At 39.5% G+C, this 144,179-nt stretch overlaps 1 protein-coding gene across 1 annotated transcript; it reads left to right on the plus strand.

Annotated features, from left to right (window-relative positions):
* The first annotated feature begins 17,436 nt into the window (after positions 1-17,436).
* Positions 17,437-56,126, plus strand: RAB11FIP2 (RAB11 family interacting protein 2). The gene is made up of 5 exons (XM_003787125.3): positions 17,437-18,149; positions 23,452-23,894; positions 24,724-25,192; positions 48,807-48,852; positions 54,725-56,126. Exons 1-5 carry the CDS (start codon positions 17,797-17,799, stop codon positions 54,950-54,952), a joined length of 1,539 nt encoding a protein of 512 aa, XP_003787173.1. The 5' UTR covers positions 17,437-17,796; the 3' UTR covers positions 54,953-56,126.
* The last annotated feature ends 88,053 nt before the right edge of the window (positions 56,127-144,179 follow it).

Consider the following 144,179-nt stretch of genomic DNA (forward strand, 5'->3'; position numbering starts at 1 on the left):
AGCATTTTAATAACAGTGGAACATTGGACATCACTAAAGTGTGATATATTAGAAAACTGCCATGTGATATGACCATGCTATCAAATTCTATGTTAAAAAATTCAATTAAAAAAAAAAGTTGACTTGTGTGTACTTCTTAAAAAGAGCTCCATATCATGCCTGAGAGTTGCAGAACAACAGATAAATTACAATATTATTTATGTATACAAGATGTGTGTGCATATTTAGACCCCCGTGGGAAACGCACACAAAAGCCTGAGACAGGGCACATTCAGCTGTGCCCACCGCGCCTTGAGGGCTGGAGGATCGGGGGGAATCAGACAGACCGCCACACAGCGTGTCTGTAACTTGACTGATTCGGCTCACATGCGCTCGGAGTGCACAACGGGGCTAGAAATCAATGAACCGACACCACCTTTTTCTTTGCTTTCCACAGAAAAAACACCTCACTAATAAAAAAAAAAAGAATACATAATTTTTAGAGCCAAGCACCTCAAATTCTCTATGTTCTTCCTTGCGACTCAGTAACAGCATCAGTTAATTTTCTGGCTTCTAATAACAGTAAATGAAAGAGTCAAAATTAGGGGGAAGCTTCTGCCTCTCGGGCATCAACCTATCTAACAATTTCCTGTCTCTGCTGTTCATACTCCTTATCTATCCTTGCTCGTTTATATCACTTTTCATTCCAGTGCTAAAATGTCTACCTTTTCCCTCTCAGCGGGTTTACTTTCCCAAATCCAGGATGTAACAGGACATAGGAGACCTCTGTCACTGTCACAGTATACTTGGGATTTGTAGCATCATCTGGAAAATCCTTCTTGCCTAGGTTCACGTCCTCATAGAAAAGTGTCCGGTGGCTCTATTTTCTTAGCAAAATGATAACAAGCTATAAAGCGTTCACCACACAATTCCAATTTATTTTGTCACAGTGAAGGGCTTTTAATGCCACCTCATGTCACTTTTGGATGATAGCAGTGCTTGTCACTGTAGTCGGTGCGTTTTATTATATGTAGTAATGCCAGCTTTGTGGAAAGCAGCAAGCAACATTTTTTTTTTTTTAAAAAAGCTAATCATACTTCCTTTACATCAAAAAAGCAAACTAAAGAGCTTAAAAATTAAACCAAAAATGAAAAACATATGCCTTTGGGTATTTGCATTTGATTGGGTAAATGTGTATATAAATTATACTTAGACCTGAAGGTACTTTTTGCCCATTTTTATAATACTTCATGATTACTTCAAGTCGATGCGGTGCCTTGTAAAAGCCTACCTGTGTCGCCGTCATTCCCCAGACTCCATGAAATAAAACACATCTTTCTGGCTCAATGAAGTTCAGAGAACCTGGGTCTTCCCTCCTATAAATGTATCATATTGCATTTACTGGCTAATAAAGTCTCCAAGAACAAGATTGCCCTTCTTTTCACGACTTGATCCTTTACAAATTTACAAATGTAATGCTTTAACCTACTTGAACTCAAGTCTGGCTCGCGAGGGAAGATGCGAACCAAGTGCCGTGTCTGTTCCCAGTTAGCCGGGCCCGTTTCAGGAGGGACAGCCCGAGAAGCGAGGCTGGCCTCTGCCAGAGGCTGGTGCAGCCCTAGTTAATGAGGTTAATAAACCAAGGTCAAAACAGGAAGACACAAGGAGAGAGTGGGCGCTGAGAAGGCAAAAATCAAGGACTTGGTACCAGAAGGCTAGATCACAAGGCAAGGGCAAGATTTGCTATCAAGGTGAAAGCCAGCTCCCCGAAAAGCAAACAGAGATAAAAGTTGAAGGACAGGTGACGTTTTTCAGAATCAAGGTATTTATTCTTTTGTAGCCGTCAAGTGATTAGAAGAAACGTTCTCTGCAGAGCTTCTGTGTTTAGACCATCTCAGCCCTGTCACCTGCGAAGGAGTTCATGGCGTTCACGTGGCCTTGGGGAGAGTTTGCAACAAAAAGTTCTTACTCATCATATAAAGCCCCCCTGGAATAAATAATATTGCTTTATTTTTTTAAAAGAGTATAGCTTAGAGACAGAAACTGCATAAGAGATCAATATATAAAGAAGAAACTATAATAACATTGTAGGCAGTAACTTGAACGTGACCTTGGATAAAAATGGAAGCTTCTTTTTTTAATCAAAGAATAAAATGTTTTGTCTACACAGCTCAGGGCATTCTGAACTGGAAACAGCAAAACAGCAAGTTTGTGTAGGAAACAGAGGGTAGGTAGAGAAAAGATAGATCCAAGGAGAGAGAAGAAATAAGAGGTGGTGGGAAGGGGGACTGAAGGGTCCCTCTCAGCTGCAGCGGTCTCTGTTACAACCTCAAAGCTTTGCAAGTGATCCTCACATGAGGCTGGGTATTTTCTGAATTCCCTGGATGTTTGACGCTGAGTCCATTAACTTAGTCAAATGGATAATTAAAGCTAAATAATTCAAAGAATTGCTTTCGTTTCAGTGACAACCACAAAATGAGATGCATACATTATTTAGGTAGTTTCACAGCAAGACGTGTGTACCTAAAATAAGGACCTCTCTGTTTCACTCTACTAGTTGATCATCACTGAAAGCACAAAATAAATAAATGGTTTCTTAGAGTCCTGAAAGGCATACACCCCGTTTGTATTGATGTTTTAACAGGGCAGACGCGCTCATCCCTAGTGGTTACCAGTCGCCCCCCACCTGCCTCTCTTTCTTCGCACAGGAAACACAGCCCATGGTAACCAATGTGGTGACAGCAGCCTGCCTCTGTCTCACTGGTCCTCAGATCAAACACCTGAGAGCACGCAGGGCTCCCGGCCACCTGGTGCTCAATTCTGAACAATTCAGAATTTGGGGGACAGCAAGTCATGTTAATCAAGATGCTGATAGACAAATGCGGGACCCTCAGGAAATAACCTAGTCCAAAGTCTCCGGTTGCTAACATTCTAATCCAGGTGAAAAACCAAGTACACGACCCTCTGTGGAAGTCCTGAGGAATGAAAGGAGGGCAGTGTGGGGGTGGGGGTCCGAGAGATGAGCGTGTTTTCCTTGAACGTACACAGGGGACAACTTCCCCTATCTCCTGAGGTGCTGTCTCAGTTCCAAAGTGCAGGGAGCTGAGAGAACCATGTTTGATTTACACGCGGTAAACAAAATTCACCCTATGTTTTAGAAATAAAATGCCAGGTGGTCTTTGTTTTATAAATGTTTCTATAGTCTTATCTTTATTTCTCATGCAGTTGAGATGTCACGATTTTTTTTTTTTTTTTGTTAAGATTTTAGCATAGAGAAAAGCTTTGCAATGAAAATTGTGTTTACAGTGGGAATGTGCTTGCCTGAACATTTTGGGAAATATTTGCTTATTCTTTACAACAAATATTTGGCAGAGCAACTGTGCCTTAAATAGTAGCTAAAACTCTGTAGTGGAGATACTGTTACTTGAGGAGAGGTAAATATTTTGGTTCAATTCAATGTAACAGAGCGACCCTGGGCTTAGCACCCCCTAACTGCTGGAAGATGCAGAAGCCACTTCTGGCTTTCCCTGATTGTTTTGAAGAGAAAAGATAAAGGACAAAGATAGTGTGTTATGATGTATCAACGTGTCATGCCATGGACATATTCTTGTCTTAAAACCTTAAGGAAAAAGTAAATTGTACCAAAGCATGGTTGAAAAAAATGGCTGATCTTTCTTTGGAGGTGTTATGGTACAGTGGGGGGAAAACAGATTTTAAAGTCACACAGTAGTAATCCAGGCGATCAGTGACTATCTCAGCCAGATGGCCCTTACACAGATCTGGGTTTGAATTCTGACTTCTCCTCTCGTTAGTTTTGTGATCTTAGACAAGGCTTTTGTGTGTGGGGTTTTGTTTTCGGGTTTTTGTTTTTTTTAAGATGGGGTCTCATTTTGTTGGCCAGGCGAGAAACATGATGTCATCGCAACTCACTGCCACCTCCAACTCCCGGGCTCAAGCCATTCTCCCGCTTATGCCTCCTGAGTAGTTGGCAGGTTATTTTTTCTATTTTTTACAGAGACAGGATCTGGCTCTTGCTCAAGCTGGTCTCCAACTCCTGGCCTCAAGCAGTTGTCCCACCTCAGATTCCCAAAGTTCTAGGGTAACAGGTGTGAGCCACCTTGCCCGGTCCCCGTGGACAAGATCTTAACCTCCTTGTGCCTCAAATTCCAAATGAAAATAATAACATAATTTATTTATTTTAAAGCCTTCGTGAAGTGGGGGTATAAATATGAAATGGTTTTATTTTTGCCCAGTTGCTACTTTTAGCATTGTTTTGAGAAAATCCACCTGAACTAAAATGTTTACAATTTCTTGTCCCTGTGATGAACAATACTGAGACCAGGGATTATTTTCTCCCCCCAGATTCAAGTCAAATAACTTGGCTGATTGACCCATAAAAGAGTTGTTCAGGAAGTTAGTACCATAAAGCAATTTTAGAAGATAAGACTGTCACCTAAACAGTTCACAAATTAAGACTAGCAACTTCCTCGGAGGATTCGCTTCAAACCTTTAAACCCAGCCTTACTTTATACTGATCAGCTGTGAGGTCACCGATAGCCCACTTCTATTTAGGGACTCCTGCCCCTGCCTCACAATACACACATATACACTTTAAAGTCACCAGTGCAGATTTCTCCACATTGGGGCACTGCTAAGACTTTGCTCCACTACTATCGACACCACTAAGCTGATGTCCTCCTGTATTATAGTAGATCCAACAAAATTCTCTTGACTCGATCAACAGGATTTTCTGGAATTGTATTATTATTATTAATTTAAGAGCACTAATAGTCAACACATCCTTAATATCTTCCGCAGGTTTGGTAATTTTCTGGGCATACTGGAATCAAAACATGTAACATATCTGTTCTGGCTTACCAAGGTCAACTTGCGTCCTCTTCAAAACTCATCTAAACTTTTTATCTCCCCTTGAGCATGTGTGGCTCCAGGGACCTGGAATCGCCAGCTTGGTCCTCTCTTTAAATTAGGGTGAGATGGGAGAGGCAGAGGCATTTGGATTGAGATGACCTTCCTCCCTTGAAAGACCTGACACCTCTGGGAGGAGGAAGTACCTTCTGGGCAGCTAGTGAGGAAGGGTTCTTTGTCATGTGGCTGTTCCAGCTGGTTCCGTATGTCCTTATGTCCACCAGAATGGTGGCCCTTGGGTAGATGGAGGATATGGCTTTCATAGTCAGCAGTATGGATGTCCCGCCTATAAAGGATCCAGCTATCCATCAATTCTTTCTTGGTGCATTGTTGCTCCATTCTGCCCCCTCCTATACACTGTGAGCCCCTTTATGTGGAGCCAAAGGAACTACTATGAAAATGAGGACACTAACAGAACTCTGCAGTGAGGATTAAACCCGTTACTAGAATATGGGACACAGAGACGATAGTCAGTAATCTTCTTCCTTTCCTGTCACATATCACGCACTGTGTTGGTGCTACCACTTTTGCAGATAAGAACGCAAATATGAGAATATTTTGTAAATGTAATATTTTTAAGTATATAAGGAAAGACTAACATTTACATTTTAAAACCAAAAACCAAACTGCTGTGATTTCATTAAACTATAAGCTAATATAAATTTATCATCGAGTTTTTTAAAATTCTAGTGAAGACCAAGAAGGAACAAAATGCTAATAATGACAGAGAGACGTGCCCATTCTGATTTATTTTGTTGTTGCCTCTTAATAAATACTCCTTAACTCAGTCTTAAAAGTCGATGCTTCCTTGTTGATGTGCTTAGCCTATATTCAAGGTGTAAAATTACTACGTGCCAACACAAAAAGAGGGGATATTTCTCCCGACATTTTCCATGACATACCTTAAAGACTATTGCTAGTTGGGGCCGATCCAAAAGAGGAGAGTGAGAAATATTTATAGCATATGAGTATAATAAAAAAAAAATCATGAACGAACAATACATTAAACTGGTAGGACAGAGTTTACATTAGATCACAGGAATGAATATCAAAAATATAGGCAATATTTTTGAAAAAACAACCAGCAGTGAAAAATTTATTTATAATACAAACCAGACACTCCAAAATAATTTGTGGTTTACTTAATTCTTACCGTTCATCCTATGGTCTTTTGAATAAGCTGAAGGAAAGCGCCCGAGTAACTACCTCAGCTGTTTTTGATTTGGATTCTGAATTTTCAGTGAGATGAAAACGCTAGTCTATATAACAAAAAGAGATGGTGTGTCATTTTTAGAAATTTAGATTTTTTTTCTTTCAATGGAGGTACATGTTAAAAAATGCATTCCGATAAATTACTGTATTTTCTAATTTTATCATTCTTTGTGGGCAAATAACAATTGCATATAAATTCTGAATAAAGGAATATCACATAGCACCTTATGCGTTCCACAATATGCACTCATAGAAAAATCATTACAGTAACAAAACCAGCTGCATGTAATGGAAAGCAAATGATTTACAATGTTACTATGAGAAACTACTTTATTTCATATTATCATAAAAAGAACAGAACTGACTATTTGCATGACAAACAGAAGAATCCAGAAATTTCAAATGCAATTCAGTTTTTCTTACTTAAATAGATATTAATACTGGAAGGTGATTTGAAAAGCCTTCTACTCTAGAGAATATTAGCAATTATAATTTTCTAAGTCATTATTAGTCCAACAATTGAAAGAAAAAAAAATCTGAAAACATTAATAGAACATAGAAAGAAATACTCGGAGTGATCGGTGCTCCTATCCTATAACATCTGTGTTTCAAGAGCTTCCAGGTAGTGATTTTGAACACTGTATTTCATATAAACTGAGAACTAGAATGCGTTTTTGTTCCTAAGTGAGGCTTGACCCTGAAATTTGAACCACACCAAAAGCCTTCTATGACTGTGTTTTAATGTTTTTTTTTATGTCAGACGTCCTATCTGCCCACCAATAGCCAAGTCCAAGTGAACTGGTTCTACCCACATCTCTAAGAAAGGGGGAATCCTGAGCAGACCTCAGAACCCCAGCTGTGTCCCTCCACCCAGCCATAGTTCCAGTTCACGTAGCTACAATGGTATGACCTGCCTCAAGAAAAGTTGGGACTCCCTCTCAGTTGGGAAGCTGATACTGAAAGTCAGAACCATAAGGAGTCCTGGCAAGGAGAGGGAGTGTTAGGATGAGTGGTGAGGTGGAGACGTGATACAGAGGCCAGGTGACCATGAGTGAACAGAGATTGAGGAAGAATCAGAAAGAGCTTGGGCACAGTGGTGGTGGATCGTGGATTCCTGCTGCTGAGAGTCCCCAAACTCCATCTCCAGTCTCCAGGACACCTAGCCTGTGATTGGCTCTGTATCTCTAATTTTGTTTCACATTTATTGATATCATAAAATCTTTCTAGACAAATTAACTTTTATGAGTCTCAGGTTCTTATAGCCAAAGAATCTATAAATTGTATATGCTGTGTATAAAATTAAACATATTAGCTACATAACTTACAATAAGAAATATTATATGATTATGTAATTATGTTATATGTTTATGAATTATATTTATAATATATTATCACACAATGTAATGTTTATGTATTATAATATTTTACATTAATATTAAACAAAGATATTACATGTATATAATATATTATGTGTATAAAATTACAGGTTCATATATGTCACTAAATCATAGTAAGGTCCCAGGACTCAAATATTTATGCCTGAAGTCCAAGTCCCTTGTTAATACTATCAAATTAGAGTTTTCTTTAGTGATCATGCTTTTTTTTTTGTCTGGGGCTGGGTTTGAACCTGCCACCTCTGGTATATGGGGCCAGCACCCTACTCCTTTGAGCCACAGGCACTGCCCTATTGATCATGCTTTTTATAGAAGTAAGTCATTCAAATTACCTAATAAATTTTACATTGGATTCACTGGGTGAACATAAAATACGTTTTAAATATAATTGAGAAATGCACTAAATGTACACAATAAACTGGCTGTTAGTTGAAGTCTTAATTACTTATCACTGTAGATCATGAGGACACAAAACTATGGTGCATCAACTATTACAGTAGAATGGGCCACCACCCTCAAGTTCAGACTTCTTCTAAGAGGTCTTTGCTTTATAAATTTATACATCGATTTAAGCTAATGAATAAACAATATGAGTGATTGACTACACTAATTGCTGCTAATTAGCCAGGCGTAGATATAGAGTGGCAAAGATAAAAATAGGATTGGAGTATGTTCAAGAGAAAATGCAGAAAGAGAAAGCAAGTATTCAAAATTTTCAAGAAGTGTTATTCAAAAACCCCCCAGAGCAGTAGCTGAGGGGATGTATGATGAAGCAAGTTATTTTCCCCTGTTTTAAAATACGAGAAACATTAGGGAATATTTGTGTGTTGGTAAGATTGATCCAGTAGAGAAGAAAATATTTGAAGATGTTGGAGGAAGAAGTGATAATGACAGATGTAAAATCCTTAACAAGAAAGAAAGGGAATGAGGTCCGTTACCTGTGTCCTCAGAGTAATTACACGCAGGTGATCTCCTGGAACAAGAGAGAGGGGAGGGAAGGCCACAGTTGAGACACCGTTAGGAATTACTCTAATATTGCATTCCAAATTTGCATTAATTTTGCAAGCTGCCACACGACAATATCCATTTCCACTGCAATTAGAATCAACCAGGATCCTACGGTTCTTTTCTGCATGCTGTTGGTAAGTCATCCAATTGACATGCACTTAATTTCTTGGGACCAAGTTCACTAAAGACATCACCTCAGGTTTCTGTCAATACATGTGTAACATTTAGTCCTAAGGTACTACTGCAGGCTAGTAGAAGAGAAGACCCAATACCATCTCCTAAGATTTTGGAAGGCCCCTTGAACCCCTGGGCTCTAATAATCGCCCCACTTTGCTTATAATGTCTTATTCCATGTAACAGGTACGGTACCTCAGACCACAGGATAAGCCAGGGGATATAGGCCAGAAACATAATTCTGTTTTTTTATTATTCAACATAATCTCTGTTTTGATTCCCCTCCTTTTATTCTGGTCAAAATTTATCTAGAAAATCTAGTGTCTAGATGAATTCAGTCATTTCAGGTTTTAAATTCAGTTAGGTAAGAACTTCCACCTCCTTATCCTTCTTCCTGGAATGGAAACTAAGTTCTAAGGGCTGGCCCAAAGCTGAGGCCCCAGGGGAGGCCTCTAACTCCCAGTTTCCATTAGCATCTGAGACTGACAGGTGTCGGTCTCACCACAGCCAGCCTAGGGCCTTGCTTCAGGTCCTCTGAATCTTCCCAAACCTGTCTTGGAGGGCCCTTCAGGTCAATCAGTCCTCCCTCAGTTATTTTCAGAGATTACAGGGGAAGAAAAATTTTCTGAGGTGTGTGGGTACCTCTCTGATGACAGGAGACCCAGGGGCTCACCTCAGATCTTCTCTGCCTGGAGTCCCCCTGCCCTGTTATTCTACTGCTATCATTGTGACTCCAAACCAATACCATGCATGGGACGAGGGAACTCTTGCTCATTTTCAAGGTTCTTCTTGGGGAAAAAAATACAAGAGACATCTATTTCTGGATGCCAAAATGTATCTGGGTGCTCTATCATCGATCTGTCTATTTCCCATGCCCAGCAATATCGCACCTGCCCAGCCATCTTGACCTTCTGTACATGTCTCCTTACTCTTCACGCTGTCCAGTGAAAATGGTCTGTTTTTAGCTCTTTCACGAATTGGACCCTTTCCAAGTTCTGTCGTGACTACATAAACTTTGGCTTTTGTTACCTGTTCCTCTATTGTCTACTTTGAGAGGGGAAAGCTGAGAATTGACTCTTTTGTATGCAGTGGCCTCCCTGCTCTGGAGCAGTAAGTCCGGCTCTCCGAGCTGCTGTCTGAAACAAGGAGGAAGGTCACAAGGGGACCAGCAATTACTATGAATGAGAAACACATAAGTTATTACCTAGATATTATCAACCCTACCACCATATGAGCTTGTTAAGGCATGTTTTTCTAAGAAGGCACTGGGCTTGCCATTTTGTAATAAATATAGCCCGTTTGATAATACAGTGTGTTGGTTTTTTTTTTCTGCAACAGTCAATCAATTTGGTCCACCACACATATTTATCTACTTTGTTATCAAGTTCTTATTTATCCTTTCTTTGTTTCCTACCTTATGATGTTGAGTTGGATTTAACATAATGTGAATGATGGTAAACTAGAATTTTCTTTCTTTTGAATTTGTTCCACTCTTAGCATTTAAGCAACCATTGAGGAAAAAGTGTTTATGCATTGAATGGACACAAGCCTAAAATCATAATAAAATTTTATATTTCTAAAATTATTTGCAGTTTACAAAATGTTTTTACATACATTATTGTGCTTTATTCTCTAGCAAATGTCTAATGGAGGCGGAGTTGGTGTGTGCGCCTTGGTCTCAAGGAACAGACTTTTGGCCTTTGGTTATGAAAGCAGAAGAATTCATTGATGTCCCAGGTCACTCTCTTCCAGCTATAAAGTGTATTAATACATTTTGATTTCTCTGTGTTTTATGGATACCAAGCACCAGAGTATACAGGGAGTCTTGAAAGTTGCCCCTAAAGTCACCATATATAGGGAAAATGGGAAATTGTAGGTGAATATAGCTATGTTTATAAAACGTTCGTTAAAAATTTTTACAACATATTTACAAGATATTCTCTACATGTTGGCCACCTCTTTATAAAATGTTGTAAAAGATATTTTACAACAATAATTAAAGGTACATTTGGCTGCAATTCCCTCTTTTCTCTCTGTATGGTGACTTTTGGGGTGACTTTCAGGACACCTGTATAGATTGCTTCGTACCTGGCATGTCTTGTGTTGCCAAATAGATCAATCATATTTTACTTGTCTCTGTGCTTTCCCTAAGGCAGTGTTAGGCCCTGGCATCATGTCAAGGATGCTCTGATAATGCTTCAGGTCAATTGAAGCACAAGAGTTGTTCAAAAGATATGAAGGATGTGCTTTTCAGTGTCCTGTAGCATCCCAGTGTGATGTGAGCAATACTTAGAGTCCCCCATACAAACTCACCGCATGCCAGCTAATGGGATAGGAAGAAAGAAGGTAATATCTGTGTTGGCTAGAGCTTTAGCTCTTTCAAATTAAATGAGATTATGATGTTAATGAATGTAGCATAAGATGAGTAATCAGCAAAGGTTACTATTAAATCAGCTATCATTCTTATTCTTATTATTAAAATAGAGGTAACAGACTTAGAGTAGCACATGGGAATTAGAAAACACTGGTTAGGAGAATGTTTGTCACAGAGTTTACCAAAGGATGCCATACTTTTATTTTTAAATCTATCATAATTCTCTCCAAAGTGAAAATCTAGGATTTTAAAACCATTCTCAGGTATACGACCTACTACTTAAATTTCTAATTGTGCTACTTTGGAGCTACAGTGTTTGGGCCATGTTATCAGATGTCAGATAGGAGGAGAGCAGCTGGAAAGAGAAGGCACATCACATCAACAAGCCAATAGTTACAAGCATCTTTTGAGCACTTCTATGGGTCAGGCCTTCTCTGTGCTTTTACCGGACTCCCTTATTTCATCTTCCCAATGACTCATTTTGCAGATGAGGAAACCTGAACTTAGAGGGCTTACATGATTTTCTCAAAGTCACTGAGGCAGGTAGTACTCAAGGGACAAAACCTATCATAAGAGGAATACTCACCAGCAGTGCAGTAAGTGTCTCCATCCAAGGAACTTTGGAGCAAATCTTGTTTTAGAAAATGCTACAATACTTATTTGAGATACTTAATATAAACTTCATTTTTATAAAGCTAGTTTGCTCTATTCCTTTCCAATATTCAAGTGGAGATAGAAAAGGGAAACAAAAACCCTTGAAATTACAAAGGTGATTTAGGCAACACTTTACCTTAGAACCTCAGGCAAGGCCCTTTGTACTTGAAATAAGCTTTTTTTTTTTTTTTTTTTAAGTTCTTACATTTTCTTTCAACCTGAGTTTCAAGAACACAGTTACAGGCACAAATTACAACTTGATGGACAACTGCAGTAAAACACAGTTGGTCATTGATTTGAGTCTGTTGAGAAGCCACTCTGGATAATCTGAGATCAAGTTTGGAGACAGAAGAAATTTAAACTTTGCTGTTTTTTTTGAAGAGACATTTCAGTTGCGAAAGGCCATACATGACATTACTTGATGGAGGCAGATGACTTCTCTGGGCCCCTTATACTATTTAACTTTCTGAAAGAAGGTATTTCTATATTGTTAAACTAAGTCCTATGCTTAATTTTGGCTATGCTGGTCACCCAGGATTATTCCAATAACTAGAAAATAATTCAAATACATATTCTCAAAATTCCATCCCTAAGTTATAACCTATGGGTGCTCTGAAGGTGACCTAACCCAGTCTAAAAGGTAAGCACACAGTTCTAAGCTAAACATACTGTTATTATCAGATACTCAGATAGACTAGAAGATTATTCAGGTCAGCTGAAATTGCTGTAGGAGAAAGAAATGCTTTCAAAATATGCCTCTGGAATAAGAGTTAGATCGACCCCTCCAAGACACTATTTCTCCCTGGACTTTGTATCGAAGACACCAAATAAAATACAACAAACATACCATACACTTTAAAAGTCCTTTACCTCATTTAATGTAAATCAAACAAGTAGAAAGGGAGAGAACACAAGATCTCATGCAGTAGGGAACAAACACCACCAAGTGTTTCTGCCAGCTTGACTACCAGTTTAATCCTCTCTAAATGAACACATTTCCAGAAATATTCCTCCAGAAATGTATTATATATCCCAGAATATTCCCTTATTCTTTTTTAAAAAAATCTTGTGTCCTAGATTTTAAGTGAAGATTAAAAAAATTAATAGATGTTTACAAAGTATTAGAATGGTAAATTTATGTAACTCTAGTAATCATTTCTTCCAGGAATAACGAAAATTCTCCAGTCCTTGTGAACCTCCACCCAGAACCGTACAATTATCAACATTCTGGAAGATTTCAGAAAGACTCAAGACATCGAGACAATTGAATTTTAAAGATACATAGCTAAGTGGTCACAAAATCTTCTTCCTATAGCAATAATCTCTGCTTCTCAGTCAATGTAACAAACGATTTTGAGAATTCTGGAGTTAGAAGGGGTCTCTGAGACGCAGACAAATCATGGCTTGCCAGGTCTCTAACTCCCTAGTTTGTACAACCAGGATTAGAACTCAAGTGTTCTAATTGGCAGGCATGTGGATTTTCCACGCTGTCATCCCCAAATTTCCAGTAATTTCATAGGCAATTGTAAAAAAAGTATGATTGCTAAAAAAAAATTCCTGCATGGGAGACATATATGGATGTTTACGTAGCATGGCTGCCAAACTGGGAACAATTCAAATGTCTTTTGGAAGGAGAAAAGAATAAATAGGATTTATTCATCTCACCTAATACACCAGTTCACATTCTGCTCATTGATATGCATCGCTCTACTGTAGGAACAAAGTTGTACAACAGGAATAGTATGACACCTTGAAGGGGAAATTGAGAGATATCACGTAAAACATTCTTCTGTGCAAATATGTATTTTGCTCCACAAAATTGTAACCAGTCCTCAGCATGTTTTAATAGTTCAGAAAAGCTACAAATAATACAAAGAGAAGTTATGTTTGTTACTACTAGTGACAAGTTTAAGGCTTTTCAAAACCACTTGCCTTTACATGTAATGTCTTTCAAATCTTGAGCTGTTGGTGTCAATTTTCTCATTCAAGTCCTATTAATAAAATTCATATTTACTTCCTGCGATCATTAATTAGTTTTATGAGAGAGAGAGAAAGAGAGAGAGAGAGAGAACAAGCACTCTCAGGACATCTTGAAGAATTATTTTTCTTCCTGAATTAGAGGATCCTTTATTAATAAGTTAACATTAAAAGGAAATCTGCTTTAGGATACTGTCCAAATTCAATTAGATAATTATGATGCGATTTGCTTCTTTGTGTTGTGGTTGTACTACTTAGAAGTATTAAAAGTTAGAGGAAGCTTTCTTTGGTGGTTGCTGTAATAGACTCTTATTTTTCAGATGGCCCAAAGGAGAAAAATTATTTCCTTAAAGGAGATGGAGCCAGTTATAAGTAGGCTGACCTGGGATAAGGACCCAGGCTGCTAACTAGAACTCTTTAGACTACATACCATATTGTTTCTCTTGTATCACAAACTGGGTCCACATAACGCCCAATCCCAAAAGACAAACTAATCAGCCCAGTGATGCAAACAAACGATCACCCCAAAACCCCAAATACTAATTCATTGCTATTATAATTTCAAACCAGTTTGCCAAATACTCTTTTCCTTTTTGACTGGTTATATGCACATTGATATATCTTTGTATCTCTAGCATACCTCTGGAGCTTTGTCATGAGTATGTGAATCTTATGTATATTTCAATTATGTATATATTTGAGGGTGTGTGTGTATTTGAAGCCTGCAGGTTGTAATGATACTTTGGGGAAACTTCTTGCTGCCCTTAGGTTTCTGAATCTCCATCTGGAAACTAACTAATATCCATTACATAATGTACATGGGAGCATTAACACTCTTGACCCAGTGGGCTATTTAAGCTCTGAAAACATTATAATTGTTCTACAAATTTGCAAGATGTGATTTTAGAGATGCTATTGTCTAAAGGGAAAATCTTCCACAATGCCTGGAATAAGTCCCCTTCTGGGACTTCACTGAAAGGGGAAGCACTTAACAGATATTTTTATCTGGGAGATCCTTCCCTCTGGGGCACACATATTGACTATTTTAACTTTCTGGTCAAATAATTCTTACTCATTTCCACGGGTATTGTAACAGTTTAAAATTAGAATTTCCAGCACTTTCCTTTTATCAAATACATTATTTTCCCAATCCCTTGATTTTGGAATCATAGCAAATATTTCCAGTTATATCATTAGACACAGAATTATTTTTAAAAGTTGACTCTCTTCAACTCTAGTATGTTGTCCTTTATGTAGGCAATCTTTCTTTCCTTTTAAATTATTATCCATGTATATCTCAAAATTAATAAAAAGGAATTTTAAAACTAATACAATAAACATTTTGGTAGAACCAGTTTGATCCACCTAGATAGATCTTATGTAGTTGCCATTATTTTTCCCTATGGCCAGCCATACATACATTTGGCTCAGCTGTCATTGTTTTTATTCTCTTAATAAAATCTCTATAGGAAATCACTTCCTTTTTATAATGCAATTCCAGATTCGGTTTAGCTGATTTGGTCAGTTGGTTTATTTGCTTCTCCCAGGGGCAAAAAAATATGTTATTTTCTAATTTGAGCTTAAAAAGATGGTCATAAAACTTCTGATCTTACCAGTTAGTAAAACTAAACAAATTTGGCTCTAGCCAGGTTTTGGGAAAACTCAAAAAAATTCAGGTGCTTCAGGAAGAGAGGTTTGTAATTCCAGTTGTTTAGCTCCTGCCTTTGGAGTATTCTCTGAATTGTGTTGGAGTATGTTATTGCGTTGCTGTGAACTACTGCTGCCAATTTCCACCCTAGAGATGGCTATATTTCAGAGATGACTGAAATGATACTTGTAAACAAGTTTATAATCATTAATAAAGCTTACCAAACAATTTAAGCTCTTTAGAAACACACATCCACTAATATAATTAATTGCCTATTGTTTATTTAATTAAAACCTTTAATAGAGACATGAAGACTTTTAAAAATGCAATTTATAAAAATTCTAAACTTAATTAAATTTTATTTCATGATGCTTCTTTTGTTTTGGTAAGTTTCAGGTGTCAAATTATTTCTCTCTGGAGATCCTGGTGAAATTCTACTATTGACCGTTCCAACGTACTCTTTAAAAATCCCTAAGAATATTTTTCTTTAAAGTTGACAACTACACACTCTGGGATCCAGATGCTATATTTGCAGGATGATGATTTTGTTCTGTTTTCCACACATGGTCTTTTCCTACTCTGTCTCTCAGGGATGGAAAATTCTGCCTTGAATGGAGAAGTTTTAAACTTTGCTTGAAAACGAAAACATAATACCTTACACTTTTATGGATATTTTAACTTTAAAAAATACATTTTCATCTATCATATTGCTTTACTCTCAAAATTATTTTTGTAAAGGGAAACAAGGCATTAAGTCATTCCTTAAGTTGTCTACTGTATGCTGGGCACTATGAAGGGATTGCATGATATGCAAGGCAGTCCAAAGACTTAGAATTTCCTTGGGAAGATAAGACATAAACAGGACTTAAGGAAACAGAGATCTATATAAGTGTCTCTTGTAACTGACAAATAGAGGCAAAGGGATCTTTTGCCATGGAGCTCACGGAGTCAGGTTGGAGTCCTGGACACCACGAAGATCCCAGTTTAACCCGTGAAAACAACTGAGGCTCAGGGAGGTAAAATGACTTGCCCAAGGTCACACAGACTGGTAGTGCCAGAGGTGGGGCTAGAATTAGTCTTGACGCTAATTCAGTGCCACCTGAGCTCTTTATTTATTTCTGAGACTTTTGTCATCTTTTATCTGCTTTCCTCTCGTCTGGGTAAAGGATTTCCAGTCAAATGATGGTCTTCTCTCTTTTCAAAAAGGAAAGAGTGGATAAAAGGTTGGAGAAAAGTGTGCTGTCAGTCAATGAAGAGGACTCATTCATTCCACCATCATTTATCGGATAAAATTATTTTACCCAAAGCCACTGCCATGCAAGGTACGGTACATCCAGGGTACAGCAAAGTCAGATTCCCCGCCCTCACAGGTCCCTAGTTCGGGCTGTCTCCGGGGACTTGATGACTTCCTTTCAGGAGCAGTCTCCAGCTCGCCGCAGGGCCCCTCTGCTGGCTTTGACAAGCCCCCTCGTCCCCAAGGGTCCAACACTGGGCCAGGCCCCAGCAGCATCAAGCTACAGACGTGGAGCCTTAGGCCACAACGCACGCGCCGCGCGCCCCCGGTCGCCACGGCAACCAGGCGGCACCGACCCTTGACCTCGAGGCCCCGCCCCTCGCGTTCCCGAGATCAACATGGAGAAAGCCAACCCGGAAGTGCCGTCGCCGCCCGCCGGGTGCTAGGAGCCGGCGGCCGGGCCAGGCTGAGCCCCGCGCCCGCTGCCTGCAGCCCGCGGCCGGCTCCGCGTCCTGCCGGTGCCGGGCGGCCAGGTCCCCCGCCCCAGTCGCACTCCGCCCCCGTCCCTCTCCACCCCCGGGCGACCCGCCCCGGCCCCAGAGGAGGAGCCGAGGCGAGGGGGAGGAGGAGGGAAGGAGGAGGGAGAGGTTTGCTTGAGGGAGCGAGGCCGCGCGAGCCGCAGGCGGTTCGTATTACCGGGGTCGGGAGGAGGAGCCGGGCCGGGCCGACGGACGGGTGCGGGGCGGGCGGGAGGCACGGAGACCGAGGCCGCCCGGCCGCAAGGAGGCAGGCGGGAGGCTGGGGGTGCAGAGTCGGGGCGGGGGCTCCCTCCCGCCTCCTCGGCCCTCCGCCGGACCCCGGTGGCCAGGCCTCACCTGTCCGCAGGCCCGGGAGCCGCCCTCCGCCGACTGCCGTGCCCCGGGCCGGTGCCGCGGGAAGGTGGCTACGCGAGGCGCAGGGGCCCGCTCGGAGGCCTGGACGGCGCGGCCAGGTGATGGTGGGCCCCTGTGTTTCTCGAGAGGAAAGGGCACCCCCAGAGCAGCCGTGTCCCCGGACTGCCCCAGTGAGGCATTTTGACATTACCCTTTGGGAAGTGAGCCGCCCTGAACCTGTCTCCGTTAAGTGTCCTTAGGATGCAGTGATTAAGGAATTAGGCTTTCCCTCCGGGAGGGGCACTGCCTGCGCCTGCGAACTCCATAAAGAGAAAAAGGACAGAATGATGCTGTCCGAGCAAGCCCAAAAGTGGTTTCCAACCCACGTGCAGGTCACAGTGCTTCAAGCCAAAGATCTGAAGCCAAAAGGCAAAAGTGGCACCAATGACACATACACTATAATTCAGTTGGGCAAGGAAAAATACTCCACTTCTGTAGCTGAGAAAACCCTTGAGCCAGTCTGGAAGGAAGAGGCCTCTTTTGAGCTACCTGGATTGCTAATGCAGGGGAATCCAGAGAAATACATTCTTTTCCTCATAGTTATGCACAGGTCCCTGGTGGGTCTGGATAAATTTTTAGGGCAGGTGGCAATCAATCTCAATGACATCTTTGAGGACAAACAAAGAAGGAAAACAGAGTAAGTTATGTAATTTATTTTGAATTTGGGGGAAATTATATCTCATCTATCTGTTTTCTGTACTTGGCAATTATTTGTGTACTTGGGGCATTGGTTTTTTTCGATTGAAATATGACCCGGTTTGAAGCACCATATTTGCATGAATCTGAAGTAAAAATAGCCCTTGTAATGAGACTTTTTAAAAACGGAATCATTAATTTGAATATTCTGCACTGGATTTTAGGTAAATTAAATTGTTTCTCTCTTAAGCGGGCTGGATGACAGTGTTGACCAACTAGAACTTAATATGAGTAAAAATTATGATCCTTAAACGTTCTAATTTTCTGTGAAATGGAAGATCAGAAAGTTAAATCTGCCAGTGTAATGTTTATATTTTGAACTCTGTGGCTGTCAAAGAGAAATGAGCAGATTTAGAACTCAGTATTTCATTGCAGCGTCATTCACAGCTTTTATTTTTTAAGCCCATTTTTCAGGGTCAGTACAACTTGATGGAGTCTAAAACTGTTAAAAGAAAGTTCTAAAAGTATGTACAAACATCTTACCTTGAACACGCTAACATTTCCCTTTGAATTTGCCTTATACCGGAGCTCTCGTATTACTTCTGAATTAGTTCTGCAGAGCTAGTGTGTTTGGGGAGCCCGCAGCCATCCGATTTCAAGATGATTCTTTTTTAAACACCAGAGGAGGCAAGAAAAGCTTCATCTTTCTCTGCTGCATCCTTTTTAATAAAATGATTTGTTCTGTGAAATCTGGATTCAGTCAAAAGGCTGCATGCGTAAGGACCCAGAAGGCCATATGTGGCCTTAAGGCCTCAGGTTCCCCATCCCTGAATGCTGTAAGATTTGGAGATGATGGTAAATTCTTGTGATGAAATGATTTAATGACATCTTCAATGAAAGCATGGCCTTTTTAGTATGACTTTTGAGCTTCAGTTAGATATATTATAATTGAAAAATCAAAATATAAATACTAGGATATTGTGCCTTAAATTGAAAAAAATGTTTTCAGAAAGGTATACTCACTCTTTCCTTAAATTTTTTAGTTTGAGAGAACATTAAGGGAATTAATGGGAGAAAAGTACAGGTTGAACTTACGAGAGGACTTAAGATTTCTAAAATAATTTTTGGTGTTTCTATCATAATTGAATCTTTTTACCCTTTTAGAAACTTTTTTATGATGGTAATTTTCTTGAAGTTCATGTTAATTTCTTATATGTTAATACAACTATCTCTTGTTCTTTTCTATACATGTCTGTCTGCAAGCTTCTCTGGGAATTTTTTTTGTTTCATTTAGTATCATATTTTTTCCCTAAGATTTAATATATGTCGAATAAAAGAGTAGAAAGATAAATGCTAGGAATGCAAGAGGAAAATGGTAAATATTTAAATTAATTGAAGAGATGAAAATATTTGAAAAAGGAAGAAAAAGTGTTTTTAAGAAGTGTGAAGATAAATGTCGATCAAGATTTTAACAATAAAATTATGTGATACCTAAAAAGTGTCATTCACTTTCCCCTGAGGGGTTCTTCATCAAATTTAAAATGAAAAATGGGTAATTACCAAGTAATTTGTTTCAAATTGTCAATTTTGGGTGACAATATATAATATTTAAAGTGTTTTGTGAATGTAAACTTTTAAGTATAATGTAACTTCAAATTTTTTACTGCATTTACAGTACTTTTAATATTAATGAATAACACATTTCAGGCCTTCTCCAAAACATAAATTTTCCAAGTGAAAGTAGGCCCAAGTGAGAACTCAGAGATTCTCAGAATGAAATAACTTTTTCAGATTTCTTTTTGTTTTATTCTGTGTCTTTGACTGCATCACAGTTAGAATAAATTTTGGCATGAGCTGCACTCTAATGTCAGTCTCTACAGAAATTCTCTCCTTTCTACTATATAAAATTGATTAGAACTTTTGAGGGGAAAATGCTTTTAAATTTTATCAGGAGGGCCTGTGATGTTATTGCAGTCAAAGTGATTTTCATATATTATTAAACCCTTAACATTTTACTTTGTGGATAAATGGGGACCACATATTTGATGAGGTATCTTTATTGGTAATAGTTCCATTTTTTAAAATATATTTAATAGCTTCCTTTTCTAGCACAGCTGTACATGTGGCACAGTACGAGACAGACTTGAGCCACCCATGTAATGCAAGAAACATATTTAATATTCCACACATTGCTAAACCTTGTCAGCATATCCCAAGTGCTTTTAGAAAACTGATTTGAGAGCTGATTTAGAAGTCCCATGAAACTGCTAGGTGTGACACGTTTTACTTTTTGACCCTGACGACATGTCTTTACAGCTTGTCTTCCAGTTGTGTCCCATAGGCGAAGAAACGTGAGGGCCAAAATTTGTTTACTTATTTTTATACTTTGACAATAAAATACTTTTTTTTTCTTTAGAGGAAAGGGGAGAAAGAGCCTGAGTTAGAACCCTCTGAGTGGGCTTGGAAAGAGAGCTTCTGTCTTTCTCTCTTTAATGGACGTCTGGCTGGGTTCTGGCATGAGATTTAAGGAAATAATGCAGTGTTTAATAATAGAATGGTAAAATCATTGATGCTGTTATATAATATTGATTTTTTTACAATAGAAGTAGGTGATGCTGAATTTTTCTTTTTTTAGTGCTCATGAAAAGTAATAATCAGTCTCTAGAGTTAGATATGACTCAAACTTATGCAGATTTTAGGGCCTGGAAGAGTCTCTGCAGTGCACCTGTGTCCTGGCCTCTGGCACCCATACTGCCAATCTCATCCCATTTCTGACCACACAGCACCGATTGCTTGGGAATAGTTCCCACATGTGTAGTGGTTTTTGAACATGGACCTGTGCCCACTAAAAATTGAACAGAGGCCATATACAGTTTAAATCCAGTACTCCAGAGGTGAAAAAAAAAAAAAAAAATCAGCATTAATCCAGTAAGCCCTCAATGCTGTGTCTTCATTTTATCTTCTTGGATCCTGGGAAAGCAAATGCTATCTCTGGAATGATTCTTGATCTCATTTAGGCTTCCCTGTTATATCAGTTTCAAAACAAAGCAGCTCAAGTTATTTGTCATTCCTACATTTTCAGTTATATTTGTTGAAATTCTTTGTGGGTTTGTTTTCTTGGTGGGGGGCAGAGAAGAGTGAGGGGGGGCTTATACTCTATTTACAATTATATTCAGCACTGACTTTGTTGTTTAAAACCTTACCTAGGTCTTAAGAATTTCCTACTAAAAATCAAAACAATACAAAACACATGCACGATGTTGTAGCTAAAAATAAAAATTGAATAAACATTTATTTAGTGCAAGGCAAACTGCCTTCATGGAGCTTTCACTCTGGTAATAGAAAAATTGCATTGTTTTCCTTTTCAGCTATCATGTCTCCTGATTGAACACACTGTCCTGAAATGTGTGCCAGCCATGTGGCTAACTGTACTAACATATGTAGTTCATCAAATGAGAAAGAACTTCAATTTTTCTGCAGATGTTATTCATCAACTTTAGATTTTTTTCCCTTATTGACTTTAATCTGACACTGGGAAGTTACGTATCATTCTTTGTGCCTCAACTTCCTTATCAATGAAATAAGGATGTTAAAGTAGAGGATTTACTTTTTTTTTTTTTCCAGAATTCTGTGAATTTTGACTACCCTCTCCTCCTTCCAATTTTTGGGTTGTTGGTCTGTTTTCTTCCCAGACACTTTGATTTGAGTCCTTTCTTGCAAAGTGTGTTCACCTATTTTCTGTGTTGCCTGAGATGTTACAAAACATTTTTGAGATCTGTGTACCATCCGTCACAAGTATTTCTCCTCCTATTGAAAATGGCTCTGATTTCCAAAACTGAGTTAATAATTGGGTGTATAATCTTGTTTCATTTCTAGGCTTTTGAGTGCCCAATTTTGTGTTGTTCAGATTCTCTGTTCTACAGACTTTAATGCTGCTATTTCTTACTTCCAACCCTGTTTCTTTAGATTTTACCATTTGTCTCACATAATACATTTCCTCAGCTTAGGGTCTCAAGTTAATGCTTTCTGTGATATTCTATTCTAAAAAAATTGCTATTTTTTGATGAAACTATCTCTTCATTGATTAAATTGCTCCAAGTTGTCAATCAAGAAAATATTTCTCTTGCTTGTTACTTGCTAAGATGTAGTGTGTGTGTGTGTGTGTATGTCTATAAAATATGCCAGTTCTCTGTTCTTCCTGGGAAGACTTGCTAACCAGTCTTTTATTTAATATATATACAGTAAAGGTATCTCCTAGCATATCCTGTTGGTAACAATGAAAGAAAAAAAACTAACACAAAATTAGATTAGAGTTCCCTTGTGGCTAAGAAAATTTGTTACACGTGATTAGTGGTATATTTAATAATAACCTGTCTGCAAGAATGGATATTATGCTCAATTGCTGAGTAATGTGGAAACACTGTAGAAACTCTCTTCCAGGTTTGATTTTGCCGTTTTGTCTGTTTTCCCTGTTTGCCCTGTGGCCTGAGACCACTTGTGACACCCACAACTGGAGAATTTCTCGTGGATAAAACTATATAAATGATACCAAAATAAACATTTCTGTTATAAATTGTTTAAATATGGGCAGTGCAATACATTGAAATGACAACAAGTGTAGGATTTATCTCTATTTATAAAATAATTTTTATTCAGTGTTATCACAGTAGCCGTAGTGAATGAAGCAAAGCATTCTATCAGGAAGTACTTAGGCTTATTTTTTCTTTAAAAACTTTTCTTTTAAAATTTTTATATTTGTTTAAATTATATCTCGTTTTAATGATTAGCAAGCTATATGTAGTAGTCTTCAATATTAATAAAATTCTTTTATGCAAGTAATATTTGGGGGTAGAGACTAAGTATGGATTTTTTATAATATCCCCAGTATTTGTCATTTTATAGTGTTCAAAAATAATTTGTGCTGATGAGTTCTTTAAAATTCTCTGCCTTGAGAGTGTCTTTTAATGTTAAAAGTGTTTTCAGCAACACTTATACTATGTAGAAACATATTAGCTATCATTGATAGGAATTTTTGATAATGAGAGATTTTCAGATCCCAAAAGAAAAGGTCATCTAAAAACCTTTGCAAACTTGTTAAAGACCCTTTTCTTTCAGTATATGTTTCATCACAGAAACTGATCACTTTTAAAAATCAAACACTGAGTAAAACTGCAAATACTCTGGCTGTCAGATTCTCAGTAGGTAGATTGCCTTGATGAGAAAAGCTAATTGTGTACCAGTATAGCAGAGCTTAGTATCTTCTCTTTGTTACATGTTACAACCCATTTTCCCTTCTCTTTAAGGTGGTTTAGATTAGAATCCAAACAAGGAAAAAGCGTCAAAAACAGGGGTGAGATAAAGGTCAATATTCAATTTATGAGGAACAACATGACAGCAAGTATGTTTGACTTATCAATGAAGGACAAAACAAGATCTCCTTTTGCAAAATTAAAAGATAAAATGAAAGGTAGAAAAAGTGATGGGACATTTTCTGATACGTCTTCTGCAATCATTCCAACTACTCACATGCCCGATGCCAGTACTGAATTTTCAAGTGGTGAAATGCAGATGAAATCCAAACCAAAAAAGCCTTTTCTTTTGGGTCCTCAGCGACTCTCATCAGCGCACTCAATGTCTGATTTATCTGGGTCTCACATGTCTTCCGAGAAACTGAAGTCTAGCGCCATAGGTCAAACACATCTTCTTGGACGCCAGATAGATTCCTTTGGAATTGTTCCAGAAAGTGGTAAGTCACACATTCTTTCTAATTGTATCTGCAGTGGTTTGAAATACACTTGTGTCCTCAGTGATCTAACCACACTTTTAAAAGTTTAACTTCTGATGCTAGAAAATACAAATTGCACATACAAGTTGCACTTGGAAATATTTTTTAAATGTAGTGGTTTATAATATTGATTAGCTGCTATATCTGAAATTGGTAAGTTCATTGAAGGCATTTGTATTTATGTTATTTGATATTAATAAAATGAGTCTCGGCTCCTTTTATGGCCTGGCTTTTTTTTTTTTCTTTGCAGTTTTTGGCCAGGGCTGGGTTTGAACCTGCCACCTCCGACATATGGGGCTGGCACCTTACTCCTTTGAGCCACAGGCGCTGCCTTTTTTTTGTTTGTTTGTTTTTTTGAAGTGCTATTTCTCCAGTCTCAGAAGCATACAGCATAAGTGAATACTCCATTTTATCATAAAGTCCCTAGAAAAAAACATGTTTAGAAGTAAGAAAGTAAATTTAATGCTAAGGATAGAAAAAAAAGTCTTTGAGATTTCCTAGCATTATGGGGCTAAGCAGAACCTCTGGTTTTGACATTATACACTTTATATGATTGTGAGTTGAATAAATCATTACATTGTCTAACTATACACTAATTATTATTAGCCCAGATACTTCTGACTGCTGTGCCTTAGCATTTTAAGATTGTTTTCCTTGGTTATTTTGAAGCTTAATACCTTTCCATAGCTAATTGCTCTCATTCTAAAAGCAGCAGAATATACACAGGTTGTGTCAAGTAGTATGAAATAATGTGTGGCTGCTGACGTGCTAACTACAGAATTGTTTGTAGGAAGTCTCAAATCTCCACACAGAAGAACATTAAGCTTTGATACTTCTAAAATGAACCAACCTGACAGCATCGTGGATGAAGGTGAATTGTCTTTCGGAAGACAAAATGACCCATTTACAAATGTGACTGCTTCATTACCCCAAAAATTTGCAACACTGCCAAGGAAGAAAAATCCATTTGAAGAAAGCAGTGAATCGTGGGACAGCAGCATGAATTTATTTTCAAAAACAATTGACGTAAGAAAAGAAAATAAAAGAGAAAAAAGGGAAAAAGTTAGCCTGTTTGAAAGAGTTACTGGAAAAAAAGATAGCAGAAGATCTGATAAACTTAACAATGGAGGATCTGACAGTCCTTGTGACTTAAAATCACCTAATGCATTTAGTGAAAATCGTCAGGACTATTTTGATTATGAGTCAACTAATCCGTTTACAGCAAAATTCAGGGCTTCAAATATAATGCCATCTTCAAGGTAAGCTCAATGTGGGGGAAATTGTATTATTTGGGAAAATCTTGTACTTGAAAGTATCAAACACTTTTAAAAAATATTTGATAATTTTAAATTCCTTTTATTTTACTAGAAAACAATTCATATTTTTATAGATGATAGACCCAGGCAGCATTGCATACATCTTTGAAATTGAACTTTTTATTTTAGAAGGATAACAGATTCTTATTCCCTACCTTAGTCTACTTAGACTTAAGCGAGCGAGAAGCTCACTGAAATTTAAGGAAAAGTGAACATGGCTTTCGATTAGACATCAAAATCACCAGGAGATTTTAATTCGGGCCAGGAATTTAAGTGGTATCTTTCTAGATCTTTTCCAGGGATTTAGTTCATAGACTGGGGAGGATTAGTGGACCAGTAGCAACTCATGGGCTATTCTTTAAGAAACACTGACCTAAGTGATGATTTTCATGATAAATACTAACTGTTCTTATAAAAATAGCTGTACATAAGCAGTTTTTACTTGAGAATGTTGTTTATTGGAATTCATTAACGCGAATGGATACTATAAATAACACCAAAGGAATTTGTATGCTGATTTATAGTCACAGAAATAATAGTTATCATGGTAAAGACTAGATTTTCAAACTCTGAGTTCTCAGTTATTTATATGTATATATATAAAGTGGTGCTTACTATTGAGGTATTAAGGAACCAGGTGTCAGGTCCCTACCGAAGAATGGTTACTGGTACCAAGTTGACAGAATGAATGAGCAGAGCAAGCAGGTGCAAACAGGCAAATGCCAAAGTTTTATTAAAGGTTAAAACATAGTACATTCCAAAGAAGGAATCCCCCCACCCTCACCCCACACGAGTGGGTTTAATAGTCAACTTTCTATATCTGAGGGTTCCACATTTACAGGTTCAACCAACCCTGGATCAGAAATATTAAAAGAAAAATACAATTAAGAAATACAAATTTAAAAACAATATAGCATAACAACTATTTATATAGCATTTACATTATTATTAGGTGGTTTATGTAATCTAGAGATGATTTAAAGCATATGGGAGGATATGCATAGGTTATACGCAAATATGACATCATTTTATATAAAAGACTTGAGCATCCATGGATTTTGGCATCCTCAGGGTTCCTGGAACCAGTCCCCCAAGGATACCAAGGTCTGACTGATTATTATGGAAGAACATGGTAAAATGTTTGCCATGTAACAGAATTTTCCCTCAAGGTCTTCATAGTGTACAGACCTAAATGGGAATCCTAACTTAGAAGTGCAATGACCTCTATAAACCTCGGACTCTCCATCTATGAAATAAGAAAAATAATGCCCACTTGATAGGATTCAGTGAGGATAAATGATATGTAAAGTACATAGTACAAATCCAGGTTCCAAATAGAGAACACATAAGTGGTGATGACTATGTATTATCATATATTTTATTCAAAAACAATGCTTCATTTTGTCCCACTGTAAACAGAAAATACAGTATAAATAATCACCCTTTTAGGCTGTGCTCTTCCATCTCTTTCTTGTGTATCTTTTATGACATGTTAAAAAAACACAGATTTAAAATTTTCACAGAGAAATGTGCATTTCTTTTGTTTTATCAGTAAATGGGTATTGGCTGTTTTAGGAAGTACCCTTCAGTTTTGTTTATAGACTAAATGCTGGAGAAATACATTTTTATTGTATGATATCAATACTTTATTGAAGAGCTCATAGTTTGGATGTTATTCTAAAGTGTTTTATTTTGTTACATTACACAGTGCATTTTATGTATTGCAATAAATCTTGAATGATAGGGGTAAATAGAAATATATTTGCTTTAATAGAAATATATTTGCTTTCTCCCCTTTACCGAACTTTTTTTGCAGAAGATTGTTGGAAACAACTGTCTGAGATAAGTTGGAGATTGGGTAATTTAGATTACTTTAGAGTCAGAGAAAAGCAAGAAATGAGAAATAATAGGAAAATAATATTTTTAAATTATGATAGCGTATGGAAAAATAAGTATCCTCAGATTTTTAATTGCCCTGTACATGGGCTGTTTACATGGACTGCCATGAATTTTAAAAGTGAGCATGCCATTTTGACAGATTTGGGCTTTATTTTGGATTACTTAGCTACTGCTTTTATCAAATTTAGGGCTGTTTTTATGACATGTATAAAATGATTGTAAGTTTGTCAAACTTTTTCCCCCAGTTTTAAGTCTGTGTTCTCTTCTTCTTCGTATCCTTGAGATGCTGGAGATGAGGATGGAACTTTTACAGATTCCTGGGCAGTTACTTATATATTTTTTGACACAGTAAAGGGTAGCTCAACATCATAGTGTAAAATAGAAGGATTGAATATAAATTAGACCTAGGGAGAACACAGTTCACATTTTTTGGCAAAAAGCTTTATCTTGTGTGGAATTTAGAAAGATATTGTCAAGATAGCAATATACCAAGTCAGACAATTAGGTTTGCGAAATCTTCCTAGAAAATGTGTTGCATACCTCATTGCTGAGTATTACTAAGATTACTTTTGAAGTACTTACCTTGGCCATCTGGTGGTTTTAGTGATATTTAGCAATGAAGTATGTGGCACTTTTTCTAGGATGAGCTTGCACTTAATTGTCAGACCTATGATGGACATTCCAGGAAAAAAGCTTCAGAATTGCTTGGAAGGGTGGACTGGGCACTGGAGTCAGTGCATAGCATACCGAAGGTGACTGTAGTGATATTCAATTAAGCAGTTGAGTTATGTAGCACTTTTTCTATGATGAGTTCATGAACTTAATTGTCTGACCTCATATTTCCAACTGATACTCTCTCATATTCCCAAGGTGATATTGATCTTCCCAATGTCATCTCTCAGTTATCTGGGACATGTAAAATTTCCTGTATCAATATCCAAACCAAACATACTTTTGAATCTGTAGACTCAGCACTAGGACACGTGCTGTGAATTATTTTTCTAGGAGTGCTAAATGGATTTATTTATAGAATTTCCCGATTTCCTGTGACTAGCACTTGTGAGAATGCTGAGGAGTTAGAGTAATGTATGTAGCTGTGGACCCGGATTTTGTTGTGGGTGAATGCACCAGCTTGCTATGATTACAGGTACCTAGGAACCATATTACTGCCCTCTGAGTGAATAACGTGTGTGATTCAAACTGGAGAATTCTTTATGCCCCACATTTCTAAGGGTACTAAGAAGCAGTTTTTTAGAAGTTAGAGTTTTTATTTCTCCATGTAAGTAAAGTCCACCTTAGAAATCACCTTGGAAATCACAAAAACACTGTCTTTTGCTTTTGATCTTGGAATAGGATGCAAAGCTTCACATAAAAATGGTAGAGGAGTTGGGTTTTATGTTGGGGAGCTCTTTGCAACTGTTTTCCTCCCCAGGTTCTAACTCACAGTGTTTACATGTCATTTCTCTGGAGCACTTCCTGACATCTAGGAAGTGGTGGTTGTCCTCGTGCTATAGTGTTTCCTTACACATGGCCATGACCTTATTTACTAATAGCTAAGTCAATTTTCTTTCTTACCATCATGAACAGATTGAGGGAGAGGCTTTCATTTCTTTCATCTTTTTGCCCTTAATCTCCAGCATGATGCTTGGTTGGTGTTACAAATGTTGAATAAATGAATGGAATATAGTAGACCAGTTTCCTAAAATGCTACTTTCATTCCATTAGTCTTTTGTTTCCAGCCCAGTATGAGCTGTGAAGATCTTTCTGATAGACTGAAAACAGATCAATAATGGCAAATGTATGTCTTTTTATGTATAGTTAAACATTGTTAAAAAATATAAATGAATTTTAAAGGATTACTAAATTTTAATATTTATAATCTAAGTAGCATGTTTCTGATATCTGTAAGAACTCTGTATCAGGGTAGGTCAGCAGCTGCGATAAAACCACAGCACGACTTTATCACGTGCTCTTGTCACAAAACAGCTCACTGAGATGGGGGTGGAAGAGGTGGGTGCTTTGCTCCCTGGATCCATCTAGCTGTACAGTCTCTCTGGAACTAGGCTTCTTCCTTCCTTTGATGCTACCATTTAACACTCAGCTTCTAAAACCAGTGCAGCAGGGGAAGAGAGTGGATCACAGGGGAGCCTTTCTGTGTGCCAGGCCTAGCATTGTGTGCGTTGCTTCCATACACGTCCTGCTGGCCAGAGCTCAGTCATGTCCCAGCCTCACTGCAGCGGTGAAGAATGATGGTTTAGCTGTGTACCCTGAAGGAAGCTGGAATGGGTTTAGTTTGCGTAGAGCATGTGTGTGCCGTCAGTGCCAGATTGGCTTTCTGCTGCGAGACTCCTGCTACACATTACTTGTAAGTGTAGCTGCGGTGCTCATGATTTTCAGCAAAGTTTTTATCCATTTATTGCTGGTGTTGAGTTTTTGTTTTAAAAGTGCTGCTACTCTTGCTTTTTAATCATAAATCACAGGTAGTTTAGAATCAGTATCAACTACTTTTTTGTCAATATCTGTCAAATAAATTGTCAACTAATTTGTTATATGGTTTATCCCACAATTTGAAAAGTAATGGTTTTTTCATCAGCAGTATATCATTTCTAAAAGCAAATAATGTGTGGATGTTATATTGTTTTTAACAATTTGCTCACAATAGCTTATTTTTAAACAAATTATAAATGATTTAACAAATAATTACAAATAATGCAAAAATAATTTTCCTAATTATTTTTAAACAATGATTTAATGTTGGGCTTTTCTTCTCAGAAATGATGGGTGCTTTCAAACCAAAGTTGTTGGTTGGTTCTTTTTTTTAAACTGGGACATAGCTTAGACCCTGCAGTTAGGTGAAGACACCTGACCAAGGTGTCTAACTGGCTTGGTAAGGAGTAGTAAGAGGTGTATACACTTCCAGGTCCCGTTTGTGGATTGCCCTCTTACAGTCTTCCTTATTGCCTCTCTTCCTCCACACCTTGGACCAAGATCGGCAAACTGGGCTTGGGGACCAAACCTAGCTTGCTCTTTGTTTTGTAAATAAAGTTTCATTGGAACACAGCCATGCTTATTTGTTTGACTATATTTGGTTGCAATGATAGAGTTCAGTAGTTATGACAGAGACTATATGGTCTGCAACGCTAAAATATTTATTATTTGGCCTTTTATAGAGTTTGCTGACCCCTGCCCTAGTTGGATGGAGAGGATCTTTGGGATGGGGAGAGCCACAAGTAGGAGCAGCCTGTATAAGTGGAAGGCCACCTGATCAGTCGTAACCATTGTCCTTGTCTGACTCATAAATTCTCAGAAAATAGATTACTGAGGTTTTTGCATTTATTTATTACAGTGCTTAGCACTGTTTATCCTACAAAGCAGGATACATGGACTAGAATACCTTTTGTTCTGTTGGGGCCATCCCCGGTCAAAAAAGCTGAAGAACCATTGGCTTGCAACACTGAATTGAAAGTTGTCTTTCTAACTTTCAAGGATTATTATATTTTAAGCTTTTCTTACCTACCAACTTTTATTTAACTATTCCTCATCTACCTGTTCTTGGTATGCTGATTTCCTTTCCACATCTCTCTTCCCTGAGGTCTTTGTAAGCCATGAGCTCAATTAGGGGCTGTGTACACCCTTACCTTGTCTCTGGGTATCAAAAGCCTATTGTTAAACTCTTTAATTTTTTCTTGAGTAATAATCTGTTGGTTCTCTTTTTTAGATTTCTTCTAATATAAAAGATAAAATTGCTATACAATTGCTATGAATTATGTTGAGGTCTTTCCAACTAAGCTGTATAAGCTTCTTAACAATTGTGCAGAAGCTTCTTTTTTTGGGTGCCCTTTAGCACCTAGATCAGTGGGGGTTTTTGAGGATTTTTTTTGTTGTTGTTATTCCATCTCTAGTTTGTTGGGCCTCACCTCTGACTGCGTTAGAATCTTTAATGAGTGGGCCCTGAAATGAAAGTCAACATTTTAAAAACTTCCCCTTGATTATTAGATTTAAAAATTACTGACTTAAATTGTAACACTTACAGTTAGTATTTCATGGTGGCTATGTCTGGTGCAGAGGGTACTGAATCTTCTGTATCATTTGTTTTTTCTTATATATATACATACATACAACAGGGTTTAATTTATAAATAAGGCACAGTAAGAGACTAACAACAATAGTAAAAAAAATACAACAATTTAACAATATGCCAGCCTCACTACTTCTGTGCTTTGGGAGCCTTTATTAAATAAAATAAGAGTTACTTGAACACAGGCACTATGATATTGTAGTAGTCAACCTGGTAACTCAGATGGCTACTAAATGACTAAGTGGCAGGCAACAAAGACAGTGTGGATATACTAGACATGGGGATGAGTCATGTCCCTAGCGGGACAGAGTGGGATAGCCCAAGATTTTATCATGGTACTCGGAATGGTGGGCAATTTAAGCTTATGACTTGTTTATTTCTGGAATATCCATTCAACATTTTTGGACTGTGGCTGACCCCAGGTAACTGAAACTGGAAAGCAAAACCACAGATGAGGGGAGACTACAGTGTTTCGGAAGTGTTCAGTATGTGATCGTTGAATAGGAATCAGGAGTTGTACTGGTACCACATATTTGAACAGACAACTTAGTCACATCCATTTTGCTTGTAGGGCCTTAACTAAGGTAGAGGGCACAGTAAGGACATCTCTGTGGCTAAACCAGAGATATGGAAAGGAGAAATTTGGCCGAATAGGTTTGTTTTTTTTTTAAAGTGAGTTATAGTGGGCATTGAATATGGGGTAGAAATGGCTGACTATCATTTGATATTTATGGCATCTGTGGACTAAATCATTCCTCAGGCTTCAGGTGAAACTTGAGCATCATTAGTCATAGCATCAATGAGTGACACTTAAAATATTCTTATACTTGTCTGCTACCCATGGTAAATTGAAGAGAAACTGTGATGGACATTATTCTAAGGCAGGTGTCCTCAAACTGTGGCCTGTGGGCCACATGCAGCCCCTGCCTAGGACATTTTTCCGGCCTGCTGGGTGTTTTTGCCACCGCTGCCTGTCCTGCTTAGCAGCCGACTCGTCCTGGGGCCTGCAGTCCGGCCCTCCAACGGTCTGAGGGATGGTGAACTGGCCCCCTATTTAAAAAGTTTGAGGACCCCTGTTCTAAGGAGTTACAGGTTCTGTGGAAAAGTTCAGGACTGAAGAACTCTACTTAGTTAAGGGAGTTCTTTAACATAAGGAGAAAATTGTTTATATCTTATTCTGAAATTATATACTTCTTTCTGAAAGTTTTTCAAAAAATCAAGAAGATAAACCTCTTCTGTTGTGATGAGCTATTATTCGAGGCTTACAGGGGCAGTCGATGAGATAGCAGGAACTTTTGAGAGATATTTTTACCAAAATATTTTGTTTGGAAGACATCCTTCTGTTTGTGACTTGCAGGAAGAACATGCTTTCACTTCATTATGTTCTGCTTTCTTGTAGTTGTGAATACCTTGTGGCAAATGCTTAGTTTGGATTAATGTGGATGTTGGATAATTTAGCGGTACGTTTTATAAAGTTACTCTTGCTGTCGACTTTATCAGAGCATATATTTCCATTTGCACTATTTGCTGTGAAAGAGCCTGCTTTCTCCTTAGCAGATGAACTTAGGCCAAGTAGTTATTTTTTAGGGCAGTATAGAAATACAAGATTAAAACCACCTGTTTATCACTAATACTTGGTCATTTGCATGGCAGTATGCCCTTCTCTTTTGAGATCGAATTGACCTACTTTCCTACCTCCTTCTCTTCTTTTTTTCCTTAACTAGTCAGTTTTTGTCCATGGTTGTGCCATATCTTTGGAACTATGAAAATTTGTTTACCTAGAATGGATATTTAAGTGTGTTTCTAGTTTTCAGCAATCAGAAATCACCATAGACCTATAAGAATGTAGCCATTTTTATGAAATTGTGTAACTTGTTTGTAAAAAAAGATGGGCTGAGTTTAGGCTTACAGTTTTATTTTTTAAAAATATAGTAAACAAATGATCCTGAGGAAAAGATCAATTTACAGTTTTTAAACCTTCATTTTTATGGTATCCCTTATGGCCTTTTTTAATTTTTTCCGGAATAAATTTAAAGCTCAGTCTTGGGCACCATAAATCTTATCATGCAAGGGTTTATTTTAATAGCAGTATTTACTTTTTCTTCATATTTGCCTAATGTTAAAGATAATTTGCCTGATATTCATAGTAAACTATGAACCGTTTATATTCCTGAAAATCTGTAAGCTTCATTGATGAGACAGAAAACAAAAACTTTTGAGATGATTTTTAGAGCCATTAATCCATTAGTGCTCAGGGATTTATAGAATGTATCCAATGAAACAGTGACTGGGAACATGAAATATGCAATGTGATTAGTTCCCTTAACACTAACTAGAACTTTTATGTTTAACTCCCCAGATACTACTTGAAACTTTTTTACCCTTTGTCATCCTAATACTCATTATAATAGCTCTCATTAATTGGTGCATCTCCCAGTGGGTTAATTTGCAGATACCAACCACGCCATCCTTTTGCTAGCTCACTAATGCAAATTGATATTTATAGTCTTCAAAATTGAAAACAAAAAAAAGCTCTGTAACAAAAAAGATAAATTTTGCTAAGTTTTTTTTGTTTTTTTGAGCTGTAAGACTGAGATATAGAGAGATTCTCTGAGAGAAAACAAGCCCCTTAAAATCCACAAAAACTACTGTAGGCTAATAAACTGATGTGAAAATTTCTCAATTTACAGCACTTGACAGGTGCTAAAAGAAAAGCATCTTTAATTTTAATGTGTTGTTAGGACCTCTTTAGAGAGACTGTACAAGTTATTAACAAGGTCCTCTGAGACAGGAGACGGGTAATTAACAAGACCTATGGAGATATAGTTTAGGTAATTAACGAGCTCTTAGGCACTGGACACAGGATAACACATAGCGAGTCCAGTAGTTAAAGAGAACAGGTTGTTATGATATGATCAAATAAAAGATAGAGTACGTGAGCTATCTTGAGGTTTCTGATAGGAAAGTATATTCCATTGACTCCAGTGTACTAATTTTTATAAATCAATATGTAAGTTGTCTGGCTTACCTTTTAAGATAGAATCTGAGAGAATTAGTTTTAATTGTCACATGTAATAATCTTTGTTAATTACAATTAGTGAACATGTGTATTATGATGAAAAGATATTGGAAACCCCATCAGTTATATGATTCTTAATTGTCTTAAATATTTATTGTTCAATTTATTTTCCACCTGTGGCCTGTCCACTAAAATTCCCGATCCCAAGTCGTTGCTTGTTCTCCTTGTGTTCTTTAACACTGTCAGGACCTAGGCCAGCAAGGAGGCTGTCCTGGCACCAGTTTGCTTTTATGTATTATGCACGGATCCTCTAGCCTGTTCTATACCACCTTCAAGTCTGAGGTTTAGGTTCTCAACTTCAAATATTTGGTTCAGTTACTTCCTCTGTAAATTTGAAATTGCTGGGGTATGAATCTTGAGTTTTGGTTCAGAAAACTAACACATTCAGCAGTCATTTATTGGGAACGTGTTATACTCCAAAAAGTTAAGAATATAAAGAAGACCCCTGTGAGTATCCTAATTCATTCCATCACCTACTTTCTCAGGGATTCTACTCTAGTCCATGAGGATGATTTTTTCTGAATTTCAGCTCTGATAATTAAATATTTTCATTGTTAATATTCTTTGAATATTATATACAAGGAATCAGATTATTAAGATATAAATCCTGCTTTTTGAGCTCATAGGAAAAGGTGTATAAATATTAGGTCAGGATTTCATTCTAAAGACGGGCATTGGAGAACCCTGACAGTTTTTAGGTTGGGTTGTGATATCAAGTTAATGTCTTATGTATCCCTGGGTTAGCATAGAGTATCTGTTGGGGGAAGGGAATGGCAGGGGAAGGAGAGAAGATTCTTAGGAAGTTGTAGTTGTTGAGGTGAAAGCTGATGGATCTTTGGGTGGTAAGGATGAAAAAGAAGGGAACATCTTTAAGAAATATTTCTCAGCTAAAATAGACGGGATTTACTTGTTCTGTCCTTGGGGGTGGGGCAGGTGGTAAGGGAGAAAAAACAAATATTCCAATGATGATGTTTCTTCAGTTGGTGTCTTGAATTTGATGAAATAGTATTTTTAAAATTATATTATTTAGTGCAACAATGTCAGGTCTGTAGTCATTGAATCAAACTCAGGATTTTCTTCTCAATAGAGAGTGTTTTGTTTTTGTTTTTTCTTAAAGAGGTGCTGTCTTAATTTATTTTAGATTTTTGTTTGAGAGAATAGGAATTGTGTGTTTTGCATTGAGACTAGCAAGTTAGTGTGATGAAACAGTGATAGTTCTTGAAAATTTGTTCTTCAACACTGAAACACTTTGGCTCCTCTGGACACAGAATGCAATTTTCAGTAACTGCTTGTAGATTTATGCATGTAAAGTGTTTTCTTAACCTTAGCATGTGATCACTAAATATATTTCTCTCTAGTGGTTTTGGGTTTACCAAACCTTTTAGGCCCCTTTGGCTGGTTTCTCACTAAGAGAAGAGAATAACTCTGTTTCTCATGTACTTAGCCCGCCCTTCTGTGTACACTACTTTCCAGACCTTCTGCCTCACTTCCTACAACTTTTCCAGTTGACCCCTATGGTCACATCTTTGTGATTACTTTTTTTACATATCAGTAAACCTCTGACTTTTGAAGTACAAGTTGTGTTTTTGTATATTTAATTTATGGTGGTAGTGGTACCTTGTGACCAAGATGTTTTAAATAGTGCATGGTGATGTAAATAAAGCAGTTAATTTGATTATGAAAGGTTTTTTCTTATATGAATGTAACTGGTTTCTAAGGATATTAGGATTCAGACATTTGAGAAATATCTTTTTGACTTTATCTTTTTGACTTTTTGACTTTGACTTTAAGGATGAACTCATGCTTTTATTTGATGTATTATATTTTGCTATGTAATATAGAATTATAAATGATAAAATATTTATTAAAGAAATACCAAATAAAAATGTTTTTATATACATGTATACTTATTTTAAGCTTAGAAAGCTTTCTGATAAATGTACTAATACTACTTAAATGACAATTACTTGAATCAAGTTGGCCTTCTTAGAGTAAAACAATTCAAATTATCATTTTTTCTTTTGTTATGTGACAAATATTTATGTAAAGCTCTACTGAGGCTTGAATGGGAGGAGGACTAAAGTCCTAGCCACACCAGCCATGGAGAGGGATATATGTGTGTAAGGCATGTAATCAAAGAATAAACTGTGTTGAACAAAAGTACATGGAGTTTACTGTGGAAAGGTATAGAAAGACCAATTTACTTTGCTGGAAACTGGAGAATGCTTTTTTAAGGAGGAGACCTTTGAACTTGATCTTGACCCTTGACTGTGATTTTGTAAGTTGAGCAATGAGTAGATAGACAACTCTGTTTTTGGTACATAGCAAGAAAGATCATTTAAAAAATTATTTTGAAGGATTACTTTATAAATAGTGGCTACATGTTATTATATCATTAGCTCTTTGCTAACAACTTAGTAATTTTACCATTTCTTTTCTAGTTGGAGTCATGGAGCTACTTTCCATGTCATTCCTTGACTGGTAGGTTTCTAAAGAAGTATGTTTGCTACTTTAGGCTACCAAGGAGCCAATTAGTGAGTGCCCTGCAGCAGCTCTGCATTAAGTATAATGAACTCTTTGTTACAGAGCCTGGTTTGGGAATGAGGGTGTTAAGTTAATCACATATTTAGTGTACTGGGGGTATACAGTGTATTTGTTTCCTATAGATTTTTCATCTTCAAAGAAATGAAAAGCACAATATAATTAAAAATGAACATTATATTGAATGTAATTTAATATTTGATTCACTTCTTTCAATGAAGCATTTTACCATGCAACATGAAAATATTAAATATACTTCTGATAGAATATTCTGAAGGGAATATAGGATACATATTAAAAGTTTGAATTTAGGAGTCAGGTCTGGGTTGAGTCTCTGCATAGCTGTGTGACCTTGCTTAACCTTTCTAAGCCTCATTTTTCCAACTGTAAAATGGGGATAATAACCTTGGTGCAGAGATTAAATAATGTCATGTACAAAAGGTGCTGAGGGCAATGTTTGACACGTGGTGCTGTGATCTTATTACACAGCATCTGCAGAACACTTAATTGCTTTAAATAAGTTAGTTGGAACTTTTTCCAAGTAATGATATATTCTCAACTTTAAAAATCTTTAGTAGAAGTATTTAGGAGCTCCTGCTTTTCACCAGCTAATAAAGGACATACCTTTGGCAGGAAACAGTAAACTTGATTTTAATATATATGTTCAATAATAATCTTTGGCAAAATAAACCAAACCACATTGAAATTAAGTAAATAAATTCACTGTATTAAGTAGAAGATGTATTACTTTACAAGGCAAAGATGTGATAGTGAATATTGATATGAAGTCTTTTGTTTAGAAATCCTTGCATAGTATTGATAATGACACTACAGCATAGATCATGGAGCTTTGGCTTTCCATTAAAACATGATGGCTGGTTCCTAAAATCAGGTAACTGAGCCCACATAAAACTTATGAAGGCAGGTCAGACTATCACAGGTAAATAAAAAAGGGTATCACTGAAAAAGGGTAAATACTGCTTATTGAAAACTCAAGACATTTTGGAGTCCCCTTTGGGAAAAGGGTACCTGTGTTAGGAAATTCACCTGGCACCAGTGTGTCTCTTCTAACCGAGATTGGGAGTTGCTTTTCTTTTGTCAGTGAACCTGCATTGCCTTTTTTTCCACTTTGGTTTTCACGATAAGTGTAAGATTCTACTCAAGTAGTTGCTAGACCCAAGGTTCTTTAGTATGTCTGAAATAATAATATTTTTTGATGTTCTGTCATTCTAGTTTTAAAAAGTATTCCTCACTTGGCCAGGCGTGGTGGTTCATACCTGTGATACTAGCACTCTGGGAGACTGAGGCAGGTGGATCGCCTGAGCTCACGGGCATCTAAAGATAGCTGGGCATTGTGGTATGCGCCTGTAATCCCAGCTACTTGGGAGGCTAAGGCAAGAGGATCACTTGAGCCAGAGAGTTTGAGGTTGCTGTGAGCTATGACACCATGGCACTCTACTGAGAGTGACAAAGTGAGACTCTTGTCTCAAAAAAAAAATCCTCACTTATCAGAAATGTAATATGTGACTAAAATATAAATGGTAAATATTCTTAGATTGTCATCAAGTTATTTTATGGAATAATATCTCTACTCACAGAGATGGGTAAGATCTTGTAATGTCATCTCGTTGTGCCTACCATTTTCAAACTACCAGACAGTATATATTAGGGTGACATTCTAAAATAAAGATGTTTGGTTTTGAATTTTGTAACAAGGGATGGAAATTTTTGCCCTTAACTTGATTATATATTATTGCTCTCCTTTCTCATAGAAGAATTATGTGGATACTCTGATATGAAGGATGCATAAGGCAAGGTCTTTGTCTTTAAGATTATAAGCAGGTAAACACAAAATATGTAATTAAATGGATGGTACAGTTGAATGGATGGTAAGTGCTGTTGAAGATAAAAATTACAGGAGATTAGATAAGTGAGGTTAGGTAGTCTAGGCATTATAGAAGAGTAGAATTAAGACTCTTAATGGATGGATTTGTGAAAAGAAGAGGAAAGGATTTCCTAAAAGGAGGTTAAAATGAGTAAAGATGAAGGGGTAAGACTGGCTTTTAAGAATGGCTCTCGAGGACCCCACCTATCTAAAACTGTGAAAGGTTGGACGTAGTAGTAGAGATGGAACTTGACTGCCAGGAATTTAACAAACAAACAAGAATTTGTACATAATTCTATATAAAGCATGAAGAGTTTTTGACACATAAGTGATGTGATGAAAATACTGTTTAGGAATACCCGAAGAACAGTGACGTTGCTATATGATAATGAACTCAAAGAAGCTAGTGAGGCCACATTTCTCAGTGTGATTTTAGGTTCAGAACAAAAAAGTTTTTGTAATGTAAAGTAATTTTAATTATATAACTTATATGGTTTTAATTATATGACTTATAAAACCAGACAATAGGGAAATTATTAAGGCATAAGAAATTTGCAGAAATTATTAAAGTATTGAGGTATACTTTTTATCTTTGGGTACCAGTGTTTTAACTATACTTTGAATAGCTTTTTCCTTCATGAAGAAACATTCCGAAAAGCTAACTGAGAGATATATAGGATCATTTACAATCAATTTCTAGTAAGATCATTACATTCATTTATTAAGGGGTTTCTGAGGGGCTCTAGAGAGTATATTTTTATACAAAGCAGTATATTATTTAGCAGAAAAAATTCCAAAATTTTATAGCTCTGCTGAAACTCTTGATCACCAAGAATAATTAAAGAGCTCAGCTTGGGGTCTAGATTGTCTGAAATGCCCCAGTTGACCCAGCAGCTATTTCCATAAAGAAGGACACATAGGAGCCTGTGGCTTATATCGCTGGATTGAGGGGCGCTGGGATGTGTGGCTGCCTTGGATGCCCCTCCTTGAGGCTTTGCAGAGATGGCTGGGGCTGGGGAAGGGAGTCCTTGCTAGCCAGGGAGGGGCGTCATTGCAGCAAGCCATTGCAGCTTTGGAAAGAGGCTTCCCCTTCAGAACTCGGCTTTGTCTCTGGCACAGACACAGCCAGCTTGAGTTGCTCTTGGCTAGGAATGTTGTGGGTCCTCTGACCTCTTTCACCATGTCCAGAGGGAGCCAGGGGTACCTTATCCTTCCCTCATGGTAGAACCTCCTGTACCGATTACCCCCTCACTCTCTCCTCACCAGCAAAGGCTCGCCAAGGCTGCTGGGTTGGTTTGATCACATGGAGCCTGAGCTAAGTCTAGCCCTGTCAAGAGGCGGATGCCTTGCTTGCATTACTCCTTCCCAGCTTTGCCATTTTGCTTCTCAAATAAATAAGACCTGAGCACAAAAGAAGAGAAAGAAGATGATAACTACTGAGTATGTGGCAGACGGGGCCAGGGTCTACTCAGAGCAGCAGGCTAAGTAGCACAGCTTCCCAGAATGGCAGTTTTCCCAAAGATTTCAGGAGAAAAGATTGTTTTTTTATACAAAAAGATACATGATTATAGAGTAAAATGTAATAATTTGCCTAGATTTTTAAATTAAACTCGAGATGTCAAAGAAATTGTATGCTTGTTCCTCATCTCATATGTTAGGAGTAGGAAAAAGTTCGAGAAGCTTGATTTTAATGGAGTGGGGAACTTTGGGAGTCAGTAGGACTTAGTTTGGATATTTGTGAATTGTTTGATTGACTATCTTTGAAATAATTGTTTTTGTTCTTCACCAAGAAAAAAAGTAAGTTAAACTTGATTTTGCATTCTTGATAAATTATACCTTTATTTCATAGGTGTCTTTAAATCCTCATGTTTTCAGGATTTCACCAGTAACAAGCAGTTAGGTCTGGATTTTCTGTCCCTGATCTTTGGTGTCAGTGACCACATGTTTTAATTGTCTTGCCTCTGAGATCTCATAAAAGATACCCTGTGAGAATATTAATAAGCAAATTACTGTTAATCCCTGTAGACATGTATGTATTAGGTTCTGTTTTGTCATCCAGGTGTTTAGAATACATGCCCAGTCCCAGGAGAGAACACGTGATATTTTAGTCTATAATATTATTAATTTGATTTGGTGTTGAGTTCTTTGCTTTTTTTCTGAAAAGAAAGAAAAAAGTTATTGAGTTTCACCTTGCCTCTTAAGCTGTATTTGCATATGTAATAAACATAATGTGAGGTGCTAAAGATTGATTACTAGTGGAATCTACCTTTGGGTACTTTATTTAGAGCTTTGGAAAGAAGATTATTAAAGAATGTTTTTTTAGAACTCCTTTAACATGTAACCTCTTTGGAATAAATAACTTTCAGGATTTATTAGAGAAGTATTTATTTGTATTATGGTCAAATACCCATCCCTATAGACCTGCTTGGCATACTGGGTAAACTGGCTAATTGAATTAATTTTATTGGAACTCCACCAATTTGAAAATGTACCTCACTTGTTACTGACTATTGTAAATATTAGAGTAATTCTTGCTGTTTTAAAAAGAACTGAAAAATACTTGAATATACAAAACTGTTTGGTTTAGATACAAGTCATCTTTGTTATTCAGGAAAATGTTCTTTAGGAAGTTGATATCTTGTTCATGGCACTTGTCTTGACCTACCACTGATATACTCAGTCAATTACTAGCCCAATTTTTATTAAGCGCTGGTTATTAAGTTGTTCAGCATACGTTTGTGAAGCATCTGCCATGCTGACTCTGTGTTACATGCTAGGATATAGGGCTGAAAAGATGAATGAGATGATTCCTTCCTTCCCGCGGCTTACAGTAGAGCAAGACAGGCAATCTGGAGATGAAGACAGATACACAGAAGGCAAACTTCTATACCTTGTATTTGAATAGCACTTTGTCAAACTAAACATTTTCATACTCATTTCTTATAACCCTCTTTTAATCCTAATTCTGTGAAATAGGTGGTATCATTTCTGTTTCTTAAATTATGAAATTTAGAGCAATTAAGTAGATTGTATGTGGGCACTAAGTGGTGGACAGTAAGTCTAGAAAGATAAATTGGGTAAAATCCAATGGGCTTTGAGAAACCAAAAGGTTTGACATCCCTGAGAGGCTGTTGCAGTGGTGTAGGCCAGTGGTTGAGGGTGGAGAACCTGGCTGCTTAGTCATGAGGTGTGCACACCGGAGACGGGAGTGATGGTGTCTCTGGGACTTCACTTTGGGTACCCAGGGAACAGATTTTACCAGATGGAAGAATGCCAAACAGAACTGATGTAAAAGACAAGGTGATGATTGGGTTGGGACATGTTAACTTTCAGGCACAGGTAGAAGATTCAGTCTGAGACTCTCACCAGACTTTTGTGAACATGGTAGTATTTATAATGGATAAAGCGGTTGTGTTTGAATAGATTCAGTAGTCATCCATCCCTACGGTGATTGTTAGTAGGAGAATATGAAATCACTGAGTAGAGAAGGGCCTGAAAACAGCCCTAAGAATTATCGAGTGTTGCCCACCTAGGGGTGAAAGGAAAAAGGTGACAAGGAAAAGAAGTAATAGGAATGTAGAAGAAAATTTAGGTTACCAGATGTCACCAAAGAGGGAGTCTCAAAAAAAGGGAAGAATCATTTGGTATCAAATGGAGCTGAGGGTTCAGGAGAGTGAAGCAAATGCCTTGGTAAAAAGAAGCAGGAGTGTATTGGTGGTGTGTGATGTATTTCAGATTACTGAAGGTGAGTAAAAGTAGCAGAGTCTGTAGGGTTACTTGGGAGTGTTTACAGACTGGCAAAATAAAAATCGTACAATGTCCAAGAGTTAATGGGCTGTTAGTGTGCTCTGTTGAGAAAGATGAGTAAATGCAGGTGGATCAGGAGACACTTGGAATGATAGTGGGAATCCACAGCAGGCCCATGAGAGTGAGGGGTGGAGGAATGAGAAGGTGCAGTGCCTCAGATGCGCTTTTGGCTGTAGGAGATGGTACAGTGAGTAAACATATCCCACGTTATTGGTTACTATTCCTTTAGAAACATGTTCAGAGAAATTCTGTTTGTAAAAATGTGTTTTAAGTTGGAAGGCACTATTTAAATATGAGGTAGTATGTGGGTTATTATTCAAATCCAAATTACTGTAAGTAGTTGTACTATTTCAAATGTTGAAGGAGCAGTGAATCTTTAAAAATTCAATACTAAATTGAAAATAATTTTGAACACAAAGTATTCTAGCTCTGTGACTATCAAGTGGTGTTAAATGAAGGCCAAGAGTATTTTTGTGGCTGGCAGTGAATTATTGTTTACAAAGTAGGAGGTTATAGATTTTGAGAAGAAAAAAAGTAATGTTAAAATAGTTATGGAGCATAGGCCAGAAATTAAAGGGAAAAGGAAGGTGTGGGTAATTCATGTGAATAGTTGTGATATGTTGTTGTTTTTTTTGATTATTCTTTCTCATGGAGAAATAAAACAAACCTTTTTCCTTAGCCATTTAAAATTCTTAGGTGAATAATTTATGGCATGTATTTTATATTTTTTGTATCATTTGAGCATCTTAGAAGGAAACACGCGACACATTCAAAATATTATTGAAGAAAGTTAAGTGAAGAGATGTAGTTAGAGTTAAGGACATTAGGAAGGGGTGGTACAGCACCAGGGACCAGCAGGATCTAGAAGGTACTGCTCTGCTTAGCGGAGAGAGAACTGCAGCCCAGCAGGGAGGAACTGAGGAGATGGTAGGAGGGGCCAGACCAAGGTTGGAAGAGTCCTCTGGAAGTTGCAGACTCCTTGAAACCAGCCAGCCCTGAGCTCACAGTAGAACTGAGCAGTTTAGAACATCTCAGTGAAAGAATTCAAAGCTATGCCTAAGAGCTTGAACTCTGCAGTTTGGCTGCCTCCTTTTGCCTCCTGACTCTGCCACTTAATTACTATGTTATCTTGGGTAAGCTTCCTAGTATCTCCATGCCAGTTCCCTCATCTGTAAAAGAAAATAAAAATACCACTCACTTCATAGGATTGTTATAAGAATTAAGTGAGTTAATGCGTAAGATGCTCAGAAAGGTGCCTGATGCCGTGGTTAAAGTGCAGTAGATGCCAGTTCTTGTTAGGCCCAGTGCCATCGTAACTGTGTACTTCTTTATTGATGAAGTATAGATGAACTATACATGGGGAATCTCTCTTTTCCTCTTTCCAGACTCATTAAAGGTTTCCTGTTAGCTTGTTTTCAGTTTTCAGTTTGTATTCCTTCCAACTACCTTTCTCAGGGCAGTGAGGCCCGAGGTCTCTAGAGTCCACTTTCTTAGTTAAACAACATCAATAGAATACAAGCTGTAGAAAATAATTACTGTCTTAAGTTCTTCTATGGCAGTTTGAAGTAGTTTTACTTCCCACACACAGCAAGTAACCAACTGGTATTAGAGAAAGTTACTGTCTCTTGTCCCCACCCTCTTTTTCCCCTTCCCCATACTCCTCCCACCAGTGGATTTTGTATGTAACTTGAGCTCACTTACTGTGTTTGCCCGAAATAAGACCTACTCCCAAAATAAGCCCTGGCAGGATTTCTATGCATTTGTTAAATATAAGCCCTACCCTGATAATAAGACCTAGTGATGGGTGTGGCTAAGCATTTTGGCATGGAGCAGGAACATATCCCCTGAAAATAAGCCCTAGTGTGTCCTCTTGAGAAAAAAATATAAGACAGTGTCTTATTTTCAGGGAAACATGGTATTAAATGCAAGGTGGATCGAGCTAGAGACCAAAATGAACTTTGCTATGTAATTTCAGCAGTAATGTGGTTTGGAAGGAAATATTTTGAAAGGTGTAATACATACTTTAATAATACTTGCTTTTAAATGCCTTCCGAAGAGCTTTAAGTGTTGTTCTGTGTGACTTCTTATTGGAAGGTCTAAACTCCTAGAACTAGGAATTGACAGATTGTGCTGTCGTGTAGTAACAATTTTAGCCAGTTTTCATAGATCTTTGTTCTTTTGTGGGCCTTTTTGTCTTTGTAAGTACTGTAGACATTTTCACTCTTCATAGTTTCTTTCCCTTCTTAGGTATTCTTATTCCAAAAGAATGTATGTATGTTCTAAAATACAAACAAACAAAAGGGAAAACACTTTGATAGAGATTACTGCAGTGATCAGTTTTACTACTTTATAAGATTAGTTTGTTTTTCTGGCTTGTTTGTAGAAGACAGGTCCATAGCCCAAATTGAAGAACAATTTAAGTTTCTAACCAGTTTACTCCTAATTTCTTTATTCTTTAGGTTAGCTTCAATGTAAATTCCTAAGTGATATTAGAGGAGAGATACTAATGATTCCTTGAAATATAATATTTGAAAACTATTAACTTCAAATTTTCGAATTAGGGTATATTTGGAAATATTCTTTTTAATTTGAAGATATCACAGAATAAAAATATTCAAGCTTTCATACCTAAAAATTTCAAAAAACATTAAAGTACAAATATTTTTTCAGGTTAAAATATTTTTTAAAAACTAATTTGAAATATTTTTATCAGTTTAAAAGTTACTTTAAAATCCTCTGTCACCTCCAAGCTCTCAGTTCTAATTTTTAAAATTAATTTTTTTCAATTCCAAAGTTCTGTTTTACATACTTCTTTATTTCAACATGAGCAAATCTAAGTTTATTTTATACCTGATTAAAAACATCGTTTTCCTTAACCTGTCACCAGCTCAGTGGAGCAGTCAGGCTGTATTATTCGATATCTTGTCTGACATGAGGACAGCAGTCCAAAGAGAAATATATCACAGATTGGTGCCACACTTCGATAAATAGAGACATTTAATTTTTCACCAAGCTAATTCAGTCCAGTTCAGTTAACTCTTTTTTCTCTGTAAGGACAGATCAAAAAAGGCAGCCATGAAGGACAGAGTTCATGGGGTTTGACACGTTAGTGTGCCAGTATAAAGCAGACCACATGGGAGGGGTTCTGCCTTTAGATTTCACACAATCCCCATACAAGAGCCTTCTCTCTCTGATCTGCACCATGGGGAGCTGGAGAGAGTGGCTCAGATTACTCAGATACTCCCAGGTAGAATGGGAAGTAGCTGGGGCTTACTCCACTGCACACTCTCCTTAGAGATGGAGCCTTGTAACTGAATCATTCTTAAGAATTCTCAGACATTTTTGGTGTATTTGTGGAGTTTCATTTTAGTTTTATAAGCTAAAGCAACTGGATACTATATATTGTTAAGTTTTGTGATTTTGATAAAATCTTTGTCCTAAATGCCTGTCGCTTAAAAGCCCTTATTACAATAAATATAATATTATTTCTATTTCTTAGTACAATGATTTCTTCCTGACACATAGTAAAATGTATACTGTCATAGTATTGTTTATTCTCAAGGATACAATGTGGCGGGTTGTGCTACCACACATGAAATGTTGAGATAATATTTATGAGAGAAGATTAACATTGTCAAAAGATCACCTCCTGCTCAGCAGGTTAGTCCTCAAGTCCTCTTCTTTTGCATCAGAACCCTTCAAGGACTGTTCCGACCCAGCTGCCTGGTACACCAGTCTTTTCCCTGTCCTGCTGTCTAGCAGCCCTAGGCCATGCCATATGTCTGCAGAGCCCTCCTTGTCTAGCCTGCCAAACCTATCCTCGTGTAATTTTAAGTCCTGCATTTTCTGTAAATTAGGCATTCCTTGACTAATTGCTGTGATAGAACATTTCTCTTTGTGGTTTACAAATTTCATTATCAAGTGTTTTTCCCCTGCCTCCCCCACCTATAGCTCTGTGATGTGCTTTCTCCAAATGAGGTGATGTTTACTCTCTGATTAATCTATGTGGCCTATATGTTCAGGCTCCCGCAGTGCAGCTGGTGCTTGTTAAATATATCTACATACAGAGGACGGAGCTTGGGCTGTGCAGCACAGTTAGAGGACAGATTCTAGAGTCAGACCACTCTACAGGTTACCACCTAAATGACCACATGAAAATGCCACTTGTTTCCTTATTTTTAATGATGATACAAAGATATGGGGCCATATGACTCCCTTGAAGATCATGGAAATTAAATGAGTTAATTTTGGTCAAGTGAATAGTACACTGTCTGGCAAAGATTAAGTACTGTGTAAATGTTTATGAAATAAAATGATTTATTGAACATGGTCTATTTGCTAGTCACCAGCACTAAGCATTTTACATGTTGTTAACTCATTGAATCTTCACAGTAATGTCATATGGTCAATGTAATGTCAATGTCAGTAATGTAATGTCAGTAATGTCATTGTAATGTCAATGTCAGTAATGTAATGTCAATGACAGTAATGTCATATGGTCACAGTAATGTCATGTGGTGGATATTGTTGACATCCCATCGTACAGATGAGGGAACTGAGATAATCAAAGATGAGTAACTTGTGCTAGGTCACACAGTGAGTACAGGGCAGAGCCGGGATTTGAATTCACAGCAGCTGGCTCCAGCACACTCAGCTACTCAGCTCTAAGGACCTTAGTGTATTGTCAGACTTGAGTGTAAATCATTTTGTTTTTAAGAATGTTACAGTCAGATGGAGAGAGGCATAGCAGAATGTGTCTCTTAGCCTATTAGAAAACATCCTGTGAGATAATGGGGCAAAAGAGATTAGTCCCACTGGACCCTGTGTCGGCCACCTTGGACTGGAAATTGGAGAGGGTAGAAACCATGTGTCAGCAGCTGCTACCATGGCACTCTAGGCTGAGATGAACTATATGGCGATGTCTTTGGGGATTTTGTTTTGTCATTTTCTTTCAAGCCACTCTTTGCTGGGCTCTTGAGGCTTTGCTGGTGTGCTGACTGTAGTCTGGGACCTTGCAGAACAAACACCATAAAGATGGGGAGATACAGGGAGTGAGACGGTGTGCTGTACATGGCGCCAGTGGGTATTTAAAACAGGTTTCAGTCTTCTCTGCTCTGTCAGTCAGCTCTACTGAAATACTGCATTACCTGCAGGGATTCTAGCTAGAGAAGGTCAGCAACCAGTTCTGAAAGCTAGTCACTTCAAATTTTACTGACAACAAATGAAACATTGGCTACATGGGAAATTCTCTTGAGGAAATTGCCTTCTACATGTGTGTGTGCCTTGTGGATTTTACAGCTTAGGATGTGTACATGTAATTATTGATATTTTATGGACATTAGACCTAGGGCCTAGACTTTTTGTTATACAATTTGAAGTTTTAAAAGTGAATTTCTTAAATCTTCAAAGGGTCCCAGTTATTTTACTGATCATGTGAAAATAATGAAAAAATGTATATTACAGTCCTCATTTTATGTGTAGACTAAAAAGATTCCCAGGGTAGTAGTGCTTTGCAAAGGCTAATACTCTTAAGTGCTGGGCAAAAATTAAACTTGAATAGCACCGCTGAAATATTTACTCATCATATGGCTTTGAAGTTTAGCTTTTTGGTTGCAGTCCCCTTCTAATGGACATGTTTCAAAGAAGAAAATGGTTATAGCATTCAGCTGTGATGTTTTCTTCTTCCCTGCTTGCAAGAAATCTGTTTTGGTCCGTTTTGGAGTTTAAATTTTGAAGACTAGCTACTTAGAAATCACATTAAGGAGAGAAATGTTTCATTCTCATTGATAGGGTAATGTTTGAAGACTAATTTTCCTAAGACGTATGGCATTTTTAACAAAGATTGCTTTAATTCCTTTATTCTGCAATCTCTCCATTCTAAATTTACTTAATTCCCCCTGATATTATGTCAGGGCCTAAGGTGAGTGTATGTATATAAAATGAGTAATATGTTATAAAAGTTACTTTTATAAAATATCTTGTGGGTAAAATCACTATGTTTAAAACTACATGTTTTAGTTATTCAGTTTTGATGATAACTGAAAGGGTTCTTTCAGAGTTTAAAATTGTAGATGCTTTAATAATTTTGAGTAAATGCTGTTTTGTTTTGTTTTTTTCTCTATAGCGTGGATTAAATTTCACTCATCTGAATAATTTGTACTTTAGAAATTTTTTATTTCACTGTTGGTTAAACATGTTTTATTTTTGTGTTTCCCTTTGCATAGACTATGACACTCTTTTAACATTTATGTTTGTGTTTATTATTCAGTTTTCATATGAATCCGACATGCAATGAAGACCTCAGGAAAATCCCGGTAAGTTGCTTGGGAGGTTAGAGAATTACCAAAGAACAAGCCAGTCGTTTCTCTGGCACACATTTTTAAAAATACCTTCATGTTCATAAATCCCTCAGTCACCCAGGTATTGTAGGTTAGCATGGTAATTTTGAGAGAAAGAAAGAATGTGAAATGTAGACTTTACCTTTGATATGTAATAGGGTGTCACTTCTATACTATGTGTATGATCAGTAAGTAAACATAGTTATCATTGGAGCCAATTTAGAATATGCATATTTTATTATAGATTGTTTGAAATTAATATGAAAGCTGTACGTATCAAGGTCAACATAATAGTTACGAAATAGGAGCATGTGGAAAAAACTTTTACTGTTGTTGGGACAAGGATTGAAGAAAGAATAAAGCTGCTTGTTAACATTCAACAATAGGAAAAGCCTCCTGGCGAGAAGAGTTCTAGATAACCAGGAAAGTATTTGGAAGAACAAATACTTCAGACACTTATCTTCTTCAGCGGAACAAAACCAAATATGTTAACAGAGTTGGTAGTGACCTGCCAGATCAACTCATGTATTTTGCAGGGATTATTCAGATAATCTTAACTTCATTGTATTGTTATTTGAAGTCCAGTGTAGAATCTCTATTTAGAGTTCCATTGCGTCTGTAATCAATTTTAAATATATTAAACATAAAGAATAAGTTACTTTACAAGAATATGGGCAAATGTTCTTGGTAGAAAACTAAAATTCTCATAGACATAGGGACTTTATTCCAAGAGGCTGGCAGTTGTTTCAACCATCTGTCCTTAATATGTGTGATCCAGATGTATAATAAGAAATTTTTTAAGTGATCACATATCACGATTTTCTGGAATATGATATATCTAGAAGAAGCCAAGGTGGGTTTGGGGTTTATTAGATAAACCATTCTAAATGCAGTTGTTTGTCTTTAAAATCATAGAAAATGTTAGAGAAACATAGGACTCTGTACTGTTTTTTTGCTGTTTTATGTAAATGATTTGTAAGTTTTGATGTTTCATAAATTTTCAAGTCTTTATAATAATGGCAGCCTGGCAAGAAATGTCAGAAAATAAGAAGTCAGCCTTTGATCAGATAGTAAAATGAATTCTGTCAGGCAGTTACTTAATCTCAAACAAAATGCAACATCAAAAAATCAATTTAATGCGTAGCTATTGTTTATTAAGTAACCTTAATTACAATTTTGATGTGCTTGTAAACGTACTTTTCCAAATCTTATAATTTATTGCTATAAAAGCATCCTTAGAATTCTTTAAAGAAATAAAATGTGAAAATTGTTTTAGTTAAAGGATTTAAAGGTGATAAAAGAATCCTTGATGTGTGATTATTTTTCTCCGGAATACTAACTATTCTAAATGACAGTTAAAGGATTACTAGGTGTTGTTAATTTACTGCAAGATACAATTAAGAAGAGAAAGCTCATCCTTCTACTGATCATTGTTGAATAAAAGTATTTGAACAATTTTCATGTTGAAGATTATAAGATGTTTGAAGTAATTTACATTAAGTTCTCCAATAATAGCCAACTTATTTTTTCCCCTTCTAGACATAGTATTTTGTAATTAAGTTTGTATATCTTATATGCTAGTGCCAACACCTGTCTGTGACAGCGCAGTGTTTAAACAGGAGCAGTAGCCAGTTGAAAGGGCAGTGTGAGCTCTTTAAGGCCTAATTAAGAACTGAAAGGGAGATGAAGGGAGTAGGACAAAAGATGTGAAAGTAGCTGAGATGATATTCCCAGAGCAAAGTTCCTCATTAGAACAATAATGAGATGATCAGAGAATGCCAAGCCTTCATCTCTCTCTCCCTCTCCCCTCTGGTTGCCTTGGATGTCAGTTAGTACCCCACCAATATTTGGTTACCAGGACAACCTTTCTTTAAATCTTCAGTTATTTTGAGTCCTGAACATTTGCTTTTGTTTAAATTTAAATATTGTAAAAAATGTACATTTCCTAGTTTAAAAGGCTAGACTATGTATAAAGTAAAAATGAATCAGTAGTAATTCTCAAAGTCCTGTGCACAAGTGTATATTTAAAATTCTGGATTGGAAAACTTCAGGTAATAATTTTATTATTCCCTCACCCCGTCTGCATTTTCTTATATCCACATATGGACATTTTTAAACAGAGGTAGGGTAGGAGTGAGAAAGGATTGGTTGTGAAAGGGGAAGAAAGACGAAAAATTTACATTAGATTTCAAAATAAGAAGACATCTTAAAAACATATGTGCTGTCTATAAGGAGTGCTGTAGGAAAAAATATTGAGTACTTAAGAGTCTCATTGTAGGTTGCATTTGGTCCTGACCAGTTTGGAGAGTTCTACATTTTAGAAGTTTTTCCAAGAATAGTAATAAGACTCAAACTGTAAAGAGCAGATCATGTAACCAAAAAGCGTATATACCCTGTAATATTCTGAAATTTAAAAAAAAAATTATATTTTCCTGAGAATTTTCTTCTTTAAGCAAAATAATTTTTGTAACCAGAAAATATTTTAATTTTTAATTGTTAATAGTAGTTAATCTTCATTATTTTAGTTGGAGTTATATCAGCAAACCAAAAGATAGGTAAATATTAATTGAGTCTGTCCATCAATGTAATAATCTTATGCCTAAAATTAGAAAGTTTAATGGTTTTCAAGTATGGGATAAAATCTGGAACTAAGCATGAAACTGTTTTTAATTATTTTATGTTCTTTTCCAGAATATAGATTATAGTACGTGTGTTTCTAAGATGTTTTTCTGCCCAGAAATTTGATGCTGAAATTTGGGGTAAAATTTTCACATAAAAGGACAAATGGAAAATTTGTTGAAAAGACCAATAGTGTATTTCTAGGAAATCTATGTACGCATTAGTGTTAGATCATCGTGAGGGAAAGAATAAGACACTAGTAGTGTTTCTGTACATTCTAGATTATGGCTATAAAGAATTGAACAATAGTCTGTAATAATCAATTATTTTGAGAGATTAAATTGTTAGATTAACTTATAACCTTAATTAAGAATTTTTTTACATGTCTTTCATCCTCAGTACCTCTAGAGAAATGTTAAAAAAATGTTTTTAACTACATTGACTGGTAGTTAGCTAGTATAGTGTTAAAATATAACAGTGCAAATAATTTTTTAACTGTATATCATCACTGAGTTAGCTTGGAGAAATCAGCTCTTACATGAATAATTTCATTAAGATTAGAGAGATTCAAACAAATGCTATTATTATGTTAAATAAAGAGAAAACATAAAGCAGTCAACTAATCAGTAATGAATCCCTTAGTTTAATTTCATTAATCCCTGTAATTCTCACAAGAACTCCTATTTTTCAGTAAACGTTTTATTAGAAAAATGAAATCACATTAGTTGGACTTTATTACTTATAAAAAAAGGCAGTTCAGAAAAGTCAATTTGTAGACCAGACAGTTTTAGAATTGAAAGGGACCATTGGAGAACATCTCATTTATCAGATAAGGAAAGTGAGACTTTGGTTTTTGTCTCATATTTTTGCAGAATTGCTCAGGTTGAAGTAAAAAACTTTAGTTTCAACAAATTTCAAAAGTATACTTATCTCTATACTATGCCTTATCTTTACTATAGAAAACTACTTAATATAATAAATGTTTTATAGGAATGCAATTAAGCAGTTAGTATGTGTATATCTCTAAACTACTCATGACCAATTAAACTGGTAGCTATGTGAGTGCTTATGTGTATAGACTTACTCTTGTGAAATTAATTGATTTGAGAGATATGAGAATAGAAAGTAAGTCAACACTTGTCTCTAAAATTGTCCTTTAATGGTTGTAGAGCAATATTGGATATGGTTTTAGGGACAAAGGTAATATAACTCATAAAGTTACATCTGTTGCCAATTTCCAGGGCTAAAATAAAATAAATTGTTTTAAATATATCTTATAACATTCAAAATCATTTCCTTTTAATATCCTCTCTATTCACTCTTATTAACTCTTGTCTTTAATATTTCAATAGCCCTGTGACTAACCTCGGCCCCTCCAAAAATCTTACCCACTTGCCATTTTAATTTTCCTGGTACATAGCTTTAATCATATTCCTCTGTTTAGAAACCTTCAATGGCTTCCTTTTTTCCATAGTGAAAATCTAAAAATTCTTAATAGTAGCATTCAGCATCCTTGGTGGTCTTATTTTCAAACTTACCATTTCAGCCCTTCTCTGCTCCCCGTGCTGTCCCCTATTTTTCACGTTATTGGCCACTATGCCTTGAACCTCGTTTCTTCTTTTAAACAAGCAGAACTCACTGCTCAAAATGCCCGTTATGCATTTCTGCCTCTGCATACTCTTTGAAGTTTTAGTGCAAGCTGTATCTTCTCCACAAAGCCTCAGAGATTCTACAGAATGGGAGAAGTTTTTCAGTTTTGATTTTGTTTGTTTGTTTGTTTATCCTGGAGTGGGGGACATGGTTCAGTAACCCAAACATCAACTTGTTACCTGTATCCTAGCTTCTGTTTCTCTGGGGCTGGCAAAGTCATGGCTGGGATTGGGGGCATGAGTTAATAAACTTTTGCTTTACTGAGGAAAACTCTTGAGAAATATAACACAGTTAAAATAGTTCCTAAACATGGATAAAAGCAAATTTAATTCTTATGGGGAAGGGGGAAAAACAGGTTATTCTTCATTCACCAGTCCTCATTCCTCATCCTTCATTTAATAGATTAGATACTGTTTGACCTTAAGAACAAGTAAACCAATTTCCTTAGTACTTTAGTTGATTTTCCTAAAAGCAAATGGAAATGTTTTGAAAAGGAATGATGAAATTCATTTTAAGTTATTTGGCTTAGTGATAGAACTGTGTTTTAAAAATCATAAAAATTGCTAAGCTGTATTTGGGTACTTTTTATGGAATAAAAAATCTAAATGCTGTCTAAACACTGTAAATAAAAGACAACATTAACAGTACCTTCTTAAATTCTTGAGAAACATTTTTCTTTAGCTTTTGATGTCACATTAATATTAGACTGTTGTGTAATAAAAATGAATTAAATCAATGCCTTTTTCTTTCCTTTTGGGGATACTTATGGTTATACCTAAAAAATGTTATCAATTAGGATAAAGTCAACTACATAAATAAGTGAAATGCGAGAGAATGTAGATCTACTGACCATAAGTATTAACATGGTTATAGTTGAACTCTTTTGAGTTTCCTGAGAGCCCCAGCAAAAAGGGAAATAAGATAAATTAGATAATTGTTATTACTAGAAGGAGGAAATAGACCCATTACTTGGGAAAACAAAATCTCTGCCTACTTTCCAAAACAAAAATTACTCACAGGGGGCTTACTAGGCTGCTGATTGATTTAATTCAAAGTGCTTTCAACATTTCGTAGCAAATCAGGGAAGCAGATTTGATATTATTGCTCTTGTATACATCTCTGATAAAAAGCCAGAGGTACAACATTAAGCCCCAGTTCAGTTGAAGTAATTCCCTGAGGACACATGTCCAAATGCTTAGTTTTCAATAGCATCTTACAGTTTCTCCAAGTTAATTCTTAGAGATCTTTAGTTTTAATCGATTTTAGTCATATTTATTATAGGATATTTCATCCCTTAATTTAGTCTTAAATTATATGGTCAGTTTCTGATCTTAGGAAATTGTCCACAAGATAAAAAAAAGTTAGAGAATTTAGAGTTATAATCAAGGCTTTGATGTATCTGCCCTAGTCCTTGCCTTCCTCTGAGCTGGCTGGGCAGTCCGTGAACTCTCTCACATTAACTCTGGCCAAGGATGGAGGAAAACTTCACAGGATTTGTAAAGCCAAAAGTTCTGTATAGCTACTAGTGTTTTTCCCTGATATTGTATCAACTAAAGCGACAGGCTTTTTCTTGTTCTAGGACAGCAACCCTTTTGATGCCACTGCAGGGTATCGTAGCCTGACCTACGAAGAGGTACTCCAGGAACTGGTGAAACACAAAGAGCTCCTCAGGAGGAAGGACACCCACATCCGGGAGCTGGAGGACTACATCGACAACCTCCTCGTCCGGGTGATGGAAGAAACGCCCAGTATTCTCAGAGTGCCGTACGAGCCATCCAGGAAAGCTGGCAAATTCTCCAATAGTTAATAAAGCCAGTTGTACTGTTTATAATTGGAGGAAGAAAGAGAGAAAGAAGGAAAAACTTGTTACTGAAAGAGACAACACTATGAGAGGTTTCATTTCATACTCTCCTACATTGTGAAAAATTGTTTTACCTGTAAATATCAGCAGGGACTATCAAGAGTGACCTTTGAAGCAAGCAAAATAATTTAAAAATGGGCCATATTCTCAATGAATAAGCAGTTCCTTAGGATTCACTTAGGTGCTGGTGCTGGCCCACTAACCTGCCATATGCCCAGAAATATCTTCAGAAGTACATGAGTTATTCCTCAGGAATAGATTTTTCATAAAGCAGAATTGATACTGTGGTTGGTTTCTCAGAAGTCAATTTGTAGAGCTATTTAGCTTCAGGAATACTGCTTCATTATAAACACTACTGAAAATACAGTTCCTATTTTATATACATATATGTACATGAATATATGTTCATGTATCTTGTATATAAAATACAGGCATATACCTCATATATACATGTGTTTTTAGAACATTTAAAAACCAACTGGTTGCCTCTAAGGTTAGGATACCGATTTCGTAATTTGAAACTGTGTGTGCTCTATCGATGCAAGACAAGTCATCATCATTACCATTATGGTTTGTTACAGAGAAGCTGCTTCAAATCACTCTTGACTGTGTGAACCTTGGTTTCAAAGGGAGCTACTATGTATTACTCCCACATCAAATTTTTGCTCTCTTCCCAAAAGTAATGCTCTAAAATCCTAATGACAAATTTTAGGACCATTCGTTAACTTTACAACAGCATGAATTTCTTTGAATTATTTAATAATTATCTTAACATGGGTATAAGCAGAAGATGAACTAATGTAATTTGTTTCATTGCAATTGTGCATGCCACTAAGTCACTGGCAAAGAAAATATTGTGAAGTTAGCTCTGAAAATAATTTGGGGAAAGAAAAGTAGGTGATCATCTGGTGTTTGATAACCCAAAGCAGTGGGCAAACTCAAGACATGAAAAATTAGGCTTGGTTTCAAGTTACATCAATAACAGAGCAGATGGTTGCTTTGGGGTCTTGAACCAAAATAAGACTTAATAAAGGAAGAGTGAGTTTTTAGAACAAATCTTTGCTAGGATGACATATTTTATATATGTATATTATTCTACCATCCAAACTTTAAGAGTTGATTGATTACAAAATTATGTCTTTTTTTAAAGTCCATTCTTCCAAAATGTTGATTTCTTCCAGAGATTACATATTTGTACAAAATTATTCTGAAATTTAAATTGAAAAGCAGTGGTATAAAAATGTTGTTAATTTTCTGCTTATTTCTCAGCCTTGAAAATCTTAAATATTTACTATGAAACAATGAGGGTATCTGTGTCTTTCTGCATTTAAAGTGAAAAATTAATCTCCACGTGGAGACTTACATAGTCCCCAATCTTTTAATGAATTGCATTTTTCCCTGATGTTCATCTCTAGTAAGACTTCATTAAAAGTTAAATAAAAGCCAGAAATAATAGTTTTGTTCATTTTAATATTTCGAATCAGAGTGCTTGGTCAAGCTTATTTTCATAAGCTAAAAGCCCCATCTTATTTGCATTTTCTGAATTTCTTCACCTTTCTATGAGAATATACATTTTGAAATTGTGAAATTTTTTTCCAAATAAAAAGTAAATATTTGCATAAAATTAGGAAATGGAGAAGGAAGGATAGGTTTTATCAATTTTTTTTCCTCCACTTACAGTTAATTAAAGTTCTGTAATAAACCTCAAAATCTAGTGTAGAATTTTATTTCCCCATTTTAAGTCATGGTAATTAGGATTTTTAAAGATGGTGTCATTTTTATTAACACTTACCGAATGTTACAAATTGTTTAGCATTAGTTTTTTTCTGGCAGTATTATTGAGGCTCTTGTTACACTTTTTAAAATGCCAAAATCCATATGTTTTCAGTATTACGGTAGATATCTGAAGATACTGTAATATGCTTTGGCCAAATTTGCTCTTTATAGAGTGAACCAAGATGTCAGCTTTGTTTTGAAGATAACATTTTACATAAATAGAGCTCATTAAAAGTATGGTTCAAGTATTGCTATTCCTTTTATGAGGAAATTCATCTTAAAGGATCAATTCTTTGCCTATATAAAAACTATTAAGCATTAGATTAATCTATACATGGGTGACCTAGTTATAAAAGAATCAATATTTTTATCCTTAAATCTGAGCTAAGTATTGTATTTTAAACTGAATCTACATTTAACACTGCCTGAAAATGTTCTGTTTCCATGTTTATGAATTTTCGCTCACGATATAGCGTAAACATATTACATATTTTCATAATCAGTCAGTAAGCTAAAAACAAAAAGTAAAAATGAGATCCCAAGTAAACGTATCAGCGTCTCCTGTGTTTAGAAAGAAGTGCAGACAGAGTAGGTTTCATTTTTAGCACTCTACAGGAAGAGGCCAAAAAGGATCACCTGAGTTTATTTTTCCAAAATATCACTTCAAGTATTCTAATAATGTATTTTATTAGTAGTTTAGAATTGGAAATAAAATTTATGTGCTTATTAAATAACGCATGGTCCAGTAGATGATAAACAGATTTTACATTTGCTTTTATGCTTAAGGAATGCACGCTCAAAAGCATTTCCACCAAGAGAATTTTTATCACTGAATTGGTATTTATCTCAAGTAAGCTAACAGACTTCCATTACATAATTAAACTATTTCTGCTATTATTTTAAAAAGTTTTATTTTACCACCAGTTCTCCCAGTGAAAATTTAGCTTTAAAAATATTAAACATACCTTCCTACCATTTAGGCTTCCAGTTTCATTTATTGAATACCACGGTCCTATCTTAGAATTGTATATAAAATAACATGTAACCCATTCATGAAAAGTGTCTAAATATTGCTTTTTGCTGCTGAATATCTGCACTGAACGTAGTTTTGCCATTTCCCACAAATGTAGTATTATCCGTAGGTTACACATAACGACATCTATTGCTTTTGGCAGTTAATCAAGATTTAGTTGTAATTTTCCAGCTGTGAAAATGTTGCCTTGTATTTAAAAGGGTTTCATGAATGGAAGCCTAAGTAAAACTAAGCTCATTAGTGACAGACTTGCTTTCTTCATGTCCTTCCTTCACCCACTTCCCCACCCCCAAGCCCCACCTACCAACCCCTAAAAGGGTGCTTACTCTTTAAAAAGGAGAATCTTTAAAAAAAAAACAAAAAACCGAAAAACTCCTGTCTTACTATATCTGCAGTAATTGTTACATTAGAGCTTTTAGTTGCCTCTGTAGCTTTTCAGAAGCAACCTACCTTGGATTTGTAAATCAAGCTGAAACTTTTTGATGTTCATGTACTCATATGTCTTGTAGCTGGTAGGTGTTATTGGTGTGTGTAAGTGAAGTATAAAGCATGCCCATCCACTCGATCTCTTTGAAGTAAAGGAGCGGATCCCAGTGCTGCTGTCCAGGCTGGTAGATGGGAAGGTCTGTCAGCACACGTGGAAAGCCCCCATCTGTGCAGATGTATAACTTTAATAATCCAGATGCAATCATAGGAAGTATTTAATATGCAGTAGGTAGCACCTTTACTAATTAATCTGCATATGAAGGGTTTTCTGATGTATTGAATAAGAAGTGTAGCTCTTCAAGCATTAAACTAGAGTTGACGTTTTACTCCGTTTATTTTCTCTGTCAAAAAAAAACACTCCACTCTTGCAATGGAATTGAAGTCTAACAAATGGTACATTTGGGCCTATTAATCTTCAAAGCTTCCAGATGGTTTGTATTTTGAGGTACGAAAAATGCTGCAGATCTAGAGATGTATATATTTAGCAGGAATTTGAAAGATACAAGCATTATTTATAACTGAAGAGTATTACACTTCTGAAGTAAGAGCTCTATCTAGTAACTTGTGTACATTTTTTGAGATTCAAATTCAAAAGTATGTAAGCTCTGTATAATGTGACAGTTGTATAATTTATGTAATCTTATGCATGAATCAGAATTTTTATATGATTATTGATTTATTATTGTTGATTAAAGTGTTTAAACTGAATCAGTTGCCAGTTTTTTCTTACTGTAGCTGAAACAGTGTTGCCATAATGCACTTGTACATACGTCCTTGTCTTTTAATAAATACTTTGATGCCTCTTATTTGCTTTATTGCAGCAAATACTCTATAAGACAAACTTACCCACCGTGAAGCTGCTTCCATAAATGTGTGAATGCCACGTGCATACAAGAGACCCACTCAGAGCTCACAGTTTGATGAAAATGACATGTAAGTATTATAACAGTATATGCGTAAGCCTAGGCTGAGTGTGTTCTATTTATACCTAAATTTATTCATTCCTCGCAATAACTTTCAGAGGGAATTTAAGACAACAAATGAAAAATCTCTGTGGTGCTCGAGAAAGAGTAGAACAGGGTTGGCAAACCCATTTCTCACCACTCTCTGTCCTCCAGCTGGTGGCAAAAGTCACTAATCAATCACCACGTCTAGTCCCTCTACTTCGGCACAGCGCATCTCAAATGCCTCTGAGGGCAGCACACTGGCCTGAGTGTGTGCACCAAAGTGGGTCTGCCTGTGGCCGTGTACTAAGCAGTCGTATTTTAGACCGTGCGACGTGATCCATGTGTAGCTGTGGATGTAAATCACACACGTTTGGAACAAGGGATCTCTTGGCAGGCCGGGACACCTTCCTATTCCTCAACTCCTCTCCCACTTGAAGGGTGCATCACCCATGCTGCCTCTGCTCCCAGTGTATCTCCTCCAGACTGTCCCTCTGTCCGCTCGTTCCCACCACACACATTCTTCTTCCCTAGTCTGCTGAGACAAAGATATTTGGGATAATTGGAAGTAGAAAGCTATTATTCTGGTAAAGTGGCCATTTGTACATGGGTCTTGTTCTAATGCCTGTCTCACAAACATTTGCTATCTTTCACAGAGCGATAGGCTTGTGACCTGAATGCCCACCATTTTATATTCTCCCTCAAATAGTTTTACATAATACCACAATTTCATGCTTTTGTATTTTCATGGTTATATAGTTAATGCTTATAAACAATGTTTTTATGTACTTAATAATTACATGAACTAAGAGCACTTAATTTTGTTCTTACATTCCTCACACCCTCAAATTTGACTCTTCCACGTTCAATGGCATCATCATTTGTTACGCATGCTATTAATAAAAAGCCAGAATTGGCCGGGTGCACTCTGGGAGGCCGAGGTAGGTGGCCTGCTTAAGCTCAGGAGTTCGTGTCCAGCCTGAGTAAGAGTGAGACCCTGTCTCTATTAATAATAGACAAACTAGCTGGATGTCATGGCACACGCCCATAGTCCCAGCTACTCAGGAGGCTGAGGGAAGAGGATTGCTCACGCTCAAGAGTCTGAGGTTGCTGTGAGACAGGGTGCTATGACGTCACTCTACCCAGAGTGACAGAGTAAAACTATGACTTGAAATTAGTTAATTAGTTAATAAAAGCCAGAATTTATACCGGGAAGCACAAAATCAAATTTCTCAGTCAAGAGATTTTCAAGTATGGTATGTTGTGGTCAAATGTAAGATATGGTCTGGTTTGTTACTAGTATTAGTACCAAAGTTTGCAAATTGATTCGTTTAAAATTAGAACAGTAAAGATTATTGTCATAATGTTAAATTTTGTTATACTCTTGGTGAATGGCAGAGAAGTATGTAAGATGGAGACTACAGATTATGTACAGTTCCCAGCAAACTTTCTCATCTGTGCAGGGATTGCAGACTCAAACGTTTTCAGAGCCAGCCAGGTAGGCCAGGTGGCAGGGCAGGCCAGGGGTAAAAGCATAAGGATTACTGGGGATGGTGGCAATCTAGAGGGCCCATTTTCTCCACTAACAGGGAGCAATAGCTGTTCAGCTCCAGCTCACTGTGACCGTTTGGAAATGGATGCAGACAACTGAAACATAATACAGATTTCCAAATGTTAGCAGCTAATTTTTTTTTCCTTTTTGAGACAGAATCTCATTTTGTTGCCCTCGCTAGAGTGCCATGGCATCACACCTCACAACAACCTCAAACTCACTTGCCTCAGCCTCCCAAGTAGCTGGGACTCCAGGCACCCACCCCAACACCTGGCTATTTTTTGGTTATAGTTTTCATCGCTGTTTGTCAGGCCTGGGCTGGATTGAACCCGCCAGGTCTGGTGTATGTGGCTGGTGCCCTACCTGCTGAGCTATAGGCGCCGACCCAGCTAATTCATTTTTTAAAGAAAAATCCCTACATGCCACCAGTTCCCAATCTCTTCCTGAGTGAGTCATTTCTGATGCACCGTCTGCATCATCGTCTTCCTTATTGTCTTCATGGTAAGAACATTTCAGAGTAAGCTGGTTTACTTCCCCCACAAATGATTTTGTGTTTCATCAAAAAATGGCTTGGCTGAGGGGCACACGCAGTGTGTGTGGTAAGTAAACCGAGCACCATGGTGCAGGACTCCTCTGGGGAGGAGCAGGAGAATGACTCCTGACTGGGTCTAGAATTTCCGTTGTGAGGGGTGAGTCTGTTCTGGAGGCGTGCCGGGCGACAACCCTGGTCCCTGCAGTCTACTGTACTATAGTCTACACTTAAAATTTTTGGAGGGTAGATCTCATGGCAAATGTTATTACCACCATCCAAATAAGTAATTTAAAAAAGACTTTTCCAGTATGCCTGTCTGACCCTGACTCTGCCTTCAGGGAAAACAGTGCGGGTGACCTGTGGTACAGCCTGAGGGACGCTGCTCTGGTGTTTCAGGTGTGTTAGAATGTTATCCTGGTGATCTTGTCATTTCGGTAAAGATTGTATAAACACCACTAGTGTCCCAAAGATCAGTTCATGGAATATTGTGCTTTGTTAAATCACATTCTGTATGTTGTATAAGAATTTTCAGTAATAGAAAGTAAATGTATTTTCATGTGATTTTGGGGAGCATAATTTTGTAATGGCCATCGATTCCATAGTTTGTTAAATTTTGTACATCAGCCATTTGAAATCCTACCATACTTTTTGATCCCAGTCTGATCAGGAAAGATGAATAATTTAGATCACTGGTTCTCACAGTGTTGTCCCCAGGGCAGCAATGTCAGCAGTGTCACCTGCGAACTTGTTAGAATGCAAATTCTCAGGCCCCAGCCCCAATCTACTGCAAGAGCTACTCTGGGGGTAGGACCCACAAAGCCAGTTTAACAAGCCCCTTAAGTGACTCTAATACCATTCAAATTTGAGAACCATTGAAATAGAGACCCCCCTCTCCCACCTTTGCCCCTGGGCTTACTGTCATTCAGGAAATCCTCTGTGTTTTTTTGGCTTAATGTTAATTAATTTTATTGTCAGTCTTCAATTTGTTTATGAACCTTCTTTTTTTCTCTTTAGTTTGTTAATGAAATGAATACTTTTTATTTAAAAGGAAAATTTCAATATGACTTAACTCCATGTAGGTAGAATATTCATAAGTCATGTATAGTGCATATCTTATGAAGTAGATACATATTACATACTATTGATTATTGATATATTTTCCTTATGCAATAAGAGTTGGTATTGTGATTCAGAAGGAAAAACTACACAATGGGCCTTGATGTGACACTGCCAGATGGTCTTCTGATTGGTCTGATTTGGCTCTGCCAAGTTGTTTAGTTAAGGAGGGCATCTTTCTCGGTCTCACAGACACCTTAATTGAGGTAAAAGAGATTAGTATAGGGGAGTGCCTGTGGCTCAAGGAGTAGGGCACCAGCCCCATGTACTAGAGGTGATGGTTTCAAACCAGGCCCTGGCTAAAAACTGAAAAAAAAAAAGAGAGAGAGAGAGAGATTAGTATAGGAAAAGAAATAGAGAGTGCAGCCTCATGTGGAATACTCTAGAATAAAATTTACCGTAAGACAGCAAATGAAACTGACTTGGTGTGACCTCAGGTGAGAAGCTTTACTTAATGAACACTTCCTAACTTGACTACAGTATCCATCATTTCATCAACTTGTTGATAAAAAGCTTATGAGGTTTTGGTCACAAAACTGGATTGAGGTTTTATTTCTAGGAAAATCTAGAATGGAAATTTGAAATTCCTCTTAGGTCTTGGATCCAATATGAGAACTCCTGTACATGATTAGGAAAAGATTATTACATGTTAGAGTAAAAATGTATTTGAAGTCAGGGTGGGATGAGAAAGAACATTCAATAGGAGAGAAATTTCTTGACTTTTATTCCTCAGAGAGATAATGTCTGGAACATCAACAGTGTAAAGTGGGTTCAAAGACATCTGAACACTGGGAAAAGTGGTTGGATTTAGGGTTCTTTGTGTGTGTGTGTGTTGTCCATTTTAATTATGCAAACCCTAGTGAAAACTTCAATGCCAGACCTTAGATGAGGCCATATAGAAACCTAATATTAAGGAAATTAAAAGCTACTTGGGAATCCCCTGCCTCTTTCAGCAAAATTTTGCTGCTGATAATCTAAGGGGTAACAAACTTGGTTTATTTGTTTCATTTTCCATCTTAGTTACAGTGGCAGCATCAACGTGGGGGAAATGAGGGAGGATAAGGAGGATAAGGGGGATGGAAGGGACAGCTCACTGGGAGGTTATAGTCCATGAGGCCACGCAGGACAAACACTTCTACAAAAATAATTCATTTCTCATGAGCTGTTGACTAATCCAATAGTGGCGTTTAAACTTTCTGTGTTTACATTTAAGGATTTCTTTTCACTAATGTACTGTTATTGAACATCTTTCGTGAATTATAAGCTGTAAAATATTTTAATCCTTGACTCATTTGTTTACCAAGCTATTCATTTAATGCTATATAATATGTAGCACTTGAGACCATCTGTTAGGAATATTTGAATAATATGCACACTGTGAAGATATGTACAGCAAATAAAACACAAAACACATGAAATATTCAGGAAGAGTTTGTGAAGAAGACAATCCATGTATTTTAATTTTTCTTTAATGTGGTCTAAAATCTAGCAATTGAGTCTTTCCAAAAATGAAGCTGTCTTCTTATTCTGGGTGAGTTGTTGTACTACGATAGCATTAAGATGTCACCTTAACTTTAAGTGAACAGACTTGAAATAAAAATATTGGAATTAATGCTAATTAGAATTATGTTTCTAAGAACTCTTCACTAAGTGGGAGGATCTACTACGGCGTGACTAACAATAGCGGTTGCATGGGAACCGTGACAAGTGAGCTGTTTTGTAAAGAGGGGGACTGTGATTAGAAGTGATGTGGTGTCCTTGGGTCATCCTTGGAGGCAAGTGTTTTGGGGGAGCACCAGGTTTCATTTGCAATCTTAGAAACACTGAGCCATGTGCAGTAGTGACTCAGCTGCAGAATCCTAGGGCTTTCAGGTGCTCTAATCCCATTGGAGGTTGAGGCTGAGTGTTTCATTCCTCTAACGTGGTGCAGGGGAGGTTGATACCACATCTAGGTCCCCCAGAGCAAGGGTATTTGTGAAAGACTGAAAATCAAGGTTCCCCAGATCACTGGGCTGCATGTAGGTGGGTAGATTCTGAGACCACCCGCCGTTCAGCCATGAGTAGTTCTAAGGAGCCCGACTCCCCTGTAGACTCGTTGTTCCTATAGAGTTACCTCTATCACGATGCCCCCTGAAAGAATGTGCCTATCGTAAGTGACCGTTAACACGATGCCCCATGTCAGAATGTGCCCATCGTAATTCCTAATCCTAGTACTCACTCCAACAGTGTCTTCCCTAACTGCTTTCAACTCTTGTGTTTTGATACCTTTAGAATTAAAAAGCCTTCTTTTTCAGTGTCTGTTACTTACCAGTCTCACAATAGCAGAGTACCCCCCTCAGGAGTCTCCCTCATACTCCCAAAACACATCTCTTTGTCTAAGGCCTCAAAAAGACCAAAGCAGTGTAGCCCACCTAATTTCTGATTGTCTATTCCATTTATATCACTATATGAAGATACTAGCAAATGATTTCAACCTTTGGTCTGATCCTTACTCTTTCAGCAATCTTACAGACTCCGTAAGTACTTATTCTTATCTACTTAAAATAATTGGGGGCTCTTCCTTCTCCTGATTTTCACAGACTGGCCAATCATTTTATAATTGCCTGTTGTTGTCTTTACACTTAGTTCTATGTGCTGAGAAAATCGAGGTGTCGGGCAGACTTCACTGAGTTACTCTTCAGTGTGGTGTTGGCATTCCCTAGTAAGTAAAAGAACTCCAGGATGCATCTCTGAGGGGGCGAATTCATTGCTGCTTTTATTGTTTTTGTATCCATACTTCCTTGTCCTGTCATCATTTTGAGTAGTTTGTATTTTTGTGAGTCATCACAAATCCTTTATTGGATGGGGCACCCCGGGGAAACATTGTTTTAGTTCATCATTGCTTCATTTCTGCTTATTCCACTCCACAGAGAATGCTCCATCTGACTTTTGCTTTTCTTCCAGAAAACTCCCTTCTTGCACATTTATTTGTCCGTGTTCCCGGGTCTAATAGTTACTTTGTAAGAACATACTAAGAATTCCTGGAAAAAAGTTTTGAGCCTGTCATTGTAGCCCCAGCATGGACACCTGGCACAGAGACCATTGCATGGTTGGCACTCAATATTTATTTAATAAGTGATCAGGTTATTTTTATTAAGATCCATATGGTTGTTAAGAAAATCTATTATACACAGTGATGTTATCTTGCAAAGGATCCCCATTTGAAATGAATAAAAGGAAGAGATTTTTAACAGGCAGTGGACATTGGCTCTAGAAACAAATGATTGTTACAGAAACACTACAGAGAGAACTGGGAACAGGCAGAAGTCAGTGTTCATCTGAGATGACAGGTAGTCTACCAAAATTTGATGAGCAAGCTTAATAAACTTTATCTTTTTATTTTAGTAAGGGTCTGTCATTCTCTACTGCAAATGTGTGCTCATCTACATGCATAGGAATAGAACAAAACTGCTGATAGGACATATGTCACATTCCAAGTCCTCAGTAATGCATGTCAAAGAAAGGAGGGAAAGACAGAGTTTGGTCTCTGGGTCTTTGAAATACAGAGTAAGAAGGTTCTACTTTTTTGTTGGATGGGCTTTGGATGGTGGCATGCTGAGATTTTAATTATCTGCACTTTAAAATATTGCAGCCATGGTTATTATAAAACACTTTCCATTGTGCTTGATGAAGTGAGGAGCTCCCATTCTAATTTGACTTATATTTGTAATTAGTGAGAAAGAAAGAAGGAAAGTTTGAGTGATCCCTAATTGAAACAGGGTGTACATCGATCCACTTTTGTTTAGGACTTTAGACATAAAAACAGTTTTCTTAATTATATCATGATGCAAAAATAAACATATTAATTGATGAGAACACCAAGCAAGATGGGCTTTTCTGACTGAAGTACTATATTTAATACGGATGTCTTTCATAGACTGATCAGGAAGAATGAGTCCAGAATAAAACTCCAGGGCAGCATAGTAAACAGATGTCATCTACATGTTCATGGATCAGTCAGCAGTTACTGCCATGTTGTGGGGATTGTTGGGCACTCCCAACCATCCGCCAGTCCAATTCGATACCCATTTATCCATCCATCCATCCTCCCTCCTACTCAACGACTATGGATTAAAAATAGCCTACGTGCAAAGCACTGTTTTACAATTTATAAACATTTATGATGCACAATTGAACAAGATGTGCCAGGAGGAATTGTGCTATGATCAGTTAATGATGTCTACCAGGGCTCATGAAGCCCATGTTTCCCTCTACTCCCCATTTTTTAAGAACAATTTTGAATCTTTTCAGTCCTGTTCAAAATCTTTTAAGTCCTGTTCAAATTAAAGTAACCAGTTTTTCTTGAGTTAATCATAGTGGCAGCAACGGATGGAACTGAAGCATTATCTTCTGTGAGGTCATCTCCCCAATGCTGATCCTAGACGATGAGGTAATGACAGCTACACCCTGTAGCATGAAGAGCTAATGATGACCTCACGTGAAATTTCTTATAATTCTTACTGAACCCATGAGTTCAACTTTGGAAAAAATGTTGAAATATGAGGATATTTCCAAGCAAAATTAAGAAAACACCGAATTATCTCCACCATAGAGACAAGTTTTGAATAATTTAAGTAATAAGATAAATCGACTATTGTGATCTTTTTCTGCATTGCAGAGAACTTACCATAACTCTCTACTTGGAATTGCAACCATATTGTTTAGAAGTCAAAGATGAGTGAAAGTGAAATTTATTTAGGAAACTTACATTAACATTTATGACAAATTTGTTCTTTGGAGAAAAATAAGTACCAAACTGCTGAATGGATTAAGAGTTATATATAAAAGGAGTTTTTTCCAGTAGCATCTATATTGACTAATACTAACTGAAAAAATTTTATACCCAGGATACAACAATGCCTGACATGCCTTTTTATTGAAAGAAGGAATTTATTTGTCCTTCCCAAGATAAGACACAGTTACTTTCAAAAGGTAAAAAAAGAAAAATCAAATCAGTGGCAAAAAATGGATCAATTGATAGTTTTGAGACAACTGAATGGCATTTAGAAAAAGTATAAATTCATGGGCAGCACCTGTGGCTCAAAGGAGTAGGGTTCTGGCCCCATACTCTGGAGGTGGCAGGTTCAAACACAGCCCTAGCCAAAAAAAACCTGTAAAAAAAAAAAAAGGATAAATTCAAACCCATCCCTCAATCCTTATACCAAAATAGATTCTATATGAACTAATATTTTAAACATAAAACATGAGGAGTACCAAATAAGATGTGGGAATTATTTTTCTGTTTTGTTTCTTAATAATTACTTCAGAGGAGGCCTACCCAAGCACAAAACCTAAGTTCTATAGAGAAAAATACCAATATATTTGACTACAAAATTTTTTTTGCATGTTTGATTAAAAAGTACTATAAATAAAGTTGAAAGGCAAATTAAAAAATGGGGGAAAGATTGCAATACACGTGACAGGCAAGGCTTAATGTTTCTGTTGTATAAAAAACCTTCCTAGGTCCATCATCAAGAGACAGACCACTAGGAAAATATTAAGAAGACAAATGGGCAGAAGAAGAAATCCAAGTAGTCTTAGAAACATTTGCAAATTGGAAAAAAACAAAGAAGATGCCACATTTCACCAACCAATTGTATTAAGGCACAGCTTTGCAAGGAGATAGGGAAGTGAGCTTTCTTGTACATCATTTGGAGTGAAAACTGAGACTAGCTCTTTGGAAGGCAAGTCCACAATGTCTATTGATATTTTAAATGCATAGCTCTTTTGACCCAGCAGTTTCATCCTAGGAATATTTCTTACAAATATTCTGGAACTTGCTTACAAACATGTACTTGCAGCATCCATTATAATAACAAAAAACTGAAAATGAGCAAAGTAGTCAATGGTATCTCATTAAATAGTATGCAGCAAGTAAAAAGCATGTGATATGTATGTACACAGACGAGCAGAAACACCTAAGATACATTGTTAAAGGAGGAGGAAAAGGAAACAGAAAAAAATAGAGAGAGAGCTCTAGTAAATTGCATATTAAGGTATTAATATGCAAATGGATGTTTCTATGGGAGCATTCCTGGGAGAATAGATGAGACTGATGGTGGTTATTTCTGAAGAATAGGACTAGGTACTTGCATGAGAGACAGATTAAGTTTTCATAACCCCCCTTTGGTCTGTTTTAATTTTTCATCACATACATGTGCCATTTTCAGAATTAAATATTTTTTGATCCATTTCAGGACTGTTTGACTAGTTATTAACTAGTTTTGGGCTTACCCACTCTTTCTGTACATAATTTGGGGTCTGTATTTGGAAAACAATACGTACAGAGTCTCAAGTAAACCACTGTGTGTAGAGGTGAGTGGCTCACCATCTGGCCAAGGGTAGGAGTTGGGCTTGCCTGTGTTCACACAACTATCAGCTTTTCCATTCGCACATCTGGCTTTCAGAACCCACCAGACCTCCCCGCCCAGCACGGAGTCCCTGCAGCCAGGCTGTCGGTGAAGATGGACGCTGCCTCTGCCAGAGAACCACCAAGGTGCTGCCCCTTGCTTTTCATCATAAATTCCCTACACCACTCAATCCAGGAATTTCTTTTTAGATTTTCTGTATGTATTGGACAGTCAAGTTCTTCTAGAATGTGGTTTCTTTACCAGCCTTTTTTTTTTTTCTTGGAATCTTAGCATCACTTTCAGTGTTCAGTATATAACTGAGCAGTTAATGATCCGATTGTGACCAAAATATTTTGGGGGAGAAACCATGCATAAGCTAAGTTGCAAAGAAATGAAGAGCCTTAGTGTTAGTGTAGTGAGAACTTTTTCTGTTGTATAGGTCAGACCTGTAAGGTATGACTCCTTCCAGGAAAGGCAGTATCTCTTATACAGTCTTATTGCTAAAGCTCTTTAATATGCATGTAATTATGAGGAAACTATCCAGCAAATCCAGAATTGTGGCACATTCTAGCCCTATGTTCAAAACATCAATGAACACGAGAAACAAGAAACAAGGGATTATTCCAAATTAAAATAGGCTAACAAGACATAACCAAATACATTGCGCAAATATTAGATTCTGGAATAGAAAAAAAAAGGCCAACATAAAGGCATTTAGGGGGCAATGAAGAATTTTGAACATGAAGTCCGTATTAAATAACATTAATGTTAATTTTCCTAGGCATGTGGCTGGTTACCTAACAGAATGGCCTTATTCTCAGGAATTGCATATTACAGTATTTAGGAGTGATGTCTATTCAGATGGCTCAGGGAAAAAAGAACATCGCTAGAAAGCTAAAACCAACAGAGGAAAACATTAACAATTGGTGAGTCTAGGTGGAGGGTATATGAGTATTGACTGTACTTTTCTTTCAATTCTTCCATACACTTAAAATTCTCAAAATGGGGAGATGAAAGAAAAATCTGATCTGGCTTGCACAAAATCTTATTGTTAGTAAACAGATAATTCTATAGCAAAACCAAAGAAATTTAAAGGAAGGAGGAAAAGGCTTTTTAGGTCAGTCTCTATTTTCTGCCAGTCCTAGTGTGCAGACATTTATCCTCTGTTATAGCAGGTGACGGCCGTCAGGGATGTTGTTTGGCCCCTTTGGGTGACAGCAGCGGCCTTTTGGCCCCCAGCTCATGCTCTGGCTTCTGGGAGGCTCCCTGAGCCGCCTCTTCACACCGTATCCTGGGGGGGTGTTTCCATCTGTGGTCCCAGGAGGTTTGTTTTCCTCAACCTTTGCCCCCAGCCCTCCCTCCTTCTCGCTCTCTCTCCCCAGGTGTGTCTGTTTTCGGGGCCCCCACCCTCCAGCCTTTGTCTAATTAAGCTCAAGTGGTGCCACCTGGCAAAGTCTTCCTTCCTGGGCCTCTTTGGACATTTTTTTTTCCTGTTTCCCCTCTGGGGCTGTCAGGAGTTTCTTGTCAGCATCTTTGGCCTTTCCTGCCCTCCTTCTCCCTCAACTGGGTCTGTGGTTTCACCAGGTGTCCACTTCTTGGTGGTCATGTGAATAGCTGATGGCTTTTTCAGAAACCAGGAAGGCCCAGTCCAGACTGCCCCATGCTTCTCCAGATGAAAATTCCAAATATGGGTGCCCTGGGAGGTGGTTTTGATCCTTAGCATCTGTTTATCTATGGAGGGAATAGTCTGGGTTTATGTCCCCCCGTTCTCAGTCCGAGTGCCAGGAAGGGGTGCCATGGCTGGGTCCCCAGCAAGGGCCCTCCCCATCCCTTCCCCTCACCCCTCCTTTGACTCTTTAACTTTTACACTTTGAAAGTCCAGGCCAAAACCTTTCCTGTCTTCCCCACCAGAATTCTCAGGACCATCCAAACAATTCCCCAAACAAATCCTAAACTATCCAGGCCAATTTAATGTTCTGGGTCTACTCAAGTGAGGACGCAAAAACTCAGAAATCAATTCTTACCAGAATTTCCTAGATTTGAGCCATGATCTGTTTAATGAAGTTGGACTATTCATATAGTAACTGAAAAAATGCCTTGAGAAGAGAAATGACATTTCTCTAGAAATTGTGTGAACCAAGGGACAGTCTTGCTTTGGGCTAGAACATGGTATCTAAAACTGATCGCTGAGTTTAGTTAATACTTCAACAAATTAGCACAATATGCAAACTGTACGTAACTGGGTACCATTCACATTACCTTCTTCTCTTGGCCCTGGGGTATTCTTTCCTGAGGTTCCCAAAATTTGAGAAGCAGAGATTAAGAAAAACAGGTGGAGGATCAGAAAGCAATTGTGGCCCTAGTCACTGATGAGCGTTGTAACTTTGTTCAAGTTACTAAATGTATTTGCTTCTATTTCCTTGTTTTCTAAGTAGGGGGGCTTATGATTTGATCATATCTGAAGTCCCCCCAAGTCTTAAAACTTCTTGAGTATGAAATACCGTGGTCTAGGCTTTTAGGTTCTTCTCCTTTTAAATATCCAGGGAGGTCTTTGTTTCTCACAATCCTGGTAGTTTGGATTCACGCATTCAAATCTAGTATGAACCCAAGGCTCGGATAATGTAAAGGGAGCTGTGTGGGAATCAAAGACTGGTGCGAGGAGACACCTGCAGCGTGTCAGCACCAAGGTTGCATCAAGGCTGAGGTGTCCTCCTCATTGATCTAAACCTCGGAGGAGCCCTTCTGCAACCCCCAGGGCGCCCCTGCCTGAGTGTCAGCACTCTGCACTGCAGAGCCACGTCTGGTTTCATCACCTCTTGCTAAGTGTTTGATGATGGTACCTTTGATCTGAGTCCGAATCCCGAAATCAAAGTGATCGTTTGTTTAATATTTGTCACACATCCGGAAATTCTAAAACCCAAAACAGAATAGAAGGCGCACTATGACAAGGATTTTTCTTTCCAGCCAATTAAGGTCATTAAAGAACAGTTTCCCAATTTAAATAGTTGCCTAAGCTTAGAATGACTGAGTTTCCCCAGCAACAGGTTACAAAAAGGGCATACGAAATTGTGGCGGAGAACAGGAAGAAAATGCAAACCTGTAAGTAAAGAGTCATTTTATTAGTTTTAATTGTGAGTGGAGGTCTGCCTCTTTCTTCTTTTGATCTTTTTAGGCATTATCGTTCTGTCTGATAAATAGCATTGCATTTCCAATATGAGTTATGGAAGAGCTATTCGGGTACTTTTTGGTCTTATTTACGGCTTTAACAGCTCACATAGAACTAAAGTAGGATCAAGAAATTCCTTTGACAACAACGTAGTTCAATCTGAATAGAAGGCAAATTTAAAACATAGATCTAAGCAATGGAATGAATCTTTAAGTTAGGTGGAGGGTTATTTGTCAGGTTTGACTCTGGTTAGCAGGACAAGAATGAAGTTGAGGATTCTCGTCCTAGTGAAGCCCACGTAGAATAATAAAAGATAGAATTTGAAACAACCATAGAGGTGATCCCTCCAATCATCCTCCCTCCTCCCATCCCCCCCCATATTCTTAGGCTATAATGGGAGGAGGGAGGGCTTTCATATGAAAACTATAAATTAGTTTCATAATAGGGCTGTGTACATTGGATACTTTTTCTTCCATTCTTGTGATACTTTGCTAAGAAGGACATTTTCCAGCTCCATCCATGTAAACATGAAGGAGGTAAAGTCTCCATCTTTCTTTATGGCTGCATAGTATTCCATGGTGTACATATACTACAGTTTATTGATCCATTCATGGATCGATAGGCACTTGGGCTTCTTGCATGACCTGTACAAGTGAATCTTTCTAAAAGTAGAATATAAATGTCTTAACACAATAACTAAGAAAATGACATAAAGGCTATGTTGCTCAGTTTGATGAAAATATTTCAAATTGTATATGAAAACACCACACTGTACTCCATGATTGCATTAATGTACACAGCTATCATTTAATAAAAAAAAAAAAAAGAATATACCGATAGCCATCTTTGTTAAATGGGTGTTCCAAAGAATAGCCTTGAGGGGGAAGGCACTGAACAGAAAACAAAGGATCACTGCAGAAAGGAAAAAATAAAATCAAGATACTAAACCCCTCTCTGAAAAAAGAAAAAAAAGAATTTGAAACAGCATTCCTCCTGTTTTACTGAACTGTCACTCCACGGCAGCGTTCCAGAGAAGGGCAGCAATTTCCATTCTGTTGCCAGAAAGAAAAAACATCTGGAACACTTGGGGCTTCCCTCTGCCCCTGCCCCTAACTGGAGGGGGTGGGTGTGGCTTACTGATTGAGGGGTTTGGGAAGGGAATGAGCATTCTGGCTCTCAGGCAGCGTGTCCATGATCATGGTAATGTCATACAGTGAGCCCAAGGGGCAGTTTCCACCTGTGTAGGGGGATCTATAGTTGGCCAGAGCTGCCCATAAGGGAAGGAGCTAATTGTGTGTAATTCAGGGTAAAGGGTTAAGAAGCTCACTCTGCTTGCATGGTGTAGCCCTGTCCTCTAATTTGTTTTTTTGTTTATTTATTTGTTTTGTTTTTGTTTCTTGAGACAGAATGTGACTCTGTGCCCCTAGATAGGGTGCTATGGCATCATAGCTCACAGCAACCTCAAACTCCCAGTCTTGAGCGATCCTTTTGCCTCAGCCTCTTAAGTAGCTGGAACTACAGGTCTGCACCTCTGTGTCTGGCTAGTTTTTTCTATTTTTAGTAGAGACTGAGTGTGGCTGTTGCTCAGGTTGGCCTTGAAGTCCTGAGCTCAAGCGATCTCCTTGGCCTCCCAGAGTGCTAGGATTAGAGACGTGAGCCATTGTGCCAGGCCAAATTTAGTTTTATTTTAATAAAACTGATATTTTTGTCTCTGGTTGTGTGACTTCTGTGTATCTCCCAGGTTGGGAAACAGCAAGGTGTTATTTTTGGAGGCCACTCCAATTCTGTAAGAAGATGTCAATCAACATTTACCTGCAGGGAACCAGGCTCATTCCCAAGTTAAGATTTGGCTCCTGTCTGGAGCAGCCTGCAGGTAGGGATTATGAACTTCAATTTTATTAATTTTAATTGTGCATAGTGCTCTGCTTCACTCTTCTTTTGATCTCTTTAGGTGTCATCATTCTGTCTGATAAACAAATAGCATTGCATTTCTAATGGGAGTTACGGAAGAGCTATTTTGGTCCACTTTGTGTTACTGTAGGGCTTTAGTAGCCCACATAGAACAAATTTGATTGTATTTATATTTAAACCTTTTTAGCAAGGGAAACAGAAGGATTAGATTCAATAAAAACAGGAGCAGGTTCTGAATGTGTTTAAATGAGTTTTCCCCACTGATAAACAGAATAATTGAGTATCATTTTCAGCCAGGAAGACCAAAAAAAAAACTAACCTGGCAGAAAAAAACCCAACAACAACAACAAAAAAAGTCATCAGTTCTCCTAAAGAATTTGCGCAGTGCTCAAGGCAAGTTACAGCTGGATCTTAAAGAAATTAATCTTTTCCAGTAAATGATTTGTAAGACAATTGAAATCTATGAAGCTCTGTAGTAAATTCATTCAATGAAAAAGATTTTAAATATTTTAGCAAATATCAAATTATGCAGAATATTCTTCAATGTCAGAAGGGAAAAGAGTACACACCATACACCCATCAGCCACTCTCAAGAGCCCCAGCCTGTGCCTTGGCACTGTCCTTCCAGGCCTCAGGCAAGTCCCCGTGCAGATTGATAGAAGTTACTTTGGTGTCCTAATGCTGACAAATTTACTTATCATTCATGATAATCACTCTTGCTGCTTGAGGGAAAAATTTTTTTAAATGCCTAAGTACTGGAGGATTACGTTATGCCTTACATATGCCTACATTAACTCCTACACTGACGAGGCAACATCAGTCAACTCCGCACTAGATAATCATATTATCCACTTGTTAAAATACAGTAACCTCTCTGAGTCCAGGGCATATTTTGTTTCAAATTGCCACTGTGAATTACTTTCTAATTTTTTAAAAAAATCATTTGAAAAAATTCACTCTACAGACTATGCTTTGGCTTTCTATGTATGTAACTTTCTCTTTTGAACTTGACAAAGCACTATGATGGAAAGTTAGGTCTTTGATTCTCCCTCAAGAAGTAGATCCTAGTGGTCTGAACTCTGGGGTGAACATATGAAGGGATACAGTGAGAAATGGGGCTGGCCTCGCGCCTCCCCCCTTCCTAGTAGGTCGGAAGTCGCAGAATTTAAACGGAAAGCTCTCAAAGCACTCCCTGGGAAGGGAAAGATTTCGCCCTTTTGGTGTGTAATGAGTCAGGTCTGAGGATCAACACAGAGTTTTTAAGGTCTTTTGAGATTTTCAAGAAAAATTAATGTGTTGATTTTGGAAGTACTCATAGGATTCACAGAACAAGAAATATCACTTTTCATTAGCCTGAAAGGAGAAGGATCTTGCAATAATTTGTTCAGCAAATAGCCCTGATATCATGAAGAATAGGAGGTATGCTGCTGGCCTCCAAGGACCCAGGGCAAAGAGGAGAACGCAGTCCTTGTTCGCACGGGGCTTACAGTCCTGGCAATGCAGAAACTGACAATGAACACCCACTCAGACAACTTCGCGCGTGATCGCAAGTTGTAGTGCGTTTGGGGAAAGGAAAGAACAGATGTCTACCTACCTTAAGTCCTGAAAAAGGGAAGATTTGGCTTAGCGGTGGAGGAAAGGCTAAGGAAAGGGCATGTGCAAGCCAAGGGTTTGGGGCTGAAAAGAGCTTTGCAAATCTTTCACACAAAGCTGTGGGTGGGATTAAGGGAGATTAATAATATTTGGTAGCTGCTCCTAAAGGTAGCCATGGGAGAGGAGGAAGTGACACCCCTAAGTTCCTGTTTCACGGATAAGGTAGATGCCCACATGTATGCCTATGCCTAGGAAATAGAGAAGGTGGGACCCTTCCTCCTATGCCACACCTCGGGAAGCTCTCTCTGGAGGGATGACGTTTGAGCTGAGAACTGAAGGATGGGGTGTGGGCCGAGGAGAGGACATTGGGCCAACGTTCCCAAGAGTGAACCTGAGCATGGTGGGGTGTGGGCTGGGGAGAGGGCCCCTGATGGGGTTGGGGATGGGAGCAAAGGCCAGATCATTATAGAGCTAAGTCATAGCCAAGAAGGCAAACTTTATTTGAAATATACTGCAAAACCTTTGAAGTATATTAAGCATGGGAATGGGGTGATAGATGAAATTTTGACAGTAGAATGGTGACTCTAGCTCAGTGGTTCTCAACCTGTGGGTCACAACCCCTTTGGGGGGTCGTAATGGGAGTCACCTAATACATCCTGCATATCAGATATTTACATTATGATTCATAACAGTAGCAAAATTACAGTTATAAAGTAGCAACAAAAATAATTTTATGGTTAGGGGTCATCACAACACGAGGAACTGTATTAAAAGATCATGGAATTAGGGAAGTTGAGAACCACTGCTCTAGCTGAAGCACAGAGAAGAGATTGGAGGGGCTCATAGGGAAGTGAGGAGACAAGTGAGATGGGATGGCCATCATCCAGGAGGGGGAGAATTGTTAGGATGAAAGTGGAGATGAAGCAGTTAGACTGGAGATAACTTTGAGGTGGAAGTGGCTATACTTGTCCATATATTGCTTGTAGAGAGCAGAGAGGGGGAAGAGGAAGACATCCAGAATGACCTTGTTTTGGGGAGCACCTCAGTGCACAGGAGGGCTGCTCCTGAGTTGATCAGGGTTGGGGAGGGACAGTGCTGGAGGAGACTACCCAGAGCTCAGAATTAGAAGGGTTATGGGGATACACACGTAAGACATCTAGAACCACCACCATTGCAACACATATGAGCTTTGTGGTTCATATGCGGCTCACACCTGCCTTATCTCCCTTGCTGTGACTCTTCCTTACTTGTGTAGGGCTTAATTCTTAAAGCCCTAAGCTGACATTCTTATAGCTGAACCCAAAATAGTTCTTGCTTGGCATTGTGCTTGGGACCCAGTGGTTTGGGCCCTGAGGGGTATCTCACGTTTTGGTTTCATGACTGCGTGTAAGATAGATATCTCCTTTCCTCTGTAAAGTTCATCCTGGTCTTCTCTTCAATAGATCAGTGCTCCTATCTGGTGGTGCCATCTACACGCTGGACTTCAAAGACACTATTTGGTGTGTTAATTTTTTTAAGAAATGCTGAACACTGAGCATACCTCCGGTCCCCATGTCATGAACTCATGAACTCCCAGGGTTGGTGGTAACAAAAGCCTTCCTGATAGTGAAACTCTAATTTGCCCTTAAATTAAGCCTGACTAAGGGACAAAAATGCAGCCCTTCCACAGGTCAGAGGCCAAGGTTATAGGATCAGGCATCACAATGGCTGGGTTGAGACCAAGCCTCTCTCACTGTAAGTTCTGTGACCTTTGACAAGTTACCTGAGCTCTCTAAGCCCCTTTTCACCCGTGGTATTATTGTATGAAATGAACAATGGTACGTTTAATATGTTTAGCATAGAGCACATTAGAGTCATGGTAGGTGTCTCAGGACTGTTGGCCTTTATTTTCTTTTTTCATCATGGATTATTTTACTAAGAGGAGTTATTAAAGTGGTTAGTCAAAAAAACTGGAGTGAAAACAGTGAGCCATGCTCGTTTTGAATGATGATGTCAACCCAGTGGTTAAGGACATGGACTCTAAGATCAGACTGCCTGGGTTTGAAACCTGACTCTGATGCTCACTAGCCAAGTGACCTTGAATTTCTCTGACACTCATCTTTAAAACACCATGAGGGTGGCGCCTGTGGCTCAAGGAGTAGGGCATTGGTCCCATATGCTGAGGGTGGCAGGTTCAAACATGGCCCGGACCAAAAACTGCAAAAAAAAAGATAAAACACAATTATTAGGTTATTGTGAGAATTAAATGAGTCAATAGATGGGAAACACTTAGAAGAAAGAGTGCACAACCTACCGTGAAGCCTTTGTAGCTGGAAGCTACTATTATGGAATAGACACAGTTGATGGGAGACAGGAGAGATGGAGGCTATGTTGGGATGATAGAAGTTTGGTGAATGATGTCTCTCAAGAAAATGGGCCTATGCCCCAGTGCCAGGCATGCAGTAACCTTTAGAATGGTGTTGGTCTGATTCCTCCTGTTCCTTCTCACTTCTTTTTTTAGAGTTCCATTTACCTTGAGATACATGGATAAAGAGCTGTTGGCTCTCTGGAATAATCTGCTCTGTAGGTGATGGCACATGCATCATGCACAGTGGAAAAGAATAAAGTGTTGGGTGGGAAGGAGGAGAGAGCAGGGGAGGAGGAAGCAGGTTCACCTGGGTGGACCATTGTGCACCAGCTATGGAACAGGAGCCAAGGTCAAGGGCCAATTAATGTGGGCCAAGGGATGAAGTTGAGGGGAGTGGAAGAAGGGAACAAGCAGTGCCAGTTGCCATATGGCATCAAAATTCATATGTAGAAGTTTAGAGGAAAGGCTCAGGTAGAGGCTGGATATTTGCCAGAAGAGAGAACCAGCTGACAGTACAGAATTCACACTGAGTGATGCTACTTTTCTAAACTCTCCATGTTCCAACCATCCCTAATAATCCGTATTTCTGGTTGGGCTTTCTCGTGATTCCAGGGATACTGAGCCAGCCTTCTATCCCATGGTGGAGCTCAGGGCTTAGGTTAAGCCAGACAGCATCTTGTGATTCTGTCCTGCCACTCTGCCCTCAGTGTTTAATGTAGGTATGTGAGCCAAGCCTGTCCAACGAGTTAATCTCAAGTCTTTAGTTTGTGGTTCTGGGATAAAGGCATTCCCTTTTCTTCTAGATGACATATGTAAATGCTGGCATTTGCAGCAGCTGCCATTGTGTTATTCTGAGGGAAAGCGGCTTGAGGCAAAGCTATCACCCACAGGATAACAAAGTTAAGAAAATTTCAGAGAAATGTAGCTGGACATCACGAACCTTTGGCTCAAGCCATGCCTGAAGCTTACATGCTTGTAAAATAGTTTAGTTGTGTCAGCAATAAATTCCTTTTTTGCTTAATCCACTTCAAGTTAGCTTTCTTTTCTTTTCTTTCTTTTTTTTTTTTTTTTTTGCAAACTGGCTGCATGCAGACTCAGAGATCTGATTTTTCAGCCACCAAGAGAAATTCCATCTCACCTTAACCAGTCTCAGGAAAACTGGTATCTTTCTCTGTAGCTATTGCACATGTAATGAATGCCCAATTGTAAAGAGAAGATCACTTGATATACATGGGAGCAGAGCAAGGCAAGTTATTTACATGAGTGGAATGTTTAATGACATTCAGGTATCTTGAATTGTCCACTTTTCACTCCTGAAATCATATGGAGTCCTCAGGACAGATGAAATCCTTAGTGTGGGGAGCCCTGTCCTAAAGAGGATGGATGGTGCATCAGTCAGGATCTGTAAGGCTTGCTGCAGTAACAAACTGCCCCCTACACACACTATCTCAGTAGCTTAAAACAACAAAGGCTTATTTCTTGCACATGCTTCATGCCCATCACAGGTTGTCTGGGGGCTCTTCTCTGAGATGTTGTTACTCTAGGACCTAGATCAGGAGTCATCAAACTATGGCCCACGGGACGTTTATCTGGCCTGCCGGGTGTTTTTGCCACAGCTGCCTGTCCTGCTTAGCAGTTGACTCATCCTGGGGCCCGCAGTCCAGCCCTCCAATGGTCTGAGGGACAGTGAACTGGCCCCCTGTTTAAAAAATTTGAGGACCCCTGACCTAGATGTTTCTCTTTGTAATGTTGTTGGTTGCTATGGTAGAAGAGCTAGAGAACCTGGTTAAATCCTCCAGCCAGCAAGTGACACATTATCATAACTTACTGGCCAGGACTATGCAATCTTATTATGTGCCTAAAAGGAGAGAACCAGAAATATTTGAACTAATGATTATACCTTGGCCTCTGTGGACCTCTTTCAGTCCCTGCTTTTTTGACTCTCCAACTCATTTTGGATTGACTCATAAGCCATGTGCATTAATACATTCAGTTAGATTTCTGTCAAATAATGAAGACCCAAGAGGCATTTTTTTGGACCCTATGACATTCTTAATTAATTTATTTTCATTTATTTTGTTTACTTGTGTGTATGCATGGCTGGGAGGCATTTTGTCTCTGTTAGATGACATTGCACACACGCATCTCTGTTTGGATTCATCATTACACATATAATCATTTAATCTTCCAAATTCTTGAAGGGTGAGAATATTGTTTGTTATGTCCTTCAGTCCTCTGCTTGCCCAGGAGTACACTGTCAAATCTCTGACCACCACCCCATGTCTTTTCTAAATAACTGAAAAAACTTGATTCCTCTGAATGTGACTATGTTAGCTTGACTAGTGGTCTTCAAATAATTTTGTTCACATCCTAACCAAAAGAATTGTGAAAAATTACACACTTTAAAATAAAATTATGGGCTCATTGATCATAATAAATACTGATGTTATAATATCGTACTGTATGAATTTTGGCATATAATCCAGAAGGATTTTTTTTGAAGAAAGAAGGATTTTAAAGAATTGAACAGCATTGCATAACATCTCAGAAGGCAAGGGATACCACTTCAAGAAAGGAAAAGATACCACCACCGACTCATTAGATGGCACAAGGTGAGGTTTATTATTTTCCATCCTTTTCTTACACAGGTGCATTGGCTAACGCTGAGCATGGGCTGAGGCCTGGTCTAAGCTCAGGTGAAGGGAATCCCCTGGGGAGAGAAAAACCAGGCAGTCACATGTAGCATTCAAACACACAGTAGGTCTTCCCACAGTACATTTACTAAGTTCTCGTGTGGTGTGGGAAGCTGAAGAGACAGGCTGGAAGCTTCTGAAAGGCAGAGCGAAATCTGGTGCTTAGGAGGCAAAGTCTTACTAACGGAAAAACTGCCTGACTACACAGCCAGACTTCCCTTCAGGATCATGGTTAGATTTGTTCATTTTTATATAAACTTTATTTTCTAGAGCAGTCATAGGTTCACAGCAAAATTGAGTAGAAGGTACAGCGATTTCCCTTACACCCTCTACCCCCACGTATACACTGCCTCGCCCAGTGTGCACATCCCATGCCAGAGTGGTGCACATGTTAAGGTCAGAGGACCCCCATCAGTACATCACGATTACGTAAAGTCCACAGTTTATATTATAGTTCACTCTTGGTCTTGTACATTCTATGGATTTTGACAAATGTGTATACAATGACATGTATCCACCATTGTTGTCAGTAATTGTTTCATCCTTTTTTTCATGAAGCATTTTTGAGCAGTTAGTCTATATTGTCCTTACGTTTCTTCTTACATATAATAAGTTAACAGACAGATAAGGCCCCTCTCTAACGCAGCTTACAAACCAGCAGACTTACAATGTACTTCACAGGGATCCTAGATTGACTCATTGCGCACAGTGGACCATCAACATAATCATTTGATAATGACATTGTACCACCTTGGGTTGCTATTTATCCTTCCATGTTGGCGATATTGTATTTCGAGTTTAGTAAACTCAGAACCATCACCTAAGCTCTACCTTGATCTCATTCTCTAAACCAGTGTACAAAACTCTTCAGTGACTTAATTACCATGCTGTGATATCAATGTATCTAGATACCTAAGTTCTCTATTTCCTCTAAAGCCAACTGAAAAACTGAGCCAAGTGTCCCCAGAAAAAGTACCAGAAGATACGTTCCAACCAGTTGAAGCCCCAGAGTGGGAGTTTAACGATCTTCTGTCATTAAGGTTGTTCTACGTGGTGGTTGTGATACATGTGACGAAGCTGATGCTGCCTGGAACTCCCACCCAGGACAACATCAGTGACCAAAATGGAGAGAGGATAATGTAGTCGCTGAACAACCAAATTCAGTGGCATGTAGCCCCAGGGGTAGGCAGCTTCTTGTAGATTTTGTTGCTGAGCTTTGGAATCCAGCTTTGGAAGTGGCTTTCTGCTGATTGTAGCTGTCATCTTGGCTCCCTTCTGTGACAAACTTGGAGGAAAATTATCTGTCCATAATATGGAATTTTATCTACATAATTCTTCTATGAGTTCTTTGAGCTTCACCTTGTGTTTTTCATACTTCTTAATTTCACTAAGCCAGAACTATAGGATTGGGGCCGAAGTAGGTGATGTTTCTGAAAGAAACAGACCACTTATTAGTCCCAGGTGCCACTGGAGCTTTTGATCCTAATACAACCATTTTTAAAGCAATGCCCGGGACTTGTAAAAGTGGTCGTTTTATTACAGAAATACATTATAGTTTTGGTTAGAAAATGCCTTCATTGGGAGCTGCCACCTGATTGGCTGACAACGTAGTCAACTTCTGCAGTCCCTTTCTAACCAAGTAATATATTAAATTTTTACTTTGCTCTCATAGCTTAGGGGAAGAAAAATCTTTCTTTACTTCTATAGCAAGATACAACTTAGCATACTTGGATAAGAAAATTATTAAACAAAGTCACAGTTTATTTTAAATGACATTGAATTGGCTAGTTTATAAATTACTATTAATAATCCTCAATTTCACTATCATGTTTGATCCTCATAACAGCCATGTAGGACAGGGAGGTCTAGAATCTTTATGCCTACCTGCTGGTCAAAGGAAGAAAGTGAGCTTCATGGAGCAGAAATGATCAGGTCTCCTATGGCCAAGAACAGACGTGGATCTGGAATTGACCACTTTCATTCCAATTATCTTTGCATATCATTAGTTCAGGGCTTTTCCCAGTGCCCACAAGCTATAACTCTGGGAGCATCTTGAGAGTAGTTTCATGGTCCAAGGATTTGTAGATGAGTTGTCCTCTTCTGGGCCAGGGTAAGGGTCTTCAATAGGAATAGGCAAGAAGGTGGAAAAATGGAAAATAAGTAGAACCTTCCATTTTAACTTCTTTTTCATTTGTTTTCCTGGCTGATGACAATGTGGTGAAACTTGAAGACCACCAGAAACATACCCTCTCATCTGTTATTTTGCTTATAAAGGACCAACCTTTTTAAGTGACCAAACCCACTTAATCACCATCATTTTCCAATGGAAATAGTTCTGTTAAGAGCCATCCTCCTGTATGAGTGTACCTTTATGGAGCAGACCAGAGGGAAAAGTAATTGAATTTAATAAAAGCCGTTCCCAATATAAAGCCACAGGGAAATACATTGAACTTCAAAGCCAAGATGCATGGTCCCTAAATATAATTAATTGCCTGGCTGTTTCTTCCATCAAATCTCAATTTGACAGTAAAGAAGTGAATTTCTTGGCATTTTTTTACAGTAATATGAGTTCTCCATTGATGGCTATGGATAGATTGATAAAAGTCCTTCTCAGAAATATCATTTTTTAGATTTATCAAAATTGTCCCGGTATAAATTCTTACCCTCTCTGTTTAGGAGAGTTAGAAATACTATTAGATAATCTTACCAGACTTGTCAAAGGTGAAAACTTCTGAGTATGATACATTCTGTCCCTTAAACTTTTCCCTATCTGTCTTTTAAACCTTTCCTCCCAAAGCAGAAAAAAAAATCTGTAGGAAAAATTCTTCTTTTCTAAGCAACTTATTTTCAGCATCCTTGTTTGTAAGTGCTAAGGGCTAGTTAAATGCAGGTTTAAAAATTATGACGTTTGCCCCCATCATTGTCTAAGCCCACATAATGGTGAATGCTTCTAACTCAGCAGATTAAGAAAACCTGAGTGTGGGATATCCCAGGTGCTGTAACCTGAATGTTTGTGCCCGAACCATACTCTTCTGCCATACATATCTTGAAATGCTAACTCCCATGGTGATAGTATTAGGAAGTGGGACCTTTGGGAAGTGATTAGGTCATGATGGAATTGGAATTAATATCCTTATCAAAGAAACCCCAGAGAGTTCACCTGTCCCTTCCACCATGTGAAGACATAGCAAGAAGATGCTATCTGTGAGGACTTTCATCAGATGTGAATCTGCTGGTGCCTTAGCCTCCAGTCCTGTGAGAAATGAATTTCTGTTGTGTATCAGCCACCCAGTCTGTGGCATGTTTTTAAAGCAGCCTGAACAGAGGAAGGCAGCAGAGTATGCAGAACCCACAGGCCACATGACACTTATTAGAGGACTTTGACGTGCATGTCACCCCACTCTTCTCTCAGAGCAGAGAAGAGCTCCTTTCCAGATGGTCAGCCATGGTTGTCTAAGGAGAGGGCCCTTCCTAGTCTCCCCTCTATGGAGCTGCGTAAGGGGAGAAAGTGGATGGATAGAAGGAGGAAGCTGGTGCAAGACCTGAGAGGAAAGACCTTCCACCCCAAATTCTCTCCCACAGGCCCGAGCGCAGGACATCCCAGGTGAGTACGAGTGGGAGCTTTGCTGACTCAACGTTGTCTCCTGAGCATCACAAGTCACTGTGGAAGACAGCGTTTCACCAAGAAGCAGCTTCACATTCAATCCCTTGCGTTTAGAAGTGACTCTTAAGAAAATGGACAGTTGAAAGGAGAGAAGGTAACACGTAGTAAAAGATTTAATAATATCCAGCTTCCAACAAAATGGGAAAGACAAAAGTTATATATGTGAAACTATCAATTGCAGGGCTGTCCATAATAGTAAAATATTAAAATCATATCAATTTTCAAAAGAAAGGGATTGCTTAGATAAATTACATTCACTTGGTAGTATAATAATGCTATTATTAAAATGTTAACTATCAAGGCTGGGAAGAACATGGAAAAGTGTTTATGATGTAATATAAAATTTAAAAACCTAAGTATATGGATTTATGACTGCAACCGTGTAGAGAAGTTTAAGAGCAAAGACCAGAAGTAACTGCATACAGAAGAAAATATTTATGCTGGGGTAGTGAATTACAGAAGGTTTAAAAGCTTCTTCTATATTTCATCGCATCATTTAGATGTATATATACACATATAGTATAACAGAAAAAATACATATAGAGAGAGAAACAATATAGTAGAAATCAAAGTCGCCACTAGTGTTTTTAGCTTCTTCACACATGAACTTATGGCTTGAGGTGTCTGTCCTTCATCCACAGCTGACTGGTGGATTTTAGTCGCATAACCAGACACCAGAGAATTGAGTGCGATTGGAAAAGCATCACTTTCGTGTAAGAGACTGAGCCCCAGGCTTATAGGAGCGGTCACCAGTTCTCCAGGGAGGCGCTAGGAGCGGGACAATCTCCAGATCAGCTTGGAGATGTTTTGCAACCCGGAGACAAGCCTCAAGCAACTGCATGTGTTAATGAGTTAAGATTGGGCCCTGGTTAGCAAGCAGGTGTTGTACCTTGAACATTTGTGGTGCAACAGGTTGGGAGCGGAGCCAGTGGGGAAAGAGCTTGTAGTGACCATTAAGCACGTGATCCTAGTACGTAGGCCCCCACACCTGCTGTATGTTTCAATAAAAGGCTACAGCAGCTGTTACTCAGGGCTTTTCCCTGCACCTACGGGAAGCCCACCTCTTGCAAGCATGTACTTCTAATCCGTGTCCCGGCTGTTTTATTTGCGTGGTGATGGGGTGACACGGCGGCCCTCTGAGCCAGACAGATCTCTTCGTTTCCCTCTGTTCACAGCTTGGCATTCTTGGCATTATCTAATGTCCAGCTGGCCAGCTGGGGCAAGGGTCAGCCTGGGCCTCCTTGGGTTTTCTGCAGAGTAAGCTCATCTGGGTGGCCTGAGGTGACTGAAAGATTTCTGGATCCTCAGTTTCCATGGTGGGAATTTATGGTACGTAATCAAAAGCTGGGGGGACTGCTCTCCCTGAACACCAGCTCCACAAATAACATTTCTGGACTGCCATGAGTTGCCCTCGGGCTGGGCATGTACTCACAGGGCCCCTTGGAGTCTGTTTTCCTCAGACAGGGACTCAGTGAACCCCAGGGAAGCCAATGTCTGCTGTGGAACCTGGACACAACCAGCCGGTGTACCCACCCTGAGCCTGAGCAGGGAAGGGGTCCTCTCATGGGGGGCCCTGTCACGCAGGAAGAACAGGAGGAGGCGGCGGCTGTGGCTTTAGATCCACTTACTAGGGAAGCAGACTTTGGCTCTTCGGAAGGGGAACTGCTCACTCTGACCCATGTTCACCTTGTGCTCTTTGGAAGGGAAACTGCTCACTCTGACCCATGTTCACCTTGCGCTCTTCGGAAGGGGAACTGCTCACTCTGACCCATGTTCACCTGTGGCTCCACCTTTGCTCACACCCTCTGCCCCACCAGGCTTCACTCCCTTTACTCAGCTAACTGTATTTTATTTCAAGGCTTTTGCATCTTCCCTTTCTGATTCTGGGAAGTCCCTTTCCCTTGTCTCTTTGTGCCAGCTGCTTTTCATTCTTCATAACTGAAAGGAAGTGAATGCTTGGATGGGAGATGAACCACTATCATGGTTTCTAAATCAGGGTACACTCGGATTGGTCTCCCGCACAATGCACAGGGCCTGCTGCTTGTGGTGGGGTTCCAGGCTGCGCGTCATGTTCTCTGAGTCGGAGATGGTCAAAGCCACCTGAGAGAGCCTGCTTTTGTCCTTAGAACTCAGGAAGGGAGAGGGGTGGTGGAGAAGGAGGAGGATGGTTCTTCTTCCACCTATTAGCTGCAGGTGGTTGTTGGACCAAGTGATCCCTGTCTACTGTCAATCTGGAGGCAGAAGGGGCAATGCCAAGGTGAGCTGGGCAGTTGGAAGGATGGGGTGGTCATTGGTCAGTGATGTGATGATGTTTGAACCAAAGGATGTCAAAGTGTTGAATACCTGTGTGGCCTATCTGGCCTGTGTTTCCGTCTTAGCCTCAAAAGGCACTTGAAGACAACCTCACTATGAGAGCACTGAGGGCCAGTGGAGGAGCAGGCCCTGGGTGATCACTGAGTAACTCTTAAGATGCCCAGGGAGGGTGCTGTGGGTGGAAGAAAGGGAAGGAGAATTCTAGTGCAGTGCCCCCCACTGACCTGATCTCTTGCTTAGGGTTTCCTGTGCTCTCAGCAGCCTATTGCAGTGGGATGGGTAGCTTCTATGTTTTATAAGACTCTTGCCTCAAAAAGTCTAGTTCTCTGGCTTATATAAATTTTTCGAGAACGCCTTTAAAAGGGGCCTCCCAGCATTTACTCACAGTTTTAGAAAATGTAGGCTTAGTGTAACTTGTCTTGTGCTCATGTGGTGAGAGATGGAGGCAGAATTTGAATTGAAATGAATATTTCTGACCTGTAAATACCCCAAACAGCAAGAAAAACCCTCCCTCTCAATTTCTAGTCTGGTCTGTCTTCTGAGTGGTGTGTTGGAAGATAGAAGCTTCATTAGTTCTCTAGCTTTCTAATCTTATAAACCAGTAGCCAAGGACTCTGTAAAAAAATGATTGTGTTATGGGTAATGCCTGTGGCTCAAAGGAGTAGGGTGCCGGCCCCATATACCAGAAGTGGTGGGTTCAAACCTGGCCCCAGCCAAAAACTGCAAAAAAAAAAAAAAAAAATTGCATCTTAATTTATGCATCCAATTTTCATATTGGAATATTCTGGGTGCTTCCTTTTTTTTCTTCCCTCCAATAAATCATGCTTTAATGGACACTGTATATCTTAGTGTACATATTTGTTCTCCTAAGAAACTCTTGGCACCTAAGAATTAAATATAATGAGAAATCATTTCAATATTTTATTGTAAAATATAGCATGTGCATGAGTATATATAACACTTATGTATGGATTAAAGACTAATTATGAAATTAACACCCGTGAACCCACTACCCAATTCAGAAATGTGCGTTACCAATTTGCATGAAGCTTTCCCTTCTGTACCCCTGCACCCCCTCCGTACCCCTCTTCTCCCTCCAGAGATAATCATTACCCTGAATTTTGTGATTGGCATCTGTCTACTTACAGTTCAGCCACTTATGTTGGCATTCTCTAAAATATGCATGAAGCCGTAGAGCCTAGACGTGCTTCTGTAACATGCTTTTATCCACTCACAATTATATCTCCAAGACTTACGCATTTGGATACCTGTTCTTTTCATTTCTGTCTAGTACTCCTCTGAATAACCACGTTGCAACTGATCGATTTTACTGTTTTTGTGATGCCACTTGTTTCTAATTTTGGCTCCTGTGGACATTTTGCCCATGTCTCCTCATGCCCTCATGCAAGGGCGTTACTGGGAGTTAAATCCGAGTTATGCTCACCCTACACATGTTCAAATGGAATAGGTGATTTAAGTCCAGTGGTCTATAACGGATGCTTGGACATTTATAAAGCAGCCAAGAGACAGTGTCCAGAGTTCCATGATATGAAGTTTCAGTAAATAACATGGCTGACAAGGAGACAGGTGATTTTCCTAATTCCCCCTCTGCAACATTAGCTGCCAGCCTACTCATGTCAGAAATTTACTTTTGGCCCAGATGGGAGCCCTGGGGAGTCTAGCATGCCCTAAACTGTGGAGTATGACATCTCTATACTTAGTGACACACTGGCACACTGCTTTAACCCACGTTGACATTTGGGAACAAGACAAAGGGAACACATTTACTGGGGAACTCAACTGTATTAAGGACATTTTCAAGTACTTTGCACATACTATTTTATCTCATGCAATCATGACAGCTACCCTTTAGCATAGAAAATATTGTCCCCATTTTGCAGGTGAGCAAATTGAGGCTCATAGAGCTTGGGTCATTGGTCCAAGGTCACTGTCAGCAAATGGTGAAGGAGGGATTCCAATCTAGTCTCATCATGTCTTCTTGTAGGCAACAATGAGAAGACACCTGGTTGGTGCTCTGTAAAGACTTGTGAAGAGAGGAAGAAAGACAAGGATGGAAGACTGTGCTTAAGAGCCAAACCAAACCAACGAAATCAAAAACAATTCTGGCAGCTGCAATTGCCCTTTGGATTCCGGATCTGACCAGTGTGGGCAGGGAGAACAATTGGAAATCGTCAAGAGTGACCTGTCTGGGTGAATCAGTGCGTTTTTTGACCTTCTGAGTGACCGAAGTGAAGCAACAGCTGGACAGGCAGCTCTCAACCTCTGATCCATTCTGAGCTGTTCAAAAAGCCCCTGGATGTAGGCTAAACCCTGCTTTTTACTGCAGGATTCCAGTGAAAAAGCAGAACCCCAAATCCGCCTAGATCCTGGGATGAGGTGGCACCATCTCCAGGTGGGTTGTGGGGCTGATCTTCGTAGAAGCAACAGATGGTAGCCCGGGGCAGCTGAGAAACCCTTAGTTCTCTGAAAGCCTAAGTCGTGGGCCCAGGCTCTGCCTACAGCCCCTGCTAGAGCATGGTCTGAGACTCTCTCAGGCATTGGAGCCCTGAGACATAGGCCCAGGTCCTGGGTCGCAGGTATCTTCTCCCTTTTGGTACCTGCCAACCTATCCCTAAGTTTCCCTTGTCATCCCTCGGAGCTCAATGTGCAGCCTCCTGGAGCCGATTAGGATAAAAACAAGGAAGCAAACAGGCCAGAACCATGCTGATCAAACGCATTGTTGCTATGCTGGGAAGAACAGCATATCCTTAAACAGACAAAAACTAAATTTAAAACATGGATTTATGTGCAGTGCAGGGGCTCTCTAATCAGCCTGCATTAGAACTTGAATAACAAGGGCATTTAATGATATTAAATATATGGGTGTATGTGTGTGCACATATACATATGTAGTGATGTGTTATTTCAAATTTTACAGGCCTTTGTTCTTGACAGAGGAGAATTCCAACTGTTACACTTGGCCCCCTTGAAATTCTTATCGCCTTCATATGTTAGTAAGTATTGATATATTAATTGTTTATATGTTAGCTAGGTCTATAAATATTTAGTTATATAATTGTCTATGTAAAGTCTATACAAATATATAATTATACAGGGGGCCATAAAGTTTGTGCAATTTAAATAGTTGTAATCTGTATATAAATCGTTATATGCAATTTATACTTACATAGCTTCTATATAAGTATGTATGTATTTAAAATGTTATATATCCTTACTTACATAATTTGTATATAAGTATATAAACATAACATTTGTATATATGTAAAGTTAAAGTTGTCATATATTCATACACATTTAAATACAGAAAGTACCAAAAAAAGTATACATATTTTAAGAAAGGAAAAAACTGTATTAAAATTGTAATATTCCAGTCACATTTGACTTCTGCAATTACAAGAGGTCTAAGAAGCAATACGCAAGGTAAGAAATGTGATGGGTCTATGCGGAGTATTCCAATTTTAATTCAATTTTTTCCTTTCTTGAAATGCGAATACTCTTTTGGCACCCTCTGTATATATTTAATAACACGCATATATTATTAAGTATATTTTGTTATAAATATTTATTTAAATGGATAATATGAACTAATGCACCTTGGCATGGAAATTGGGGGTGGTGGTGGTGACCTGTAATAACACAGCTCATATTGAAACAAAGCTGAGTGATTAAAAATAAGAGGTGTGGGTTTTCCCCTCCTGCTGTGCAGTAATATGAAATCTCCAGGGCCTCCAGGTACTCTGGGCTCTCCTCCCCATGCTTATCTGCCTTACGAGTCTTGTAAAGCTGCTGGCTTGTTCATCTAGAAGGCTGTACAGATGGACTAACTGAAGCTTTAGTCATTATACTTAATTGGGCGAGTGGCCCTCTGAGCTGTCTATAAACTGTGTGTTCACAGTGAGGTAATTAATAACGCCACTTCCTTTTGAGAGACATATCATTAGCCATTATTTCTAGAAACATGACATTGATCTCTTTATTCAGAGAGGTAATTGCAGGTTTCTGAAAAGAGTGTATGGTTTACCCAACAATTCCCCACAAATGACATCATCTCTGAAAAGTAAAACCCACAAAATCTGTCATTTTGAATCTATAGTTGGGATTTTGTTCCCTAAGTGGTAAAAGGAGACTCTGGAAAAATAATAATGAACTATTTGGGATGAAATTAAGAGTGAAAGATAGGATTTGTTGTTTTAGATATTGCTAACTTCTTTAAGAGACTGGTGAAGGGGGTCAAGATTAAGCCTGTTAGGATTTATTGCAATAAGTGAAACAAAGTAATGCTAAAAATTTTTTTAAAGGTCTATAAATTCCTTTTGACAATAGTTTTCTCAAGACAATAGCATGTCTTAGAATATGCTCACAAATGAATTCAGTTTCAACATTAACTTGTGAAAACCCATGCATTTTCAAATCCAATTCTTAACTTTAAAAAAGAAGCAGAGAAATGCAGCAATACAGGACTTGACATTTTGCATTGATTGGACTCCATACCACTGAGCAAAAATTAAATGAGAATTTCAAAATAATTTTTGCTTAAATCTCTAGCTGATTTACCATCAATAATTCTACCTTCAATGTTCACATTAAATTGAAAAAAAAAACATCAACTGCCACATTATACTTTTTTTAAAAGAACTTTAAAAGGTAATGGTTGGATTAAAGAAAAACAAGACCTTTATTCACTGGATTATTTTCTTGTCAAGTTCAAATGCTTGCCTAGTTTTTAGAACACGAATCCATTGGGGAAGGGAGAAGTTAGCAATTTAGGACAAGGTAGCATATTTAAATCAATAGCAAGATAATCTGCCTGCAAACTCTTTTGTAAACTTTATACTGTAAACCTTTCAAAAGTTAATGCATTCTCAAACCACAGTTTTGCAAAGCATTTTTCTTCTTATGAACTTGTTTGGCATCAGTCTTTTGCTTTTTCAGGTAGGGTTCTAAATAAAAATGATAGAACCTCTAAGTTTTCTATAAACCAGAATTTCTCATGTCTATTATAGGAGACACTAAATGTGCAAATGCTATAAATTAATTTGGAACATGATACATTTTATGTTCTCTCAGAAACAGTCTATGTATTTGGCATATTAAAGGCCCTGAGAAGTCCTGTAGTAAAAAAAACAAAAACAAAAAAACCTGCCTAGCTTTTTTTTTTAAAACCAGAGAGTTTTTAAAAATTTTGTTACTTTTTTGAATTTTTTTATATGTTTTAAAAGGATAGTAGATAAAAGCAAACCAATTTTACTTAAAAAATACCTATTAATGTTGATAAGACTGGCTATACATTTGAACTTGTAATGAGGAGGAAAAAGATGTTTTCATGAAACTGTTTTAATTGGCATACATTTAAGTTCAACAAAATTCATATATTTTTTTCAAACTGGTTAACATAGCCTTTATGCCATTTTCTTAGTTATTGTGTTAAGACGTTTATATTCTACTTTTAAAATTCAAATTTGTAAGAGATACTAGAAAATTTCAAAATCTTTTTAATTCCAAATTCAAACCTATGATGAAATTAAGTATGATGTTCAAATGCCTAAATAGTTATTTTAAAGATAATACTAAAACATCACTTAATGTCTCCGTACCAAATGGATAGATATTGAATTGGAAACTTGGAGAAGGTATTTATGGCTAAAGGGTTTTAAAACCATAATCTCACGATGAATTTGGTTAACACTGTTAGAAGTGACATCTTCAGTATCGATGCTTTGTTTCATATGTTAAATTCATTAGTATAGCTGTCCACAGGCAGGAGCATATGCATTTTAAACTAAATTTAAATGCTCAAATTTATTTTCAAGTGATTTATTTAGTTAATTATGCAGATATATCACAAACGATTCCAGCCAAGACCTACTTTTAATGCCTAATTATCTCTAAGAATTAAAAATCCTTTGATTAAAAAAATTTACTCTCGTTAAGAATTAAAAATTCCATTATTCTTTTCCAAATTCAGACCTGGGATGTTCTTGCTCATTGTCCAAATCATGTACCTATGGGACCATGCTTCATGGGTGGGACAGCACAGGAGTCTTGAGCCAGCACTGGGGGACAGACACTAGCGTTTTCCCTGAAGGACATGTTGCCGGGGTTCAGGGACACTAAAAATACATAGATGAATCTAATGCTTTCCTAATGTCTTAGGTTATTCTCGGTGTGGCAAACAAACAAAGAAAGTCTTCTAAGGGGTGTTTAAGTTAAACAAATCAATTCTGGCTACATCAAGCTAGTGGATCAAGATGTTTTTTGTCTTTCCTTTCCTGCCTCGGCGGGTCAGATAAAAATCAGAAACTTCTCTACCATTTGGATTTTTAAGTAGGAAAGAAAGACCAGATTAAGGCATGGCTGCCTCTCCCTGGGCCCACTGAACCCGAACCAAGTGGTTGTGGGTTGCAGGAACAAGAGCTCCTTTGTCGTTTTCATTAATCAAACCCACCAAGCCAGATGAATGGGAAGCATTTTTTAAAGTAAAATAATTCACTAGAATTTGGATGTGTTTCTCTTTAATTAGTTTGATGAGCCCCAAGTCTGAGGACTTGTCAAACACCTGGTATTAACCCTGCGCTACTGACCTGGGGAAGAAAGCAGGGAGAGGCGAAAGGCGAGGCAGGTGGAGTGAGCTGAATGAGACCCTTTTCTGTGCAGCCTGTGCTCCAGATGAAAAGCATCATTACCACAATGATACTTCTAATTATACTGTCATTAGGATACGTCTTCGTTTGCTGTGGATCAGGGAGCCTTGCTTTTTAGACAACATGATCCAGGAGACGGTGGAGGCAGGGAGGCATTTAACCCTTTCTCTAGACACAACACAACCTACGGGCTTGAAGTTGAACTCAAGAGTTTTCAATTTGCTTTGTGCTGTGCTTACCACATTGCACTTGAAGGGTGTCCAAACAAGCAATATATATGTTGCCATGGGAAGACTTACCAGCGCGGTACCTGCTGGTGCACCGACCATCAACTGTAAGTGGCATTTCCGCTTTCATGTTCAAAGTTCTGCTCAAGATCAGCCAAAGGACAGACATGCTATTTCCTATGGAATGTATCATGCTAACCATCTCCACACCACCGAGTAACAAGTAGCAAACAAGGGGACTCTTGTATTCCTAATTCTAGTGTAAGTTTACAAAGCAAAATTGGCTACCACAGAATTGGGGGCCACACAGCGTCTTAAGAATATAAGACAATGTGCTCATGGAGTGGTGTAGCTCAGCATTCCCAAGTGTAGGTTTTGAAGTTTAATGGGCCTGGATTTGAGTCTTCAGCTCAAACCCAGCTAGATCTTTGGCTGTGGATAGATCACATGTTTCTAAGGCTAGATTAATTCATCTGAAAATGTGGTTAGTGATAGTCCTTGCCTTTGAGAGCTACACATACTGGGAGGAATAAATGAGATGATCCGCTGATTGTGCTAAGTAGCCCTTGGAAAACATCTAGCAGGTACTTAGAAACCTGTTGTGAAGTGATGGTCTCTAAAAGTTTTCTTGAGGCAAGTTTACACTTGGCTGAAATTATCAACCTATCAGAAGCACCTGCTTGTGCTATTATAAAGAAGCTCACTGACAGCGTCCCTATTTGGGGTGCAGATGCTAGTCACTTTCTATAAATTGCAGTTGCAAAGTGCTTAAAGGAGTCTTGGGGATCAACTAAATTCTTTATTTTCCAAGTCTGCCTTTGAATATAAGGTTTTTAAAACTGTTTTGGTATAAGTATTCACTTAACAAGACACAATTTTCTGATAAAAACAGTATGTCTTATGTTGGTGAGATTTTGATAGTGAGCATGATGCCCTTAAAAAGAATCTGAATATTTTGGGGAGTTTATTCTTCAGAACAATGAACCACGAGGCCCCAAAGAGGGTCATGGATTTTAGTATGAATAAATCCAATCCTGTTAACATCTTTTAAAAAACTTATCTGCCCCAGACTCCACTTGGGGCTGACACATTAAAAGATGTTATTTTATACATGTAAATAGTTTACACATAGGAAGAGAATTTAAATTATTTGGACGAAAAGTGCTATTTAAAGTATTCTTATAGATTTTTTGCTATTCTTGTATAGGTTTATATGGAACAATAGTCCAGAGAAGTCACAATGTAAACTATTTCAAAATAATCAATCTTGAATGAAGCATGATGGAAAGCGTATAGTGAAAGGTCCTCTGTGGTGGGTGGGCTGGGCCTCGCCCAAGGCTGCATGAAGGGAGTGAGTATAGCCAGAAGACAAACAGTTTTATGTAAATTTCATACAAAGCCCTCAATGCAAATTTCACACAACACACGCCCACTCAGAGCTGTATCTCAGACAGTGATACAACTATATATGCATTGCAGACAAGTAATGACCACCGAAAAAAACATTCACCCTTTGTTGTCATATATTGCTAACAACTCAGTGAAGGTATTTTCAGTAGGTGAAATTATTCTTTTTATTTTTTTGAGGCCTTGCTGTGATTATTTTAAAATCTATATATTTTCCAGGTTTTGCAATCACGCTAAAGTCAAATTATTATGAACTCTGAGGGATAGCCAAATCCATGAGCTAGTTAATTTCTGTGACCATTGTGAAGATGACATTGTATTGCTCTGAATTTTAATTAAAATCGCAGACTTTGTTTAATCCTTTTATTAAAAACCTCCCTACAACGCAAGTAAAAAGTTTATGTAAGAAAGCAGTTCATTTTTGAGATGTTTGAATATCTTTTCTGTTCAAATCTTGTCAAGGTAGCCCCCATCAATCCATTTTTTCCTCAGAAGGCAGTTTTCCACCTATTTTTTTTTTTTTTTTATAAGAAGTAGAGTCTGAAATTTGCTGTAAGTGTAATTAGGGTCCTAAAATGTATGGTTGCTCTCTGAAAACTCTATCTCTGAGCTCTTTTGCAATACAAGTTAATTAACTGGATTTAGATATTTGCAAGATGATATATTTAATGGGATTACTGCTCATATAATGTTCTCAGTGACTGATTTGCAATCTAAGCTCACGGAACTGAGTGCTGAATTTCCAGCTCTTTGAGAGTTAATGTTGTGTTAAGGAAAAGTACAATTTGAACCTCATTGTTCATGAATAGGTGAGTTATTCCCGTGAAATGGAGCTGGGCCCTCCGAGGGCTGCAGCAGGCAGATGCATGATCCCGGGTGCACAAACCATCACATTCCAGCAACTGCCCCAGGTAGCTGGATCCCCACACCTGAACTCCTGACAAGTTCAAGGCAATTGTGTGTCTCATCAAAATATAATGGCCCATTATTCACAGTCTGTCTCCCAAATGGGATCAATTAGATGCTTCTGCTCCCTGAGCTTAAAGATAAACACCCATGTTTTGGTCAATTGAGAGTTAAAGTGAAACCAAACATAACCATTCCACACCCTAGACTTGGCTATTGTGAACACTGAACATTCTAAATCCACCTCTCAATACAGACATTCAAAATATTTGTGATTATTTTATCAGACTGGGTAGAAAGGTAAGTCATAATTTCCTTGGAAGGAAGAAGAACATTAGTAGAAAAATGTCATCATTTGGAAAAAAAAAAGTCCCCTCTTCCGATTTCTATCTGCTTTGCCTTCCTCTTTTAAGTTAAGCAAATATATTTCTGCCCAACAGATGGGTTCACTCTAGTGTTATGGCTTCAGTCATTGAATATGACATCTCTAATGAATATAATTTAAATCTTTCTGAGCAGAGGACTACTGTAAAAATAGCATTTTAACTAAAATGTTGAAACTTTTATTAAATGTATAAATATTAGCTCAGTCAAATCACTATTAAGAGAAAATTTAAATTCTTCTCTAGTGGGAAGACTACATAATGGTACATTCAATTTCTCATTTTCATTGGAACTTAGCAAGTAAAATAATTCTTGGTACTTGATCTAATAAGATGATTCCCAGGGATCCATAAATGCAGGCTGTGCCTTGTCCCTGGGCTTCCAGATCACCATTCAGCTCTGTCCAGCTAAAGGATAACTTTCAAAGGAAGCTTCTCTCTCTAACATGGCCATGACAGTTTGCCCTGGTCTTTAGCTAGGTACTCAGAGAGGTGGCTGTCAGACCAAAATGAAAGTGCAATTTGAGTACAGGTGCCACAAGTCAGAGGTCCCCTCAATAGATCCAAGGGAAGAGTCAGCCAAGAGGTCATATGGTCTAAATGCACTTTATGGAGGGAAAGACAATTATCCAAAGAGGTGAAGTGACTTGCTGGAAGGGAAGCCAGAGCCTGCGTCTCATTCATGTCCTGGGGCCCCCTTGTTGGAGGCTGGGTCAAAGGGCAAGCGTGTGAGAAAGGGAGGCCGCTGTAGAAGCCACAGATTCTGACTACTACACTTCTTCCCTAACCCTCTGCGAAGGTCAGAAGCAGCTCCTGGGCTGCTCCCCACAGCTCCCTCATACCTGCCACAAACCCCTGGGGATGGGAAATTTCCTCTCCAGCAGTGGTGGGGATTTAGGGGATAGCACTTACTCAAATAGCCTTGCTGGTACTTGGGGTCTGGCTCCAAGGGCTTCTGATTTGACTTGGGGTTCCCCCGACTCCTCCTATAACTCTCTCCCTTCTCATACATATGTCCCTCTAATTTGCCCAGAAACTTAGAAGTTTTCTAGGACCCTGAATCCTTCTTTGCACCCACTTCAGACGAGGCCACCCCTGCTCGTCTGCCTCTTCATGTGTGTGTCAACTTTGGAGCTTCATGGAAGAACTATTTTCCTACCTTACTGCACTTTTCCTAAGTCGAGGGAACTGGACTCAACCTCCCTGCCCTTTTCATCTCATTAACCTCCACCCTTCCCTTAGATCTTGGCTCATTTTCAAGACTTCCCTGACCTACCTGACATCAATCCCTGTCTCGGAGGGACATAGCATCATGTATCTCTCTCTGCAACAATTACCAGCACCGGAATTTTATATGCATTTATGTGATATTTCTAATCTAACTTTTTGTTTTGAAACAGTTAAATTATAGCATTAGTATAGAAAATTCTCTTGTACCCCACAGTAGATGGTGAAAACTGGGAACAGACTATTAACCCACTGCTATTGATTCAGGAAAAACCTTACTCAGCTTCCAATAGCTTTTACATGAACATTGTAGGGGTCTATTAAGAAATTGTAGATTCTAGTAACTATCTCCATTAGGGGTAGAAAACTGTTCACTCACATCCAAGAAACATTCATGTTACCCCTTTCTCCAGCTGTATGCCCAGCAACAATATGTCCTCTCCCATATTATATAAATAGAATTACAAAGTAGGTAACCCTTTGGCAATGGCTTCGGATACTCAGCAAGTTCCCTTGAGACCATTCCAGTTGTGTGAGAGCATCACTAATTTATTCCCTTCTATAGCTGAGTAGTATCACCAGGTATGGATGTACCATACTACAGTCGCTTATCTTGTTGCCTGTTAGAGGACTGTTTCTAGTTGTCGACTATTACAAATAAAACTTCTATAAACATTCACATACAGGTTTTTGTGTGACCAGACATTTTCATTTCTCTTGGGTAAATACTAACGAGTGTAACTGCGAGGTGCGCGTGTGCTTACAAGACGATAGCAAACTGTTTGCTATGGTGTCTGTTCTATCCGTGCCATTTACATTCTCATCAGCAGGAGACGAGACATCTGGTTGCCCTGCATCCTTCTTAGCACCTGGCTTTGTCAGTGTATTTCATTTTGACAATCCTAACAGTATCCGGATCTCATTATACCTTTAGTTTACATAACCCTAATGATGGTGAACACCTTTTCATGTTCTTATATAACCTCTTTGGTGAAGTGTCTCTTCAAGTATCACCCCTCTTCTAGTTGTTTTCTTACCATTGAATTTATACATCCTGGGTTCATGTTCTTTGTCAGATGTGTGATGTGAAAATATTTTATTCAAGTTTGAAGTTTGTCTTTTCTTCTTAAGAGGATGTATTTAGGAGCAAAGGTTTTAAATCTGGAGTAATTCCGATTTATTTATCTTTTTTTTTCTCTTATGGATAATAACTTTGATGTCATGTCTAAGAACCTTCCACCCAATCCTGGTCAGAATGATTTTCGCCTGTGTTTTTTTTTTTTTTTTCTACAAGTTTTATAGTTTTAAGTGTGATGTTTAGGTCAAGGTTCATTTTTTGTTGTTCTTATTCTTCGTTCAATTGTTCTAGTACCATTTGTTGACTGCCCTTTGTTTACTGAATTCCTTTTGCAGCTTTGTCAAATATCAGTCGATCATTCTTGTACAAGGCTCTTATGATTTAAAACATTTTTTTTTTATAGATATGAGGTCGTGCTGCTATGTTGTCCAGGCTCATCTCGAATTCCTGGTCTCAAGAGATCCTCCTGCTCAGCCTCCCAAGGTACTGGGTTTGCAGGTGCAAGCCACCATGCTCAGCCTTTGTGTGATACTTTGTGTTGGGAGTCAGGGGTCCTGGTTCCCCGAGCCCAGCTGACCTGGTGCAAAGTTTTCCCCCATTAGACAGCATGAGAACAAGGATTGTTCTTTCGTTTTATTCCCATTTTTTTTGCCATTGAATCTCTAGCAACTGGCATAGTGCTTGAAACATAATTAAGTGCTGGGATGCTTGTTGAACAACTAAATAATCAATTGAGTCAATAATAATATCAAAGCACTTGACAAATGTGAAGCGCTCCACGTATCCACTATTAGTATTGTTGCTGCCCTGTGTCAGTTGGTGTTTAATGAAAGATGACATAGTTTTGGAGCAAATCATGTGCATATAGGTATTTCTCAGTATGTGGTGATAGCCCGACCCAACCCACATTATTTTTTTTCAATTTTTCTTCACAAGAAATGTTTTCTTGTCTAACTTAACATTGCATTATGACTACATCTGACAACTCTGGGAGTAGTGCTCAGGGCTGGATTGCCATACCAAACCATTCTCGGGTTTCAACAGCCGAGTTCGGTGGAGCAGTTAACAAAAAAATTGTTTTATTGACTTAAAAATTTCCTTATAAGCATAGTGTAAAATATGCATTTTTGAAACCAATATATTCCCCAAAACAAGGTTCTAGGGAAATAGACGAAGTGTTGAATAGAAAGCTCGAGGAATGAAAGAAAATAGATGTTGATTCTAAAACACATTGCATTGTCGTAATGTATGCAGTCTGTCCACATATGCCACATTGGATTAGTGGAAATGACAATTTCGGTTTTATTTTGGTCTCCCAAGTATGAAAAACAGAAACACATAAGCCTTATATTAGCCTCATATTAAATATCAGACTAAGAAAGGAAGAGGGATGTGAGTGAAAAGCTTACTAAGTTGGAATTACTAATAACAAAGTTTTGTTTCCCTAGATTATTAGAACATATATCATGCCCTTATTTCTATGCTAAAAGCCCCTTGTTCATAACATGATGAGTTAAAATAGATTAACAAGAGCAAAAATAATGAATAGAAATATTTTATGATATTCCAACCCTTTGGGAAATAGTTCATTCCAAAGAGTGACATAGCTTTTTCAAGTAATAATATCAGATCCATGGTTAAACTGTATTTGGAGACTGAGGTTAAGTGAGATATACCCAGCTTTAATATAGTGCCTGGTCTCTAAAAGCTCTCAATTCACTTTGGTGAATGAATGAATACTGACCACACTCAATTAAGTATTACCACGTGGTCTCATGGTTAGACTCTGGGTGTGGAGTCAAGCCGAGGGAGGGCGGAGGAAGGAACACTTGTGGGAGTGCCTTTTCTGTGCCACATGACATGCCACGTTCTGTGCATCCTCTCGCTTCTCTCATATACCAGCTCTGATGACAGGTGGTATCTGCAATTTACAGATCCAGGAGCCAAGGTTCAGAGGGGATGAGGGGACTTCCTCAAGGGCAGGATTTGCACCCAGGACTGATCTGGCTACGATAATCCAGGCTCAGTCACTGATCAGGTCTATGATGTTCTCCTCTTTCTTCTCTCCCCACCCCATTAAAAAAATTAAATTCTATTTTAGATGGCTGGGGTGAACACCTGGAGAAGTGTAGTGTGAAAAAGCCCCCAGGTGATTCTGATGGAATTTAAACCTTAGGTCAGATAGAGTCTTTCTTCTGTTACCATCTATGATTCTAGCATTTGGGTTCAAAGGTGGCACTAACAGTACTTTAGTTCAAAGCAACGAAGAGAGAGTGCCCACCAAATGCAAAGAGTTACTAGGCTGCAAAGATGACATTGACTTCACTTTTTGCAAATGTGTCATTGAGTAGGGGTGGCATCCCCTGTGGATAAATGGCTATCATAAGGACAGGACCAAGGAAGAGTTACATTGGCAGAGTGGGGTGAGGTTGTATCTGTGAGGAGATTTGGAAGTCTCCATGGATCGATGGGATTTGAAGAATGGGGTGATGGAGGATGTCAGCAGCAGATGCTTGGATAGCAGGGCAGAGACCTGCAGACAGAAAGTACAAGGTGTGTGTGGAGCAAGTCAAGGGCACTTCCAGAGTGGAAGGCAAGAGAGATGGTGGAAGGTGGTTTGGGGCTGCATTTCAAAAGCTGAGAAAGATGAGCAGAAGGAGTTCTACCTGCTTTCTAGAAGCAGGTGGAATCCATTGAACATTTTTGACCAGAAAATGGATTCAACCTGACTCTTGACTTGGGAGTGTGCAACTGGCATGGAAGATGAAGTGAGTTTTGGACTGGGGCAGGGAGGGAACACTGGTACTATAGCAGCCCTGGAAAGCAACTTGTCCTCACTAGTTGTGTGTGATGAACTGAGTCAGTGACAGAAAGACAAAGAAATATCACGAGGGCCTGAGAGTTAAATGCTCCTAATAAGATGTGTGCTTTTGAAATAAACTTGTATTTGTCTAAAATATCCACTATCCAAACAAGATTTTGAGCAACAACAACAGAAGAAATGGTGTATATGTTAAATGGTGCTAAGGCATACCCAGAAAATAATAATAAAAAACCCAAATGGCTTGCAATAGCTGCAAGAAGCGATTATTGACCCAGAACCATTATTGTACCACACATCCCAATTGTACTAAATGTAAAGCCTCAAAGCATTGCATGGAGGAGAGCTCATTTTACTGCCCCCTGTTTTGAAAACCAGGATGCAAACCCTAACCCTAACCCTAATCTTAAGGAAGGAACAAAGAGAAAAAAGGAAGGAAGGAGGGAGAGAGGAAGGAAGGAAAGAAAGGAGGGAAGAAGGGAGGGAAAAAGAAAGAGAGAGGAAGAGAGAGAAGGACAGAGAAAGCCAGCCAACCTGCTTAGCTCCTTGGCTCATCTGTGTTCTACCAAGCTCAAAAGCTTAGAGGTGGCTTTAATAAAAAGTATACAATGTTCTTGGAACTTGTAGAAAGGCAATCTAGCTGCCTCTACCACTGGCCAAGAGGGGCCAGAACGACTGCACACACCAGAGGGGAGGATCCTGCTTTCAATCTCAAGTGAGTGTCCAGCTTTAATTTTAAGGAACCCAAAATACTGGTTTCCATACGACTTTTTTCCTCCAAAGTCTTCTACCACTGAGCTTTGTGCCTGTTAAAAAGCTGCTGACTGTCCACATCAACAAGGTGAGGCTTCCCAACCTTGTTTTTAAAGGAAGAGGAGAAAGGAAACTAACACATAGCAATCAAAATAACCCATTAAAATTCAACGCAATCCCCTGAATTCCTGTTAGTCATTTTTGAAAAGAGAAACAGGCATTGGTTACACAAAGATAAGGCCAAGATGCTTAACAGCAGGTAATTGAGATGCTCCTTGAGAGTGGAGGGAGGAAGTGGGGAGGGAGGCTGTGAGGGTGACTTTGGCCTTCTCCTGGGGAGCCATGTAATGTCCATCCAACACACCTCTGGGTCATCCCTCCGTCACCACTGATTTAAACAAACTCTTCAGTGTTCTTGGGAATTTGCATCATGACATAGTAGGAAAGAACAGTCCTTCTGTGTGTTCCTGTGCAAGTAGTTAGGTCGCCCCTGCAAACAAATACTTTAAAAAATACTAGTACTGAAGCTCTGCCCTGCAGTGAGCACGTGTTAACTCCTTCAGAGCGGGGGCTGAAAAGCTTACATTCAGGATACCCTAATCTGGAAACAAGTGTACTTTTGTGCCTGGGGAGGATTCCTTTCATTGCCATCAATTTAGTACATCGATAGACTGAGATTCTAGCTTCACTATCAGGTTGCTCTCTAAGCTGAGACCATTCTGTAGACCATGCTACTTAATTTAGACTAATCTGAAGCTGAGTGAAGCTGTGTATACGTCTCCGCTCTGATTTCTTCCTACCGTCATGAAACACTCTTATTGCTCTTAGCCCTCAATGACTGGCTCTGAGTTTCTTGGCAGGAAAAAGTGAGCTCCAGGTAATAGGGACAGTTGTTTAGCTCTGCTGATAGCACGCTGACTGAGGGCAAAAGAAACAAATGCACACGTGCATCAGCACACGTGTGTACACACGCACATATGCACATGCGCAGAATGATTGACAACATGCAGCCATTTTTGCACATCCTGATAAAGTGTCACAGATTTGGGCAGTCTGGAAGTGATAGGTAGATACCTGCTATCCTTTTCTACGCTGCCGTGAGTTCTCTGAAGATGCTACAATGCTTTGAGCTAAATTCTATTAAAATTGGGCAGGGGGCAAAAAGATTTTTTGCAATATGCACTTTTGGGTCTTCAGAAACCTGAATGGATATCCAAGACTGAATCTGTTTTTTTAAAATATATATTTTTTATTCTAATGCCTTTGTGGTTTTAGTAAAGAGGTTAGGAATTAGAAGTATCTACAATAGAAATTTCTACTTCTATTTGTAACCTGTAAGAATCACATGTTCTTTGACTGCTAATAATAATGCTAAGATGATAACGTCAATGGTGGAGTGGTTACCATAAGCAAGTTCAGCAGTAGTCACTTCACCTGCATCAGCCCTAATCCACACGAAAGCCCCACTTGTCAGGGAGCAAGAAGGGCAGAGGCAAGAAAGTTTGGGGACCTGCTTAGGGTGGCACAGCTTGCCAAAGAGCCACAGCTGTGACTCCAAAGATACGTCCTTCCCAGCACATGTCATTACCCAACAGTGGCTTTCAAACTGAAAATGTCTCTAACCAGGTAGCTTTCAAGCTCATGTTTCAAAAAGAGGAAATTGAAGTTATTTGCTCCCATTCTGTTGGTTTTGGGATTTGTTTTTAAGAATGGGATAACAACAAGTTTGGGGGAATTATGCAGTTAGTTCCAGGGTATTTTTTTAAGCAATTACTTCCTTCTAAAATTATTCGTATTTCTAAATTCTAGTTCTGGAAAACTTCAATTATCCAATGATGAGATTATCGATTAAGGATGTGGCTTAAAACTGTGTCCCTTTACCTTTGGAAGATGTCAGTGCTATAAACAGATATCTGGCCACTCTGTTTCCCCCAGATGGGCAGCTGAGGGTGAAGGTCACTGACAGAGTCAGGGAGGTCAAAGCTGGGACTGGGCTTCCTCCCTCCACCATTGTCAGGATTGTCTGGGGACAAGTCAAACAATTGAGACCTTGGCTCCTTCTGTCCATCCCTTCTACACCTTCTTCTCCTGACTTTGGTCTCTGATGTGGCCACCCTGGCCCTTCCTCATCTCTGTGTTGAATTGAGGAGCTGCTGGGAGCTTTTCTCGCTGGCGAAGGCCCTGTGTGTGGTCCCACTGACCAACGGCAGGGAGCTGTCCCTCTGCCCCAGCCTGTCTTCTCAGGCCTGAAAATTGGATTTTAAAAGCACTTTACAAGTCCTGTTTAGTTAGTCCCCATAATAGCCAGGAATAGAGGTTATTATTACCCCGCCCCCCCATTTTACTTCTTGAGTAAGGAAAACAAAAGCTGAAAGATTAAATGGTTTTCTGGGACCACTGGGTGCTGGGCACCCTGGACTCAGGCACCCTCAGGGGAGCTCTCAGAGGAGGTGTGGAGCCAAGCCCTCCAAGGCTGCCTTCTGAAGCCCCCCGCCCGGCCTCTCTTTGCACCTCCAGGGCTCTTTGAGGTGGGTTGGCACCTGCTTTCCTGGCAGGTGGGGAAGCGGCCGGTGCAGTGAAGTCCTTCCCGTCACCGCTCAGGGGACTTCCTGGGCTTTCGTTCATTCATTCAATAAATATTTGCAGAGTGTCTTCCAAGTACCAGGCATCATGGTAAATGCTGAGGATGTAATAGGAGAACAAACAGACATGCTCATTACCCTCATGTGCTTTATGAAGCTCCTCTCAGAGTGTTGGCTATTTATTCTTTCATTAATCCAGTCCTTTAGTGACTCCCCAATCACTCCTTGGGCACCTAATCTTTGATTTTTGAAAAGAGCTGCAAGTAGGAGGTACATTTATATCTACACAGACACACACACACACTTCCCTCCAACTCTGGGATGCATTTTAGGTATTAGGAAAGGCCCCCCCTGCCCCCTGCCCCCAGGTCATTTCCCTGGCTTTTCCTAATCTGGGAGGACGTGGCTTCTGTCTTGGCAGCAGACTCACTCTCCCATTTTCTGCCCAGGGTGATTTCCTCCTGTCCTTGTCAGTTCACACTGTTATAACAGAGAACCACAGACTGGGAGGCTTATGAACTACAAGCCTGATCTCTCACAGGCCTGATTTCTGGAGGCTGAAAGCATTGAGACCTGGTTGCCAGCATGGCTGGGCGCTGGTGACGGCCCCACCAATATGGTTGAAAGAGGGCGAGAGAACTCTCTGGGGTTCTTTTATGAGTGCGCTGATCCCATTCATGAGGCTCCAGTCCTATGACCTCATCACCTCCCAAATGCTGTACATCACAGTGCTGGTTTGGGCTTTGGCACATAAATCTGATGGGGACATAAATAGCTTCTAATTTAGAATTCTTTCCTTCCATGTTATATGGAAGTTGGAAAAGCAAAGGGGAAACAGGAGTGTTCTGAGTAAATGGAAACTAAATAATCAAAATATTGGGATCGAAATGGGCAGATAATGGTGGGATAGAGGGCTAGGGTAGGAGGGGAGAGGCTTGCAGGGTTGGCCCAGCAGTTGGAGGCGGTGGGATGCAGGGACTCAAAGAGGACAGGGAGAGTCACCACAGAATCTTGAATAGGAAGACATAAGATGAGGCTGTCTCAGGAGGATGAACCCGGCAGCAGGGCGGTGATGGAGAGACTGCAAGGGCACCTGAGAAATCCAGGTGTGAAGTAAGAAGAGCAGGTCTGGGTGTGTCTGTGACAGCAAGGCACAGAAGGATGGACAGAGGATGATGGAGTGGGAAGAGGCCTGGAAGCAGTTAAGGATTTTAGGCCCCGAAACTAAAATAATGGAAAAATGTAGAAAAGAAATGATGTAGAACTAACTCTTACATAAACCAAACCATGAAAATAGCAGGAGGGCTCTGCGCCCATAGCACAGTGGTTATAGCACCAGCCCCCTACACCAAAGTTGGCAGGTTGAAACAGCTAACCAACATTGACAACTGCAACAAAAAATAGCCAGGCGTTGTGGTGGGAGCCTGGAGTCCCAGCTACTTCAGAGGCTAAGGCAAGGGAATCACTTGAGCCTAGGAGTTTGAGATTGCTGTGAGCTGTGATGCTACAGCACTCTACTGAGGGTGACATAGTGAGACTCTGTCTCAAAATAAATAAATAAATACATAAATAGCAGGAGATAGAAGGAGTTCTTAAGAAACAAGAGAAAATACACACACGTGAACAGAAGTGAACTAGAAACCCTAGTTTAGCTAACTAAGATTAGCTAAATTTAGATTTAGCTAACACCCTTAATTAAGAACGAGTGATGGGAGGGAGGCACCCATTGCTAGAAGTCCTGACACAGTGCTAAAAGAACTTACCAAGTCGCTCGGCCTGCGACTTGACCTGACCACGGGCTTCCCGTGACTCTGAAATAATAAGCGGGCAATAAATTCCAGTTTATCCGACACGTCTTTCCAATGGGCGCCTCATCCAATGACTAATATGAAACGTAATTCTACCTGATGTTTGTGGTGCAGCTACTCACGGATTTCCCTGCTAGTTCACCACCATATAAATTGTGATAATATTAGGCCTGTTTTAATGTTAATTGTGACTTGCCAGAGAACAGCTAAAAGTGAGATGTGGGCCCTGCGCAAGCAGGAATTGCAGGAAGTTGGTTTCCTTTGAAGTCAGCACAAATGATAACTGTAAAACAGTCAGTTTCTCTGGCGGGAGATATGTTAAATTAATAAGTATTAAACAGAAGGCATATTAAAAAATAACAACTTTTGCTCTCTATAAAGGCTTAATAGCTTTCTCTAGTCATTAGATTCAGTCCTTACAATGCAATTTAAAACCCAGTAATAACTTTAATAAGGTTCATATTAGAAATCATTCTTTTTTACTCTGTGTGCACACAAGCTCTCATAAACCGAGAGTATTATGTTTCAAACTCTTTCCCTGGCTCCATCATTCTGTTGGAAGGAGAGAATAAGGATCAGCAATCAGTGTACTTTCACGGGGAGCCGGCTCTGTGCCCAGGGCTGAGAAGACGGAGAAGCCAGGGAGGCCAGCCCGTGGCACGCCATGGGAAGAGTCCAGCAAGGGGGTTTCAGTGACAGATGCTGAAAGGCACAAGGCCAGGGCCAGTACTGAGAAGGAAGGGCATCCACTCCCCCAGCATGGAGATGGCATTTATGTCTTTTGCTAATGAGCAAGGCAGTTTTGCTTCCTGGTTAAGTCCATGCTGGACCCTGTCTCCAGACTGGCCTTACTGTTTAGGCACTGTGTGACTTGGGCAAGTCACCAGCTCACCAGCCAGTTTTGTACCCTGGCTCCTCGTCTCAAAACTGGGTGTTATCATGGTACCAGTGTTGGGTAGAAATACACCATTGGACAGTAATAATAAGACCTAACATTCTACAGATCAGCGGGGTGACCAGAGTCAACAGTAATCTATTGCATGTTTCAAAAGAGCTAGAAGAGAATGATCCAAATGCTCTGAGCATAAAGGAAGATACGTATTTAAGGTGATAGGTACCCCAGTTACCCTGATTTAATCTTTACACATTATACAGATGCATCAAAATATCACATGTACACCCCAAATATGTACCTCTATTATGTATCCATAAGAATATAATCCCTGCTTTCAAAGTAATAGTACCAACACCATTCAATATCAGTTGTAAGGCGCAAATGAGTTACTGTAGAAAAAGCGCCTAGACCACACAAGGAGTGCCTCTGATGCTTTAGCTGTAACTGTCTCTTGACTGGAACTATGCATGCTCCCTGAAGCCAAGGCAAACAGGTTAGCAACAGATGATGTTAAAAAGTGAAGATCACCTACTCTCAAGGTACCCTAATATCACTATTCCTGTCGAGGGCCATACTTTCATTAATCTCTCATTGAAGATAAGCAAGCCCAGAAATATAATTTTATGTAAATGACTATTATATGCTTTTTAATAATCATCCAACTTTAAAAAATTCCTTTATTTTTGCTTCATGTCTCTGTCCTTCCCCCACCTGCCATCCACCCTGGCCCCCAGGTCACTGATGCTAATGATCCAGGGTGCAACCTGCAACCTTCCACATCTTTCTCGCAGTTCCCATGTTCTATGCAACTCTGTGGAGCAGGCCTTGCATGTCTCATTCTTTTAATAAAATGTGGTCGTGTTTTTCACATTTCTCTGTGTGAACACATGGGTTTTATTTTCTTTTACTTAACTATATGAACCAGCAATCCCTCCAAATCAATGTTTAATGGATCTAACTCACTCTTTTTAGTGATTGTATAATATTCCCCAATTCTCCTAGAAATTCAGCCATTCCACTATTGACTGGGACTCACTTGGCTTCCACGTGTATATTCCAATGATGTCATGATAAACCATGGAATTCTGATTTCTAGGAATACTTTCCCAGTAACAGGATTGGGGGTTACAGTGTATATTTTTAATTTTGAGAAGAGTTTGGAGTGATGCATTGAGAGGCCTTGGAAAATAATCAGAGGCACAGACACTGTCCTCAGAAGGAGAGAGAGAACCCATCCAATTTTACAAATGGACCAACATGGCTGGGTGCAGTGGCTCATGCCTGTAACACTAGCCCATTTGCAAAGTTGAATGGGGCTGAGGAGGGAGGCTCCCTTGATTTCAGGAGTTTGAGACTCGCCTGAGTGAGAGCAAGACCCTGTCGCTACCTAAAATAGAAAAATTAGCTAGGAGTGTACAAGGCAAGTACATCTAGTCCCAGCTAGTCAGGAGGCTGAGGCAGGAGGATTGCTTGAGCTCAGGAGATGAAGGTTACAGTGAGCTACAATGATACCACTGTACTCTAGCTGAAAGAAAGAAAGAAAGAAAGAAAGGAAAGAAGGAAGGAAGGAAGGAAAGAAAGAAGGGAGGAAAAGAAAGAAAGAAGAAACATGGCAGAAGTGACATCCAGTAATGGACCTGAAGCTGGGGCCCTGGGCTCACGGTTCACTGCTCTTTCTCTTCTTCCACATGGATAGAGGAAGTGACGTTGGAATTCAGTCTTGAAGGATGACCAGGGTATAGAAGGTAGAGAAGAGGGCAAAGGCACCTCAGGTAGGACAGAGAGCAGGGGCAGAGGCCAGGGGGTATAAAAGAGCAGGGCATGTGAAGGAATGGTGTTTCCTATGGCTTAAGCCCAGAGTTATAGCAGGGAGCCGGGAAGGGTGATGCCTGCTGGTGAGACCACATAGGTAGGAACGAGGGATCATGTTTAGGAATTTAGATATTGTCAGGGAGGCTGCAAGGAAACATCAGGCTTTAAACCTATTTTAATCACATGAGAGTTTGGGGGAGTTCACCCTGGCGGAAGGTGGCAGCTAGGAGGTTAAATTTATCAGACCAATTGAAGCTGTAACCCAAGAAGACCAGGAAGTAGGAAATGGAAAAGTCTGGACATTCTAGAGTCAGACAAGACCTGCTGACCAGATGCTGAAGACATTGACTACCTTGAGCTCATGGCAATAAATACTGAAGGAAGGGATCTCACAAGGGGAGACAGAGATGATGGGGAAGGGTCAAGTCTGGACACTGGTGCTGAGCATGAATCATTGCCAAGTTACTGTGCCATGGCCAGGGGCAGGCACCCAAAGAAAGAGATACCACTGGTGGCGCTTAGCCCTGCCACTTTGGAAACATCTCCCCAAATTCTAAAGGATTACCCTGATCTCATGTTTATGAAGTAGGATCTGTTACATGAAGGACTATCTTTTATAGCTCTGTGCTTTTGGCAATGAACAAACATCTCAAATTCCCAAGAAGAAAGCTGTGGTTCTATTATGAAATTAATTTTCCACTGAGCCAGGTCCAGGAGGCTGTTTGAAAGATAAGTGTTGATTGAAGTGAGTATGAAGACTTCCATCCAGCTTTGCAAAGTATGAGATCTGCAAATCTGCAAGTAGAAATAGAGTCTTTCTGGAAAAAATATTAATACTGTACCTTGGTGTTACCGGGTGATTGCTTTTCAACACCTGGGAGGACTTTTAAATGAACAATTCCTATTTATATCTTCCCCCAAATTGTGTTGAAACTCCCAGGCATCTTATAAAAGTTTGGAACAGGCCTGTGTTGCTGGGGTCATAACTTGATTAACCATACAGAAAACACAAGCCCAGGCATATTACAATTATAGAGGGATCATGTCTCATACGATCCAGGCACCTGAACTGATGTAAACGTCTAAGTCCCAGGAGGGATTCTGGAAATAAAAATGCGAGGAATGAATCCAGAGGATGGTATTGAGATCCATGGCAGTAGATGAGTTTCAGAAAGAATTGAGAAATGAAAGATGAGAATAGAATGATGGAGGCAGGACCCCAAGGATACGTTTCCATGGCAGCGGGCAACCAGGAGGAGAAGGAGGGGAAAGAAGAGGGTGCTAAGATGGGAACAGAGCACAGACATGCACAGCACAGGCTCTGGAGGTGGGAAAGTGGATGAGCCCTGGCAGGTGTTGAGTTGACCCTTTCTGCCTTGCCATCTTATATGAAGGGGAAAGCCTGAGATAGAGGCTGAAAGTCAACCCAAAGCTTACTTTGCAGGATCTGCTCTTATATGTATTTCACCAGGTCTCTTTGCCTGCGGCACCAGCCTAGTCCTCTCTGTGCATACGCCCAGGACTGTGTGTGGAATGAGATGTACATGGATTCTGTTTCCCTTTGGCACAAATGCTGAAATGAGACCAGGGGTCCTACAGAATATTATGGCACAAATGCTGATTCAAAGGAAGAAGTGCATCCTTGAGACACAGGAGATCTGAAGTTTCCTTTATAAACCAGCTTAGGAAGATGTGTGAAGGTGCAGAACCTCACTGTGATGAACAAATTCATAGCCACACTTCAAAGATGTCCACAGCCTAATCTTCCCAACCTGTCACCATGTTACCTTACATGGCAAAAGGCACCTTGCTGATCCTCAGCCTCCCAAAGGCTAAGAACGTTGAGATGAGGAGATCAGCCTTCATTGTCCATTTGGGCCCAATGTGATCACAGGGGTCCTTAAAAGCAGAGAACCTTTCCTGGCTCCAGAAAAGCAGAGGGACAGAGCCAGAGAAGGACTTGGCCCAATATCGCTACCTTTTGTGATGGAGGAAGAAAGGGCAAGGAAACACATTCTCCCCTAGAACCTCTGAAAGAAGCACAGCCTCCTTGACACTGTAATTCCAGATTAATGAGAACCTTGTTGAACTTCGAATCTCCAGAACTGTAAGGTGATGAATTTATATTGTTTAAGATACTAAGTTTGTGATAATTGCTTATAGCTGCCATGGAAAACTAATATACTTGCTAGGCTGGTGGAGGGAGGAGGCTCCCCCAAGAACAGAATGAGTGAGAATTCTGCCAAGATCTCGTCTTAGTATTTGTCCAAGTCAGCTCAGGTTCTGAAGATGGAGAAGTCCAGGATCAAGGCACTGGCGGATTCAGCTCCTGGTGAGTCTACTTCCTGGTGTGCAGGTGGCCACTTCACATGGCAGAGAGAGAGAAAGAGCGAGCTCTGGTCTCTTCCTCTTCTTATGAGATCACTAGTCTTACCACGTGGACCTCACTCTCATGACCTCACCTAAACCTAATTACTTCCCAAAGTCCCTGTCTCTAGCTAGATACCATCACGTTAGGGGTTAGGGCTTCAACATAGGAATTTTGGAGAGATACAAACCTGTATCTGTCCATTGCAAAATTTTTAAAACCATTCATGGGCATGAATGAAAAGTAAAATAAAATAGAGTAGCTATTTAAATCTGCAGGCAGATGAATTTTACCCACAGGTAGACGTTAACTGTTGACTATGATTGTGTTCACAGAACGGGTATACCTTGCACTAATTGCTTGTCCTCAGGGAGGAGTGTGTATCCTGGGCAAGCTCACAGGCCATCCTGGCTGAAGACAGGCAAGGCCACCTGTTCACCACATGGGGAGGAGCAGGAAAAGAAACTGGACCTGACCCGACAAGGTCCCACCAGGTTGACCTGTTGGTGGTTCTGTTCATTAAAGTAAATAAGTAACACAATCCTGAATTCCAGTGGCTTAACTCCATGTAAGTCAATTTCTTATTTCTCTAACAATCCTGTCAACTAACACACTGTCAGTTTGGCAGTTGACATTCTACATAATGATTTAAGGGATCCAGATTCCTTCCCTCTTATGACTCTGTCCTTTCCAAGGCCTTAGAGAACTTAATGTCTGGACAGTGGATGAGAAACCATGGTGGAGAAGACTCATTTGGGTTTTTTATTTTTGGAGGGGGGAACAGGATCTTGCTCTGTCACCTAAGCTAGAGTACAGTGGCATCATCATAGCTCACTACAACCTCAAACTCCTGGGCTCCTGTAATCCTCCTGGCCTCAGCCTCTTGAGTACCTGGGAGTACAGGCATACATTGCAACTACCTGGACAATTTATATTTTATTTTTGTGGAGATGGGGTCTTTCTATGTTGTCCAGGCTGATCTCAAACCTCCTGACCTCAAGCGAACCTCCAACCTCAGCCTCCCAAAGTGCTAGGATTACAGGCATGAGGCACTGTGCCCGTCCAGAATCCCCAATTCTCTCTTCCTATTTGTATGCTCATTACTTAACCTCGGTGAACTTGGCTTTCTTATCTGTAAAATGTTGATAACCACGCTTCTTGCCTGTAATATAATATAATAGTCCTGTTAGACTTAATGCTGTGATATAAGACTCTCAGTTCTGGGCTAGGTGTATAGTGTGCGCTCTATAAATGGCAGCTGCTGTTATTATAGAAAAATATAACAATATAACAAGTCCCTGAAGCCGGGGTTCCTTTCTAACGAGCTGAGTGGCTTAATGAGAAGGATGCTGGCATTTGCATGGTGGAGAGAAAATTGTTCCACTCTGGTAACCTTTGGCATCATGTTGGAGCCCTGTGGAATGCAAGTGACTTCAGAAAGGAGCAAGAAGACTAGGCCACACAAAGATGTGTGGTTTTGTTCTCTGTCAAAATCTAGTCTATTGTTACAGGGCCAGATCTGGGCACGTCAGCCAGCCAGAGTCATGTGTCTGCGCTTACCCAAATTCTATTTCTTGTGGCTTTTGTCGTTTCCGAAGGAGGCTCTGTGTATCTGAGCCCATGTGTGTTAGTCATTATCAGAAAAGGGTGTTCATGAAGTGGGTCAGAGGGGAAAGCTGGGATCTGTCAAGCTGTCTGTGTTCTGTATCACACTTGCCGTGTTAGGACCCATGGTGACGGGTACAAACCACCGGTGGATCTTCTTTGGGGGGCATTGCTTTTGGCCTCTGAGCAGAGACGAGCTATTCAGTGGGTATTTGATTCCTTGATGGAGTTCCCTACCTCTATCTCCACCCTCCAGACCTTCGGTGTTCTTTCCTTAGACTTTTCAGGTTGATGGCATTCAGGAAACTGTAGGAAATGCGGGGAGAGAAGGCCTGAGACGCTCTACACTGGTCAGTGCCTGATTACTGACAGGCAGCCCCAGCTCACAAATGCCACTGGGATCACAGCATTCTATTATGAAATCAGACTTTTAAAGAGCTGGAGTCAAGTGGCGAAGTCTGTGGCTATCAGCGACCTCAGTCATGACCTGTGAGAGCGTGGTTTACTGGGCGAGGTTGCTCTGGGCAGTCTTAAAGTGAACAGGGGAGGGGAGCAAGGATAGGGAAGGAGCCAGAAGGCTAGGGAAGTGGGAGACCAGCCCCCGGTCTCCTACCTTGAATTGAGGCAAAAAGGGTGAAGGGGGACAATAATATTAGGGCAGAAGTAGCAATTTGGCTACTGCATTGAGGGCCACACATTATAATGTGTAGACACATTACAAATGTCCTGCAACTCCGTGAGTGGCTCTGTCATCTTTATGTACATTCTGTAGGTAAGTAAACTAAGTCAGGCAGAGTCCAAATAAATGATCCAAGGTTGTGCAGTCCATAAATGATGAAAATTCAAATACAGGATTTTGGGGGCCCGAGGTTTGTTTTGTTTCTTGTACCATATAGGTCCTCCACTCAGAAAGGATGCAATTCTAGGAGGAGGTATTTCAGGAAATTTAAGTTGTGGGGAGTGTGTGTGTGTGCATTCCTGTGTGTGCCTCCGTGTGTGTGTATGCACGCCTATGTGTGTTAGGAACAGAGGGGAGAAAGTGGGAGATGCTTCGAAAAGACAAAAGGACAAAATTGAGAAGCACTTTGAATGTCGGGTAGAAGGGTCTGAATTCCATTCTGCACAGGAGGGAAGGGCTGAGGGCCTGTGAGGCGAGGAGGATGAGCCTCCTCTTCAGCTTATTGGGAAGGGACCTGGGGCAGGGATGAGAGGCAGGCAGAGCCCTCAGCCTGTGTCCACAGAGGCCCTGAGACGCTGCTCATCTCATCAGCCTATAGCTGCTCTCTGGGCACTGCTTTCCAGCCTCCATCTGGATTGTCAATAGACAGGAACCACCTTACGCTTTTTTGAATTCCCAGAAAACCTAAAATAACACTGAGCATGCAGCAGGAGCCAGGAAACGCTTGTTGTCAGACTAATGCTTGTGTTAATTGTTCTTCCTTTTTTAATGACTCCTAAGCTGTTGTCATACATATACATGGTTTGTGTGACTCCTAAGAGAGAGGATGCCATACAGCTTTACAGAAGGAAACATTTCCCTCTCCGCTCCTGCCACTGTCAGTCAACCCTTTAGCAAAGGCATCCCAATTTTTCCGGAAATTTCCTAGGCCTCCAAATAACGACACAGAAACTTTTTCTGAAAAGCTTTGTTTTACTTTTGTTGTGTATTTATTTCATTGTTTTATTTTTTTCTGTTTAATATTATATGAAGATCTTTAAAAATGGCCATTAAGAAGCCAGTGGGTGGCAGCTTCAAACCCGGCCCCAGCTAAAAAACTGCCAAAAAAAAAAAAAAAGAAAAAAAAGCCAGTGGGCTCTTGGCTCCTACCCTGAATCTGTTGATTTCACTGAAATTTTCTATCAAACACACTGCTGAATTCATGCATAAATGCCAAACTCCAGGCTGATTGCTCTGCCTGATGGATTTGCTTCTTCTGATTACAAAACTCAAAGGCCAAAGAGGTGCTCCCCTGGCTCTGTCCTCCCTTCCAGTGGTGAGGGTACCACCTCCTGCTATGACCTGATTGCAGCAAATTAGCCATAGCTCTCACAGGTCATGAGACAGGATCTGATTGATACTTGATAAACAGGCAGGCTAAGTGCTGAAGAAGACTTTTAAACACTGTGATTCAGCTTTCTCGTAACTTTGTGATCTCAAACATCTATTCCTGCTTTTAGTATATTTTTAATTGACAAATGAAAATCATACATGTTTATGGAGTACATTATAATATTTTGATGCATGTATGCAATGTATAATGATCAAAGCCATGATTTATCATTTCTTTGTGTTGGGAACATTCACAGCCCACTCTTCTAGCTGTTTGAAAGTGCACAGTAAGTTGTTTATTGTAGTCACCCTATAGAGTCACCCTACAGAGCTGTACAACTCTAGAACTTGCTCCTCCCAGCCAGCTGTACTTGTGTATCTGTTCACCAATCTTGGGCGGCCCCACCCTCCCCACATCCCTTCCCTGCCTCCAGTAACCATCCCTCTCCTGTCTATTTCTGCAGGATCACTTCTTAGCTTGTGCACAGGAGGAAGTGTAGTATTTATCTTCTGTGGCTTGTTTCACTTCATAATGTCCTCCACGCTCATTTATATCCCCTCAAATGACAGAATTATGTTCTTTTTATGGCTAAATTGCATTTCATTGTGTACATACTACACAGTTTCCTTATCCAGTCATCTGTCAATGGACATTTAGGTTGATTCTGTATCTTGGCTATGATCAACACGTATTTATTAATGTACAGTCATGTGCCCCTTAATGACAAATACACATTTTGAGAAATGTGTCATTAGGAGATTTTGTTGTTGTGTGAACATTCTAGACTGTGTTTATACAAACCTAGATGGCACAGCCTACTACACGCATAGGCTCTACGGGGTAGCCATTGATCTTAGGCAATACACCCATAAAGCATGTTGCTGCACTAAGTACTCTGATAGTTGTAACGCAGTGCTGCTTGTGTACTGAAACGAATCTAAATGTAGAAACGGTGCAGTAAAAATATGGTATAAAATATAAATATGGTATATCATTCACCTTGGATGGCGTAGGTAGGGTACTAACCATAATGGAGTTTGCAGGACAGGAGGCTACCCTGGGTGAGTCAATAATGACTAATGTGAAGACCTGGGACATCACGGGACACTGCTGTGAAGCTTATAAACACTGTCCACTTGGGCTACATTGAACCTGTTAGAAAAGTAGAGTAACTGTGCAGTGACATCTTTTTCAGTGTGATTATAATATTATAAAACTATGTTCCTCAATGACTAAAACCTCATTATGTGGTGCATGACTGTAATGCAACTTACTTATATCCCAAATCATCCTCTCAAGGGTTTGAGAGATTATGGCAAAAATACATACAAAGAAGTAGTAACCTAAAAATCAAATTAAAAATGTGATTCAGGGAAAATAGAAATTAAGACAGAAAGTCAAACCCAAGGGTAAAAATTAAGTGCAAATATCTGGACTTCAATATGACATTGCACAATGGCAGCCTGTGGGATAAACTCAACTGGAGTGGTATTTTGTTTAGTTCATGTAGTGTTTAGAAGACTTTTTTTTAGCCTACTTCACAAATCAGAGGGAGAAGAGATCATTATATAATAAAAGTAGTTGGAAAACAGTAACTACCCAATGCAATGTATGGGCCTTGTTTAGTTCAACTGTAAAACTAACTTTGGTTTTAGGTTTGGAAAATCTGAATTAAATATTATGGGATATTAAGAAATTACTATGATTAATTTTGTAAAGTGTGATAATAGCATACATACTGGTAATAGTATATATGCCAAAAGGCCTGAGATTTACTTTAAAATAGATATGCAAAATTAAAAACCAGAATGGGATGGATAGTTAAATAAGGTTGGCAAAATGCTGACAATTTCTGGATTTTAATGATGGGTGTATGAAGGTTATTAAGAACTTTATATTTTTATATATCTTTGAAAACTTCCATAATGAACATATTTTAAAATAATTTAGGGTATGAACGTCTTGAGATGGTTTATTAGCTTTCTTGTTTGATATAGTCTCCACTGCTCCAACCCCCCTGCCCCAATTCAGACTCTTCATTTAATTACTTGCCTGGCCTATGTTATTAGGCAGAATGTCCCCAAAGTTACCACACGTAGGGGGAAAATGGGAAATTATAGGTAAATATACCTTTATTTACAAAATACCAATGGCAAAATTTTTCCAAATATTTACAAAATATGTTCTACAAGTTCTCTTTCTACACACACACACACACACACACACACACAGCCTTCTTTGCCACTCCCGGCAAACACATTCCAAGATGTCTGCTGTCATAATTTTGCCTGTGTATGGAGACTTTTGGAACATCTTGCATAATTAAGATTCCTAGAGTCAAAAAGAAGAGGAAGACATGGCCAGTCACTTTCTTGACTAGGAAGGACTTCCCTTAACAGCAGAAGAAATTTCTTCCAAAAAGCTCCATGGGAGGTGAGAGTAACACAGGCTATTCTTTAGAGCTGTATCTCTCAGCCAACTTTGGTGGTAGACCAGCCCCCACATCCTTCTTTGGGGACTAGCATATGTGTGTATCCAGTTTGAGGGCTAACACCATCTAAGGACCACACTTGGAGTGACACTCCTCTCTGTTTCAGCAACCCTCAGCCAGGATCAGGGGAACTGACCAAAATGCCCCTAGGAAAGCATTTCCATGAGGGCCCGAAGTGATAAGATCTGGGGATGCAGCTTTTGGATGGTCTTTCCGAATCTAAAGACAAAATGTGGATGGTTAGAGATGCGAGAAGAATGAAAGGAAGGCGCGTCTATAAATAACTGAACGTAAGAATTACTCATTGTCATGCGTCGAATAATAGTCTCCCCAGAAAAGATAGGTTCAAGTCCTAACCCCCAGTACTTGTGAACATGATGCTAGTTAGAAATAGGATCTTTGTAGATGTAATCAAGTTAAGATGAAGTTTGTAAAGATTAATTTTATGTGTCAATATGACTGGGCCAAAAGATGCGCAGTACTATGTATCTAGTTGAACATTATTTCTGGGTATATCTGTGAGGGTGTTTCTGGAAGAGACCAGTGTTAGAGTAGGTGAGCTGAGTAAAGCTGATGGGCCTCTCCAATTGTGGGTATCTACTGGGTATCTTTCAACTCAGGGAGAACACAAAAGCAGAGGGAGGGTGTTTTCTCTCTGTCCCTGCCTGAAAACTTGAGCTGAGACTTGGGTCTTCTCCTGTGTTTGGAACAGGACTTACACCATCAGCACTCTTGGTTCTCAGCCCTTTACATTTGGACTTGAACTATACCACTGGGTGCTCTGGATCTGTAGCTTTCTGACTGTAGATCTTAGAGCTGCTCAGGCCCTATAATCATGTGAGCACGTTCCTCATTTTCCTTATCGGTCTGTTTCTCTGGAAACCCTGGCTGACTAATACAAAGTCACACTTGATGACATTGGGCTGTAACTGATCACTGGTGTCCTTACAAGAAGAGAGAAATTCAGATGTAGAGACAAAGACACAGGTGATGACAGAGCCAGAAAATGGAGTCTTGTGTCTACAAATCAAAGAACAGCAAGGCTGCCAACAACCTCCAGCAGTGAGGGCAAAGGCTTGGGACCGCCTCTCCCTCAGAGCTTTCAGGAAGGACCCGACCTTGCCAACGCCTTGAAACTAAGGCAATCATCCCAACCAGGCTTTGGTAAGGTTGGATCACAAACAATTCTGAGGTGAGATCCTAAAGGACAGGAGTTCTGTGTCCTTGCAGGAGGACAATCCTTTGCTGTTTGAGAGAGCGGGCAGATAGGTTGAGCCTTGCTCAGGGAGATGAACGCGCCCCACCCAGACAATCTCAGCTGACAGTTTAGCCTAGTGCCTTCAGGCTCAGAGCCCTGGCTTCCTCTGGAGCAGACTCTAATGGGCACACTTTTTTGAGAAGAGAAGCTTTCTAGAAAGCCCCCAGTGATTCATAGACATTAATGGGCACGAGAATGTAAGTGGTACTAAAAATTCCGATCCCCGTGGCTCTCTCTAGTGTTTTCCAACCTTTTTTATCTCATAGCACGCTTAAACCTATTGTTAAACTTTTGTGGCACACTTAAATTATGTTGATCCAAAAAAAAAAAAAGCAAAAAAATACATATAGACTTACTGTGCTTTGAAATTCTTTAGAAAATAATTTAATTAATTATCTTTAAAAAATTGTCATGGCACGCCTAAGATCCTCTCCTGGCACACCAGTTGAAAATCACTGCTCTAGAGACTCAGAGTCCTGGGGTGAGACCCGAGAATCTTTGAGTTCCCAAAAGCTTCAGAGGACACTGACAAAGGTGGTTGGGTGGAAGGTGCTTTTAGAAACCCAGAATCGAGTGGATTATTTGCACTTGAAATACTTATCCCTGGAGCAGATGGGCTGGCATCACCTTTTGAAGAAACAACGCCTTATTTTTGCTTTGTTTTCTGAGGGACAGACAGTCGTGAAAACTATAGGATGAAAGTGGCACTGATTTGATTCTCTTAACGTTGCGGAGCTTGTGTGGTTTTATTTTTTTTAATGTAAAAATTCCCCAAGAATGGTACAAGTGTCAGTGACATGAGGAAAGGTTGGAGGCAGGCCCTGAAGGGTTGAGTTTTTTGGATTTTTTTTTTTAAATCTGTCACTTAGCAACAGCATATGTATTGCTGACAGTTGGAGTAATCTTTGAGTTGGCAACATTGAATTGTTAGGAAGTTTAAATTTGTGTTTTATCATTGTTAGGGGTGTTTTAACAAATCGTGTAAGGTACAATATGTGCATTCTGCTGTTTTGGAAGGGAGACATTTTAAGTCAGAAATATTTGACTGTAAACATATTTTGCACTGAACCCTATTTTCCTTCTACGTAGAAAAAAAACCAAAGCTCACCTACGCACAGTAAGAAACCCAGTTAATCACTGCTGTAGGATTAGGGGGAAAATGTTCTTCAGAAATAGTTGGTGAAAGTTTTAATTACATACACAATCATAAAATGCTCAGTAATTGCTGCATATTGATTCCTTTTTTTTTTTCTCTTCTGGAAATGCTAAAACTATTTCAATATACACAGAATCAATAAACATAATTAAAATATGAGCTCATCAAAACAGTAATTAAATGTACTTAACAGCTTTTGTGGCTTTTCCCCATATGGTTACTGGGGGAGTGTGAATCTGGCTCGCTAGATAAATGTAACAAAATAAAGTGAAAGCCTCGGAAAAGATTACTGTCGTATCATAATACAATAAAACTCAGCTCTGCCGCAAGTCGCGCTAAATCAAAAAGCTGACAAAAGGAGTGGTGTGTGCAATTATATTATACATTTGGGGGCTGTTTTCTATTTATATGAGATTAACACTATCATGGTCTGCATTCAGAAGGAACGGTGAAATCCTCCAATATGAAAGGAATTTGGGGACAGTGCCCTGAATTCCGAACATGACAACTCTTCTTTTAGGAGCTTGCTGGCGAAGTGTTTGATCCTTAACAATGCCCCCCACCCCCACCAACTCCAGACTCAGTCTGTCTTTCAGGGGCTGAGTCATGGGGCTTTAGCATCCTAGATCATGTGGTTCTCAGAGTTGTGATTCATGAAGGTGGTTCCACTCACCATTTCTGTGGTTCATTTCAACAGGCCCTGGGGATGGAAAGTAAAGGACCTAAACCTCTTCAGGCAGCCCCTGCTGCCTGGAAATGATGTTGAATCAGTAGGTAAGGGCACGTGGGCTGTCTGAGGTTGGCAGGGAAGAAAAAGAAACCAGTGAGGTCCATCCCCAGGCAGGCCACCAGAGTGGGCAGCCAGAGCTCAGTCCCTATGGAGAACTCTGACAATGTGGAATGTCCTCCCTCAGAGTCGTCACACCTGAGGGTGAAGGAGTTGGGATACTTATTCTCCACTTGGCACCTGGCTGCCTGAAGACTACACTCTAAGGTTTTCTGGCCTGGCCATCGGGCTGACTGAGAGACAGCGCCCCATGTAGGGTCTTAAGCACTTACAGAGGACATTATTGACATGTCCTGAGTAGTGAGCTTGGTGTTATAGGTGGAACCCACAACTTCCACCATCACATCTATGACAGACTGGAAAATGCCCTCCAAAAGAAGCCCATGCCCTAATTCTTAGAACCTGTGAATGTTATCTTATAGGGCAAAAACTTGGCTGTTATAATTAAATCAAGGATCTTGAAATAGGATGTTATCCTGGATTATCTGGGTAAGAAATGTAATTGTAAGTGTCTCTGTAAGAAGGAAGTAGAGGGAAGATTTCAGAGAGGAAAAGGATTGTGATCTCAGAGACAGAAGGATGTGGTCACAAGCCAAGGATGCCAGAAGCTGCCAGAACTCAAAAGAGACAAGAAATGGACTTTTCCCTAGAGTCTCTGAAGGGAGCAGGGCCCCGCTGACACCCTGGTGTGGCCCAGTGATCTTGACTTGGACTTCTGGCTCCAGAACCAGGAGGCAAAAAATTTCCAATGTTTTAAGCCATGAACTTTATGATAATTCATCATAGCAGCTCCAGGAAACTAATGCAGCCTCCTAGGGCAAATAAATTCTTTCAAAGAGGAGGGATAATGGTAGGGAGAGAAGAAACATGGAGAGCAAGACTGATTTCAACCCATCCCAACTTCCTGTTCCCTTCCTCTCTCATTACCCTCCTTTCTGCAAAATATCTTACAGAATATTTTTATTTGTTAGCAAGTTCATCTACACTTGATGACTGGGCCTGGCTCTTTGGCTGAAGTGTCCAAAGTACAGCCATTTTTATTCTGTGTTTTATTGTATCTTCTCCATGCGAGGTTAGATACATGAGCCTTCTTTTTTGGAATTCTCTAGAGGTGTCCTCTTGGCAGATGTGAAACACATCCGTGTACATTCTCTTCCGTTCCTGAACACACCTGTTGTAGAATTCCACCCGGTTATAAGTGGGATCATTCAACTTTGAACCATACATGAAACTTCCCTAAACAGTATAGAGAGAAGATCTTGAAAGAGCCAGTAATGAGACTTGGCTTTTAAAGTAAAAAAAAAAAAAACAAAAACCCTTATCGCTGAAAATTAAAGAAAACTAAGGAGGGGAAATGTGTGAGAAAAAGAAACCCTAAAACCTCTCAATTATTTTGGACTTGGGGACACAGATGGGCGTTTCCTCTTGTGCCAAAAAATCCATTGCAACAACGCCAGCTGTGGGCTAAAGAAAATTCGAAAGGATCACACGTTGCTGTATTAAGGAGGGAGGGAAAAGTTTTGCAGATGAGTTGATTTCTCAGTGCACTGTGCCGCCAGATGAAAAGCCTCAGACTACATCTGCAGGCGGATTGTACACAAGTATTAATATTCATGCGGAGATGTTCGAGAAAGCTGTTTCCTCTGAATTTTTAGCAGTATGGTAGGTCTGGAGGAAAAATGTTTCTTTTGTGTTAAGGAGTTTGGGCCGCATTACTTTAAAGCTTTATGAGGATTAATTTTAAAAGAGCACTGAGAGTAAAAATATTAGGCCTTATGCAGGGAAGGGGTATTCCAAATAGTACACAGTCAGCAAAACCAGAACAGACCAATCTGAAGCTGTCCTCTAGCCCCTGCTGGGCCAGGTATTAACCTTTTACTTGCTGGGTCATGGAGAGGTCTGGGGTGATCTGGGAGTGGAGGAGGGCGGCAGCGTGCTAGGGTGTGTTCAATTCTCAGAGGAACGACTGTTGACAGCAGTTATGCCCGTATGTGCCCGCTAAATGTGAGCCCTCACTGTAGGATGTATAAACATACCAGGCGCTCCTCTTACTCCTTCTCACTAGGTCCCTTTGAAGGAGGATATTCCCTGGTTCCTAACTCCCAGTGTCAAGAGTGAGCACCCGTACCCAGCCAGATGATGGAGTCATCACAGACACAGAGCCATCACCAGCAACACATGTTTATTGCAGAACAAAAGTACATAAACTACAAGGGAAATACATCTCGAGAGGGATGGGTCCCTCCCCGTGAGTGGAGAAGAGACCCCGGGTCTGAACACACATCCTCCTCTACAGGCTAAGCTGTCTAGCTGGCCCTGCTTTTCCCCCATCAAGATTGGCTATCGCCTCCCACTTTGGGAGTAACTGATAGGTTGGGTTATAGAACAAAACCGCTTAATACACGTGTCCTCCCTGGAACTTCCTGAAGAACAAATGGGGGTGAAAATTTGCAAGTTCAATTATATGCTAACAGTGCCCTGGACCGAGGACAGGGTAAGGGGCTTCACTAGGGGCTTCTCACCATCTGCTCAGACTGGGGAATAGCCCCTCGCTAGTAACTTGGTTCCTACTTCCCACCCTGAACATTACCCCCCAGTCTTCCATCCTATGAAGGGAGAAGCTGGGGCTGGGGCAGTACGTCTGCTCCCAGGCCTACCTGTCAGAGAAGCTGGGGACTGAGATGGCACATCTCCGCCCATAGGCACAGCAGCCCTGGAGGGCAGGACAAGCTGCGTGTCATTTGCAGCAGCAGCAGCAGCAGCAGCAGCACCACAGGAGCTGTTCCCACCGCTGTGGCAGCTGCTGGGGCTCCTGCATCGGCTTGTGGTGGCTCCCACCTCCAGGGTCATGGCTTAAACCAACATTCAAAAGGGGGATGCCTTTATAGGCTGCCTCCCCCCAGAGGTGTGGGCCTGTTCTTCCTGAGCCTGGCCGTGATGGGGGCGGGGAGCTAACAGTCTCAATAAGGGGAAGTAAGAACACGAGATAGAGATTCATTTCCGCAGTGCATGCTACTGGAGCCCAGGCAGCATGTTCATTAGCTCTAGGTACAGGAAGAGCTTGCCAATAGACAAGCAAGTGGGAAAGTGTCTTTGTAATTACAGGATAACCCAGGGGACTGGGTCATGGTCAACATACGGAGGTGGTCCACATTAGGAACTGGGCCTACTGTGCTGATATGTACATGTGGTGCATATCTGGTCTATGAAAATCAGTCAACATAAGGAGGTGGTCAACTATGGAGGTTCTACTGCATTTGTTTGAGATGCCCAAGCACTCATGGGGGATCCTTTAGCTACAAAGTGATGAAAAACCTAATGCCAACTTCCCTAAGTAAAACAGAAAAAGGGGAAAGGATTCGTTGGCTGGAATGACAGAAAGGTTCAGGGGGACGTCCCCCTGGGTCTGGGGAAGGATCATGAGTGTGTGTGGGGGGATGTGTGTGCACATGCTGGTCTTTCCCCTTTCTTTCTTTTGGCTGGTGTCCTATCTGAATTTCCTTAAAAGCAGAGCCTGAGACAAGGACTTGGGTGCAAGTGTTTTATTTTGGAGGAGACCTCAGGAAGCAGAAGTGAGGGAGAGGGACATGGACAGAGCAGGGTGAGGAGCCCAGGGGCTTTGCTGCCACGTGCTGAGCGCTGCTGGAGGTGACAGACTCGGACCTGCGGGGACCCTCTGAGAAGCTGAGCAGAATGGAGAATTTCTACAAAATTTTCCAAAATGGAAGACAGCAGGTGAAACTAGGACATTTATCCATAGATCCCTGCCTCCCATTGGTTGAGGGTTGCTCCCAGGGACACCATATATCCCCGGTGCTGCTTCTGGGTTGTGCAGGCTTATGCGTGGGCATCTTTCCACAGCATGCTTGGCACAGGACCCTGAAGCAGGCTCCTGTTACCCTCAAAGCACATGGGCAGAGGAGACATGGCCTCATGCCTCAGAAACATCTAGCAAGCTGACTTTCCTCAGTGTTGGGCTCCATGTGGCAGGGCGGAGGTCCCCATCCCACTATATCAAACTTAGCAGCCTCGGTGGGAACAGGAGCTTTCTGGATCTACACAAAGACCCGCTGAGCAAGCCTCCCTCTCCTTGGTGTTCACAGAGTCCATTAGAGTAGAATCTAAATTCTGAGTCTCTACGTAATAATTTCAGAATTTCCCCCAAGATGTTAAGTTTAGAGCCATCCTGTTAACCAAGCTCTGGATTTGTTTCGCTCTATTTTACATGTATGTGGGCAGCATTCCATAGGCCTTTATGATTTCCCAGTGGCCACCATGAGAGCTCTAGTGATGAATCCCCTCAAACTATGAATATAGCAAGTTTAGGGCCCAAGAAATTATGATCAGGGTTTTCACCTGCGATCAGGTAACAATAAATCAGCTTGACTCTAAAACTCCAAACTTGACCTCTTCGTATCACCCTTTGAAAAATACTTGCTGTGCTGCATTTGTGTCCCCATAATATTGTATTATAAGGTTTAAATGTCACAATATATTGGAACATTTGCTGTACATTGGAAAAGAATGAAGTGAAAATTGCCGAGTTTCGCTTGGCATTCAATCTTCATTTGTTATTTGTGGTTACCTGCCTGGGTCCAAGGCATAACATGACTCTTCCAGTTTAATTCAATTCTAATGTCAACTTGACTCACAGTGAAGGTCCCTGTGGGGTCTCAGCTACCTCCACTGGGTTCCATCCCAGCCATTCGGAACTGCTGTTCTCAAAACCTTTAGGTCCTTGCACCATAACTCCCCAAGGTCACTTTTTCCTAGAGTTTCTGGTGAGGTCAACTAGTGCAGATGAGGCGATTATTCATGATTCTAGTCAATAGTGTTCTCTTTATAGGGAAGTTTTCATTCAGAGGGAGCAGGGGCTGGTGGTCAAGTTCAGGGAGGAGTGTGGCCTTTAGCTTGAATGATCTTGGCAGTTGTCTCAATTTCTCCCTGTGTTTGGTCTTTATGGACAAAAGCTGCTGATGTTCTTAAGGCCTTTACGGTCAAAATCATTGTTTTCTGCCTCTTACCTTTGTGAGACTGGTTGTGTTTGAAAAATAGATTTTCCAGATGGACTGCAGGTCACAGAGCCTTGGTGTGGGATGGTGTGAGGGACACTTAAGCTGGGTTTTACCCACTTCCAAGAACCAATAACAGAGTACAGCTTGTCTTCCTCCTGGGGGAGAAGGTGATAGAGCTCAAAGTGCCGTGCTCCGACTCTGCATTAGGGCATTCCTGAGGACCACATGTGGAATGACGCTCCCCTTTCATGCCAAAATCATTCAAGGTGGAGGGTACTTCCTCTAAAAACTCTTGAATTAATCTCTCGGTGCCAATACCTTTTCAAATTTGTTTCTGGACTTTTATTAACTTTTACTTCAAACACAATAGTCTAAGGGCTATGAAAACCCACAGAGAAACTTGAGTGAACACCTACTATGTCTTGGAGTGGTTATAATTTATATCCTGCGAGGAATGGCCTGATGAAAGTGCATATTCATTTCCATTGCTAGGTTGGTTTTTGGGCTGATCTAATTCTTTATCACCATTTAGCTTATGAAACACCTATTGGTGCAGCCTGAGTTGACCTTTGCATTCCTACTGACAGTTGAGAAGTAGATATGCATAAATTAAGATACACAAGTTTCCTTTTTGAAATTCAGTGGCTTTTAACCCTTCTGAGGGTTAAGTAAGCAACTAAAATGTATAATCTTTCTTTAAAAATCTTTTCCAAGTCCTAGTGTGATATTTATTGATGTTTTAAGTAGAAGCTCTTATATTAATATAAGTGTTGGTTAAAACTTTCTCCGGCTGTCATACTGAATAGAGCTCCAGCAAAGACAATAGCTGTCTTATTCTTGGGCACTGATGGGCTGAAGGATGCTAAAAATGATAGAGAGATGAAATTTGTGATGTCAAAGCAATTAGAGCTGCAAATCTAGAAAACGCCTTGGGTAACTGATACGGTATTTTACAAAGAATTCAGGTGGTCCTGCTACACACTTTCAAGCTGACAATGTAAGCTGGAACTGCAAAAAGTACTCAGGAAGTTGAGGGCTATCTGGGATGTGGAGAGTCCTAAAGAGAATAGCAATTTTGTGAGACGGGCCCCAAATAGAAAGATGGAGATGAATTATTCTAAACAAAAGGGACAAAGGTTTATGGCATTAACATACTATTTCTGTACAACTGATGATTTTAAGACACAGCAAAATAAGGTGTTTTGAGATATTATAGGAGCTAAGCTTTTCTATTCTGATGTGTAAAAGACAATTTTCAAAGGAATGTGTACTTTCTTATGCTTATTTCATCATTAACCCCCATGGGCAAAGAAGGCCATTATGGTAGATTGTGAGGGTGCCCTCTTGGAGTCAGACATAGGTCTGGGTTGGAGTCCTCAGTCTCTCAATTAGTAGCCTAAGGTCTTGGGCATTTTCAGGGCCTCAATTTCCTCATCTGTACAATGGAAGTACCATCACTGGCTAGTGATGGGGTCAAATGACATGTTTGTCATTCATCAGCACTTTATTAGACATTAAAAGAAGCATCATAAGGTGTCATGGCTACCCAGGGTGCGGTGGGATGGCAGATCAAGAAGAAATCTGATCCTTGTCTGTTGCTGTACTTAAGGGAACAAGGTGTACGTGGGGTTTGCCGTTTCTATGTTTATGTGTAGGAGCTCTTGTAACCTTCCTCAACTTCATCAACTTGTTGGATGAAGTAAGGCTCTCTATTCCCTCGAGAAAACCTTCCGATCAGTGCCGAAAGCATGTTAGATGCTTGTGGCAAAGGTCACTCTGTATTAAGCCCCCACACTTCTGGATATGGTGACCAAGAGTCAGCCGTGCGTGTTCCCACACCCACTTCTGTTATCTGGGCTGGCAGCCATTCATGTACATATCATATTCTCATTATTGACATCACTATATGTAAACCAACGATAATGACAAATGGCTACGATAAATTGCTACCAAATAAACTGTATGTAGCACATACATGAAAGATAGGAGAAGGGCAAAAACGCGAACAAAATTGCTATACCAGTGTCTTAAAGGGGTCATTCTGCCTTAAAGAAACCAAAACTGAACCTTCTGGCTGATGCATTATGGGTGGTTGTGGAAGGAAGACTGGCCAGAGCTCACAGCAGCACACTCCCCCACAAAGAAAGGGCCTTGGCTCAACATCAAAAGAGTGGCAAGTGAATGAACATCCATATGTTTTAAGTTAAAATTAAATCTTTAAGGTATGTATGTATCACATTTTATGATTCACTGCTTTAATTAACTTTTCCAGTTGACTTGCCAACTGCCAGTCCCAACTTCATTGGGTAACAGTAAAACCGTAATGTTTATTTTCAGTTATTATAAATGTATACTCACTGTTTAAACCACTGTCAAATTTTTAAGTGTATAAAGAAGAAAATAAAACGCATTAACCCAGAGGTAAACACTGGTAGGGACTTAATGTGGTTCCTTATGGTAGTTTTTTTTTTTTCCATAAATATGTTTTCAAAAATAAAACTATGGCTAATTTCATTTTCGTGTTCTGCTTTTTCACATGATGTTAGATTATATGCATTCCTCATGTAAATATTCCCTTATAACACTTTTATTCCTTTTTTAAAATAATATTATTATTTAATAATTAAATAATTTTAATTATTGATAATAATAAATAATAATATTTAATAATCATTCCATTTAAAAAAAGGAATTCCAATAAAGTGGAATAGTAATATCATTTGAAATTAAAAAATGATAATCCTTTATTGTTCATTTCAATCAATACAAAATATATACAAAGCAAAATCAATGAATCTCTCTGAAGCCCACTTCCAAGGAATAGCCAGGGTTAGATGTTAACAAACCTCAGCCTAGACTTCGTTCCTCTCAAAGATTTTGATAAAAAGATAGATGTATATGACACATAAAAATGTACTTTTATTTATTTATTTTATTGTTTTAGGTTAATTTAAGGGTACAAAGAATTAGGTTACAATGACTGCCTTTACATAATATGTATTTTTAAACAAACTTTCTATATCAGAATTAATTTAGATTTACCGAAAAGTTGCAAAAATAATATGAATAGGTCCTACCTACTCCTGACCCAAACTCTCCTAAAGTTAACCTCTTATGTTGTAATGGTACATTTACCACAGCTAAGAAGCCAACGTTACTACATTACTGTTAGCTAAACTCCAGCTCTGATTTGGATTTTACCAGTTCCTTGGCTCTTTTTTTTTTTTTAATGTTTCGTGATCCAGTCTAAGATCCCACATTCATTGCATGTAGCATGCTATTTAAAAATTTTACTTGTTTTTCACTGATTAAAAAGAAGTTGAGTAAACATAAAGAGCTTCTAAAACCACAGATAAATGTTATTCAATCCTGAGAGAGATTATTCCCTGAATGATCACTGCAAATGTTAAGATAAATATCATGAAAAACAGTGCGTGATTAATTTTTAATTATACATGTAAGTTTGAACAATATTTATCTGCTATAAAGTTAAGATTAGTTCTTTTATATTTGGTCCCATTTCCTTCCCCATTCCTCCTAATTCATTGATTATATTGTTTTGTTGACTTTTTCCAGGTTTGTAATGTGTATATTCTGCAATCAAATCCTCATTTTCGATCTTAGGTTATAGTTAGTTGGATCTATCATTTTTTCACCAGTCCTTTGAAACACATTTCTATTACTAATTCTACATTTGATTCATGTTTTGGCTGACTGGTTCACTCTGCTGGAAATTCTTTTCAAAAATGGGTCATGGATGCTGTATTTCACTAATTTCTTTTATGTTTAAGAATGCTATCTGTGACTCTTATAGTCAAACAATAAATTGTCTTGGTATAAAATTTTAGCAAAATCATTTGTTTTCCTTAGAACTTTATAATGCCCCATCATCTTCTGCCATTGATAATTGTAGTGTCTGGGACCAATCTTAGAGTTTCCCTTTGCTGGTAGATTGTTTTTGCTTCCTGATGGTATGAAAAATTCTTTATTCTTTAAAATTTTCTAAACATAAACCAGTAACATAGTGGTATATTGTCATTATCAAGTATTATGTGTTGTACTAATTGTAGGTGCTATACTTTTTAGCTTCTGAGACAGTGTTTTATTCAGTAGCCCAAGCTAGAGTGCAGTGGCATCTTCATAGCTCACAGCAACCTCAAACTTCTGGGCTTAAGTGATCTTCCTGCTGCAGTCTCCTAAGTATGTGGAACTACAGGCACATGCCCACTACACGTAGCTAATGTTCATGCAAAAATTCTGTAGAGACCAGGGTCTTGCTAGTGCCCATGCTGGTCTTGAACTCCTGGCCTGAAGTGACCCTCACACCTCACCCTCCTGGCTTGCAAGGATTACAGGCACGATCCACCATGCTTTGCTCCTTTTTACTTTATTTATTCATTTTGTTATAGCTGACACATCATAATTGCACACATTTATGATGTTTTACAAACATATATATTGTATAAGCATCAAATCAGGGTAGTTAGCATGCCCATTACCTCAAAACTTTACCATTTTTTTGTTTTTTGTGGCGACAACTTTCATGATCCTCTTTTCTAGTTATAAAACACACAATCTACTGTTGCCAGCTGTGGTCCCCATACTATGGTCCCCCTTCTATGTAGTAGAACACTATATAGAAGACATATATACATTCCTCCTACCTAACTGTACATTCGTACTATCGACCAACCCTTCTCTGTTCCCATGTCCCTCTCCCCCCTACCTCCAGTCTCTGGTAACCACTATTCTACTCTCTGCTTCTATGAGATCAGCTTCCTTTAATTCCACATATAAGCAAGATCAGGCAGTATTTGTCCTTCTGTGCCTGGCACCCCTGTTGCCTCAGATGACAGAATTTCATTTCTTTTGAGAGCTAATATTCCATTGTATATGCACCACACTGCCTGTATCTGTTCATCTGCTGATGGACAGTTGGGTTGATTTCATCTCTTGGCTATAATGAATAGTCCCACAGTCAACATGGAACTGTAAATCTCTTTTGATATACTAATTTCAATTCCTTTGCATATTCATGCAGCAACAGAATTGTTGGGTCATAAGGTAGCTCTACTTTTAATTTTTTGAAGAATCTCCATCCATCCTGTTTCCCACAATGGCTGTACTAAACTCCGTTCCCACCAACAGTGGATGTGAGCTCTTCCTTCTCTGCATCCTTACCAGCTTATGTTATTTTTTAATCATTTTAATGATAGCCATTCTAACTGGGGTGCAGTGATATCTTGTTGTAGTTTTGATTTGCGCTTCCCTCATGATCAGCAATGTTAAGCATTTGTATGTGAAGAATTCTTTACTCTCCAGTTTGCTGTTGCCTCCAGAACACATCTCCGTGTGGACCTCTCTATCAGCTTTTTTCTAGAACATAGTGTACCTCTTGAATCTGCAGATGTAGTTCTTCCCTCAATTGAAAGATTTTATTCACTAATCCTCTTTTCCTGTGCTTTGGGGTTTTACTTCAGGGCTTCTAATTATCCTCCTATGCGATCATCCTCATCATCTTTCTACCTGCTTTATGCTCTTCTGTTTCCTGTGCATTCGTGATGATTATCTCAAGATTTTCTCCATCTCAGCAATTTAATTTTATAGACATCTCTTCTCTTTGCTGGTATTTCTGGTTTATTGTAAAATTGTCATTCCCATTCTCTGTGTTTTGACAATCACTCCAGCCTTCTTTATCTTCTCCATTATTTCGTTCTTCTCACTTTGATACTTTGTTTTATTGACTTTTTATTTTTAAGTTTGTCTATGGCATAAAGAACTGAATCACTTGATTTCTTCTGCTCTTTGCTTTCTTCCAGACTGGGTTTCTCTTCTGTGTTCTTTTTCTCTCTCTCCACTGTCTCTTTCCCCATCATCTCTCCTTTCTAAGGAACATTTACATGGCTGTCCATACTTTCTATCTGCAGTAGTATGGTGTGAGTGATTCCACTTCTATAACCTTCCCAGCTTATCTGGGGCTCTTTTGTGGCCTCTTCTGAGTCTGAGGACGCACTACTACTACTTATTGGCTGCTCTATCTTTTGTTCTCTCCTTCAGTCTAACAGTATGGAATGGAATGTGGATGTGCAATATGTTCTTAGTAGGGGTAGAAGACCAGCCCTTGGTCTCCCCTCCTCCCTCTGCTGACATTCAAGTGGCATGAAGGGGATTGAATTTTCAAAGAGTTTTCTCAAGACCTTATCCATGTTACCTCCTCACTCCCTCAGTCTTCTCTCCAAATTAGAAGGTTTTAATGAGACATCTTATTACTTTGCTCTTTCCTCAGGGCTGGAAAGAGGCATAGTTGGCCCTGATATAGCAGTGTTGCCATAAGGGTCTTGCGGAAAAGCGATATCATTGAGAATAAGCACGCTATTGAAATTGATCACCTTTAAATAAAGGTGATCACCTGCTCACTCAGGCAAAATGGTGAGCTTATTTATTTGTGGTTGGTTTATATAGGGAATTTTGTACATGTGCACAATACAGCAATGACCTCATAGATCCATTTAATCATCATCTGGTTACCTCATTATTAGCTTCCGATAATCCACTCAACATACACTTTTTGACATAACCCTTTCAACATAACCCAATTTAGCATAACTTAAGGAGAACATGTTGTTAGCCATTACTTCTTTGTTCTTATCTGATGATGCCTGAGGCTATGGAGGAACAAGGTAGATTGAATACCTGCCCTTGCTGGCCTTGCCATTTGGAGGCTGTTACTTCACATCTTTAAACAAGGCATAAAGAAACTTCTTGGGCATACAGGAATTTGTGTGCAAACCTGTGCTCCCATGTAGGCCTTAAGTCAGGGGGTTTTTGCTGGAACCTTTTATAAGGAATTTTTAGGCTGGACTTCTCAAAAGCCTTGCATGAGCCCAAGTTTCATCTGTGCCATTAGATACCTGTATGCACCGGGTAAATTCCTCTTCTCTTGAGGTCCCCAAGCACATTTCCATTCCCGGACCCATCAGCAAGTGACCTTCTCACTTACCACAGATCAGGAAAGGTTACTGCCAGGTATCTGGCCAGTTTTCCAAAGGGCTTTTTTATCGGCCTTATAAAGTCAACCTTAATTCCTTAAGTAGTAAATGCTATTCCAGCCAAAGCCTTGGTCATGTTAGGCTCACAACCAACCTGGCCACATGAGATTCTGCCTCAGTTTCTTACAAGTATGCCTGCACAAAGTCTTTTCACTGCTCTCTCTCAAATGGCTTTTTTGGCCAGAGGCATATAGGCGTTTCTCCTATATAGCAGAATCATTTGTTTCTTTCTTTGGCTACCACTTTTAATAGTTTATCACATAAATTTATACTTGTAGCTTTTCATAAGAGCTAACTGTGCATATTTCACAGGTACTGGAGTTGGACTTTCTCTAGCATTTCAGCTTTAATATTTTATTATTATCCTGCAGCCACTAAATGATCTCTAATGGCTCTTCATTGTGTGAGTGACCAACCTTTATTTAACCATCTTCTACTTGCTGGCAATTTAGATTTTTCCTGAATGTTTTGCTATTATAAACAGTACTATTATGAACAACCTTGTTAACACACTTTTCTCCACATATTAAATTACTTCCTTATGGTGGATTTCCCAAAAGGGAATTACTGGCTCAAAAGGAATGGATTTTTATTTTTTAAGATTTCTTGGTACAAATTGCCAATTTGTTTTTCATATTTGTTATATTGAAAAATATAACATGCCAGGCGTGGTGGCTCACACCTGTAATCCTAGCACTCTGGGAGGCTGAGGTAGATGGATTTCTTGAACTTAGAAGTTTAAGACCAGCCTGAGTAAGAGTGAAACCCTGTCTCTACTAAAAATAGAAAAACTAGCTGGTGTGGTGGCAGGTGCCTGTAGTCTCAGCTACTGGGAGGCTGAGGCAAGAGGATCACATGAGCCCAAGAGTCTGAAGTTGCTATGAGCTGTGATGATGTCACAGCACTCTATCCAGGGCAATAGAGTGAGAATCTGTCAAAAAAAAAAAAAAAAAAAAGAAAGAAAGAAAGAAAAGAAAAGAAAATAGTTTTCAAATAGCTTATGCCAGAATTCTCAAAATGAATTTATTGCAGTGGATTTCAGAAGAAATAAAAACAAGTCAGTCTAAGAACAAAAGTAATTGTTCACCTGAAAATGTAAGCTACCAAGAATGGGAATGGCTCATATCAGAATGGCATGAAAGTTGTGCTCAATGAGGCCTGAAGAGACCAGTACTGAGAGCTGCTGGGAAAAAGATGCCTCCCCAGTCAGTTCCATGGTCTTCAGGACCAGAGTCACCAAGTAGGAAATGTGAGGTGTCAAAAAACACTCCAAGTTTACAACATGTTAATTGGGTCTATAAAAAGTGCTTAGATCTAGCACTCTGTTTTTTTTTTTAATCCCGCAAACTATTTGCTATGCTTTTCAGCGTCTGCTGCAACAACAAAGTAGTTTATTTTTACTCAATTTTTCTCTCCCATAAAGAAAAATCAACAAAAGTATTATCATGTTTCCTTAGTACAACTGAACTCATCTTATTAGAGAAAAGTGAAGAAGGATGTGTCATCTTATTAGAAATGACATGATGTATATACAGCCATATGTTTTCAAAGGGTTTTCTGTCAGTGTTAATCAAAACTCTTCCAAATTTATGAACCTCTAGAGCAGCATGTCAACCATATGGGAAATAACTCCCCTTCAATATTGAGAATTTGAATTAATAATAAACATTATTTAGTGAACCTAAATGAGAAAAACATATCAATGTTGAATCTAAGAAAAGTAGAAGCTCACAAAAAAAAAAAAAAAAGTCCCCCAGGTCTTAATATTTTCAACATGCTGTTTAATACGTCTTCCACTCTGTCATGTGGCTCTATCTTTATTCTTACTCCAACTACTCATTTACTGGACACAGAGGTGGCTGCAATCTATTTCATAGTTGTTGATAATGTGTCAAATACTCAATCATCCATATTTCCCCCTTTGCTTTGTGTTAATGTAGGAAAAGATTTGAAAAATTTAGATGGAAAAGAAACCAAGGAGGACATGGAGCTTGCTGCCTGGTGTCTAAAATGTGTCCAATGAGACTTTCCCTAATGTTTATCCACGGCCTTCCCACAGCAAATTGTCACTATCTTCTTGTGCCCCGCCGTCATCTCCAGCCTTTTGTCATCTTAGGAAAGAGTATCATTTCATGATCAGTGTTACTAGCTGAGACTGATTCCTAACATTGGTTGGATGGGCAATTGATTAAGGTCTCGTCAGGCAGGTGAATTTTTCTTAGTTGGAGGAAACATCTCTGATTCTTGCACTTGGATCTTAAATCTGAACTTTCACAAGACTGGGGGAGTCATGTTCATGGCTGAGAACATGCTGATATCAGCCAGAACATTTAGCCATAAATGTACCATTGTTGACTATAAACCTGATACAACAGGCAAGGTCTAGGATCTAAACCAGGGCAGGAAAGATAGGCTAATCTATCCTTAAAGTACTGTCTCCATCATTTAGACAATGTGTTTGATGAGGATGAAGTCAGTAATGGTGGTGATGATGGTACTGTCTGGTTTAAGCCATTATAACATTAATATGCAAAAATAATAATGATTTCAAAAAAAAAGATGGGGCAGACATACAGTAAAATGACCTCTGGGTAATAGCCTCCTTTTGGCAATATGCTTATCTATAGAATATGGCAAAAGTGAAGGGAATTTCAGGGCTAATTAAGGTTTTAATTTAATTGATTTTGAGTTAATGAAAAGAAAGATGATCCTGGGTGGGCCTGACTCAATCAGAGAAAGACCTTAAAAGAGAGATTCTCTTTCTGGCCTTCAAGGGCTCAAGCTGCCATGGTGTGAGAGGAGCTATAAAAACCCACACTATTGTGATATAGTGAAAAATACATATTTTGTCTTAGTCTCCATTTCCTGGCACAAGAGCTTCTAAAATTCTTGTAATATCCTCAGTGATAAGGATGTCTTTAGTTATTCATGAACAGTTCCTTTAACCTGAGTTCATACTAAAGAAGTGACTCAGAGTAGGGTCTCTGGACAGACTCAGGGTGGGGCTGTTCACATAATTAGAGGGTGGGAACTTTTAGCCCCAGCCACTGATTTCCAGGAAGAGGAGGGGAGGCAGGAGATTAAGCTTTGTAAACTTCTTGAACAATAAGATTTGATGACCTTCTGGGTTGGTGCCAGGAGGTTCCAGAATTCACCTCATGTGCTTCTTCATCTGGCTGTTCACCTGTGTCCTTTAAATGTAGGTAAAGTGATTTCTTGAGTTCTGTGAGCTGTCCTCATAAATTATTGAACATGGGGATAGGACTTGGGGACCCCCTGAACTTAAAGCCTGCCACTTACTCAGAAGTCTGTCTGGGACTTGTCACTGGCATCTGAAGGGTCAGTCTTGTAGGATTGAAGCTGTTACTTGTAGAACCTGATGCCAACTCCAGGTAGCTAGTGTCAGAATTGAATAGGAAGGTTGGACACTCAGTGTCCAGAGAGTTAGAGAATTAGTCATTGTGAAGAAAATCTCCACTTATTTGATGTCAGAGTGTTGTGAGTATGGCCGTATGTCAAAGTTGTTTATACGGCTGTATCATAAGCCCAGCAGGTGGCCTGTGACTAGATATAACCTCCAGAGGGAGAGAAGATGAGGACTTAGTCCTATGATAGCAAAGAACTGAATTCTGCCAACAACCGTGTGAACTTGGAGGGAGGCTCTGAGCTGCACAGAGGACATGGCTCAGTTAATACCGCAATGGCATTCTTTTGAGATCCACGACAGTGGGCCCCATCTGAGCTCTGCTAGACTCCTCACCCACAGAAACTGGGAGATAATAAACGAGGGTGTTTTAAGCCACTGAGTTCATGGTAGTTTGTCATGTGGTGCTAGAAGGACAACTAAAGTAATATCAAGGCTGGAGGCTTGGTCAAGGCATTCGAAATGAATTTGGAATTATTTATTAGAGAGAAAGTTGGGGTATAAGTCTTTCTTCAACCTTTAAGTTTACTTAAAAATATGGAAAATTTCTAGGAGCAGAATTATTGTCAGTTATTTTCTAAGACTACAGATGACCAAACTAAAAAATATTTTTGCTAATTTTTTTGTTTAGAAACTCTTATCCCCAGACAGTCTCACCTAGTTGATTTGGGGTGGTAGCTGGAATTAGCATTTCTCAAAGTTTCCCATTGTTAACAGTTACTGTGCTTCTTGGAGAGAAGAATCTTGACTGTCCTAGGTCACATATCTTACAAGTGAGCTTTAGAAATGCCAATGTCATAACTATAAGAATGGGGAGAGAAGACTGGACTTGTTGGGATAGATCTTGAGATTTTCACCAAAGGGAAGGTGTGGTGGTGGTGGGGTAACAGGAAATAGCCTAAAGAAATTCTGATAGGTTTGCATTCCCACCAGCAGTGTAGAAGTGTTCCTTTTTCTCCACATCCACACCAACATCTGTGGTTTTGGGATTTTGTGATGTGGAATGCAAACTAATATGTTCCTCTTGGAAAGATGTTCAGAGAACACTTAGGGATCTAAAAATAGACCTGCCTCTATGCTACAATTCCTCTACTAGGTACATATCCAGAAGACCAAAAATCACATTATAACAAAGATATTTGTACCAGAATATTTATTGCAGCCCAATTCATAATTGCTAAGTCATGGAAGAAGTCCAAGTGTCCATCAACCTACAAATGGATTAATAAATTGTGGTATATGTACACCATGGAATATTATCCAGCCTTAAAAAAGATGGAGACTTGACCTCTTTCGTGTTTACATGGATGGAGCTGTGACATATTATTCTTAACAAAGTATCTCAAGAATGGAAGAAAAAGTATCCAATGTACTCAGTTCTACTATAAAACCAAGTTATAGTCCAAGAATACGGGGAAAGGGGATAGAGAGGGAAGGGGAGGGGGGAGGATGGGTGGAGGGAGGGTAATTGGTGGGACCACACCTACAGTGCATCTTACAAGGGTACATGTGAAACTTACTAAATGTAGAATACAAATGTCTTAACAAAATAACTAAGAAAATGCCATGAAGGCTATGTTAACCTTTTGATGAAAATATTTCAAATTGTATATAAAACCAGCACATTGTACCCCACAATCGCATTAATGTACACAGCAATGATTTAACAAAAAAAAAAAAAAGAAAGAAAAAAAGAAATTCTGATAGGACACCCAGGGGCTATTGATTGAGCTTGAAGGACTGGTGTTGCTCAGCCCCTTCGAGATAAAATCTTGATTCTGGATGAAGCCACTCTCCTTAAACCTACCCAAATCCCATCTGAGTACTCTGGGCTTTCGCTTCCTCTCTTTGGCCACAGTGATGCTGCAAAGGCTTCACGAGTTCACACTGGCTGGAGACTCTGTCTGCACAGCACCAAATTACTATCTATTGGACAAATGCAATTCTTTCTGAAATAGCTACAGAGGAGTTTGTGCTGAAGTTAAAATTATTATTGAATTCATAGTAGTTTTTAGTCTCACTGTGTATTTTTCACAGAACTTAGATTAAAATTACAATTATGATAATATTAAAGAAGTGTTTTGAAGTGAAAAATGTGTCCTACGTTCAGTGAGGTTGAAGGCACTAAATTAACAATTACTGGATGTGCAGTGAGTCATCCAGTTGTCTTTCTTGGGTACTAACCCTCCTAATTCGGATTATACAATGATAACTGGAAAAGCCTCACAAATAGTAAAGGGGTTGGTTGAAATACAGGGTGGACATAAAGTTCGTGTGCAATTTAAAATAGTTTAACATAGTAAATTGCACACTGTATATATGCCACCCGTATACCATATATTCCTGTTGCTACCATATAAATTACACAACACTTTTCATTAATTTCTCTCACACCTTCCAGAATCTCCCCCAGAGTAGCCTTTGAACCTACCATGGAATGGAAACACTGAAACTCCTTATTATGAAGAAATATATAATTTCCCTTTGTACCAGGTGGCTGAAATCAGCTGTTGTTAAGTAACAAATATATCTACATCTTTGTGGCCACGTCAGTAAAAATGAATTTAAATTAAGAAGTGATTCCTCTCTGAATGTCCACCGGCAATTCGGTTCCTCCTCGTGAGGAGGGAGGAGGAAGGAGGGAAGATCTTTGTTCTTAAATCTTTTGAGAAATATTCTATCATATTATTAGGTCTCTGCTTTTGAATTCACCCTGCACCCAGTTCCTTTCATTGGTGTTGGTTTGAAAAGACGGTGAATACAAGCAGCATATTCTGAGGGGACACTCCCCCTGCACCTGCTCTTTTCTTCTGGTAAAGACGGGCCACAAAGGAACCAAGTATGAGGAGGAGAATTCTCAGCGCTTTCCCCTACTAACCATTTCATCAGTCTCTGGAATTTTCTTACACTATTGGTTATGCCATCTGATATCCTGCAGCAGTTCTTCACCCACGAGACTTTTCCACAGGCTTGGAACTCCCCATCCACCTGCACGCGGCCTGACGACTCCAGCCCGGCGTTCCCCTTTTGGATAGCTCTGTGCGATTTTGAGAAATCCTGCCTGGGCTGTAGAAAGAGAGAGCAGTCCCATGAAATTGGCATCTTTGAATAATTTCTGCATCAGACGACAGTGAAGAATTTTCCAAATGCAACTGGACATGCCACAAAAAGAAAAATAAACTGGAAAACAACTTAAGCCCTCCGGCGCAGGTGTGTTGGCAAAAATCTCAACACAACTTGCACATGGCTTCTGGCACCGAAAGAAAAAAACGCTTACTCTCAGGGCTCTTGAACTGAGAAAGGGATGTGAAAGAATGTCTTCTAGAACTCCTTTTTAAAAAAATTTCAACTTTTCTTTCTTATCTTAAAAGTCATCTGCGAAACTTGAAAAATCCAAAAAATATTTTTTAAATGCTTCCTCCTGCTAATCATATTACCCAGAGAGAATAGCTGTTAACATTTTTGATGTATATTTTTCCAACACTTTTTTATTCATAAAAAAAACATATTTTTATTTAAGTTGTATAACACTGAATTTTGTTTTTAAGGTAGAAAGTTTATAGCTGTAGATTTAACTTTATTATGAAAATGCTTCTTCTTTACTGATTATTCATGTACTTTATCAGACAGTGACAAAGGGTGGAATGTTAAAAATGTCCAAAAATTAGCCTATCAATTTCTTATTGTATTTTAATAGATTTTGTTTTCTATATTTTGATTTTTAACATTTAAAGATAGAGAATTGATAAACCTTTTTGTGCATGTAGCTCTAAGAACAATCTTTAAAGTATTTTACAAAATACAAAGCCTTTAAAAAATATTTTTCTGTCTGCCTTCCAAAGGGAGCTTATTTGGGTAAGAAAAGAGAACTCAGAAGCTGTATTACAAATTGCTACTTTTGCCAACATAAAATGATCTGTTTATTCATGGACTTTTTTTTTTGACTGATACTTTGAGACTAATATTTCATTCTTGCTTTATTGTATTTGATATTTACTTGCTACATTTTTGTTTCAACTCGTATTTTCAACATAATGTGTTCTTTTTTTCCCCAGGGGTAGGGTAGCAGATAGCGCATAAAGAGCGAGAGTTGGGTTTTGTTTTTTAACCCAGTCAAAGGCTTTGGCTTTCAGAAGGGGGTTAAAGACATTTACTTTTACTGATTGGAATTGCACAGTACCGTACCTGTATCATCTTGGTTGATACTTGTTTTTTAATTCCATGAAGCTTCTTTCAGCTTTGATTTTTTTGCTAGAACAGGGATTCTTAGTCTTAGTTGTCAGGGGTCTTTGAATAGCAGAGCTTCTGAGGATTACGCTGAAATCGTTCAAACCTCTGTGTGTGTGTGTGTGTGTGTGTGTGTAGACACATATGCAGGGATGAGCTTTAAACATTAAATGCCAGGTAGGTTGTATTTAACTCATGCTAGTTTGAGCCCAGGGCCTTGTGAAGCATATATAACTCACATGTATCTTTACCTAGTGTACCTCGGAAGCCACATGTGCCCCAGGGGAAGAAAATTTTCTGGTGTGGCAGTCAATGTTAATTTGGGGGAAGGGACCACATCTCTCATTACATTCTCTGCTCCCCATCCCAGCACATCTCTCCCCCCCATCCCAACACATCTCTCCCCTCTTCAGTTTGACCTGCTTGGAACACAGAAGTAGGCAGCAGAGAAGTCGCCTCACTCTCACCGTCTAATCTGCCAGCCAACAGATTTTGGTGCCTACTGGCCTGAGGTTGTCGAAGAGACATCGGCCTCTACTTGGTTGTCCCCCGGGGGACCCAGGCCCCAGTCAGGGCAAGCAGGTGGAGGGTGTTTGGAGGAGAGACCGAGGATGTCCACAGGGCACTGAGGATGGCTGCCACCAGTTTTGAGGCCAAAATGGAACAGTGTAGGAGGGGTGGGGGACTGGGACGGGGCTGATGATGTCACCCGGCCAAGGATGTGATGAGCGGGAGGATGTGGGGCAGAGGACGGGCTCTGGCTGCAGCTCCCTTTTCTGTCCTGCCAGGCAGGTGTGGAGGCCCAGGGAAGTGGGGTCTTCACAGGAGCTTTTTTCCTAAAATTAAAAAATACAGCCCCCACCGCTCTACCATCTTAAGAGGCTAGTTTCATTTTTGAAATAAGCCTTTTGCAGACACATGTTTTGCATGTACCAGAGTGGTTTGTAGATTGTCCCAGTGGATGGAATGTACTCCACGTATCACTGAGGCATTTGTCCACACTTCTGCAGATTTTTCAAAATTACCATCCTAATGGCTGAGAACCCATCCTATGGTTGGACCATAATAATCTCCTAAGATCTCCCCCAAATCTGGACACTTAGTTTGCCTTCCTGTGTTTGGCTTTATGAGATGGCTCTACCTGAACCCCAGTGAGTGCCCAGCTTCCCCGCAGACATCAGGAACCAGCCCAACAGCAGCCACACCACTGCCCCACTGCTTCAGGTCTAGGGCCAGCCTGGCCTCAGGACTTGACCTGGCTCTACTGTCACTTACCAGCACTCTCCACCAGGAAGTGGAATGGGGAGGGGACATCTGGCTCCTGCTTCCCATGAAGCTGAGAATTTCCCAAACACAGCAAAATGTCCCTCAAACACCCGGCCGGCCGGAACACGAGTGGGGGCTACAGGCGCGTGATGCAGCCGGGAATGAAGCGCGTTTTTGTTAGGCTCAAACTGCTCAGCGTCTGTGCAGTGTCATTTGCAGAAAAGCTATCTCAATAGCCGGGAAATAGGATCTCAAGACTTTTCTCTAATCCTCAGAAAGGAAAACAACTTTTCCTCTTTATTTTTTCCGGATTTTCATTTGGACTTAATGGGAATTCATTCGTTCCTCATCTTGGAATTCCTGGTGCCTAGCAGAATGCTAGGTACACATAGGATGCTCTGTTAATATTTTGTTGAATGGGTCGAATGATATTCAAAGAGACACTGAGGGAGCTGACAGCGCCTGTCCCCACTGAATTCTGGAGCTGGGGACCCTTGCTTTCTGGGCACAGGCTCGTGAGTCCCCACAGGCAGATAAACCTCGATGTGTTCAGGTTCAAACTCGTCATCTCCTCATCTCTGTCCCAGTCTCTTCCCACCATGTCCCCAAATGCTGGAGAATAATAAGAGCCTCCTATGGGGACCATCTCCTCCCCGCCCCTCCCTACTCACCATCCTTTCCTGTCCCAGTCATCTTTCTCATGCACTGTTCTCATCCCAGTCCAGTTTTGTTATAAAATTTCTCCTGGCTCTCTGTCATCTGCAGCAAAGAGCTCTACTTTCATTGTTTTTCTTAAAGAGTCTTTCAAAACCCACCTGTATTTCTCCTCTCTGGTTCCTAATCAATCAGTGCCCTGGTTCCCCACGGTCGATCCTGCCCCCCCCCCCTTCACATGGCAGCCACAGGAAAGGCTGAGTGGGCCTAGAACACCATGCGTGTCTTGCTTTCTTGCATTGCTCACGTGGGTCCATCTGGAAGAGGAAAGGGTGGTGAGTAGGGAGGGGTGGGGAGGAGATGGTCCCCGTAGGAGGCTGGTCCATCCACCCGGCCTTGTCCAAGTTAATGACTTTCACTAAATCTGTAAGGTCAAACACTCCTTCTCTTTTCTCCTCCTCTGTTCCATCCCAGCATCAACCTCACAGAATCCACTGCGTTTCCTCCAAATGCTCTGACCCTTTAGAGGCACCACATTTAATGCACAGACGCTGGTGTGTGCCTGCTCAGAGCTCCTGGAGGGCAAGATGGATAAATGATTCACCTCTGCATCCCCAGAGCCTGCTTCATCACCTGGAGCACGGGCTGCACTTGTGTTTTGTATGATTTTGTAGAACTGAGTGCAAACTCTTGGGTCACAGTTTTCCCTGTGGCCATACTCCTGAGTCTTTTCCCACCAATGGTGATATTTTCTTTCTCCTTAGTGGCCTGACCAATAAAAAGCAACTTCAAAGTGAAATTTTTCCCAATATAAGGCCCAATATTTTATTTTCACAAAGGAGTAGACTCTTGATTCTGCTTGTGAATGGCAAATGACCTCTCAGGAAAAAAAAAGAAAGAAAAAGATTCCATTGTGTGGCAAAAGTCGGGCAGGCTTCACATGGTCTGAATGCCAACCAGGCGATCTGTGTTCCCTTATAGACCTTACGATCCCCACATATAGGACAGTGCTGGTTTGACCTCAGCAAAAATCATATCTGCTCTACATGGTGATGATGATAGCAAACATATGGAATTGATTAAATGAATAAATAACCCTACTTAGTTTTGCATAAGAATATGTGGTACCCAGGTCAAAGATAATCCCTAATTTTTCTATGCATAATAGATTCCAAAGTGTAAACACCACCAGTAGCCTGAACCAAACTAGATGCTTTAAGTCAACAGTCAAAGGTGTGATTGTAAACTCAGAAATATTGACAATGTTTGTGAATATCACTTCTCTAAATTAGGTGAGAGGTCCACAGCTGATGTGGGTGTCTAATTTATCTGACATCTCAGGGTCGGGTCCTGATCAGCCTCAGAAATTTGATCAGAGTCTTCTTCCTACTTCTCAATGGTAGATAATTTTTCTAGATTTTGTTTTTTCTCTCTTAATTTATAAATGTATTGCAGTGTCAAATAATCCATCAGAATTCTAGTTTCCCACTAAAACTCCTTCAGTTTTTTTTCTCCCTGGAAACCATGGGCATTAAACAAAATTTGTTAAGCTCTCAAAGTGATATTTTTTGATGGAAACTTTATTTTATTCTTTCATGTTATAAGGTTTTAAGAGATACTCAGTGATCTATAGCTTTGTCATTGTGGTTCCCTCTGTCTGAATCTGGGCACCAGAGTGCCAGGACCCAGACCCAGGGTGGCTGGGGCATGTAAGGGTGGGGATGTCACAGCAGCAAATCACAGAAG

Source organism: Otolemur garnettii, unplaced genomic scaffold (assembly GCF_000181295.1).
Source record: "Otolemur garnettii isolate 467f Iridium unplaced genomic scaffold, OtoGar3 scaffold00021, whole genome shotgun sequence".
In the NCBI taxonomy this organism is placed as follows: domain Eukaryota; kingdom Metazoa; phylum Chordata; class Mammalia; order Primates; family Galagidae; genus Otolemur; species Otolemur garnettii.

Coding starts and splice junctions, on each gene's coding strand:
- RAB11FIP2 (XM_003787125.3), top strand. CDS start 17,797: ATGATGCTGTCCGAGCAAGCCCAAAAGTGGTTTCCAACCCACGTGCAG. Junction 23,895..24,723: donor TGGAATTGTTCCAGAAAGTG/GTAAGTCACACA, acceptor AATTGTTTGTAG/GAAGTCTCAAATCTCCACAC. Junction 25,193..48,806: donor AATATAATGCCATCTTCAAG/GTAAGCTCAATG, acceptor TTTATTATTCAG/TTTTCATATGAATCCGACAT.